This window comes from Capra hircus, chromosome 3, assembly GCF_001704415.2.
Source record: "Capra hircus breed San Clemente chromosome 3, ASM170441v1, whole genome shotgun sequence".
NCBI lineage: Eukaryota > Metazoa > Chordata > Mammalia > Artiodactyla > Bovidae > Capra > Capra hircus.
The window spans coordinates 61,919,199-62,035,159 of NC_030810.1; the positions used below are offsets into that span (position 1 = coordinate 61,919,199).

The following is a 115,961-nucleotide window of genomic DNA, read 5'->3' on the forward strand; positions in this document are numbered from 1 at the left end:
GGCTGTATATTGTCACCCTGCTTATTTAACTTACATGCAGAGTACATCATGAGAAATGCTGGGCTGGATGACACCACCCTTATGGCAGAAAGCAAAGAAGAAGTAAAGAGCCTCTTGATGAAAGTGAAAGAGGAGAGTGAAAAAGTTAGCTTAAAACTCAATATTCAGAAAACTAAGATTATGGCATCTTTTCCCATCACTTGGCAAATAGATGGGGAAACCACGGAAACAGTGTCAGACTTCATTTTTTTGGGCTCCAAAATCACTGCAGATGGTGACTGTAGCCATGAAATTAAAAGATGCTTGCTCCTTGGAAGAAAAGCTATGACCAACCTATACAGCATATTAAAAAGCAGAGACATTACTTTACCAACAAAAGTCCATCTAGTCAAAGCTATGGTTTTTCCAGTAGTTATGTATGGATGTGAGAGTTGGACCATAAAGAAAGTTGAGAGCTGAAGAACTGATGCTTTTGCGCTGTGGTGTTGAAGAAGACTCTTGAGAGTCCCTTGGATTGCAAGGAGATCCAACCAGTCCATCCTAAAAGAAATCAATCCTGAATATTCAGCATCAGTAATGCTGAAACTGAAACTCCAATACTTTGGCCACCTGATGCGAAGAAACGACTCATTGGAAAAGACCGGATGGTGGGAAAGATTGAAGACCGGAGGAGAAGGGGATGACAGAGGATGAGATGGATGGATGGCATCACCGATGCAAGGGACATGAGTTTGAATAAGCTCCGGGAGTTGGTGATGGACAGGGAAGCCTGGTGTGTTGCAATCCACGGGGTTGCAAAGAGTCAGACGTGACTGAGCAACTGAACTGAACAAGATATTAAGTATAGTTCCCTCTGCTATACAATAGGTCTTTGTTGTTTACCTGTGTTATATATAGTAGTGTTTGTATGTTAATACTAAAGTCCTAATTTAGCTCTCCTTCAAGGGGGGATTTTCTATGATTTTAAAGTTTGAGAGTGAAACAGAGAGGTCTTGGCTATAGATAAAAATTTCAGAGCTGTCAGCATATATATACTTAGAGCCACGTGACTAGATGAGATGACCAAGATAGTGGAGGTGAACAGAGAAGAGAACTGGACTGATAGCAGAGTCCAGCAGCACTGAGATGCCAGGGAGAAGAGTGACCCCAGCAAAAGAGACTTAAAAGGGGCAACTGAGAAATGTGTGTCCTAGAAGCAAGGGGCCGATCCTCAACGGCATGAGCGTCTGTTTTTAACTGGAAATGTCTTCCACACGAAGTCAGTGAGCCCCTTAACAGTCCAGCTTATTTGTATCTGTTGTGGCCCTCTCAGTTTCCCCTAACTCTTCCTCTCTAGCTAAACATCTTTTGACTTTCTGCATAGACTTCGGTAGTGGAACTCAAATGAATTTTAAGTGTTAAAAAGTAATAAAGGAAATAAAAATCAAGAAATACACCTTGGGATAGCAATAATAATTTTAAAAGTAGGCTTATAAAACTCATTCATACAACCTACATAAAATGTGCACATTACCATGCAAATACTCTTGCAATCATTCGTTCTTAGGAAAATTCCAGTTGGTTCCATAACAACAGTGAATTTTATGCCATAGTCCATAAATTTTGCAAAGGCCTTGCATCTTGGACAGTGTGGGCAACCACTGATTTTAGCCCCTTTCTTGCTCCATGAATATCTACTTGAAGAGGCTTAGTCACTAATGTAAGCTCTTTATGAGCTTACAGTCAATCTCATTTTCCTTGGTATTTATTTCACAATGCTTTATGATAGGTGCTCTGAAAGTGTGCTCGGAAAATGAATGAATAGTGAGTGCATGATGCATTAATGAATGACTTGAAATAAAAACACTTGGTCAGAAACTGAAAGTCTGATAAGCATAACAGGTATACTTAATCAGTGTCTTTTATGCTGAATTTATTGCATACTTTATTTTGGGACCATTTATACTTTTTTTCCTATAATGTAAAACCTCAGAAGTGTAGGTTTTCCATCATAGGGCAGGTAAAACACTTTCAACCTTATTTGAACCATGTGTATTTCCAAAAGTAATAACTAGACAAAGAGAGGAGAAATTCAGCTTTGTAATCACCATTGCTATTGAGGACAGGCTATTTTATTTTTCATTTCTCTTCCTTTCTTTTTTTTTTTTTATTTGCTACCACTTCAGGAATTATGATTTTCCATAGCCTCAAAGTAAAAAACAAAAATCTCTGTGAGAAGGCAAGCAAAGCAATGTCATGACTGAGCATACCACACAGGTGCCTATGAGAAGCTGTATTATGGGCCAAAGGGGCATAAAACAGAGTTATTCTGCAAACCAATCAAAGGGACCATTTCCATGAGCAGCCACCTTATTAGATGCATAATCAACAGTCTATCTAGGGCCTCTTTCTGTGGGGGAAGCAGGGGAGATAAAAAGATTTTTTTGTCAGCATGTTCTGGTTTTTCATATGATTCTTTGCTGTCTCCAGAATTTTTTTTTTTTCAGCACTCAAGCAGACAGCTATAAAATGGATTGGCTTGAAAGCCAAATAAAATAAAACACAGTAGCCTACTTTATCATTTACTACTAGCTATTTATTATGAACAGTGCTGTGTTGGGATATTGACCCTGAGATTAAAGCTGGAGAAATATAGATTCTAAGATTCTGCAGACACATAAAACTCCCAAGCCAGGGTGACAGAGGATAATGAGATTATACTTAGAGGCCATCTTTTATCTCAATGGACCCTAACAGCTAACATTTCTTAAAAATAATGAATTGTACAAACAATACGGAGAACGTCTGCTTAGCAGTTCTGCAGTGCAACTTCCTGGAGCCCTAAATCCCCTGGAAGGCTGCCCAGCTGTCTGGCCACTGAGAGAAGACACTCGCTCTGTTTGTTAGTTGGTTGGTTGAATCATTTGTTCCTTCATTTACTTCAACCTACCGAGCCACGGGAGGCACACCTCTCCCTGAATTTCCCTTGTGTTCATCATGTTCTTTCTTGCTGCCATTCCATTTTTTTTTTCTTACAGCATCCCTCCAGCTGGGAAACCTTTTTGCTTCTCCAAAATCAAAACCTCACTCCACCTTTGACACACAGCTCGCATCTCACATTTACCACAAAATCTTATGCAAAAATTTAGAGTAAACTGGTTCTGGATCTAAATCCTGGCTTGACTACAGATTAGTACTGGCAACTCACATCACTTGTCTAAATCTCAGTGCTATGAAGTAGAGATTAAAATTCTTATCTCCAAGGTTCTTATCTAATTCTTATCTTATGGGGGGGGGATATGTATATAGTGCACAACACAACTCCTAACCCACTCAATCAATGTTAGTTTCTCCTATTTTGCCTTCTTTTCTCAGTTAAAATTTCAGCTCACAATTAGGTTATTAAACAGATACTGAATTTTTTTCACAGCAGGATGTCCAGGATCTTAGGCTCTTCTGTGACCGCCCCCCCACCCCCACCCCCCGGCCTTCACCTTCTTGCTTTAATCCATGGTTCTGAACTCTGGCTACTCATGGCAATCACTTTGCATGTACCCCTGGGACCAAGTCCCAGAGATTCTGATCTAATTGGTTAGGATGGAGCGCAGACATTACTTGACAGACATTTCAACTCTGTTTTCACCATGACTGCAGCCAGTCAACTAGTCAGACTCAAGGGAAACACATGAACTTTCTGGTCTTAAGTCTCACTGGGTGGACCTTTGTCAGAAGCACTATTAAATGCATTCACTGGCCTACTCCTTGAACAGAGATTTCTCACCTCACCTTCACTACTCAAACCTCCAACTCATTTTGTTGTATATTCAGTAAGTCCTGTTTGACTCTTTTGCAACCCCATGGACTGTAGCCTGCCAGGCTCCTCTGTCCATGGGATTTCCCAGGCAAGAATATTGGAATGGGCTCCCATTTCCTTCTCCAGGGGATCTTCCTGACCCAGGGATTGAACCTGTGTCTCCCACATTGACAGGATGATTCTTTACCACTGAACCACCTGGGAAGCCTCCAACACCTCTTGCCTTATTATTCTCGGCTAAGAATCTGAAGCCCTCACTAACTGATAAGGTGGGGAAAAAAATACATACACACACCCATCAGATTTACTTCCAGGTCCATGCCTGCATACCTTTCCTCCCCACCCCCACCCCCGCCCCCCCAAATAGGAATGGAATGTCCCCACTGCTGTCAAAGGTCAAACCTTCCTCTTGTACCTCAAAGCCCATTCCTTTCAGCAGTTATCACCATGACTCTCCTGAATCATCACGTAGTCCCCCTTTACTGGAGCATTCCCACCAGCAACTAATAAGCTGCAGTGATTCCCATCTTAAAAAAAATCCCTACCCCGGTCCCCAGACCTTGCGTATCTTTTCAACTACTGCCCCATTTCTTTGATGCCTTTTTAGGAAAACAAAAACAATAATTAAAAAATAGCTAGTCCTGGGACTTCCCTAGCCATTCAGTGGTTAAGATTCTGTACTTCCATTGCCGGGGGCAGGGTTCTAACCCTGATGTGGGAACTAAGATCCCACATGCCACTTGGCACATCCCAAGTAAAGCAAACAAAAACTATTCCTCACTTGTCTCCTATCCTCTCCTCACAATCCCTCTTGAACCCCCTACAATCATTCAGTTATGCTTTCACCACCAATAGTTCAGTGGGTAAAGAATCCACCTGCAATGCAGGACACTTCAGTTCAATTCCTGGGTCAGGAAGATCTGCTGGAGAAGGGATAGGCTACCCACTCGAGTATTCTTGGACTTCCCTTGTGGCTTAGCTGGTAAAGAATCCACCTGCAATGCGGGAGACCTGGATTCTATCCCTGGGTTGGGAAGATTCCCTGGAGAAGGGAAAGGCTACCCACTCCAGTTTTGTGGCCTGGAGAATTCCATAGACTGTATAGTCCGTGGGGTTGCAAAGAGTTGGACATGACTGAGTGACTTTAACTCACTCAGCTTTGTCAAGATCACAAACACCTCCATGGCCAAATCAACAGTCAATTTTTGGGCCTCAAGTTCCAGCACTGGACACAGTGGATGACTCCCAGGTCTCGTTGACTCTTGGTTTTCTCCCTATGCCACTGGTTGCTCCTCCCCAGTCTCCCAACTGATTCCTCATTTTTCTGACCTCCAACATTGCAAATGCCCAGGGGTCAATTCCTGAATCTGTTGATCCATCTATACTTACTGTCCCTGGGACTTAGCCTAGCCTTGTGGCTATAAATACCATTCATACACTAGTGATTCCAAGATTAGTATCTCCAGCCCGGACCTCTCCCTGAGTGGGAGGTTTGTTTCTGCCGCTGACTTTTCAACATCTCTACTTACATGTATCTCTACAACATTAAGTACCACACTAAAACTGAATTCTTGATTCCTGCTGCTGCTGCTAAGTCGCTTCAGTCGTGTCCAACTCTGTGCGACCCCATAGACAGCAGCCCATCAGACTCCCCCATCCCTGGGATTCTCCAGGCAAGAACACTGGAGTGGATTGCCATTTCCTTCTCCAAAGTGTGAAAGTGAAAAGTGAAAGTAAAGTCACTCAGTCGTGTCCGACTCTTAGTGACCCCATGGACTGCAGCCCACCAGGCTCCTCCATCCATGGGATTTTCCCGGCAAGAGTACTGGAGTGGGGTGCTATCGCCTTCTCCTAGCCATCCCCAAATCTGTTGTTCCTGCCACCTCTCCATCATTAAAAAAAATCCCACTTTTGTAGTGGTTTGGATCAAAACACTTGAAGTCGCCTTAACGCACCTCTTTTGCTGCCATATCCAACCCACTGGCAAATCCTACATCATCATATGCTTTTCTTTATTAGATTATCCCTACCCATAACTTAAAATCACCAAATAGCATTCTATCAATAACAATAAATACACTTTCACAGTGCCCAGCATTGTTCTAAGTGCTTGACTTATAATTTAATCTACAACAATTCTATGAGGGAGATAGAGTTGTGATCCCATTTTGTAGAAGAAAAGCTGATGCACAGAGGAATTGCCCAAAGTCACAGAGCTAGGAAGTGAAATGGCTGCTTGTAAATGCAGGGAAATTGATTTGAGTTCCCAGGCTTGACTACAATGCTTTACCTTTATCACATGCTTGAATATTTACATTGTTTAGAAGTTTCCAGTGTTATGAATCATGTTGTTTTGATCACCTTTGTGTAATAAACCTTTTCTTACTTTAGAATCATTTCTTTAGCATACATTCTTAGAAGCTGAATTGGTTAGAGTATAAACATTCTTAATCCCTAAAATAGCTAACTCATTTATTATTAGTAAACGTTGGCTCTTTGAAATGTGAAGTTACATGTATAGTTGTAGGAAACTTTTTCTTAATAGAGAAGAACCTCTGAAGAACTTAGCTGAGTTTACCACTGATTTAGTCACTTAAGTATTCATTCAATCTTGTGGTCTCCAGTTTCCTCATTTGTAACATCAAGACAATCCTTGCATTACAACTTCCTCGCAATAATGCCTAAATCAGACCCTTATTTCTATCAAAAGGAGAAACTTTAGTGCTACTTCCCCCTGCTCCCCAAACAAGCCACAAACTCTGAAACTTAAGACCTATTCCATTCAGCTCTACAAAAGAACTGATCCATTGCATCTTTTAAGACTGTGGAACACTCAGTTCTGACTTTTTTGCACACCTATATTTAACACCTCATTTTCTTGGCTCACTCGTTGTTTCAAGATTCTCTTCTCACCATCTCAAAATCTAAAAGAAAGGTTGTTGTTGTTTAGTCTATCAGTCGTGTCCGACTCTTTGCAACCCCACTGTAGCCCACCAGGCTCCTCCGTCCATGGGATTCTCTAGGCAAGAATACTGGAGTGGGTTGCCATTTCCTTCCCCAGGGGTTCTTCTCAACCCAGGGATCAAATCCCCATCTCCTATGTCTCTTGAAATGACAAGCAGATTAAGTAGTACTTAATTTGCCATGGCTATATATCAACTGTAACCATACATTTTATTTCTCATGCTCAAATCTCAAGTTTGATATCACAGATTTGGATAATAAATAGCCAATAAGTAAACTATGTTCTTACATTCTGTTTTTGTCTTATTTACCCATTCAGCCTTCAGAAGATCCATATATTGTAAGGTGGAATTCAAAAGTTGCACATACCAACACTAGTTTTTACAGAATTTTCATTTCTTACTCTAGAACTGGACTTCCCTTGTGGTTCAGCTGGTAAAAGAATCTACTTGCAATGCGGGAGACCTGGGTTCAGTCCCTGCGTTGGGAAGATTCCCTGAAGAAGGGAAAGGCTATCCACTCCAGTATTCTGGGCTAGAGAATTCCATAGACTGTATAGTCCATGGGGTCGATAAAGAGCCGGACACAACTGAGTGACTTTCACACTTCACTCACTCTAGAACTAGTTATATTGTGTTCTATCCACAGTCAAGAAAAACTAATGGGACCCATATCTCAGAAAGGCAGAGTCTCAGAAGCCAAGAAGACCCTGCCCCCCTCCTTTTTTCTTTTCCCTGCTGTATTGTCTGTCAGCAGTCCGCTGGCTTGCTGATCCTTTCTCTGCTCGCCCCTGAATCTGAAAAGTTGGAAGCCTGGGAATTATATTTCCTAGAATACGAAGCCAGCAAATTTCCCAGTTTAGATTCTGCAAGCGCCGCAAGCAAGCAAGAAGGCAGGCAGAAGGCAGGCAGAAGGCAGGCAGAGGCCATATTCTTCCCAGCAATAGCTGTGAGACTTTGCTGTGGCCCCTCCACCGCAATTTTGCATGTGTATCCCCCAATGAATCACCTGCCTCACTGGGTGGCTTCCACAATTTCCTGAGCTGTGTGGCGAGAATTCCTCCAAGGTTAGCCACACACCTGCAAGCTAACAATGGGTTTCTTTCACCTCTGCTCCTCTAGCTTTTCCAACTCTCTTATCAGCATCTAATTACGTATTTTAAATACCTTCCTGCTTCAAGTGTCCAGAGTGGTTTCTGTTTTTCAATGGGAAGACTGACTGAAATCTGCAATCTCCTAATTTATATAAACATGTAGTCAAGTGTCCTCTTAGAGACAAGTCTAGTTTAGATGATCAGTACCAGACCCCCAACCCATTAATTGTATGTAAACTGATTTTAACCGCTGAAGTACCCCCTTTTGTGATTTCTTTTTCTTCCTCTCCTGTTGGAGAATTCTATATCAATAATTTTATTACAGAAGCTGGATCTAAAAAATATACCAATATCAAACAATGCTCCAAGTGATACCAGGGGGACAGCTACCGTGCCATAGTCCATCCTTAATATTTTCAGCTTCCTTTCTCTTTATTTCTGTCCAATTACTTGTGTGTATGATTTTGTCCATTCTTTTAAGGGCAGGGATTTTTAGCTTGTTTGTTCCCTAGCACCTAGGAAATGTTCAAAGATGTTGGTTAAATGCAATGTAAAAATAAGTGTGTGGGTTTCCTTTTGCCTGGATGGAGTAAACAACAATTCACACATTTTGAATTTAAGTTCGCTTTAGCACCCATAAGCAGGTCATCAAATCTTTTAGGTTCTCCATTTTGACTAGCGGTTCCATTTTATTCCAGAAATTCCTTCTTCCCTGTGTTGATGATGGATTTACAGTTACACATTTCACATCTGCCTCCTAGATTTCAAATGGTCTCCCTAGGTGATCTTTACATACACTAAATCTTCAGAACCACTGCAATGAATCAGCTCCTTTTAGTTGAAATTCCTAATGCAAGGAATAAAATCCAAAGAATCCAAGGCTTGGGGTTCTTTTTATGATTCACAGCTGGGAGGTGATGCATAGGATGACAGAGTTTTGGAGCTGGAAATGTTCTCACAGATCATTTAAGTCTGTTATTTAGATCATCGATCATATCTGGAATTTCATAGATAGTTTAGGACAGAACAGAACTCAGAATCTTGGTATTCTGAATTTCAGCCTAGTGATTTCTTTAAGATGGCTATCATAACATTTGTGTGAGTGGTGAAGCGAACAACCCCCCTATGTGTGCCAATCATACTGTGAATATGCTAATGTGTTAGTATAGTTGTCTGACAAGTAGTGGTAAACTTCTAGCAAAATTAGTCTATCAGATGATTTCCAATAGATGCAAGTGAAGTGTCTGGAGGAAGGGATAGCATTTTTGAATATGCACAAAGATGTAACATGGACTTGTGGCCGGCACCACCCTCGTTTTTCTTCAATATAGCCTTGTGACTAATACAGAATGTGTAGGTGTTAATCTCAGTAATAAACACAAAACAGATGAAGTTTATGGAAATTTGAATTCTGTAAACTTGAAGTTTGTAATGTAGAAAAAATTCTATAAAGTTTGCTGTATAAAATAGCAGCTCTCTAAAAAGCTAGCAAGAATGGTAAATTCCAAAATCCAGTAAATTGCAAACCATGTTCGTGGATTGACATGCAGAGGTGCTGCTTTATATATATAGCATAATGTGACCCACCCTGTTATTCACGTGTACCGGAATCTCCCCATGTGATTTTAGTGACCATTGTACTAGTGTTTGCACCATAAACCTTTAGCTCAGAAATTACATGTGACAAAATACTCTGATTCCTTAAACTCTTGACCATCTGTTAATTTAGGAGAGAGCACACTCTAAGACACTGGAGAGAATGATGTGAAAATAAGTAAAGCATTAAGGACAAATAAAAATCCCTACAATCCTAATGTTATTCCTCTGTGAAAACTAGTCTTACATGATGAGTATCTTAAATCATGTAAAATGTTCAGGGGAACATTCCTCACAAAATGCAGCTTTTCCTAAAGTTCCTTCATGTCTTTAAGTGATTCTAACCCCAACTCCTATGCCTGAAAGACAATGTACAATGTTATAAGGAGCCCTAGGAGTTCCCAATTTAATCTCACGTTTAGCAACCCACCAAGGGCATAGAATTCTCTGGTAAACATCCCATAAGTCAGATATGTGTGTGTTTTAAATTCTTGTTAGTATGCAGTGAGATGCGCCATTGTGTAGAATAACACTTTGGTTATTTTCACTCCAGGTTCTAAGGGCTTGAGTCTGTCTCTCAGTCAATTTCACAAGATTTATCACAGGGCTTGCCTGCATTATGCCTAATCAGTTAAAAGAGAGCCAAGCATTCTGACTGCCTCCGCTCCCACTCACAGAATGATTAGAGGATCAATGAGCTAATAAAAACAAAATACTCTTAATCTCCTGCAATTAGTCTAGGAACTCAGGGCACTGCATGACTTGTCATCTATGTGGGGCAGCCCCAGAAGATGAACAGAGCTGTACCCCCGACACTTCTCCTGTACCCTCCCCCCATCCTGCCTGCTGCTGCTGCGTCTGCTGAGCTCCCCCAGTCCCTGATCCTGGGCCATCCAAACATGGGCTCAGGGTGCCAGTGAAGCAGAGGCATTGAGGTTTCCAAACTTTGATTGTAAATATTTATAAAAAGTATCAAAGTGCTGACTGTGAAGGAAATGAGAGTTTTGTTTGAGGCTTACACAAGTCTACCACTCACATAAAAAATTTTTCATCAAGAAATTTCATTTCCAAAAAACTTTTTTCTTTTCAAGAGACAATTTTCATGAAGAACTAAATTCTCTCATCAATACATATTTAGCAGAACACCTCGGGCAGTGCTACAAATCTAAGGAGAAAATGAATCTTGTTTGGCTTGGGCGTAGCCCCTGCTTTGAGTCAAGGGCCCATCTGAAAAGGTTAGGTCAGATTTTTTTTTTTTTTAGGTCAGATTTTTAGAACTATCATCTCAATGACTTGCAGATAAACATGGGGGTCCTAGAGTCTGAATAGGAGCATTCTCTCTTTATATTTTTCCAACAAACAGATGGCTTTGCTATGTTCCTGGTGAGCCCTGAGATGGCTGGCACTTGTCATCTGCAAATATACATGACTCCTCTACTCTTGGACCAGCGCTGAGATACGTGTGTGCATAAAAACAAAAGCTATCTATTTCCACCCTGAGTTTCCACACTTGGATCCGCTCCAGATACCGTTCTGAACATGACACTCTGCTGAAGGGTACTAAAAATGGTGCTTTCCTCAAAATAAAACCTTTAAAGGTCCCTTAGTAGCTATTCAGGGACTGGTTTTCAATTTCAATTCTCCACCCCTTGCCCAGCTGTAGATTCAAAATGCTTACATAAAACACTGAGAGTATGTACTTCAAAGCAAATCTGATTTTTCTTCTGTAATAGAAATGAGAGCTATAGTTACCACAAACTATATTTTTACTTAGAAAATACACAAAGTAATAATACACCTCCAACAAGAGAAAACAGATTCTCTCTTTTTTATTTTATAGGTAGCTTTGGTATAAGCTTCAGATAGATCCACTTACTACACAGTTTGTGAAATCTATACCTTCAAATCATACTACTCTCTATTTTAGGTCATTATATTTAAAAGCATGACTTCTCAAATCCTTTTATTACAAGTAGTTTTTGCACAAAAATGTTATATCACAATAGCAAAAAAAAATGTAAACTTCTTTTGCAAACTACATAAATACTATAATATCTGCTTTGAAGTTATTCTTATGTTAAAATCAGAATATAATTTACATGCTTTACATAGAAAACTCTGGCCAGTAGCCTACATGCATAAAGCTTTTCTTACTGACTTGCCTTTCATGATACTTAGGTCTTGGAAGGAGAAAAATTTTAAATAGAACCCAGATCAAAATGCAGTCCATAAGTAAAGCAAGTACTGGAAATATGTCAATACTTGTAGGTAAAATATGAGATGTGAAAATTACTCTATATATTAAAACTGACAAGTTACCAGGATATGGAAGGAACTTGATAGAAAGATTCAACTATTGAGCGCCGAAGAATTGATGCTTTTAAACTTTGGTGTTGGAGAAGACTCTTGAGAGTCCCTTGGACTGCAAGGAGATCCAACCAGTCCATCCTAAATGAGATCAGTCCTGGGTGTACATCGGAAGGACTGATGCTGAAACTCCAATACTTTGTCCACCTGATGTGAAGAGCTGACTCATTTGAAAAGATCCTGATGCTGGGAAAGATTGCCGGCAGGAGGAGAAGGGGATGACAGAAGATGAGATGGTTAGATGCATCACTGACTTAATGGACATGAGTTTGGGTGAACTCCAGGGAGTTGGTGATGGACAGGAAGGCCTGGTGTGCTGCGGTTCATGGGGTCACAAAGAGTTGGACACAACTGAGCGACTGAACTGGAACTCATATGCAATCCTATATGCAAGGAACATGCTAATATGCTTTTCACCCTGCTGATGTGTTTTCAAATGAATCACCCCTTGCTATTAGAGCATAAGAGGTCATTTCTACAACTATTAGTCCTAGGCTGAAAAGTCTAGGTGGCCAGTGAATTTATTTCACCATCGCTATCTGTGATGTCTTTCAATACAAATTTGAAGTGTGTCAATATGCGTGCACACTGAGAGGACTATATCAAGGCCTCTTTTTTCACTGCAAGTAGAGTGTTTAATGTTTACTTTTTTTGTTATTAGAATAAATCTTCTTTCCTCAGACTGTCCTTTCAGTTAAAGATCAAGTTCATTTTCTGGAGCCCTGACTGATGTGTTACTTTGAGATTCCTACTGAACACCTAGCTACTGGCCATGGTTTGTTTGAGGAGAAAAACATCACTGCTGAAGCATTTTTAAAAATTTCAAATGCATGCAGAAAGAACTACATATGCTTTCCAAGCAGCTACAGATAGTGGCTCAAGTAACGTTTTTATTTATTTTGGCCTAAGCCCTTTAACAACATCCTTTGAAAACAAGAGACAATGCCTACAAGATGGCGGCAGAAACCAGAACACGCGGCCTGGTGGGTGGTGCTCCGAGAGGGTCACGGGGCCTCAGGTGGGAATCCACTGTGCTGCCGTCCCTCTTTCTGTGCTTCTCTCTAAATGTACGTGTCCTCTCTCTTCTGCCCGTGCTTTTACTTAACGTAAAACAATTTTTGAAACAAACCTCCCAATGATTCATTCAGAGATCAAATAACACTGTACGTGGGCTTTGTTGGAGACAGGTACCCATTCCAAACACCTCTTCTCCCCTAGGAGGCCGGGGTGGGCGGAGGGGCATCGCAGCCTACGAGCTGCTCTTGTTGCAGACGGGGCCTCGGTTGTTATCCTCCATATACTGGCTGCCCGCCGTGTCGCTCCGGCTGAGGACCATGGAGGGGAGGCGGGAGGGCCGCCTCTCCGGGTTCTTCTCTTGCGAGAAGCAGCAGAGCATCCTCTTCATGGTGCTGTACATATCCTCATCCTTGTAGGAGTAGATGATGGGGTTCATGACGGAGTTGAGCAGCGCCAGCAGCAGGAACCACCTTTTCACGTGCTGGACGTTGCACCGCGTGCAGTTCAGGCCGTCGAGCAGCAGAACCACCAGGCCTGGCGTCCAGCACACGACGAAGGCCCCTGGAGAGAGAGAGAGAGGAAGCAACAGGCACTCAGACGTCAGGTTAATTATTTAGGTTTCTTCTCGCCCCGTCTTCCATCAGTGGCATCAAGGGACTTGAGGATTTGTTTTGACAACTGCAAAGCAAATTTCCAGACTTCCTCTAAACATTTGAGACCTGGGCTTGTTAGAAGCAGACTATAAACCACATGCCATTTCACCTTCCCATCTGCTTACCCAGGTACCTTAGAGGCTTACATTTCTCTCTTACATATTGAGCACAACACAGACCTTGTTTCCACGTGTTCTCCAAATCACACTAGAAGGCTGTGCAGTCATTATCCACATTGTGCAGGTGAGAAAATTGAGGCCCAATTCCAGAGTCTATGTGGGGGAAGCCTCACACACACAGTATATGTGGGGAACCCTGCACTCTGCTGTTCTCCAACTCAGACTTTCCAAGTGCTGTCCTAAATAAGACACACTGCATACATAGGTGTCTCCTAGTCTTTTAATCAAGTCACTTGCTCAAAAACTATATCCTTAACAAAACCACGTTTAAGCTGAGTAGGCACGAAATTCTTTTCGACATTCACAGGCCATCTGCTTAATCAACTGCTCTAAGTTGAGATAGATATTTTTGTCAGAAATAAGTCTTTCTCTTTCATGATGAGATAGAGATGTTGCTTTTATTAACACATTTATTTAGCATAATTTTAGCACATGAAGGAGGGTCTCTTCTGAGTCTCTATCCATCTGACCAATTTAGCTTACTTCAGAACTTTCTGATTTATTCTTCCTGAGATATGAGACACAGGTTCATTATTTCCCTACTTAGTCAGCATAACATCAGATAACAATGACAGCTAACACATGAATGCTTCCCTTTATTAACTCACAGAACCACACTATGAAAGCAGACATCATTATCATCCTCAGGAAACTGAGGCACAAGAGAAATTCAGTAACTTGCTTATGAGAAAACAGCTTGTAAGTGACACTGGATTTTGAACCTAGGCAATCTTCCTTCACAAGCTGTGCACTTGGCCACCATGGGACCTGCCTCCATCTTGGGGCGTGATTTCTTTTTCCAAAAGTCCTTATCATTTCTTAATGCCCTTACTTATGCATTCAACAGATAGTCACTGTGAGCTTTCAGTGTGCCAAGAACTGTGCTAGAAGGTGAATGAGGTGAGGACCATGTGCTCTGGGAGCTAATGGGGGAGAGAGAAGGGACAAGCAAGTCTGTGAACCGTATCACTAACTAGTTACTCCTCTTGGTTAGATTCAGACCTGAACAGTATTCCTCTTAGTGCTTTATCTTTGTTCTGAGAGATACAATGATAAGCAAGTCGAGTCAAGAATTATAAAGAGGCAGTGTGAGGCCGTGAAATTCCATGAGTTTTGGGGTCAGACAGCTAGGCCCAGCTCCTCACCTTACAAGCTACTAATAAGGCAAATCACCTCTCTGAGCCTCCTTCATTCCCTCATTTAATAAAGATAATGATCTTGATTTATGAGGTAATTGGGAAGGTCAGAGGTAATGAAAAGTGGAGTCTAACACAGCGCTGGGTTCACTCAGCAGTGGTTATCATGAGATGCTTTGTGAGAGACATCTGACCAAAGATGGGCCGGAGTTCTCAGGGGGTTTCACTTCCCATTTCATAACTACACCTCTCCAGTGGCTCCCTTTTCTCTCCATCCTTTATTATTTTGGGGTTGGCTGACATATGTGAAGAAAGAAGTGACCTTGGAGTTAAAAGATCAGAGATTTGGGTCCAAATTCTTCACTTACTGTACAACTCTGGAGATCCATGTTATCAGTCTGGGCTTCATCTTCCTAAACTGTAAATTGAGGATCTGTGGCAAGTTGTGGGTTTTTCAGTCTGTGAACTGGGGCACCGTAGTGGGTATGCAATCAAATTAATGAGTTTGGAACAGTTTTCTTTCTTTAATGAAAGAATAAAATGCAATGGAATGAAACAACTCAGAGTATATTACACAGACAAAGGGAAATATTGTTCCATGCAGTTTTTGTTTCAGTTTTATATACTATATTTATGCATGCATTGGGCATAAAGTAAGACATTTCTGACTGTTGGGATTAGTCAGAAAGTTTGAAAAAGGCCCCATCTAGCTCCAATGGTCTGTATTTCCTAGAACAATAACACTTCTGCTCTTTCTGCTGTTTCTGAGACAGGATTACTGTGTTGTCAACAGGGAAGAACTAAACAAAGCAGACATCAAAAGCTGTAGCTACCAACTTCGATTGGATGTGTCCTTTCTGTGTAAAACTGCAGAATTCTAAAGAAATTCCAGAGGGAGTTTCCAAGGGTTTTGTGTTAACGGGTAGGAGGAGGAAGTATTGGTAAACTTCATACTTAGTTAAATATACATATCAAAGTTTTGTTGATATTTACTAATTTTTTATTTTTGACCGTGCTAGATGTTTGTTGCTGTGAGGGCTTTACTCTAGTTGCAGTGAGTAGGGGCTACTCTCTAGTTGGGGTGCTTGGGTTTCTTATTGTGGCGGCTTCTCTTGTGCAGCACAGGCTCTGGGACAAAAGGGCTTCTGCAGTTTTGGCTCCTGGGCTCTAGAGCACAGACTCAGTAGTTGTGGCACATGGGCTTAGTTGCTCCACAGCATGTGGGATCTTCCTGGATCAGCGATTGAACTTGTGTCTCCTGCAGTGGTAGGCAAATTCTTTACCACTTAGCCACCAGAGAAGCCCCTTGTCAAACTTTAATAGTGTATATAATTTCCAAACTAACGGAAGGGGAAGGATGCAAGCAAAGGAAAAAAAGGGTCTCAATACAAAAGAAAGGTGGCAAACATAAAAAGTAGGGATAAAGAGGAAAATAAGGTACTGGAAATGAATCCAAATATGTTGACCCTTGAACAACACGGGGGTTAGGGGCGCTGACACCTGCACAGTCGAAAATCAATATATAACTACATTTGGCCCTTGCATCTATGATTCCACATCTGTAGACACAACCTCAGATCAGATCATGTAGTACTGTAGAATGTATTTCCTGAAAAAAATCTTCACATAAATGAACCTGCTCAATCCAAACACCTTTTGTTCAAGGGTCAATGGTATCCTAATAATCAAAATCAAAGTTAACTGTAGAGTTAAAAAAGCCAACTGAAATAATCTGATGTCTAACATTACAACCATATGTGGTAAAACCCATGAAGAAAGCCAAGATGATTAAAATGAGATTTATGACATGGTTACTTCTACAGGAGAGAGGGGCCCACCAGGATAGAACACAAAGGAGGTTCTAAAGACATTGATAATTACATTGGGTAGCAAGTACACAGGTGTTTTAATTTTTAAAATTCTTTTAAGTATTATTCTTTAAACTGTATACATATAATTTTGTTTGAATGATCTATTTCATACACACACATAAAAAAAGGGATAAAAGTAAATTGCCAATATGTTTTTCTAAAGATTGTTTTTAAAATGGACTTTTTAAAGCTTTAAATGGAATCATTAAAGCTTTTTTCCTCAGCATAAAACTCTAGTTTGGATTAATCAGGGGACTTTAACACTCTAAATAAATCTTCAGATATGTTTGTCATAATGTGGTAATTCATACACATTTTTCTTTTGCATTGAACTTCATAAAATATTTCATTCAATCAACACTGAAACACTTTTCTTTGGGCAATGATTATATACCAGGCACTGTTGTAACCATTTTATATGAATTAACCATTTAATCCTCATAGCAATCCTTGGAAACAGGTACTATTTTATATATATGGACTGTGAAGAAAGCTGAGTGCCGAAGAATTGATGCTTTTGAACTGTGGTATTGGAGAAGACTCTTGAGAGTCCCTTGGACTGCAAGGAGATCCAACCAATCCATTGTGAAGGAGATCAACCCTGGGATTTCTTTGGAAGGAATGATGCTAAAGCTGAAACTCCAGTACTTTGGCCACCTCATGTGAAGAGTTGACTCATTGGAAAAGACTGTGATGCTGGGAGGGATTGGGGGCAGGAGGAGAAAGGGACGACAGAGGATGAGATGGCTGGATGGCTTCACTGACTCGATGGACGTGAGTCTGAGTGAACTCCGGGAGTTGGTGATGGACAGGAAGGCCTGGCGTGCTGTGATTCATGGGGTCGCAAAGAGTCGGACATGACTGAGCGACTGAACTGAACTGATATACACACACACAGTGCTGTGTGCTGTGCTTAGTCACTCAGTCGTGTCTTTGCGACCCCATGGACTGTAGCCCACCAGGGTCCTCTGTCCGTGGGCATTCTCCAGGTAAGAATAGGAGAGTGGGTTGCCACGCCCTCCTCCAGGGCATCTTCCCAAGCCAGGAATCCAATCCAGGTCTCCAATCCAGGTCTCCCTTGTTGCAGACGGATTCTTTACCGTCTGAGTCACAGTACGCTCATTTTAAATCTGAGGAAAATGAACCATGGGTAAGTTGGTAAGCTGCTCAAAGCCATGCGGCTGATAAGTGGAAGGGCCAGAATTTGAACTCAGGCAGCCTGGCCCCAGAGACTGTGCTCCTGTTCACGTGCTAGGCTCAGAAGTGAGTGCAAAGGATCTTATTTCTAAAGTAAGTGATGGGGAAGAGGAGAGAGTACTTTTGGCCTTTAAAGTCCTGTTCATAGAATGTCATATCTAACTCTAAAGCTGCATATATCACAACTACGTCATTCTTTGGTTTGCTAACAGATTTTCTGGCAAAGGAAGGAAGGAAAGAAGGAAGGAAGGAAGAAAGATGAAGAAGGAAAGAAAGAAGGGGAAGGGGAGGGAGGAAAGGAGAAAGAATTTCAGCAAAAATATAGGCTGGCCATTGGGATAGGAAGGGCCAAAAAAAAAAAAAAATCTGCTGACCTTTTTATTACACTGTTTCCAAGAACAACAAAAGGCAAGGCTCTGACAGAACAGCCCAAACACACTGGGCTGCTGAACCAGAGATGGTGCTTCAGTGGTGCCATTTGAGGTGACGATTACACTCCAAGCAGGGACCCTGGGAAACCGCAGCTCCGTGACTCCTCCACCCAGTGGCCAGGCTCTCCTTCTAAACACACCACAGAGTGGAGGCACAGCTTATCTTAACAGTTCATTTGTTAGGGGTTTTTTACTGTGTGTCAGCAGCAGCAGATATGATGTCCCCCAAAAATATTTAAAAGGAGAAGAAAATGCCAGGAATGGTTCTGGCCTTGGGAATCTGTCCTCTTGGAGAATTCTTGAAGAATGTGGGAGATGTCAGAAACATAGAAATGGGCAACTGTCCCAGTTCTTAAAAGAGGGCCAGATGGTGCGTTCTAGCAAATACGTATCAGTCAGCCCCTTATGAATTTCCAATAAATTCTAGAAGAAAAAACTAAGATAAGTGTTTTTTGAGTATTTAAACTCAATGCCTAGAACAAACAGCTAGGAATAAGCTAGGCTTATCAAGAGACATATGTCAAGACCGGATTGTTTTTCCCCCTAAATTAGGCATTAACAAATAGGAGCAGATCTAAAGGTATCTATCTGGGAAATGGAAGAAATCAGGTACATTTTTCTTAGAGAAGAAAAGGCAAAGGAAAACAAGATTATGTTAACTGTCCCCAAATACCTGAAGGGTCATTACCTAAAAAGAAGCACAACTTAGCTTGAAGGTCACCATGAACCAAATGGAAAAGTATCAAGAAGCAGAATTTGAACAAAAAATTTTTTTAAAGAAAATAAAGCTATTTTGGAGAGGAATTTGTTGTCCAGCAGACAGAGAGCCTCCCTTGGCCTGAGTATCTTCTTTGCCCAGATTGTCCTGAGATGTACAAAGGGAAGGGATTTTCCCCAAATGAGAGAGAGAGGGTTAAATGGCTTCTGAACTGTTTTCCAAGTAGAAAACTGCTATCTACAAACTCTGAGTTTCAACTCCCCACGCAATCCAAAGAAATTCGACTTGTTGGTTTCCCAGACACCATTATCAGACAGTATGGCTAAAAACTGATTAAGACAAATTCTCCAAGATAGCAATTCCCAAAGCTGGTTGTCCATCAGATTCCCAAGGGAGCATTTTACTAATGCATGTCCTCTGGTCCTATATCAGACCCAATGGCCAGACTCTCTATGGTCAGATGGGGAAATCTGTAGAAGAAGTTTTCTGGGTGATTACAATGCATGACCAGTTTCACAAATCACTTCTATATGCTGACCAATATGGTTTCATCAAGCTGACCTTGTCAGCAAAATTGTAGACTCTATATAGATTTGGCCAAAAGACATGGAAAAGAGAAAGGAGGTAGAATTCTTTAAAACAAAACAAAAAAAAATCACCTTTAGATCAATACCTTTAGCTTCTATTTGGAAAAATGTTTGAATAGATCTTATGCATAAATGAAATGTATAAACACAACCATGGAAACTAGTCTACAGGCAAGGCATACACCATCTTCCGCTGGCCTTAGCTCGCTCTCTGGTTCACCCTGCCAAGAATGCCTTCCTGGCTCCTAATCTAAGGTCTACTTTTCATTCCAAGCTTAGCTCCTATTCTGCCTCCTCCACTGGACCTCTCCCATTTGTCCAACCCACAGTGACCATTCTCTTCTCTCAATTCCTATGACTCTTCCCACTTACAACATCCACGTGGCACTGGGCATATCACCTGCTTAGTTCCACTCTTAACAACTCCCAAGACCTCTGGGCTAGGCAGTGTGCTTAAAGCTTTACGTACACCCATTGTTTAAATCTCATGGCCCTGTGAGGTTGCTACTCTTATTTTCAGTCTCATACTTGATGAATCTGAACTTCAGAATGGCTCAACGGTTTAGTCGGAAGCCAATGAATAGAAGAGTCAGAATTTGAACACCAGCCTGATTCCTCCATGCAAATTCTTGAGCATTGTGCTATGCTGAAGTAGTTTTTAATACATAGGTCCCATTGCTCAGGTCCATTATAAACTTCCCAAGTAGGCAGGCTGTGCCTCATACCTGTCTGTATCCTCAGAATGAAGTATAGAGCCCCACACTCAAGTAGCAGAGAAGACATGTCCATTGAATGAAACTGAAGTTTATTAACAACCACAAGGCCAGGTAATGAATAAGCGCGCGCATTTCTGATGCAAGCAGTATAATACCCTGCCCTTCAGGCACTGACAGGCAGGGAACCAGAATAAGATGGTTCTGACTACTGTCAAGGAAGGTGTCAGGTGAAATGACACTCAGTTGAGCAGAGTACTAAAGGTCAAGAATGACTGTGCAGGGGTGAGGAATAGTGTGATACACTTGGGGAATTCCAAACAGGTTTGGATAGTTTTAACCCAGGAAGGTGACTAGGGAAGTAAGATGAAGTCTGAGAGATGAACTTGGGTAAGACCTGGAAGGGCCCTGTGGGAAGTTCTCAAGAGTTTGGATTTATTGTGTAAATCACATCCCATAAGCATTTTTCAATCAGGAGTTCATCAGGAGAATTAAGTCTGAATGCCCTCAGGTATGCAGTGTATTAACACTGAATTAACCTCTCTTCCAAGCACCTAGAATGGTATGAGTCATAGACCATCATGGGAGGATTAAGAAAATATTTCTATGTTCCACGGTTCATAAAGAAAACCTATTGAGAAAGGTTAGAGCTGAGGTTTTTGGTGGCTCAGTTGCAACTCATCAGTGGCTTGTGAAATCATTTAATAGGCTGAAACCAGCAATTTTCTAAAAAATAAAATAGAACAGAAAAACATCAGGACATATCAAATATAGTAAGGGTATGTTTCATGAAACTTGTTTCAGTTACACAGAAAAATATTTGTATGTTTTGGGTCATGATAGAGAATGTACATTATTTCTCATTGTGAGGTCCTGATTTTTTTTTAATTGAAATCTACTTCATTATTTTTTTAAAACATAGAGGGTTACTTCCCAAAGGAAATCTTTTGTTAAACTTCAAAATGAGAGCTGCTGTGACTAAAGAAAGAGATGGGGTGGGAGTAGTTGAATAAGGATCTGCATAGAGAATATACCCTTCCCCATACAATGTGCCCCCCACCACCATGCTTTATACATACACACATTGAGGAACCCTTGAGGAACCACTGGGAACCTCAATGACCACAGTTTGAAAACCACTGCTGTAGAATGGTAGTTCTTCAAATATTTTAATCAGTCGCATGGATAAGTCTTATATTTTAGAGCAAAGCTGTATCTGAGTGCTCAGGATGGAATGGTGGTACACATCAGAATCACCTGGGTTGCTGGCTTCAAATTCAGATTTCTGGATCCCACCCATACCTCCCAAATGAGAACCTGATGAAGGTATGATCTGGGCATTTCCAGTTTTAAACAGCTCCCTGGGAAATGCTTTAGTACTGTAAAGTATAAGAACCACTGATTTGGCAGGGAGACACCCCTGAAGACCAGCTGAAATTCAGGTGAAAAGTTTAAGGATTTGAAAAAACATTGGTGATGGAGATGGAGAGATGTAACCAGGTTAGGAGGTGCTAAGAAGAAAAACCTGTAAGATTTGATGTATAAATATCTAGATCTAGGAAGCGAGGGAAAGGAAACAATCAAGGGTGCTTGGGCAGCATGTGATTCTGATAACCAAGTAGGAGAGAGAGGAAGGACAGGTTTAGAAGGAAGAGATGGTGGTTCAGTTTTAGGCACTGGGAACTTGGACTATCTGTGGCTCCAGGTATAGAGGAGGAGAAAGCAGCCAGAAACATGGGTCAGAATAATGAGCACTCCCAATTTTAATGTTGCCTTGGGAGTCATCAGCAGTAGGTGGAATTGAAGCTGTACTTTCATTAATAAATACTTACTAGGCAACTGCATTGGAGAAGGCAATGGCACCCCACTCCAGTACTCTTGCCTGGAAAATCCCATGGACGGAGGAGCCTGGTGGGCTGCAGTCCATGGGGTCGCTAAGAGTCGGACACGACTGAGCGACTTCACTTTGACTTTTCACTTTCATGTATTGGAGAAGGAAATGGCAACCCACTCCAGTGCTCTTGGCTGGAGAATCCCAGGGACGGGAGAGCCTGGTGGGCTGCCGTCTATGGGGTCACACAGAGTTGGACATGACTGAAGCGACTTAGCAGCAGCAGCAGCAGCAGGCAACTGCATGCCATGTGTCAGCTACTAACAGTGAATGGCTTCCAGGTGATTACATTTGGATAACAAATATAACTTCCTTCTAGTGCCATATGACAGGTCAGTTATGTTGATGAGAAGCATTTGTTTATTTTTCATGGCTGCGCTGGGTCTTCAGCTTGCAGGCTTACTTTGCTGGCATGTGAGACCTTAGTTCCCTGACCAGGGATTAAACCTATGTCCCATGCACTGGAAGGAAGATTCCTAACCACTGGATTACCAGGAAGCTCCTGCAATTATTTGTTTATTTTAATGATGTTTTCTTTTCTTTCAGTACCTGTTTAGTAAGAGACTCACTAACAGTCCAATTAGACTACAAATGAGCCTTCCTCCAGTAATTCAACCAATTTCAGTGCTATACTAAGAAACTAGTATCATGAGTTTCATGTAACTTTCTAAAGTATAGTGAATCAGATATTAGAATATTCAATTAAATACTGAAATGATATCTAATGACTGCAATTCAAGGTAATCAGAAACATCAAATTAAGGGAGGTTTAACACTTTGAAAATAAAATTACAACTGAAAATATTGGTGCTAAGTGAAATCTTTCCAATGCTCTAGCCAATATTATCTTGAAATAATCTACAACCACCACCTACCTTATTTAGAAGGTTTCAAAATATCTCAAACAATACTCTGGTTAATACCTCATCGCTGCATTACAGGAAAGAGGAGATACACATTATAGGAAAGAAGAATACCAGTCCATCTGGGAGAAAGGCCCCTCACTGGAATGTATTTAAAATAGTTCTTGGGGTCTGTGTGACAGACAAGATATGTAGAGGATTCAGACTTCCCTCAAGTTTTTTTTTAATCCTGTTCTTTAGTACTCATAATTTTCTATTCTGTCTAGTTAGCTTTATTTTCATTTGTTCAAAAATTGACACATACGATTAAAAACAAACCTTCACATGTGCTGCTGCTGCTGTTAAGTCGCTTCAGTCGTGTCCGACTCTGTGCGACCCATAGACGGCAGCCCACCAGGCTCCACCGTCCATGGGATTTTCCAGGCAAGAGTACTGGAGTGGGGTGCCATTGCCTTCTCCGTTCACATGTGAGTGACACACAAATAAAACATCCATAACAATAAATCACTCACACAGAATAGTTTCACTTTGGCACATGGGCTACTCATTTCATCAAATAAGAGGATATATTTTAGATATGTTCACTCTGTTATTCTTTGTTTTTAGTCCAGGAAAAAACAGCAGGGTACTAGCAATAATGCTAACCTACTAAGCCACAGGACTGTCTGATTTACTAAAATAGAAAATTACAACTCTACATAAAAATCAGGTTGGGAGCCTCATCCACAGGAAGCTCTCTTCTTATTTGAAAAGAATTTTAAAAGTAAAAAATTTTTAATCAATAGATGTTCTTGGTTAGAAGTATCACAATGCATAAATTACATGTTAATGAAATATTGAAGTGAAAATTCTCTTATGACACTAAGGAATTTATGTAATAATTTAAAAGTAACACCTCCAGATGTGGTTTGCGTTCAAATTTATATTCGTTTACCCACAGTGTTTTAGAACTCCAATAATTCAGAAAATAGATTGTCACATATGTGAAAGGAATGAAAATATATACCTTTAGTAAACCTGACTTATTTTTACTGCAGAAAACAAGAAAGCACCGAGATACTTCAAACAGATGATGTGCAGTTAAGCATTCCACAAATGATTCATTTAACACAATTGTTACTACTGCTGGGTCTTTTGACTCTAACAACTGGTTTTAGACACTTGTTTCAAATTTGTGGCCAGCTTTGGAAAACTGAAATTCTTTGGTGCCAAGGGGTTAGGAGATAAAATTTAAAGCAGAGGCATACCAGCTAGAACCACAGCCTAAACCTAATTCTAGAGTCTAACTCAGAGAGACAGCTGGAAATTATAAACTGCAGCAGTAAGAGAACACCATCCCAACCTCCAGATTCCTCTTTAAGCATTATATGCAGGGGCCTGCATACCTCGGCACCTCTGTAACTATTATAACAAGGGCTCTCCAGCATCTAAGAAAAGGTGTGAGGTCAACTGTGTGTACTGACAGCAGCTGTTTGCCTGGTGTAATCTTAAACCCTGACACATCCCAGCTAGCCTGCCCCGGGATCTGAACTTTTTCCTGCTGAAGTCACGCCTTTGAATTAGGAAGGCTTGCCATTACACCTATATATACAAACATACAAAACTGTAGGCATGTAATAATTTATATAACACATAAGCTGCCGTTAGCACACAGCTGGGTTGTGGGGCATTGCAAAAGGGATATCTTTTTTTTTTTTTTTTCAAAAGGGATATCTTTGATGGGGCTGAAAATTTTGAAAAGAGTTTCTGCCAATGCAGGAGATACAAGAGACATAAGTTTGATCCCTGGTTTGAGAAGATTCCCTGGAGGAGGAAATGGCAACCCACTCCAGTATTCTTGCTTGGAAAATTACATGGACAGAGGAGCCTGGTGGGCTACAGTCCATGGGGTTGCAGAGTTGGCCATGACTGAGTGCATACACACACACACACACACACACATACAGACAGACAGACAGACAGACAGACACACACACACACACAGACACAGAGCATGGGACACTGCACAGGGGAGCTGACCTGATTAGGAGACAAGATTCTAGACACGTCAATGGCACAAAATACTATCCTGAGCTCAGAGGAAGGGAACAGGATGTGTTAGGAGCTGGAAGATGTGACTCAGAGTTGGGCCTGGAACAGTGAGAGCACGGTGTAGCTCAGGAAGTACAAAGTCCTGGCTCAGGGCTACCCTTTCCATTCTACACCCATGAGTGCTAAGTCACTTCAGTCATGTCCAAACTCTTTGCGACCATATGGACTGTAGCCCGCCAAGCTCCTCTGTCCATGAAATCCTCTAGGGAGAATACTGGAGTGGGTTTCCATGGCCTCCTCCAGGGGATCTTCACAACCCAGGGATCAAACTCACATTTCTTATGTCTTCTGCACTGGCAGGTGGGTTCTTTACGGCTAGTGCCGTCTGGGAAGCCCAATGGCCACCATCATTAACCTATCACACCATGTGCTTCTGAACCTAGATACTGCCTGGACTCCTTCACAGCACAGTGCTCAGCCTCTAGCAATCAGCTGGAATTTGCCCTTGAGATAAGTCTACTTATCCCTATTACAGTAAAAAGGGCTTAAGATGAGGCAGTCCCAGAGCTGAAATCCTGGTTTATGCCCACAGGGACATCAGTTCATTTTTCCTGAGCCTCTCTGCACTTCTTAGCTTTGGAATGAGCATGAAAGATACTGACTGGACAGGATTTTTGTGAGATTTAATGAGATAATGGGCGGAGAGTGTCTAACACAGAAAACACTCCAAAAATGTTCATTCTGACTGCCCAGATGGGGTCAGATATTTCCCCTGCTGTGCTTTCACATCTGGTAGAGAGCTTCAGTTGCTATTGTACACTCACACCTGCACACACACACACACACACACACACACAGTTTATCACACTCTGTCCTATTTTGGCTGCCCTGCTAGAAGGACATCCTCAGGGGAGATTCTGTTTTATCTTCTTCACCTAGTGATATCCTGTGCTTGGCCATGTATGGTACATACAATAGGTACTTAACAGAAGCTTGTTAAATGAAGAAGTAAGGGATCTTGATTCAAATCCAGGCCCTGGACTAGAGCAGGCTTTGAAAAAGGTCATTCTATGTCTCTCCCCCCAGGTTCTTCCTCTGTATATTAAAGGAGTTGGACTAGAATGACCTGGAAGTTTCCTTCTGGCTCTTACATTGGATAATTCTGTGTTTCACCTTCAGCTTCCTTCTCCACACACCAATGTAGAGAGAGTCTGCTGTAAATACACCCTGCTAGTTCTTAAGTAGCCAGCTTCTCCAATAACTCATTTTGCATGTGTTATGCTTTCTGCGACCAAGTGGATAAAAATAAATCTAAGTGACAAACACCTATAGTTTTAACTTGGCAGATATATGAATTTGACTGCCATTCAGATTCTGTCAAAATATTTTCTACCTACTACTTTTGATCATATCTAACTTGTCTTAAGCTAGCTGGAATTGGTATTTACCATAATTTCCTTTAGTGACTAAACCACCACCATAATGTGACACCATCTTTGTTTTCCAAAGATTTTTTTTTTTTTTTAGTTTACTTTGCAAAATAGAAGCAATGCTATGCTAGTTAGAGCACACTGCTCAAATCCCAAGAAGATGGCAATAATTACTGACCAACCTATTAACTAGCAGTATAGTGATGCCAGAGGTGCAAAGATGGCCTTCTTTTCTAGTTTTCTTTAGGGGTTCCCTGGTGGACAGCAGTACAGTGATGCTAGGGGTGCAAAGATGGCCTTCTTTTCTAGTTTTTTTCCCCCTCAACTCCTTAGCTGCTCTATTGCCATCCTCTCTCTCCGCCTCCCCCAACCATGTCCTATTCATCCCAGATGCTCTCCTTTATCCACTTTTCTTCATTTTCTCTATTTCTTCAGGAATTCTGCTTGTATCCTACTTGTGATAATAACCCCACATTAAGTTCCTATAAGCCTATACAGTTCACCGTTATCAAACTACATATCACAGGAGACTACACAGTATATTCAAATTGAAGATGTTTCCTTTCCTGTGGGATGATCCCTAAGTGGGATGTAAGCAGAGCTGGTCATCAAACTTTAAGACCCAGGTTTGTCCAGCACTTTGCATATTTACCCTGAGCATGAGACTCCCTTGGGGCATTGGTTAAACATTCAAGTTCTAAATGCTCTAAACCTGACTTAGAGACCCCTGCAGACTTAAACAGCATTTATTTGATTCCATTGTTCAGAATCTGGGTATAAGCAGTGCTATCTCAGGACTGCATGCATTACCTAACAAAAATTCACTGAGCCACAAGAGACGCCAACAATAGTGCTAACCACCCAGGGCACAGGTAAATAAAGTGAGACATACAAGCTCTTTCCCAGTTCCTGATTTCACTGGCTCCTTCTCAGAGTTCAGCTCCAAGTGCACCCCTTGGAGAGCTCTTCCTTTGTGCCATATAAAGTAGCACCCAGCCCCGTCATTTCCTCAAATATCATTCTGTTGGATTTCCTTGTGTCACTGTCTGCAATTATCTTGTTTATGTGTTGACTGGTTGGCTAACTCATTTACTAATTGTAAATCATCCCAATTGGACAGAATCTGAATGTTTAACCAATGTCCCAAGGGAGTCTCATGCTCAGGGTAAATGTACAGAGTGCTAGACAAACCCAGGTCTTCAAGTTTGATGACCAAATCTGCTTATATCCCACTTAGGGATCTTCCCACAGGAAAGGAAAAATCTTCTATTTGAATATACTGTGTAGTCTCCTGTGATATATAGTTTGATAACAGTGAACTGTATAGGCTTACAGGAACTTAATAAAAGCCATTTTCAGTCAGGTTCATATTTAAGAAGAAGAAAATTACTGGTAAAGCACAATCTGGTTAATACCCTGGTGAACATACTATGTAATCAGAAAAAGAGAAAAAAACCCCTTAATTTGGAAATATGTTCTTAGTTTGCATCGAATAAACTTCCAAAGCCTGACAGAAGGAATATGAGGGAATATGTAGTTAAGCATATAATGAGGATGAAAGGAGAAGAAAGCAAAGTAAGGTTGGAGGACATAAATAGAATACATGTAACAGATAAGCGTGAAAGAAACAACGGACACGACAAGTAGTACAAGGAGATGCCAATAAAAACATTCTGTAAGAACCTGGAAACAAGAGGAAAGAGGTTGTTCTTTTAGTCAAGTCCTAAAGAGATATTATAGTCCCCAGACCTGCAACACCTTTCCTGAAATCTGACTGAAGGCAATAACATCTCAGGAGAAAGAATGTCATCCGAGCCAGGGATGTCTAGAATGGCCATATACAATTTCAAGGGAGAAAGTTCTTGGTCAATGTCAGCCTTTTTCATGGCTGGGATATCGCTTTTGTTCTGATTCTGTGCAAAAAGCAACCTCTGATGGTAACTGGATTTGCCAGGTATTGAGTATCCAAATGTCTTGGTAATTTTATTTCCTCAATCCAAATAAATATGATGGCATTCTAGTTAATTACAAACACACACACACACACACAATCCAGACAGAGGGTAGGCCAGGGGGAGGAGGGAAGGAGGGAAACCAGCTTTGGCGCCATGCTTCACCCACAGTCTTCTGTGCGCTAACTTTACGGCCTTGGGGTCTTCTTACTCTTTCGAAGCTGGTTCCTTTTTTTCCTCCTGTGTGCAGCTCTCCCCAGACACTCCTCCCAGGCTGGGTCAAATGATCCCCACCCCATGTTCCCATAGGCTCTCCACATATGTATCACTGAATGAGACACTGGTAGTGGATTATCCCTTCATCTGGCCAGCTGGACTGAGAGCACCCGAACGGCAGAGATGCTGCCGTATTCACCTTGGACTCCTGACACCTAACATGAGGTGGGGGCTGGATGTTTAGTAGCTACTCAGTTTTCAAGGAAGCAAGAAAGGAAAGCTGAAATGCTCCTATCCCACTGACCACAAACATGACATGCAAATATACCCAATACCTTTGTGATGAGGCACTGTCCCTTAGTGCAATAATGGCAGCAAAATGGTCGAGCTCCCAGTGCATTCTTCTCCCGTGTTATAAACCGTGTTATCATAGGTACCTGGGAGGCCAAGGACTCCTCTTCTCATTTGAGGTGATTTATTATAACCTAGAACAGAGGAGTCTGAGGCTTATCTTATAGCCCACGTGTTTCCACATTTGGGTTGTGTGCTTAGTTGCTCAGTCGTGTCCAACCCCATGGACTGTAGCCTGTCATGCTCCTCTGTCCATGAGGATTCTCCAGGCAAGAATACTGGAGTGGGTTGCCATGCCCTCCTCCAGGGGATCTTCCCAACCAGCTCTCCTGCCTTGCAGGTGGATTCTTTACCGTCTGAGCCACCAGGGAAGCTGTATTTGGGTTAATCAAACACATTTAAGTCACATTACATCATAGTTTGAAAGAACCCTCTGTTCAAAACATTAGCTTTACTATTCTAGTAATCAAATAAGATTAGTAAGTCAAATATGTAAACAACAATAAATAATTTGTAAATTGTTAATCAGGGAAGAAGAAACATCCAAATCACATAGATATGGATGCTGAGAAAGGTCATTCAAAGTTTAAGGAGTCTGTCTTTGAACTAGAGACTATCTATTTACCCCGGTAGAGGATATTGGGTACATCAAACACCCTAAGTTCAATAAAGGGCAAATAAATAAAGTCTGAGATACTGTCTCACTCAAACTGTGGAATTAAAGACATCGTGATACTCAAATAACAGAAAGCTTATCTTCTTATCCTTTAGCCCCCACCCACTGGAAAATATTAAACACTTCCTCTTTCAACATATACCTTTTTATTGGGTTAGCTAAAAGTTTGTTTGGGTTTTTCTAGAAGATATGGAAAAACCCAAATGAACTTTTTTGTCCAACTCAACATTTTCCCGAAGCAAATGTGTGTTTATTACTGGGTACAATGACTAATCTGATCTTTTTACCTAACGATATTCCTATACTGAAGGATTTACTAGTTAGGTAAATGAGTAATTTTCTTAAACTTGCTAAACCTTGTTTTCTCATCTGCAAAATAGACTATAAAATTCCCCTTGTGGGGTTGGTGAGGCCCAGTCTGGAGAACGGACTTAAGTTTTAGTACAGCATGGAGCACAAAGTCATCATCATGATCAGCACCTCTTATTCTTTCTCCAGGAAAAGCCTTTATGATATGATATTTGAAAAACCTATTAATACAACAGCATTGGTCAGAGGAGCAACATGGCAGAGAATTAATTTTAATAGCTCGTCTACTAGGGCCAAACTACTGGGTTCAAACCCCTAACCTACACTTGCTTTGGGGCACCCTTGGGCTATTTTATTTAACCTGTTTAACCTACCTATACCTCAGTTATACCTGATCTGCAACATGGAGATAACAAGGATGCCCACCTCCTGGGGTTGCTATAAGGGCTACATGGCTGATCATACAAAAGGATCTAGATCAGTGCTCAGCACTGAGTTAGACATGATGCGTTCACCATTCTTGCTGCTGACCCTGCTCTCCAGGTTTGGGAAGAGGTGGGAACATACCAAGGAACCAGTTACTTAAGATGCAAAAATTAGTTGTTGGTTCCTAAGTCATCCCACTGGGATAATGATTTTTATCAAGATACTTAGTCTTTAATTTTTTCATTATGTTTTTTAACAGCCTTTTAGAACATAGGAATAACTAAGTGAGAAGACCTGAGGGGCCGAAGTAGTCTGCAGAGCCCTACCCATTTAGCACATCTCTATTACAGCATTAGTGATGCTGCAGGTATTTTTCACCTTCATGCCTGTTTTCTCTACTAGACCGTACATACCTCAAGGGATGAGGACTACATTCTGCCAATTTACTTTTGCATTCTCAGTTCTTAGCCGAGTGCCTGACATAAAGCAGGCACTTAATATTTATTAATGAGTGATTGATCAAATGAGTGAATTAAAATCCCCTAAGGGAGGAAATGGCAACCCACTGCAATATTCTTGCCTGGAGAATTCCATGGACAGAGGAGCCTGGCCAGCTACCGTCCACAGAGTCACAGAATCAGACGCAACTGAACAACTAACATTTTCATTTCACTTCTAAGATACATGTAGACATTTGTTCAAGTACAAGCATATCACACAGATCTTTTTATACTATCTGAGCAGAATTTGACTCTTAGATCGCCACGTAGGAGCCAATAGCAAATGAGAAGAAAGATGAACAAGAATGATGTCCCTATAGCCTGGAACCTCAATTTCACAGTCCCTAGTTTTTACCATAGAGAGATTTTATTATGAATCCTCTTGGCAATTCTAGTTAGCCTAGCCAGAGCTGATGTACTGCATGGAGACTTTGGCAAGATTGTTTTTACTTTATGCAGATGATATACACCCAACCCAACTAAAGTGTTTAATGCTTGCACCCAGCTCAAATAAGACCAAGTCATCTTCCCATACTTGCACAAAAATGTTATCAATAAATCCAATAAAACATTTTTTATAGAGTCATAGACTCTGAGACTCACAAGCCTTCCTACAATTTGTCCATCCATCCTCCCACACTGTGTAAGAATCCCTGAATAGCACCATACACTAAGAGTCATCTCTCAGTTACCCAGCACCTCCAGCAAGAGGAAGCTCCCTCACATCACTCAGCAGCTTGCTCCCCTGGAGAATGGCTCTCATTTTTAGGAAATTCATCTGATTATGAGTTAAAATATTCCTTCTGTAATTTCTACCCCTTGATCCTATCTTAAATTTCAAACTTCTAAAATGTAATTCCTTTTCCAGGTAACAACTCATAAAATGTTTTAAAATAATTGTTGTGTCCTCATTTCTTATCTTCTTTGGGGACAATTCCAATTCCTTCATCTCTTCTGGATCCTTCCAAACCCCAGTCACCCTCCAGTACGTGCTCACTACACTGACAATATTTGTCTCAAAATGTGAGCTCCAGATCTGGCTTTATGGTGCCACTGTGAATGTCCTTGTATCCACAGACAATTCACTAAGTCTAGATCCTTCACATTCAATCAACACGTCTATGACTACACTCCACTTTGGGACAAGTACACAACATGATGTCCTCGACACAACTGCAATTCTGGTCCATAAAAACCCTTTGTTCTTCTTTCTCCCCTACCCCCGACATGTGTTGTTTTAAGATGTTCCTAATCTCTTTGGTTGTATAACTGCAACGTGTGTGTGTTGTGTTTAAACCTGATGACTACATCTGTTCTTCTAAAGTGCTGTTCTTGTTCGCTTTGGCAGATCCATTCTGTTGATAGCTGTTTGAGTCTGGAACCTCCTACCTAATGTATTAGCAATTCTTCTCTCTTTTTGCTACCTGTATATTTTGACATCTGCGAGTAATGTTTTTTTCCATCTTCTCTAAGTCATTGCTACTTTGCTGGGGAAATACAGAGTCCTCTGGCAGTCCTGAGATTCTTGCTAGGTTGACATCAAGCCTGTACCTAATCACCAAGGCTCAGGTGAAACGTTCAGTTACTGGTGAACCTCCTGACTATTCTATAATCCTGCCCACAGTTCCTCTTGATGATGAGAATACAATGTCCAATTATCAAAGGTCTTCTTGACATCTACATATACATACTGTCTATAGCATTCTCTTAGCTACTCTTCTAGCAACCTTATCACAAATTATAAATTGAATTAATTTATTATTTAATATGTATGGGTCTTGAGAGCACCATTTCTTATTTTTTTTACTTAAAAATCCATTCTACAGTTTTGCTAAGCATAGGTTTCTTTATCAAATATTAAAATAGTTTTGCAATATAAATTCATGACATATCTTCTGACTTCATATAAAAATGTTCATATTTATAAAATACTCAGAGATCTTGTAAAGGTGGTCAGGTAATGAAATTTAAATTTCTAAAGTCCAAAACTATTATTTTTTTCCACATATACATTATGTCCCAGGAAAGAATAAGACTATTTCATTTACAATCAACCATAAACACTCATTTGAGACTTTATTTAGAAAATTAGAACAAAATCTTAAAACCACAAGTCTCAAAATAAACAATCATTTCTGTGCTAACTGCCTCATTTCACAGGTGTGGGAACTGAGACACAAATGGGTTAGTAAATCTTATCAGCAAATAATATAATAAGGCTGACATCTTTAGCAAATTAAAAGCCCTACATTCTTAAAAAAATTATATCACTGAAAGAAAAACATTTACTTTATCAATTATTTATTATAAAACCCCCTTGATATGAACATAGCACTTCATTTTAAAAAAGACAGAAACTTCCCCCAGCTTGATTCTAGGCAGCAGATATGCCTCCCTGCAGGTTATGAGCCAGTTGGGGGCCAGTTCAGAGAATGTGGGGTCCTTTCCTATTCTAGAAAACAAACAACTCTAATGGAATCTACAGACGGTACATGAAATGTCAGACTTAGGCAGGAGTTTCTCATCATAAATCATGGAAATATGATACATATATTAATATATGGCTTCCCTGGTTGCTCAGACGGTAAAGAATCTGCCTGTAATGCAGGAGACCTGGCTTCAGTCCTTGGGTTGGGAAGATCCCTTGGAGAAGGAAATGGCAACCCACTTCACTATTCTTGCCTGGAGAATCCCCATGGACAGAGGAGCTGGGCAGGCTACTACAGTCCATGGGGTCGCAAAGAGTCGGACACGATTAAGCGACTAACACATACTCACAGGAACATATTAACATATAATATATATACACATATATATGTAAAACACACACATAGCCCCACGTAATATATATACACATATATGTAAAACATATATTATACACACATATTTTGAATACACACACATATCATATATATATACATTTATATGCAAAACACATATATACACACATATACATGCAAAGCAACACATATATATGTAAAACACACACAAATAATATTCTTATCAGCTTGTTGCCACTGGAAAAAAAATGATGAAATCTTATGGAAGTAACAAGATACAGAAATAGGAGGGTAGTGAGGCTGGGGAGAGTTATGTTCTTATTGGCACAAAAACTAGGGTGAAAACATTCTTACTTGGAGCTGGAAGCAAAAACGATATGAGTCAGAAATGGTGTTCTTACAATACACATAATTCAGTATTATCACATCTACTTGTGAAATATCCTCTGTGAATGGCCGAACTAGATGGCATCTGAAGTCCCTCCTGATATAACAGGATGTGATTTTAAAACTCCCTAGAATAGCAGAGCTCTATAAAACACAGGTATATCATGTATTGGGGCATAAAGAGCATCAGGCCAACTCCTTGAGAGACAAGGTGCACTCCCCTCCTGCCAGGGAGGGCCCTGCAGGCTAAGGGGCCAGCAGGTATTCTCAGAACAAAAGAAATCTGAGGGTGAGGACCATTTCCCCCTACAACCCTGTGCTAATATAGTCGGATTACTAGCCTCTCTGCACGAATGTTGAGAAATCTGTGCCACCCAGTATTGACTGCGCCAGCTCCACAGTGGATTCTTTCATAGGTCACCCTCTTTCACTGTGTCCTCTATCATCTCTCATGTTCCTCAATGCTGCTAGAACCTGCTCTTATATATGGGTTACATGCTATGAGTTCAAGGAAATAGGATCACTGTCCACTCAGTTGTTCAGGCCAAAAATTTGGATATCATCCTTGACTTGTCCCTTCTCCCACCTTTAAATGGAAACAATTGCCAAGGACTTTCAAGTATCTCTTTAGTATCTCTTTAATCCATTTGCTTCTTTCCAGCTACCCTATGTTTCCCATAGACTGAATTACCATCATCCCTCAGTTCAGTTCAGTTCAGTCGGTCAGTCATGTCCAACTTTTTGCAACCCCATGGACTGCAGCAGGCCAGGCTTCCCTGTCCATTACCAACTCCCAGAGCTTGTTCAAACTTATGTCCATTGAGTCAGTGATGCCATCCAACCATCTCATCGACTGTCTTCCCCTTCTCCTCTTGCCTTCAACGTTTCCCAGCATCAGGATCTTTTCCAATAAGTCAGTTCTTCATATCAGGTGTGCAAAGTATTGGAGCCTCAGCTTCAGCATCAGTCCTTCCAATGAATATTCAGGACTGATTTCCTTTAGGATGGACTGGTTGGATCTCCTTGCAGTCCAAGGGACTCTCAAGAGTCTTCTCCAACACCACAGTTCAAAAGCATCAATTCTTAGTGCTCAGCTTTCTTTATAGTCCAACTTTCACATCCATACATGACTACTGCAAAAACCATAGCTTTGACTAGACAGACCTTTGCTGACAAAGTAATGTCTCTGCTTTTTAACATATTGTCTGAGTTGGTCATAGCTTTTCTTCCAAGGAGCAAGCGTCTTTTACTTTCATGGCTGCAGTCACCATCTGCAGTGATTTTGGAGCCCAAGAAAATAAAGTCTCTCACTGTTTCCACTGTTTCCCCATCTATTTCCCATGAAGTGATGGGACCAGATGCCATGATCCTAGTTTTCTGAATGTTGAGTTTTAAGCCAGCTTTTCCACTCTACTCTTTCACTTTCATCAAGAGGCTCTTCAGTTCCTCTTCACTTTCTGCCATAAGGGTGGTGTCATCTGTGTATCTGAGGTTATTGATATTTCTCCCAGAAATCTTGACTCCAGCTTGTGCTTCATCCAGCCTGGCATTTTGTTTGATGTACTCTGTATAGAAGTTAAATAAGCAGGGTGACAAGATACAGCCTTGACATACTCCTTTCCCAATGTGGAACCAGTCCATTGTTTCATGTCCAGTTCTAACGGTTGCTTCTTGACCTGCACATGGATTTCTCAGGAGGCGGGTAAGGTGGTCTGCTATTCTCATCTCTTTAAGAATTTCCACAGTTTGTTGTGATCCACAGAGTCAAAGGCTTTGGCATAGTAAATAAAGCAGATGTTTTTCTGGAACTCTCTTGCTAGCGTGTGAGATGAGTGAAATTGTGTGGTAGATCATTGCCAGCCTGGGCTAATTTAATAACTTTCCAAGTGGTCTTTCTGCCCCTATATTCTGCAGTGTGGTCAGCAGTCTCTATATGTGTCAAGACTGACAAAACTACCTCCTTGCTTAGAAGTCTTCAGGATGAGCCCAAAGTCTACAGCCTGACCAGCAGGTCCTTCATGACCTCACCTTGACTGATCCACCAGTCTCCTTGTCCCTTCACCCCTTATTTCTACCCTCTGCGTTATTTGCAGCACCCTGAACAGGCCATGCCATCTTTTGTTTCCTGGGTTTTGTCCCTGAAGCTCCCTCTGTCTCCAACACACTTTAAAGAACCACGTGCCAGTGCCTCACACCACTCCGCAGCTTCCAGTGTTCGGTTTAATAAAAAGAATAGCTTTCACTTAATGTGAGTGGTTCTGTTCAGGGCATTTTTATGCATCCAGTCACTGAATCCCCTCATCAGCTCTCTGAGGTAGGGATTATCATGTTCCTCTTTTATAGATGAGCTCACATGATCTCTCAAAGCTGGATTATGTGCCACTTCTGAAGTCCTCCCAGAGGCTCCTGTGTTCATCATAAAACTTACAGTTATCTATTTTCCCAATCTTCTGCACAGAGTGCAGTCCTGATGGGAAAATACATGTCTGATTTTTGGTGGTCTCTGAGATGAAGCTCAATAAATTAATAACTGATGGCAGTGACAGCAATGCTTGGCAATACGGTAGAAAGGGTGGCAAATGGTATAAAGGTTAGTAGCACATTCTTGGGCTTCCCAGGTGGTGCTAGTGGTAAAGAACCTGCCTGCCAATTCAGGAGATGTAAGAGATGAGGGTTTGATCCCTGGATCAGGAAGATGCCCTGGAGGAGGCATGGTAACAAACTCCAGTATTCTTGCCTAGGGAATCCCATGGACAGAGGAGCCTGGTGGGCTACAGTCCATGGGGTCACAAAGAGTCAGGCATGACTTAAGCAACTTGCACAGCACAGATGGCACACAGCACATTCTAGGAGCTTCTGCATTCAGATCTTCCCACGACTGTGTAACCATGAGCAATTTACCTCTCTGCCTAGAATGGGGATAATGATAATACATATTTCATGTAAGAGCTAAATAAGTTGATATCTGTGCGTGCTTAGATGAATTCCTGGCACAAATAAGGACTATACAAGTGTTTGCTATTATTAGCATTCCTGTTAACAAAGAAATTAAAAGCACTTGTAAAATGGGATGAATATCATTAGTTCATTTTTAGAGGCAAGAGAAACTAAGATAAAGTGACAATCCTCAAACATCTGCTGGTCCTAGAATTAAACACCATTGCCCAAATACTTGTTACAAAGCATCAAAGAAACAGCTTAAGGATGGATTCCTTACAAAATATCCTGTCAGCAGATTTTTTTAGAGAACAACGAAAACAACAAACTAACAAAAACAGCAGATGAATGAGTCAGCTCTAACCAACTCCAAAGAGGAAAAGGCCTCGAAATTTCAGAGCACACCACTTACTCACATAAAGAATAAACTCCCGCATGCTCCTGTGCTGTGTTTAGTCGTGTTCAACCCTTTGCAACCCAAGGACTGCAGCCCATCAGGATCCTCTGTCATTCGGCTTTTCCAGGTGGATTCTCCAGGCAAGAATACTGGAGTGGGTTGCCAGTGGGATCTTCCCGACCCAGCGAATAAACCCATGTCTTTTGCACCTCCTGCGCTGGCAGGCAGATTCCTTACCACTGCATCCCCTGAGAAGCCCTATATAAGGACCAAATTAAATAAGAGAGCTATCAAGAAATGTTTCCTAAGACCAACTAACAGGATAAGCTCAGATTTGTGAGAAGCGTTAGGACCAAAGAAGTTGATTTGATGGGGAAAAATTTAAGGCGAAAATTCCCTGAACAATTTATTCACCGACAGTGAAAAAACTTGCATCCTCAGACCTTGACAGGGATTTAGTTGTGTGCTCTAAAAAACACAGCAGATGCCTTATTAAAACAATAATTTAGAAAGGATATAACCGAATGGACACTCTGCCAGGATTTTGCGGAGTCACTGAGTATTTCATCCCTTGTTAGGAACACTCTCTCTTTAGAGAATACTGGAATGGAGATCCTATTTGCTGAAAACAATGGCTGGTTTTCACCAAAAGAGACATAGAAATACAGGAAAGTTTCATTCAGAGTAGACCCTCTGCCAAGCAATCCAAAGCCTCGGTCCTCTCGTCTGTGACCCATTTAAATGCTCACAGGAATTTCCCTGTGAAGAAACAGCAACCAGAACTTTTACTATAAACATTATCCTTCAGTTTTCAACAATGATCCATTCTTTGGCAATGCTTGGCAAAGAAAATAAAACAGTATTCATTGAGGTGCTGTGGCTGTCTATTCTTTCTGGATCCCAGGTTAAAAATGAATTCCTGAAACTCCATTTCCCATTTCTGTGATGGAGATTAAATCTTCCTTAAAATGTAGCATAATCATGAAATTATTTATTTGCTTGAGAAGTTTGGGAGGACAACTAATGGTCCCCTATGACAAATAATGTTTATTTTATTCATGAATTTAATAAAATTTTTTGAAACAACAAAGCCCCAACTAAAAATCTGGAGTTTTTAGATTTCTCTGAAGTAGAGTTTGTTTAGTGGGAAAGATAAGGGGATGAAGCCCCCCCATGAGACCCTAGGAAATTCTCAGGGGCTCCTCTGTCATTTGTCAATACCCACCACTGTACTTGTAAATTATGCAGCGTGTAGGGGATCATGTTTGGAGGTTAAAAGAGACAACTACAAGTCAAAGACCCCCTCTCCTCTGCAACTGCATACCCCTCGATTAATCTCTATGTCTTAGCTTTGTAGAAATTAAGTATCACATCCCTTACCCTTCTGTCTCTCTCTCACTGTCTGTCTCTCTCCCTCATACATACAGACACTCCATCCACATGGTTACACAGGTAAGGCTCCTGGCACACCTGATACCACTCCTGACCAAAACTGGTTCCTCTGAAACATCTGACCCAAACTGGACCAATCAAAATCCCATCCTTAGACCCCAGCTTCTGGCCAGATGTGAATATTCTAAGGTTTGTTCTGATTTCAGGCTGGGCCAGGTAAGACTCATCCCAGAGAACATGTAAACGAGAGAGAGAGACCTGGATGCATACACACAGGAGCTACGGGCTGCATATTCTGCACAATCTAGATAGAAGTAGCTGGAAAATTAAAGGGCTTCCCTGGTGGCTCAGATGGTAAAGAATCTGCCTGCAAAGTGAGAGACCCCAGTTTAATCCCTGGGTTGGGAAGATCCCCTGGAGGAGGAAATGGCTACCCACTCCAGTATTCATGCCTGGAAAATTCCATGGACAGAGGAGCCTGGCAGGCTAATAAAAAGCAGTTTGCAGAGGGAGATAAGAAGAAAATAAGCACATAGGGGAAACTCAGATGAAAAGGGAGTAGAATTTCCTGGAGAACACAGGACTTTCCACACCCTGCTTCCAGGCCACTCCTTAGGTCTGGTGATCTATACACTCTTGGTTCTTCAACTGTTTCACTTAAGCTGACAGATGTGGTCGATCCCTGTTTTTGCAATTAAGAGTATAGTTAATAAATGAATGGAACTCTAAATGTAAGCATAGATTTCCCTATATTTCAGAAACTGAAACATATAGTTTCTTCCAGATGTGTCATAACCACTGCAATCAGATCAATCATCTGCTATAATTTTAAGAGTCTCAGACAAAAAGAAGTTGAGTCATTCATCAGTCAAAAGCCAAAAAATTCCCAAAGAGTTTGGGGGAAAGGGCTGGCATAGAACATAATGTATGGCCACACAAGGGGCTTTAATGATGTAAATAAGCTTTTAGAAATTATTTTCCTTCCATTTTCCTTAGCTTCATAAGTCAGAGATTTGAAGAGGTGTATTAAAGAGGTGCACTTAAATAGATTAGTTTTCATTTTGATAAAGTGCAAAGTGTGCAGACTTTAAGCCTCATCCATCTGTTTATTCATGTGAAGTTGTGAAGTTGCTTAGTTGTGTCCGACTCTTTGTGACCCCGTGGACTGTAGCCTACCAGGCTTCTCTGTCCATGGGATTTTCCAGGCAAGAGTACTGGAGTGGGTTGCCATTTCCTTCTCCAGGGGATCTTCCCAACCCAGGGATCGAACCCAGATCTCCCACATTGCAGGCAGACACTTTACCCTGAGCCACGAGGGAAGCCCCTAATAGCACTCTTATAAACTTGTCACCTAAAAAAAAAAAAATCATCTGTTAAAGCACTTCTAAGTAGGCACATTTCTTCCTTATGTAGGTAAAGGGGGTAGACTCAAGAGCTCCTTTCAGAAGCAGAAGATAATAACAGTCTTATGTTTGAATTTCAAGTTCAGTATCACACTTGGCATGAATATCAAAGTCTTCCAGGGGTACTGTTTGGTTCACAGGGAGGTTTTTCTTGTTTGAGCCTTCTTACATAAGACTCTTGGAGAAGAGAAAAAAAAGACTCGCCACATGTTGAGACATGAAGGTGCTGGTGTGCAAGCAGCATAAACCACCCAGTATGCAATGCTTTGGCCTCTATAATCCCTAAAGCCAGGCAATTTCATCCTTTCCTTAAAAGATGAGCTCTACAAGGAGCGGACCAAGCGCTGAAGAGAAAGTAAACTCCTGTCTCACTCTTCACATCATTAAAAGGAACTCAAGCCTGCGGTGTTTGTCAGGGATGAGCCAGAAGTTCAATGCCTATGGAGGCTCTGGCCCACAGAAAATTCTAACTTCTACCTTCATCCTCACATTTAAAGCTGCCTTTTTGCTTTCAGTGCATCCTCTTTCAAGCTCCACTCATCTACCCTTCAATCTCCTGGCTGCTGCCCTCAGCCTCTGCCTGAGTCCCCAAGTCAGAGATGAGGGGACAGGTGATCCATCTTTGGACACAGGAGTAACTTCCCAGACCTGGAGAGTGGAAGCTGCTTTCTGTGACCACCTTCCAAACAAACTTCGTTTTCAATTGTGACTTCTCTCTGGTGGTTTTTAAAACACTTCAATAAAGAACCACATTCTTATGAAGCAAAGAAGCAGAGGGAAGGACATGTCAGTCATAAGAGTATGCTGGTCTAACCCGCAGGCTAGAGGGGTGGGGATTATGGCTTTACATATTCATGTTTCCAGGCAGGGAGCTGTATTGCTACTGAGAGAGACAATGAGAACGCCACCTCTGCTGGACCCTGGCTGGGACTAGCTGAAGGATTTTAGTGGTTAAAAGTCCTAGTTTACCCTAAGAGCATCACTTAATTTATTTCTAAGTTCACTCACCTGCACAGGCCTTCTATAAAGAAAGGAAGTAGCCCCATTATCCTCTTCAGACACATCAAAAGCCAGTGACGCCTTGGGGCTACTTTTGGAACCCGCCAAACTGCTCCTTTCTCAGGCTCTTGCTCTTGCTCCTGCCAGCTCTGTGGGGACCCTCTCTGAATAACACTGGGCTCTGCCCTCACTGCATCTGGGGTTCTATTCAGGCATCAAGTCTGCAGAGAAAATTCCAGGAGCACCCCCTCTCCTCCTGCCTCTACCCTGCCACACTCTTTATCTCTTCCTCTGCTTTATGTTTTAATCAAAGGACATCACACTACTTGAGATGATATTATAATTTATTTAAGGTGCACGCCCACTAGAATGTAAGCTCACGAAGGCAGGGACTTTGTCTTTGTATCACTCTATGCCTGGGGCCTAAGTTGGACCTGGCCCATATGGGCCCTCGGTGACTGCTAAGAAAGAATGAATGAATAGGAACAGAAGCCAGATCTCTCATTTCTAACTCCCTGTCAGCTCTGATTTACTCCCCTATGTTTTTTGCCCTTGGTTTGCTGACAGGAATCGGGAGATGGATAGCTCTCACCCTTCTGCACATCTTGTGCTAAAGCAGAAACACTTCGTTTAAAGGTATGTGAATTATATAAGCCTGGTACTGATGGAAAGCATGAGGAGAAAGAATACTGCATGCTTGTATAAAATCAGCTGGAGGACAGTTTAGAAATACCTAACAAAATCTTAAACAGGCATTTTCTTGATCTACTAATTCTCAAATAATATAGTGCACAAAATAGTCCCACAAATCCCCGGAGATGTATATACAAGGATGTGCACTGCAGCATTATTGATAACGGTGAAAAATCAGAAGTAACCCATAGGTGCATGCATGCTCAGTTGCGTCCAACTCTGTGTGGCCCTATGGACTGTAGCCCTCCAGGCTCCTCTGTCCATGGGATTCTCCAAGCAAGAATACTGGAGTGGATTGCCATTTACTCCTCCAGGGGATCTTCCCAAGCCAGGTTTCAAACCCATGTCTCCTGCGTCTCCTGTATTGGCAGGTGGACACTTTACCACTGAGCCACCTAGGAAGCCCAAGTAATCCATAAAATATCAATAATTCAGTGTGGAATACAATATAATCATATACAGTCACTGAAGAAAATTAGATACACATGTGGATACTGATATGACAAAAAAATCCAAGATATTATGGTCAAGGGAACAAAGCAAGATAGAGAACTATTACGAGTATTAAGACTACCTCTGTTCAAATATCATCACTATGTGTGTGTATCACACATTTTATTTGCAGGGAAAATGCCTCCAAGATGACACATAAAACTGTTAACAGTGGTGCCGATGGCTCTAAAGAGAGGGCTGAGGGGGACTTCCACTTTCTAAATAATACATTTCTGTCATGTGTACATTTTAGCAACAAGCAGATGCCATGTTATAATAATAAAAAACAATAAAGGTTTTAAACATCATTTAAATTCTGGAGCCAGAGAACTTTAATATTTACAAAATTATCTACATTTTGAGCTCTCGTCATGACATTCAGATTAACAAATTTTATCAACTCTAGGTTTTATTTATTCCTGACTCATAACATGAGGCTAGGAATTCTTGTCCTGTCTACTGCTCAGGGTTATTGGGTAGCTAAATCAAATTCATGCGATGAGTTTTAAAAACACTTTAAATTCCAAGAAGCCATTATGTATATTGTTTAAGTTTCTTGTTAGCATTATATTTCATTTCTTCCTAAGAACAGATTGTAGAAAGGATGTGTGTTATTATTTTTACAGGTGAGGAAATTTGGGCAGAGAGAAATTAAGTTTCTCCCTTGGATAGTACAACTGGAATCAAATGCTTTGACGTTAAACTCCCATTTCATCCCATACATTACCCAGAGAAAAGGGAGGTGAATAGACTCAGGAAACTATGAAATCCTCTAAGATGTAAGGGATCGGGTATAGTCAGGAGCAGTAATAAGCACCTAAGGAACTATAAAATAAAATATGACTGCAGCCAAAAAAAAAAAAACCAAAAAACTGTGCATTTCTTTTCCAAAGCTTGTTGGTCCATCTTTACCAAGGCCAATTAATCTTAGTTATGCTCAAATAAATGCACTTAAAACCAGAACAGTTTAGGGAAACTTCTTCAGAATAAATATTCAGGATTTTACTTAAGAAGAGAAAATGTACGCTTTGATAAGACAAACATGCATTTACCGGCAGGAAAAATGAGACTTGGAAAAAAGAGGGGCACTAATTCCACCAAAGTGCAGAAAGGGATACTCTGTAGTTGCTTAGTTGGTAAGTTGTGTCTGACTCTTTGAAACTCCATGCACTGCAGCACGCCAGGCTTCCCTGTCCTTTACCATCTCTAAGAGTTTGCTCAAACTCATGTCAACTGAGTCGACGATGCCATCCAACCATCTCATCCTCTGTCGCCCCCTTCTCCTCTGCCCTCAATCTTTCCCAGCATCAGGGTCTCTTCCAATGAGTTGGCTCTTCACATTAGGTGGCCAAAGTACTGAGCTTCAGCTTTAGCATCAGTCCTTCCAATGAATATTCAAGGTTGACTTCCTTTACGACTGACTGATTTGAACTCTCCACTATGACCTGTCCACCGTGGGTGGCCCTGCACAGCACGGCTCATATTAATAGCATCATTGAGCTATGCAAGACTTTTGCCACCATAAGGCTATGATCTATGAAGGGGTGGACATTTTAGCCACTGGGAAGTTTATGAAGGAAGTTTTGTCCATTGCGGCACAGCTACCATTATACACAAGCAGGGTGTACAAAGGAGGGCAGGACATGTCCTACTTGTTTCAAGTAGCCATAACCCTGGAAGTTCTCACTCTTGTGAAAGTGAAGTCGCTCAGTCGTGTCCGACTCTTTGCAATCCCATGGACTGCAGCCTATCAGGCTCCTCCATCCTGGAGGAGTGCTGGAGTGGATTGCCATTTCTTTCTCCAGGGGATCTTCCTGACCCAGAAATCGAACCCAGGTCTCCAGCATTGCAGGCAGACGCTTTATCATCTGAGCCACCAGGGAAGCCCCTCTCACTCTTGACATAACTTCAAATAAGAGGGCACATTCCCAGATAAGGTGGGTATATTCCAATTCTTTCCGTTTCAAGCAAGTTTTTAATCAGTATTACAAAGTTCTATCAATTTCCCAGCACTACGGATCTAAAAACCAAATTCGAGATAGCATGTTTATTGATCATTGTGCGTGTTAAGTCGCTTCAGTAGGGTTCAACTCTTTGTGGCACTATGGATTGTAGTCTACCAGGCTCCTCTGTCCATGGGCTCCTCCAGGCAAGAATACTTGAGTGGGTTGCCATGCCCTCCTCCAGGGGATCTTCCTGGCCCAGGGATCAAACCCGTGTCTCTTATGTTCCCTGCATTAGCAGTGGGTTCTTTACCACTAGCGCCACCTGGGAAGCCCTTTATTGATCATAAAAGACTAAAACTAACTTCCCAGATAAAGTTTTCCTCTATATTAAAACAGGCATTTAAAAGATGTCCCATTTATATAACTGAAACAGTAGACATTAATTTTAAATAATAATCATTATTCTCTCTTCCTTGGGGGTGCCATCTATACTTCAAGGCACGAAAAGGTTGTCTTCTTAAAGACGTCCTTGCTTGGATAATTCAATTCCTGGGTGTAGTTCACAGTACAATATAAAGACAAACCAGTCTCTGCCTCAAAGGGCTTCACCCGACACTCAGAATTTAAGGCTAGAAATGTTAGGCCTAATTTGCATTTCCTTGAAAGTTCCAGTCCTATTAGAGAATCTCAAAACACAATATTACAGAACGCCATGCGATTTTTATCTTCAAGGTGCTATAGCAACGGGCTCCTGTGCCCAATGCAGACTGGTGTTGGAGACATGTTTCTCAAAACGAGTCAACCTTGTCATCAGGTTAATTTTAGAAGTCCCTTCTCCCCTTCTCTGCCTTTACGACTCTCCCACATGAAGCATTCTCTAAAATATTTGGGGCAAGCTTCCACTCCATGTTTCCTCAAGAGTGCAGTAATACTACAAGCACAGTCTGCAGGGCACCTTGAGAGGTCAGCGAGAAGTCCCCTGGTGTCAACAGTTTGAGTAATATTGTTTTCTCCTTCAAACCATATCCCTAAATTGTTTTCATTACCCACCAAGGGACTGTTTGTGTCAGGGCAAATGAGATCTGATACAAATTCACACTGGCTAATTTCAACCTACCAAAATAGTTTATTCCTATAACGAAAAGACTAAGACATTGATGAAAAAAATGTGTTAAGTCTCTATAACAGAGAGGCAGAAGAGATGTATATAAATAGGTAGGTCTATCAGAGTAAATGATACAGCTTCGATGTGCTACCTGGAAGTTGTGAGGATCTAGCCTGTAGGTTATTCTCCTAGAGATTGGAGTTGGGGAACCAGGTATTTTCCAAAGGCCTAAAAAGAAATGATACTTTATGTTTTCTAGGAATATCAGAGATTGGGGTTTGATTCTATTTCACTGAACTTTTCCGTTTCTAAACCACCATTTTCTTTGTTCTGTCAGTCACCCAAATTTAAACTTTGGAAGCTGGAGTCGCCCTTTGGCTGCTCCCCTCATGTCTGATACGTCTCCACCTTCTGAGGCATCCATCATTTTAATGTCTTTTAATTCTATTTTTCCTTTTCTTTTCTCAGTGCCATCACAGGAACTCTTCTTCTGCAGTGTGTATGCATGGAATAAGGGCATTCAGAACACCTCGGTAGTTTTTTCAAAATATGCACATCAGGGCTGTGCCAGCAGACCACTGAAGTAGAAACTGGTATGCGTGTGTAGGAGGGGAAGGAGAGCTCGGAGTATGTGCAAAACACCCGGGCGACCTTGATGCAAAGCATCACCACACCACCCTGAAACCACATTCTATAATGAACTGGCTGTGCCCCTCCTTTCTCAACCCTCCAAACCAAGTACTTGGAGCCACTTAGAGCCCATCTCTGATAGGGAGGAATCTGAGGAGCCTGAAGCCTCAGTTCTGCTTTAACCCTGTGTCTGCCTTATATTCCAGCCCCACTAATAAGGTCTCCATGGCAACCTGATACTCAAGGTCCACTGAGGCTGGGCCTCTTCTGGACTCTCAGAGACCTGTCTCAGGGACTCTCAGAGACTGTCAGTCTCTCAGGGACCTTCCAGCCCTGCAGACAATTCATCCACCCATTTTGATCCTAGCCTGGCCCAGGTTGATGACCAGTTCCCAGTACCCACAGCCAGCTTTCCCCGACCCTCACTTCCAACTGCCACTCCCAAGGGGGCTGCCTGCACCTGGCTGTTGCAAGAAGTGGCATCTGTTGTCTCAGCTTTTCCACCTGGATCCCAACCCTTCCTTGGAGGCTCCTGGGTGCTAATCTCGGGCCCCTACTGTCAATGAGGACCCGCCACTTACATCGATCTCTCTGTGGCACTCCCTCAGGCATTTGTGAGCCTGCCTGGAGCCAGCTCCTTCCCTCCACAGCAGTCCCACAACCCGGCCCCCTCCTCTCAGCTGACCCAGCCTTCACCTGCAGCAGAGACTGGACAGTGGCAGCTTGAAGGGAACAGCGTTCTCCACCTGAATGTGGCCAGCCCCATCTGTATTACTTCCTTAACCCCACAGGGGGTCCTGCCATCACTCTGTGACCTGATCCTGGTCTAGATGTGTGGGAAAAGCTCCACGTACATGGCCACCAGACTCCAGAGGGCCATTTGTCCTACCAGATCTCCAGGCATCCATTTCCCATGTTAAGGGAATGTCCAGAGAGCTCCCTAGGAAACTCCAGAGGACAGCCGCTAGAGAACTTCATCTCCCACGGGTGCAGTGAGCTTTGCATCTGATCTTTCTTGTTCAGCATAGGAAGGGTCATCTCACCCAATGCCCCTGATTGACAAATGTGGGACAGGCATTAGTGTTCTCCAGTAAGCCTCCTAGGGGCCTTAAGAGAATATGGCATCTCCTATAGAGCCCTTAGACCCTAGTCCACTTTCTTTTCCATTGTCCAAGGCTGCCTGCAACTAATGAACCCTGGCTCGGCTGTGTTCTCTGGAAGACCAGTGCCTAGTTTAAGTTAGTTGCTCAGTCACGTCTGACTCTTTGCAACCCCATGGACTATAGCCTGCCAAGCTCCTCTGTCCATGGAATTCTCCAAGCAAGAATACTGAAGTGGGCGGACATTCCCTTCTGCAGGGGATCTTCCCAACCCAGGGATCTAATTTGGGTCTCCTGCAGAATCTGTCTGCCAGTGCCAAGTTAAGCCAGTCTCTTAATGACTCAAGATGGCACTCTCTCCTGAGGCCCTGAGGCCTCTTAAGGCTGCCCTGATTCCACATTCCCAGAGCCTAGCCCTGGGGGGTGCAGAGAAGTTGCAAAGCCAGGTGCCAGGGAACTCCACAGTTTAGAGATCTCCATTCTTTTTGGCCAGATCCAAAGGCCACAGCTCCTCCAGTCTACAATCACTGAGGCCCCCCAGGCTGAACCTAAGCATCAGTTTTCCATGTGGGGCAGACCTAGGCCTGACTCTCCCACCCAGGAGTGAAGTTGCCTGTGTTATCTCATCCCTGAGTTTGAGGGAATCCATGAAAGCCCTCAACTTAAGAATGTCCAGACTTCACCCAAGGGCCCCCAGGCTGGCCAATGTCTCTCCCAAATGGCAGAAATCCAGACTCCAGAGGCTGGCTCTTGGCCTTGCCCCTGGGGACCACATTCGGAGAGACTCCCTGTGTCAGAAGGGTCTATACGGCCCCTTATTATACAGAGGCCCCAAGGAAGAACCGGGACACCTAAACATCCTCCAGGCCCTGAACTGTAAGTTGCCTTAAAGTAGGGGAACAATATTTCCCCTCCAAGTCAGAACAAATAAAGAGAGTCCAGTTCTCACCCCAGAAATTAACATTCCCCTCTTGTAGGACCACCTCTACGTCCTTCTGAGGGTCCATTCTGTGCTACCAAAGAGACACCATTTTAGCTTCTAAGCTGCAGAGAGATCCAATGGAGCACCCAGCAGCACTCAGGCCTGCTGTGAGACCTCAATATCCTTAGACTCCCCAGACCCAGTGAGAGCAATGAACTCCACTCCAAGATGCCATTCAAAAGTCTGCCACGTGGTGGATAGAAAAAAGGCCATGTGAAGACGCAGCAAGAAGACATCCATCTACAGGACGATGAGACAGAGCTCAGATGAATCCAGCCCTGCTTGATCTTGGCCTTCCAGCCTCTAAACTAGGAGAAAAGAAATGTGTGTTTGTAAGCCTTCAAAACAAAAGGCTTGCCATGTGTCCCTAGAGTAACAATAAGATATCAAAGGGGCCATGCAGGTCCTAGAAACTTGGCTACATGCTTTCCAGCATCCAGACCCTTAGGAACAAACTCACTACAACTTCTCTGGAACCCAGAGCTGTCCACAGAATGACAGACCCAGCGATGGGGAGCCCCAGGATTGAGAAGCTTGGAACGTGTCCTCAGGAGGAAAACACATGGGAGGGATTGTTCAAGTCGCGTGCAAAATCCTGACCTTTTGTACAAGGCCCATCTGCAGTGTTCTCATGGTGATCCAGTCATGAGGGGGACTGTTCTGGATACAACCCTTATCTCATAAGCCTTGTCCTGAACCCAGAGAAGCAGCTCAGAGCAGATACAGAGCAGGAACAGGCTGTTCCCTGACTCATTGGTGAATCCAGTTCTGAAACCCCAGCAACACATGAGCTCTGAGCTGGAGCCCCAGGTCTGTCTCAGCCACATAGCCCCACTCCACCTCCCACCAGTACTCAAAACAGGTGATAAGGAGACTTGCCCTGGAAACAGGCACAGGCCCTGGCGAAGACAAGGAAGCCTCTAAGAAAACACCTCTCGTAGTCAAGGAGACTGATCATGAGACAACGCACATGGCTGGTCTTCATAAAACTGATGGCACAAATTCAGTGAGACTTAAGTCATTCAAAGTGCCCTGCATCACAGCAGCGGGGCTCTGGGTGACTTAAGGCCAAGGGGTCAAACTGAGCAGCCAGGGCCAACCTTGAGGGCGTGAAGACTGTGCAGTCACAAGTCGCTCACACAAGGGCCCTGTGCCTGGCTTACAGCTCTGCTTGAAATCCTAAGTGTATCTTTGAACTTAACGTTTTGTAAGTGAAGTCTGACAGGACAATGAGTATGAGTGTGAGCAGAGGAGATGTGCAAACGAAAGGAAAAAGCTTTATATCTTACTACCTTTAGTGGTACTTTTTTTCCCTGTAATTTTGTAATTAAAAAAAAAATTTTTTTGTGTGGGTTGCCATTTCCTTCTCCAGGGGATCTTCCCGATCCAGGGATCGAACCCTGGTCTCTCACATTGCAGGCAGACACTTTAACCTCTCAGCCACCAGGGAAGCCCTAAAAAAATTTTTTTTATTGAAGTATAGTTAATTCACAGTGTATAGTGTTGTGTTAAATCTGCTATATAGCAAAGTGATTAAGTGTTTTATATATATATATATATATATATATATTCTTCTTTATGTTCTTTTCCATTATGGCTTATCACAGGATATGGAATATAGTTCCCTGTGCTATACAGTGGGGCTTCCCAGGTGGCACAGTGGTAAAGAATCCGCCTGCCAATGCAGGAGACACAAGAGACATGGGTTTGATCCCTGGGTTGGAAAGATCCCCTGGAGTAGGAAATGGCAACCTGCTCCAGTATTCTTGCCTGGAAAATTCCATGGGCAGAGGAGCCTGGTGGGCTACAGTTCATGGGTTTGCAAAGAGTCAGACATAACTGAGCGACTGAGCATGCATGTGTGCACACATGCGTGTGCACATACACACACACACACACACACACACACACACACACACACACCTTGTTGTTTATCCAGTCTGTATATAATAGTCTGCATCTGTTAACCCCAAACTCTCAATCATCCCCCTTTCCTGCCTTCTTTTAAAAGAGGTCCACAAATTATGCAGCTGTTCCTGTCAGCAGCCCTGATATAACTGCTTCCCAAGCAACATAAAACTCCAGGTATTCTCTGGAGCTCCCTCAACCTTTAGTCCCATGCCTCCTTTGAAGGAGATTAGGGTCACTCCTCACATAAGTCAGTTCCCATCCCAGCTTTACTTTCCACCCTTTTCAAAACTTCCCCAGCTCAAAAAAGAAGGCCACTGGCAAAAAGCAGGACATAGGGGACCTGCATTCCAGAAAGCAATCAGATTAAGATAGCCTAGAGTTAGAAACAAGGATCCTGAGTGGCAGCAGGACCATCCCTGTGGTTATGACAGGGACAAGGATAGAGGCTAGGGCAGCTGCCTTCCAGTGACCCATCCAGTAAATATGTTTGTTGGTTCATTTTATAAACATTTGTGCAGAATGGAGATACTCTTTGTTATTCTTGTCCTTTTCAAGTTCACAGTCTAGTAAGAGATATAGACATTTTGCAAATGAATTACAGTAAAAAGAGCTAAATATTTTTATGCATATAGACAGTGTGCTATAGAAGCACTGGATAATTAACTCTGCCTGAGAATCAGAAAATATCACAGGGAAAGATCCTGAAAGACAGATAGGAGTTTGCCCTTTTAAGAATGACCACAAGGAGCATTAAACCATCCCTGCATTCCTGCAAGGTGACAGTGAGAGGCCTGACACACAGAAGCATGGACTGGGATGGGGGCAGGAGGCATTTGGGAAAGAAGACTGGAAACAGAGAGGTGAAAAGAGCCTTGCAATTCCAGCAAAGGAATCTGCGTTTTATCTAGCACGTAGGAGGAATGAGAAAAGATTGGACAGAGTTAACTGTGCTTTTTAGGAAGATGCCTCAGCTGGTGGTATGGAGGAAGGCCTGGGGCAGAGAAGACTGGGAAAAAGGAATCCAGACAGATTCCTGCAATGTTAAGCAACAAAATGCTGATGGTGGCTTCATCAGTGCAGTCTCAGTAGAATGGCAAGGGTAGCATGGTCTGAAGTCTTAAAAAAACAGTGTAATAAATGGTAGGAGATACAGCAGTAGTTAGAAAAGGGAGGTTAAGATCAAGCGTTACATTTTTTAATGGTCAAAAATAGAGCACCTGAGAGCAAAAATAAGGATGAGGCTCCTGGGGAGATGAGAAATCACTCTCACAGAAAAGCTAGAAGGTAACAGATGGGGGCCTTTCCAGTTGACTAAGCTGGTGAAGGGAAAGAAATTAGGGGAATTCATGCCAGGTAACTTATGTCTTCTTGGTTAGAAGGAAGGAGAGGTCAGCTGGGAGGGGAAAAGGGAAAAGCCCAAAAGCCCAAAGGAAAGTGGGAAAACTTTGAGTAGGTCCAATCTTGTTCTTACCAGCCCCCCTACCCCCAAATCCTAGTCCGCATGATAGATCCCTTCTTCCTGCCTCCAGGTCTCTCCGACCTTGGCCACATGGTTACTCCAGCTCCTCTCCTGCCAGATTTCCACCAGCTCATGCTCCACTGGCCTGTTTCTCTTCTGCTCCCCTGCAGTCTCCTGGGCCTCCCTGGCTGCTCTTGCCTCCCTGTGTAGACTGGGACTGCTGGTGACAGACGTGCTTTCCTGCAGCACCCACTCAGTTCGGTTCAGTTGCTCAGTTGTGTCCAACTCTTTGCGACCCCGTGAATCACAGCACGCCAGGCCTCCCTGTCCATCACCAACTCCTGAAGTTTACCCAAACTCATGTCCATTGAGTCGGTGATGCCATCCAACCATCTCATCCTTTGTTGTCCCCTTCTCCTCCTGCCCTCAATCTTTCCCAGCATCAGGGTCTTTTCGAATGAGTCAGCTCTTTGTATCAGGTGGCCAAATTACTGGCGTTTCAGCTTCAACATTAGTCCTTCCAATGAACACCCAGGACTGATCTCCTTTAGGATGGACTGGTTGGATCTGCCTGCAGTCCAAGGGACTCTCAAGAGTCTTCTCCAACACCACAGTTCAAAAGCATCAATTCTTCGGCACTCAACTTTCTTTATAGTCCAACTCTCACATCCATACATGACTACTGGAAAATCCATAGCCTTGACTAGACGGACCTTTGTTGGCAAACTAATGCTAGGACAAGCCAGCTCTGTCTCTCTCTGGTATCTGAGCTATCTACTGCCCACAGAGTCCTGGGCCAATACCAGCAGTCTCCTAAGGGATCTCTCCCTCTCCAGCCCATCTTGCAGTTCCCATCTTCTCAAGCCATCAATACCCCAAGATCCTACAGGAGCTCTCCATTGCCAAGTGAGGCAGCTTAGCTATGGGCTGAAGACTGGCCACAGACTTATTTGCCTTGGTCTGCACGGAAGCTTTTAACAAAGGTTGAACTGTCAGGGTAGCCAGGTGCCTCCGCTCCCTAGGGCCTGGTTCCCACCCCAGGCCCAATGCACACAGCAAGATGTTCTACTCCATCTCTGTAGACATTTGACAATCAAGTCCAGGCAGTCTCGGGACTCAAGGCCTTTCAATCTCTGGTCCAGTCACTTCTCAAACCAAACTGTCATCAACATGCAAAGCCCTTATTCCAGAGACCCGCCTGCCCTGTCCTGTCCTTCCCCTCTTGACCTCGCCATGTCTCTCTAGATGTCTATACGCCTTCCTCCCACCCTACCTGTCCCCTATCAGTAAGGCCTTGCCCTCTCCTCTCCATACATCACACAGACCGCCTCATCTCTCCTCTGTCTTCAAGGAGGACTCCACAGATCATCCAAACCCATGGTACTCTTTGCCTGGACCCGTTACTTGCTCTTGTGTATATTTCTTTGTTCTTTTAGTTATCTTTTTTAATAAGCTTATTTCCTCAGATAAGCCTATAAGTAGGATTCCCTATAAGTCACTCACACAATCTATCTCACACACCACCTAACCATTGTCTCAAATCATGGCCATGCCCTCACAACCACAAAACATTAGAGCAGCACAGATTTGCAGCCTTCAGAACAGAAGCCATGTCTTACAGTTAGTATACCGTCTAAAATCAAGGAGGTGCTCAACAGACATTTATGATGGGGAAGTATAAAAAGCAGAAGTTCCTTCTTGTTAAGAAAACATAAAGGATAAAACAGGCCCATTGTTTTATCTGTTTTATGGTTATGTAAACTCTCTTGACTCGATGGAAATAAACAACTCTTATTGTTCATCACTGCCCCGCAAGCACCCAAGGACAGGTATATTTCACTAAGGCAAGAAGCGAGACCTGCAGGAAGCAGCAGGGGCTAGGAAACCCAAAGCTCTGACCCCCACACTAGCGATGATTTACAAGATGAACCTGGATAAATCTCTCAACCGATACTGATTTTTCCAGGTAATGGGATCTTTCTTTCTCACACTGTGCCGAGCTATGATATCAACCTGGTGGAGAGGGAAGGACTAGAGGGACAATCAGAGCAGGGGGAGGGCTGCCCATGTGGTGTCCCCTCCCCACCAGTAATGCCTGGTTTCCCTTTATCCCAGCTTCCATGCTGACCCCTAGGTCTATGAGCAGCTGTGATTCCAGCAAACACCCTTTATTCCCAATTCCCTCCCATAAAATGTGTGCTTTAGCTACACACTGAGTGCAGTCCTCAGTGGAAATTTTATTTTTTAATTAATTTTTATTGGAGTCTAGTTGCTTTACAACGTTGTGCTAGTTTCTACTGCACAGCAAAGTGAATTAACTATAGGTTTACATATATCCCCTCTTTTTGGATTTCCTTCCCATTTAGGTCACCACAGAGCACTGAGTTCCCTGTGCTATATACTAGCTTCTTATTAGTTATTTATTTTATACATAGTATCATTAGTGTATATATGGAAAGCAACTATATCCCCCCAAAAGAAAAGGTAATATCTGAATACATAACAAAAAATAATGTGTGTATATATATATAAATATAAATATATATGTCAATCCCAATCTCCCAATTTATCCCACTCCCCTCCTTTCCCCGCTTGGAGCCAGTGGAAATTTAAAAATTACAAACATGGTTAACACAGATTTGATGTAAATTCTACCAGGGATCAACATATACCATGCTCTTCCAGGTGTTAGGCTACTCAGCTGGTATGACAGGAAATAAGCACATTCTCCTCTGGCAGATGCCAAGACCTAAGAGAGGGCATCACTGAGCTCTGGAACTAAACCTTCCAGGAGGCTAGGTGCTGGCAGGAGAGTGGGATACAGTTGAGTAACGAGACTTCTCTGCTAAATGAAATAAGCCAGACAGAAAAACAAATGCTGCACAGACTGTGTATATGTGAACTCTTTAAAAAAAAAAAAATAAATAAAAGGCTGACTTCACAGAGAAAACAGAATAGTGATTGCCAGAGGGAGGGGAGGAGGAATGGGAGGTATAGATCTTAGGGCACACATTTTCAGTTGGAGGAAGTGTAAGTTCTGAGGATCTAATATACAGTGTGATGACTGGAGTTGATGACTGTTTACCTGAAAGTTTCTGAGCATGTATCTTTTTGTTCTCACCACAGAGAAAGGGAACAGAGTTAACTATATGAAGTGATGAATGTGTTCATTATCTTGATCTCGGTCATCAGTTCCACAAGGTATATGTCTATCAGATTGTCATGCTGTGTACTTTACACACACACAATTCTATATTATTCCTTAATAAAGTTGGGGGGAAAAGCAAAGAGGCAGAATTTGAGACGTGTTCTTGTACCTTATACTCAGGAAATATTCAGTCATTGTTCCAGCTGAAGAGAAAGGTTTCAGGTTTCTGAACAGATGAAAAGCCAGAAAAAACAGTTCTGAAGGAGGGAGTGTGATAGGGAAATGAAAGAAGCTGAATGAATTTAGATGAACAGAACTCAAGGCGCACATGGAGGAAACGGAAGTGGGAGGAAGGCAGGGAAGTGATTACACTGGAAATAAGGACAAAGATTTGGAAAAATGACTTTTGAACTGACTTGCAAAGGAAGGTATCTAAAACATGAAAGCAGGAAAAAAAAGAAAAGAACTAAGAGCCAGAGATGATAAAACAAAGGGCACACACAGCAGAGGCAGAAGGGGAGAGACAGACTCCTAACAATGTGGGATAAGAAGGAGTATTACGAAGTGCAGACAATTTGAAAAGGTGGGATACGGTGACAAACAATGATGCTTTTTCAAAAATTTAGGGCTAAATCCAGATGCTGAGGCTTTCTCAATTTACATATTTCCCCTCAGAATGGAAGAGTCTGTGATGCCATTTTGCTGGGGGCAGCATTTGGGAAGTGGCTGCATTTTTACCCTCATTCATTTATAGCTGGCCTGGAAGCCAAGCCCCTCTCCTGAAGGCCCCTGCTGCAGTGAGAAGCCCATGGGAGAAGCGTCTGCCACAAAGGTGCTCCTTTAATTAGCTGTTTCCAAGACAAAAGTACAAACACCCCTGGACAAAATGTACTGAGTACTGGTGCCTGGATGACTTGACTCTGAAAAGCATTAGTCATTCTGAAACAAATGCACAGCAACAAGAGAACTCTTGAGTGCCAAAAATCTGATCATTTCACTCAGCATTTCTTAAGGCAAAGCTTTAGCTTTTTTTAAAAACAGATATTTGATTATGAAGGCACGCAAGGCAGCAAACACTGAAAGCAGGCTTTTGTGATGCAGAAGCCACTACAAGGTCACAAAAGCTAGAAAGAAACATTTCACATTTCCTGGGGACCCATAGCTAGTTTCTCTTGAGTCCTGATTTCTGTACGTGTGTGTGTATATGTCTGTGTGTTCCCAATTCTTTTCAAAGGGCAAATCTCCCAATCCTAGTAAAGGTGGTAACAGTACGTGGCTAACTAGGAATCCTGGCAAAATTCATTAGAAGATGGGGACAGTTTCTTATGAGAAATATCTTACGGATCCACACATAAGATGTTGGTACTATACTACAGGATTCCTATTAAGCTAACACTTGATAGTTAGGGTCTCACTTAGCATGTCTGATTCATAAATGATGCAAAGGCAAAATGAGTTATTAATGCAAAGACCATTTGTTAGAGACAGGAACCATTGACAGGATTTTACTAGGGCTGACGGGGCAGCAGAGGGTGGTTTATAGGGACTAGCGATGCAAGCGCAGAACCCTGCAGGGCCATGGTGGCATGTTTTCAGGTTGGCCTGGGTCTCCCAGAACTGAACTTCTGCCATGTGTCTGCTGTCAGGCAGCCTCCGCAAAGCACACCCAGCTAGCTTCTTTTTTGGCTACGTGCCCACGTTACAAAAATCTGCCATCATGATGGTGCCAACAGTGGGCCTCCAGTCCCCATCTCCACAGTACTAGGGATAAGAGGGCTTGAATGCAGGGCAGAGCTCTTCAGAGCAACTTACTCTTCTTAGTACTTAACTATGTTAAGTTGTTTAGCACTTTCCATGTGTCAAGCACTACTATCGGCACTTTACGTGCATTGTCTCCCTGCATCCTCAAAACCTTGGCATGCCAGGGGTACTGATATGATCTCTGTTTTACAGAGGGGGAAATGAAGTCACAGAGAGGTCAGGTGAATTGCTCAAGGTCACGCAGTCTGGAAGCAGCAAAGCCGTATTTTAAATCTGGTTCCCTCCCTATTTCAAAGCCCCTACTCTTGCCGTTGACTTTAAAGAACATAAAGTCTGAAGAGTGTGGTGCTCTCATTCCCTGGGAGATGCTGTCATCACTGTCACCATGCTGTAGAATCTTTAAGACAAAGAGCAAGGGAAACGTCAGACATCAAGGGCCTTTACTGAGATAACCAGTAGTTAGAAGTGAACTAGAAGTGAAGGGAGATACAAAGTATAACCCTCAGTAGTATTAGTTGCTCAGTTGTGTCCAACTCTTCGTGATCCCATAGACTATAGCCCACCAGGCTCCTCTCCATGGGATTTTCCAGGAGAGAATACTGGAGTGGGTTGCCATCGTCTTCTCCAGGGGATCTTTCCAACCCAGGGACTGAACCTGTGTCTCCTGCACGGCATGAAGATTCCTTACCATCTGAGCCACCAGGGAAGCCCGTAAACCTCGTTACGTGCATCAGTGCTATTCTAGCCCTACCACTTACCAGAGGCTGCTAACTAACCTTGAAAACCTGGGTCTTGGAGCCAACCTGCTCAGATTTGAATGTCAGCTCTGTTATTAATACTAATGTCAGGCGAGACATTGAACCTCTCAGGGCCTTGGCTTACTGGGTATAATAACAGAATCTTCCCTCACCGAAGATTACATGAAATAAAACATGTCTCAGAACCATGTGCAGCACACAGCAAGTATTAACTACTATTATTTTTACCAGCATGGGCCTTTGGGCAAGATGCTTAAGTCCATCTGAGTCTCCTCATGTATAAAATGGATTGGCAGAGAGTTGTCATGAGGGTTAAGTGAAAGAAAATCCTAAAAGTGTGTAAGATGCAGACCTCAGAGTAAGCACTCAGAAAACATTCATTTGTTTTCCTCTTCCCAAGAGACCACTGTCACTGGCCCTTCTGAGACCTCAGCCTCCCACAGTATGACAGGGGACACCCACCCACCCACTCCCCTCCCATCTCTCACCTCACAGCCAGAGCCTGCCAAAGGTCGGGCTGCATGTGAAGAAACCTGGGTTCTACTTTTAGTTCTAGCTTTTGAAAACCTCAGTTTCCTCACTTATTCCTTCTATTATAACCTCAGCACATGTATTCCAGACAGCATGTTATACATGCAAGGGCAGACCAACAAGGTACAGGTCCCATCTTCCAGAAGAGGACACCCTAGTTCAAACTAAAGGCATGCAAACAAATGAAGTGTGCTGATTGAGACATAGATAAGTCAGAGTGGCCCAAAGGAGATAGGAGCCAGATGTATCTAGGCAGGGCAAGGCTCAGAGAATAGAGGCCCTGGGGCTGAGCCTTACAAACTGAATAGGAGTGTCCCGGGAAGAACAAGAAGAAAGGTGTTCCAGTCTGAGCAAAGGCTCATTGATGCCAACTGCGGAACTCAATAATGACTTATAACTGAGTAACAGGGAGCAATTAGGGGAGCGGCAGGAAAAAAGGATAATAGCATCTTCCCCACTTACCCTATAGAATTTCCACAAGTCCAAACAAGAACAATTAAAACACTGAAAAAGACACTGTGTCGCAGAAATGTTGCGCATGATTACTAGTAGTGCTCTAGCAAGGTTCACATGGCACTAACTTTTCACCCATTTCCTAGCTCGAGAATTCCAGGTACTGCTTCTTCTCTTGCCACCACTTTGCCACCCTTCCCTCCCCACTGAGAGAAGGTAAGGAGGATTCAGCACTGATCTAAGTGGAGAGGTGGGAGGCAGAAAAAAGAAAAACTTTCAGCTCTTTGTTTCAATGACCACAAACTGAAAAGTTGCTTAACTTAATGCTGCTCATATTTTTAAAAACCTCAGTCTGTACTGGCCAAAAAATAACCTTGACCCTAAGACCATGGCTTTTCAAATATTCTTCTCCATGCATGCATGCATGCATGTCTGTGTCATGTCTGACTCTTTGTGACCCTATGGACTGTAGGCCACCAGGCTCCTCTATCCATGGGATTCTCCAGGCACAAATACTGGAGTGTGTTGCCATGCCCTCCTCCAAGGGATCTTCCCGACCCCAGGATTGAAACCACATCTCTGCGTAACTAGTATCTCCTGCATTGGCAGGCAGGTTCTTTAACATTAGCATCACCTGGGAAGCCCATTCTTCTCCATAACCCATAGTAAAAAAAAAAAAAAAAAATTATACCATAAACCAGTCTCTCCCTCTCTCTCTCACACACATACACACTATGAAACAATACACTTATATCTACTATATGTAATTCACTCTGATATTTCCTCTTCTATTCTACTGTATGTCATTTAAAAAAAAGTGTCAGTTACAATTTCCTAACTGATTTCATTACTTGCTAGTAGGTCACACTTGCAACTGGAAAACACCATCCTAAGAGACAGGAAGGCTTATGAAAAATTTCAAAAGAATGGTTCACAAATCCTTAGAATCTTTCTTTTCTTTTGCATTTCCAGATATTGCAAAATAAAAGAAAGTCCAGGCCATTTCCTAGAAAACAAGACATCCCTGGGTGCACAGTTCACGCAGGGTACTGCTGATGACAATAAGTTAGAGGTTTCCACACAGGGTATTCTGTGTGTTTGGTTGCCATAGGCTGGCTGTCCAGTAAGATTTCAAAACACAGGGGTCTCTCTTAGGCAGGGCCTTCGTGCCCTGTGGAAAGTAGGATCGTATGTCTCCAGTGTCTTTTCAAGGAGAGCATTCAACAAGCAACTTCTTTCACGTAAAGCGATCATCACACATCATAACCCAGATGTGAGGAGCGTTCCACCTCAGGGTAGCTGAAATAGGAACACACTGCCTAGATGCCTTTCCAGTCACGCACAGACTTAAAATTCATACTGCCATCGTCGCTACCATCATCTATCTCCTCAAGCCTAAAGAGTGCTCCCCATCCAGTTCTGTATGCTTTTTGTGTTCAACCAAAATCCTAAACCTGGAAAGAAACACAAAGGTCATCTGGATACACCCTTTTCCTTCCAAAGAGAAGTGCCAACTAGACTTTCCTTCTTCAGAGTCACTTCCCCTTGGACCTCAACATGCATCTGTGTTTCACAGGGCATTCCTTGTGCTACTGCACAAGCTTGAGACGTTTCTACCATCACACTTCTGATTATACTGTTTCTCCTGCTTAGAATTCCTTCCCTCCTGCCAATACAAATCCTACCCACCATTCCAGATCCCTAAGAAGCCTTCCCCAAATTCTATGGGCCCTGTTATCCCTTCTTCCTTCTTTGAAATGAAATTAAACTCACTGAATTCATATAGCCTTTGGCCTCTTAGATGCTATTTAACAGACAGTTGATATGTATTTATGAATTTTCTAATACATAAAAGAACTTATGTTTACAAGAAACTTTAATTTTAAATTAAAAATTTCTACAAAATACACATCAAGGAGTAAACATGAGGATTTAGTATTTTATCATGAATTTATTTAAATCAAGTAATCATTAAAGAAATAAATATTAAGCTGTTAATTTCAACATACTCAGAACCAGTGACTATAGTGGTGGTAGGTACCAGTCCTTTGATTTTTCTAATATATATACTATCATATGACAGACACCTGAATTAGGCAACTGAATTCTTACATGCATCATACAGAGCCACTGAGTGGCTTCCTTCCTAAGAACACCACAGAAGATGCTCTTATGGAAGGAGGTTTTGTGCTTTGATGCTCAGTGAATCCTTGAACTTTGTGTAGGCTTTGGTTATTTATTGTCATGGTAGACTACTGAATTTCAGAACTTGAAAAGAATTTAAAGATTACCTATTATATCTCTGATAAGGAAATTTAACCAGGGAAAGCTGAGCTTCACATCATCTCTATAGAAAATCATAGCAGTGGGGCTAAAAACCTAAATCTGTTATCCAATGAAGTCAGGAGTTGTAAGTCTAAAAACCTCATACCACCGAGCTCTTCAGTTTCATTTCCTCTGTCCCCACACTTCCCGTCTTCCACCAGATGCCTCTGTCTCACCACTGAGGAACTTCCCCAGGTCCTCCACACCAAGCTATTTTCCTGCCGTTAACCAGTTCCTCAATGCTGTTTCCTCTTGATGCCATGACTTCTCCTATCCTGCCTGGAAATTTCACTGTTTCTTCTGGTTTGGCCCTTATCCAACACCACACCGGCCCAAACTATACAACCTTAATTTTAATCCTTCCAGAAAAACTTGTTATATGTTCCAGACAAAGTTACATAGGACACTGAAGCTGGTGACCATGATGACCATCTCACAGAGTCCTATTCTAGGACAGGATGACTGAGTTATTTTCCATCTCATGCTGTGTAAAATACAGAACATGCTGGAAAAAGTTTTCTCTTCAATCAGGCAAGTAGTTTCTGAAGGTACATAGCCAAGCAAATGCCCAATATGCTACTGAAGAAAGAGCGGAGAAATAGCTCTGGAAGGAATGAAAGAGGCTAAGCCAAAGTGGAAATAAAGCCCAATTGTGGATGTGTCTGGTGGTGAAAGTAAAGCTCGATGCTGTAAAGAACAATATTGCATAGGAACCAGGAATGTTAGGTCCAGGTCAATTTACCTGAATCAAGGTAAACTGGAAGTGGTCAAACAGGAGACAGCAAGTGGTCAAACATCAACATTTTAGAAATCAGTGAACTAAAATGGACGGGAATGGGTGAATTTAATTCATATGATGGTTATATCTACTATAATGGGCAAGAATCCCTTAGAAAAAAGGGAGTAGCCCTCATAGTCAACAAGAGAGTCCAAAATGCAGTACATGGGTGCAATCTCAAAAACGATAGAATGATCTCAGTTCATTGCTAAGGCAAACCTTCAATATCACGGTAATCCAAATCTATGCCCCAACCACTCATGCCATAGAAGCTGAAGTCAAACGGTTCTATGAAGACCTACAAGACCTTCTAACACCAAAAAAAGATGTCCTTTTCATCATAGGGGACTGGAATGCAAAAGTAGGAAGTCAAGGGATACCAGGAGTAACAGGGAAGTTTGGCCTTGGAGTACAGAATGAAGCAAGCAGGTCAAAGGCTAACAGAGTTTTGCCAAGAGAACACACTGCTCATAGTAATTACCCTCTTCTAAAAACACAAGGGACATCTCTACACATGGACATCATGAGATGGTCAACACCGAAATTAGATCGACATATTCCTTGCAGCCAAAGATGGAGAAGCTCTATACAGTTAGCAAAAACATGACCAGGAGTTGACTATGGCTCAGATCATGAACTCCTTATTGCAAAATCCAGACTTAAATTGAAAAAAGTAGGGAAAATCACTAGGCCATTCAGGTGTGACCTAAATCAAATCTGTTGATTATATAGCGGAAGTGACAAATAGATTCAAAGGATTAGATCTGATAGACAGAGTGCCTGAAGAACTAAGGACAGAGGTTCAAACATTGTACAGAAGGCAGTGATCAAAACCATCCCCCAAAAAAGAAACAAAAAGAGAAAATGGTTGTCTGAGGAAACCTTACAAATAGTTGAGAGAAAAGAAGTGAAAAACAAAGGAGAAAAAGGAAAGATAAACCCATTTGAAAGCAGAGTTCCGAGGAACAGCAGAGACAGATGGGAAGACTCCCTAAGTGAACAATGCAAGAAACAGAGGAAAACAGCAGAATGGGAAAGACTGGAGCTCTTCAGGAAAATTAGAGACACCAGGGGAATGTTTCATGCACAGATGGCACAATAAAGGACAGAAACGGTATGGACCTAACAGAAGCAGAAGATATTAAGAGGTGGCAAGAATACACAGAAGAACTGTACAAAAGAGATCTTCACAACCCAGACAACCACAATGGTCTGGCTCTAGCCTGACATCCTGGAGTGTGAAGTCAAGTGGGCCTCAGGGGGCATCACTACGAACAAAGCTAGGGGAGGTGATGGAATTCCAGCTGAGCTAATTCAAATCCTAAAAGATGATGCTGTAAAAATGCTGCACTCAATATGCCAGCAAATTTACAGAACTCAGAAGTGGCCACAGGACTGGAAAAGGTCAGTTTTCATTCCAGTCCCAAAGAAAGGCAATGCCAAAGAATGTTTGAACTACTGTCCAATTGCACTCATTTCACATGTTAGCAAGGTCATGCTCAAAACTCTCCAAGGTAAGCTTCAACAGTATATGAACTGAAAACTTTCAGATGTGCAAGCTGAATTTAGAAAAGGCAGGAGAATCAGAGATCAAATTGCCAACATCCATTGGATCACAGAAAAAGCAAGAGAATTCCAGAAAAACATCTACTTCTGCTTCATTGACTATGCTAAAGCCTTTGACTGTGTTATCACAACAAACTCCAGAAAATTCTTGGAAACTCCCAGAAAGAAATGGGAATACCAGACCACCTTACATGCCTCCTGAGAAAACTGTACACAGTTGAAGAAGCAACATTTAGAAATGGACATGGAAAAATGGACTGGTTTCAAACCGGGAAAGTAGTACGTCAAGGCTATATCTTGTCACCCTGCTTATTTAACTTACATGCAGAGTACATCATGTGAAATGCCAGGCTGGATGAAGCACAAGCTGGAATCAAGATTGCCAGGAGAAATAACAATAACCACAGATATGCAGATGATACCACCCTCATGGCAGAAAGTGAAGAGGAAAGAGTCTCTTGATGAAGGTGAAAGAGGAGAGCGAAAAAGCTGGCTTAAAACTCAACATTCAAAAAACTAAGACCATAGCATCCAGTCTCATCACTTTATGGCAAATAGATGGGGAAACAATGGAAACTGTGACATACTTTATTTTCTTGGCCTCCAAAATCACTGCAGACAGTAACTGCAGCCATGAAATTAAAAGACGCTTACTCCTTGGAAGTAAAGCTGTGATAAAATTAGATACTGTATTAAAAATCAACAAAGGTTTGTATAGTCAAAGCAATGGTTTTTCTTGTATGTAGGGATGTGAGTGTTGGACCATAAGGAAGGCTGAGCATCAAAGAATTGACTCTTTCAAAGTGTGGTGTTGGAGAAGACTCTTGAGAGTCCTTTGGACAGCGAGGAGAGTCAATCCTAAAGGAAATCAAGCCTGAGTATTCATTGGAAGGACTGATGCTGAAGCTGAAGCTCTAATACTTTGGTCACCTAATGCGAAGAGCCAACTCATTGGAAAAAGACCCCGAGGCTGGGAAAGATTGTTGGCAAGAGAAGGGGATGACAGATGATATTTTTGGATGGTATCACTGATTCAATGGGCATGAGTTTGAGCAAGCTCCAGGAGATGGTAAAGGACAGGGAAGGCTGGCATGCTGCACTCCATGGGGTTGCAAAGAGTCAGACATGACTAAGCAGCTGAACAACAACAACAAAGCAAACAGTTATGCTTGCAAGTAGGAAAAGTAGAGTTTATTGACACTAAGAATAAAGACCAAAAACATCAATAGTTCTAGCTCAAGAGTAGAAAAATGGATCAGTTTGACTCCACCTTTTCTTATTGTTGTCTACATTCTTGTCAAGGCACTACAAGGAGAATGAGGTATTCAAACTTGAAGACAGAACAAAGAAGCCAGTAAAAAGTCCAAATAAAGCAAAACTAGTTACAGAATGTGGTAATAAGCATGTGGACTTCATCGGCCAACTGGTCAGTGTTGGTTCCACCATTAACAATGAATGACCTTGGCCATACCACTTAAACCCTCCACTCAGTTTCTTCATCTGATACAGGGATAACAGTAGCTGACCTCACAGGGTTGCCAAGGGGATTAAATAAGCTAATATCTACAAAATCCTTAGGACAATGCTTGCACATATTAAACCCTATATAAATATTTGTTATCTTAAATAAACCCTCAGTTTGAAATTATTTTAACAATCATACTACGTGTCTGCTGACCTCCAAACCACACTAGCAGTTTCAGGACCTACTGACATCCTGATGGTTCCCATTCCAGAACACGCATCCCCTGCATCTTCCATTATGAATTGCTCCCCAGGAATTCACTTTATAGTTACTTCACATTGGGGATTAAAAGGACTATCCTCCTGAATCTCTCTCAGCAATGGTCCCCACAGCTGCAGCCACCACACAGGGTGAGAAATGGTCTCTCTAATGTAGAAGTCAAAACCATAAAAGTCTTCATCCACCCATCACAAAGTCTACCTGTCTTCTGGACACAGGACTGGAATTGGTGCACAACTGGCTACCCGTCACAGAGAATACAAAACGAAGGTAAAATTCTTCACCCAAATGAGTCTTCCTGGTCCAAGAATCACAGTGGAAAGCAAAACTCCTGAGAGCTGCTCAAACCCATTGTCTTAAAGGTTCTCTTCTGTCCTTTTCTTAATTTCCTTTGGATCAAGGTCACCAAACAGCTATGTTAGTTTTGACATTTCCAAGGTCACCAAACAACTACCACTCCGCTAAACCCAGTGAGACCTTGTGTGACTCTGCCTCTCAAGAGTATGACCACTGTTGATACACTCTTTCTTTTTCACAGTTTCCAGGCCACTGTATTCCCCTGGGTTTTCTGGCTACCCCTTTTCTTGGTTTTATGCCGGTTGCTCCTGCCTTTCCATCTTCCCTACATTGGAATGTCCTGGGGCTCATTCCTTGGTCCTCTTCTTTCCTCCATCCACACTCCCTTTCACAGTGGGCTCATCTGGTTTTTTGGTTTAAAATACCACTTTTCCCCCCAGTGACTTTAGAATATAGACCTCCAGTCCATCCCTAAATCCTGAAAGCTTCATTCAATAACTCCCTGAGATGTCTAAAAAAACCCCTAAACTTAGCTAGACCAAAGCCAAACTCCCCACCTTCTCCCCAAATCTCTTCTGTCTTCCCCATCTCCACCTTCCCCTAGCCCTGCCATCTTCCTTTGTACCTTACTCATCAGCAAATCCTATTGATGCTATCATCTAAAAAAATTCAGAAATCAGCCACGTCACATCACCTCTAGACTGCTCTCTGGTCCTGCTCTCTGGACCATCTCTCTTGGGCACTGAAATGCCCTCTTAAGCCTCTGCTTTTGCCCCACTACGGTATTTCCTCAAAACAGCAGCCAAAGAGATGCCACTAAAATGTGAGATCATGTCACTCCCTCATTCAAAACCTTCTAACGGCTTCTCCTCTCATTCAGAAAAGTCAAAGCCTTTACGGTAACTGCACAGCCCCACTGAATCTGAGTCTCCCCACCCCCACCCCCTCAGCTCTCTGACCTCATCGCCCCCCTCGCTCACTCCACTCCAGCCATACTGGCCTCCTTTCTATTCAGCCTCCAAAACTCATTGTATCTTTTGCCTGGAACACCCACACTGCCCCCCACCCCCGGTCCCCATACCCACACGAATCGCTCCCTCACCACTTTCCTATCTCAGCTACAAGGTCATCTTCTAGGTGGAGCTGTCCCTCACAATACTTTTTTTAAATTGCAAGCTATACCTGTTTAGCACACCTCTTATCTTCCCTGCTCTGTTTTTTCCCATTAGACTCCTCAACATCTTATTTTACAAAATTTGTAATAAAATTTACTATAAAATCATTTTTTGTCCCATTATAGTACTTACATTGCCTTCCCCTATTAGAGTATAAGCTCCAGGCAGGTGGGGGTTTATGTCTGTTCAGGTTCATTCCTGCATTCCTACCACCTAGTAAGTGCCTTTTTTTTACAGCAGGTACTCAATAAATATTTGCTGAATGAAGGGGAGTAACTTCTGACTTGGTTCCTCTTACCTAAGACAGTCATCACCGTCTTCATTAGCTTCATGGGCGTCCTCCGGCGGCTGATGGACCCACTCGTATGCGGAGACAAGACGTTGGTTTTCCTCTTTACATACATGTAGATCCTCAGGTACACCACGACCATAATGAAGAAGGCCATGAGGTTGGACACAGTCCAGAAAATGAGGTAACTCCTGCTATAAATGGGGGCCAGGGAAGAGCAGGCAGAGATGTCACAGAGGCAATTCCAGCCCAGCGTGGGGACAGCCCCCATAAAGATGGCGATGGCCCAGACGAACAAGATGAGCAGCGTCACCCTCTTTTTGGTCAGGTTGCTGTGGACCCGCATTCTCATGATCGACATGTGCCTTTCCACGGCAATAACCAACAAATTGGTCAAGGAGGCTGTTAAGCTAGCGTCCAGAAGTCCCTGGCGGAGAAACCACCGGTTGACAGTCAGAGTTTTTGAAACTGGGCCAGTGTTAAACATCAGGTACACATAGGCAATTCCAGCAAAGAAGTCTGCAGCAGCTAGGTTAGCCAACAGGTAGTAGAAGGGGAAATGAAACTTTCTGTTTTTGATCACTGCTGCGATGACTAGAGAATTAGAAAAAAAGATAAACAGGCAGAAAAATGTTCCAAGACACAAAGCAGTTAAAAGCTTCGTTCCTGTCCACTCATCAGCAGTGTCAGTGTTGCTCCTATTATAAAAAAAGTCCATCCGCTTATCATAGTAACACTCATTCATTGTGGAGAAGAACTGAACATCCTAGAAAGAAATTTAAAGAAGAAACAAATATCACTCTTTGCAACAATCAGTCACTAAACCACCAGTTGCCATTGCTAAGCCCCTCATTCTAGTCAACTCCTGTTAATCCTTCAGATCCCGGTGTAAATGTCCCTTGCTCCAGGACCCTGGTCCTTGACCTCCTATTACAACATTTATCTCACCTCAGTCACGGTTTTCTGTTTCTCAGGTTAGGTGCAAGCTCAGTGAGCGAGGGTACTATCTATTTTGTTCATCATGATAACCCCAGGTCCCATCTGCCCTGGCTGTCTCAAGACCAATATTTACTGAATGGTTAGCTGGCTGGCTGAAAGAATGAATGATCAGGAGGCAAAACTAGGTCAAATATTCTGAACCTTGCAATAATCCACTCTATACTGGTAACAATTACAGCATAGCATGTTAACACTTCTCCTGGTGGTTTCCAGCTCATTGCTTATTTATAGGTTCTGTTCATTAATCAAGGGCAAGTTGGTAATGCCAGGCACATTCTTGCCAAGATATCAGGTGTTGAGTTACTCTTCACATGACCATATGGCTTTCCCAAGACTTCTGATCCACCTTTGCCATGTTTTAGTTTCAAGCTACGACGACACTGGTTAAGCACGTGGCACAGGGCTGGCGACTTTGTCCTCAATCCTCCTTTTTTACCGTCTTGTTCACTTCTTTCTTACTCTCCTAAGCCAAACTGCACCAATGTGAGTTTGCATATGTGATTATCCACCGCAATCACTTCAAGTCAGTTTCCTTCCCTGGGCTCTGTTTAATGGCCGGTAGCAGAAGAGCAGTCCTTCATGGGTAAGACTAGAACCTGGAGTCTGAGGGTATGATAATGCACTTGTCAACTAAAGACAAGTTGTCCAGACACATGTCTGAAAGCAGACCCCATACTGGGGTACCAGGAAGACAAGTAAGATACTAATCTCAGCATGAGGTCTCTTGCAGTCCAAAAGTGAGGGGTTCTGACCAAGGAGGGGCTGGGCAGGGTCTCAAACGATGCGCATGCATCTGTGCTTGCTGGGAAGACCAGGTGTTTTGCCTCAGAGTGATCCGGCCATTGCTGTGAAGGGTCCAATTAATGGAGAATGGAGTTGAAGACCAGGTAATCTATCATCTGGAGAGAATGACCAGGGCTCTTTCTCAAGAAACGTGGCTACAATATTTCTTCTGGAAAACTGGATACCTGGTAGACACGTGCACTGAGCAGTCCACTGGTGGGAATGAAGTGGCTCTAACAGTGAAAACTTGGTGGAAATCCCCAGCTTTTAAGGCTCTCATAAATTCTAAAGGCTCTTGTAAAGCTCAATATCACATCCAGAATCAGGATAAGGGGATCAAATATCAGTCTAAAGTAGTACAAAATAGAGATTTATTGTAGACAGTCTTCATTTTAATTTATAATGGTATAATGATACTTTTACTGAATTAGATATATGTGTCTCTGCCATAAATAATGAAAGGTAAAATATCATGATATATGTTTCAGATAAACAAATGGGAATGATCTCAAAATACAAATGGCCTAACTGCCTTTTACTAATGACAAAACAAAAACTATTCTCTTTGGAAGATACTCACCAACCACTAACTGCCAATATCAGACAACTTCATAAAACAGGTCAATATATCTACATTATATCATGATAATTTTCCCAAGTTAAAACTACATGTCTATATGATAATTTTCACAATCTTCCAGTATGAATATACCACAATTTACTTAACTAATCCCTAACTGTTGGATATTTAAGTTGTTTCTAATATTTTACTTTGACAAGAAAGACTACATTCTTATGCATTAATCTTTACACACTTGGCCAATTATTTCCTTAGGATTAATCCATAGATTTTAGTTGATGAAGTAGCAAATATAAATTTATTTAAAGGTTTCTTGTATATGTTGTCGAACTGCCCTCGAGACAGACATTTCTAATCCCACCAGCAGCAGATGAGAGTTGAATGGAAGATACTAATCTAGTAAAATTCAATTTTAATTTCCAAAGAGAAAATGCAGCTTTCAACAGTACTGAAAGTATATTGAAATTCAGGACAAACAAATCCAAAAACCACATGAGAAATTTTAATGATTATGTGTCTTTTTAGTATTTAATTGCTATGTGTCCTTCTACTAATGAAAACTATTTCATGTATTTTATTTTGCTATGTGTTCTAGATAGTTAAGAGAAACACTGTTCTGATTTAAAAATTATATTAATTGCTGTTTAGTTGCTAAGTCATGTCTGACTTTTTTCTGACCCCATGGATTGTAGCCCACCAGGTTCTTCTTGTCCATCGGATTTCCCAGGCAAGAATACTGGAGCGGGTTGCCATTTCCTTCTCCAGGGGATCTTCCCAACTCACAGATCGAACCTGAGTCTCTTGCATTGGCAAGTGGATTCTTTACCACTGAACCTCTTGGGAAGTCCTAAAATTATATTATCTTTAATTCATCACTTTATCAAGATTAATGTCAGAAAGATGTAGGAATTAACATACTAGCAGAAAGCTAAATTTTCCTAATTTTCTTTGAAAGGGGTTTTTAACATTTATTGTGGTTCATAAACTTGGTTGAATTTGTAATTATATCATGCCTTAAAACCTCAATGATTCTTAAAAACTTTAAAAATCTTCAAATTCAACTTTCCCTCATCAAACCGAAATGGCACATTCTTCAACATATTTTAGCAAAAGTTGTCCTGAGAATGAGAAGTAGTTTTGTCTTACAAAGTTGAAAACCACAGGAAAACCATGATTAACCAGAACTCCCACCACAGTTTCCTACATCCCAGGCTCTAATTCTACTTTTGGGAGAAGTAGACAATGAGAATATTAAAAAGTTAATATAGGGAATTTGTGAAAAAGATTCCACAAGATGGAATATTATGCACCCATTGAAAATCATGTTTACTATGAGGCTGTATTAATATGAAGAAAAGCATATGCTATTGTTTTAATTAAAATAAAGTATATGTATATATACATATATATGTAAGTACACATATATTTATATATATATACACACACACATATAAACACACACAAATATATGTGTTAAAAGACAGAAAAAAGAAGAGGGAAAAAACTCAAAGTGTAAATAGTTAACAAAGAATGGTAGAATTGTGGGGTTTTATTTTTTAATTCTTTCCAGTTTTTTCCACAGTCTACATTTTTTGTAATAAATAAATAGACTCTTAATGCTGGTTTACAAATTCTGTCTTTGAAAACTATGACACTGAAAAATCAAACTTAATCCTCAAAGGAAAAACCTCAAGGATTTACTTATGCTCATTATTATTACTCTTATCAGCATAGCACACTTTAGAGTTTTCCAATGATAATGAAAGTAAAATGGTTTTCTTCTTAAAACTTCATGAAACAACAAAACCTTATAATGCTGACAACTGGCCAAATCAAGAGGTCCCATCAAGAGGCCAAATCAAGAGGTTCTCTAACTCTCTTATAAAACATTCCCAACACAATCACCCCAAAGTCCCAAAAATGAATAGTGGAAGTTTGTGAATTAGTACTTCTGATATTTTTTTTCCTCTGCCATAAGCTGACAAGCTTGTTGACAGTCCCCAATATATATTAACAACAGATCACCATATTCTCTTAGCTGGAAATTACCAAAAACTTAGTGAGCTTGTAACAAATGATTGACTTATCATTTCTTGACCTCTCTCAAACCTCAAAATATGATTCTATTATAAATTCTAAACATCCCATCCTCAGAGATACCCCCTCTAACCAATCCAAAGTAACCCTCGGTTCCCACTATGAGAGCCTTGCTTTCTCTACCAGTTACGACATACTTTTTGTGCGTGTTTTGTCTTTATTACCCATCCCCCTCTGCTAGACCTCTCTGCTCCATGAGACCAGGGACCTTGCCTTTTATGCTCACATCTATAGCATTAGCATGTGTGGAGGGGACAAATGAATCTCCATTTAACACTATCTCTTCCCCACTAAAAGGAAGAGGTTCAGTTAAATGCCTTTGATGACTTATACATCACCCACTAACTATGCCAACTGGAGAATTTCACTGATTAACTACTGGTTCTTGGGTTAGTTACTTAATATCTTGACTTTACTATCTATTTTTAACTGCTAATATTTGAGTGATTACTCTGTGCCTGATGCAGGACTAAGCACTTTATGTAGGTCTTCTCATTTAATCATACCCACAGTGATGCAGATACTATTATATGATCTATTGTGTGGGTGAGGAAACTGAAGTATCCTCACCTAAGGTTACACAGCTAGTAAGTGGAAGACCTTGTCTTCTCTTGAGGCAGCTGTGCTCCCAGGCTTGCAAGCTTCTCCACAACACTACATTTTCTCTCCACAGACAAATGAAATACCAGACAGATCAAGAACTATAGCCATACTTACAATAACCTTGGAATTACCAAAATAGAATGATCCCATCAAATCACATTCAAAGACTGTCTTGTGCTATACACATATTAAAAAAAAAAAATGGGACAGCCTAAATACCCTTTAGATTTTTTATTTTGTTCTTAAAGCCCTGAGAAATATAGGAAAAGGCATTTTTTTCCTGAAAATACGCTTTCAAATTTCATAGAAAGCAGGCCACACAATACAATTTTAAGACTAATGTTGTTCAACTTGAATTCCACCAAATCTCAAGCTGGGCTTTCTTTTTCTTTCTTTCTTTTTCTTCTTCTTCTTTTTTTTTTTCTATACTAAAGGTTTAGAGGGTTTGAATAGTTTTGACCCAGAAACAAAAGATGTTAAACTCTGGAGGTATTACCACAACTTTAAACTTCAGTAATTTAAGACTTCAGAAAATGATGGTTTAGAAAGTCTATATGTGGAATCCAAATGAAAACTTCAGGAGCAAAGCTTTCATTTAGACTCTCCCAAACTTGAGTCTCTAAAACACTGTCCAGCCAGCCCATAATGTGGAAACAATTATGAAAATTAAAACATGTGAAAACCACTCAAGCAGCTTATTTCAAACTACATCTTGGGAGACAAGTTGCTGCTGGCCTTTTAGTTGGCTTTCAACGCCACTTTCTTTCTCCCCTTAGGATGAAACAGCATACCTCCAAAACAAGATCTGTTGGTGCTGTGCACGTTTCCGTTTCCTGTGGTCCACAAGTGTAGAGCTCTCCTGTCCTCTCTGGAAACCCCGGCCAGATGGGAGCTGGAGATCAGGTTAGTCGGTACACTAACCACCAGAAAAGAGACCACTCCTGCCAATCAACCACATTTGTGCGCTGAATTCTTCTTACTAATTCATGTTAATGGCAAAATTGGGATAGCATGGGATATTTTAACTCCACACATGATCCCTGAGGTTAATTTCAGCCACGAATTTCAAGGCCCTTAAACTGCTGCCCCTCTGCTCAGAAGCCTCTTCCCCTAGATATTCTCAGGGCTCACTCTGCCACCTCATTCCTGTGCAAACATCACTTCATCAGAGAGTCCCTTCCCTCCCACTTTGTAAAAGAGCACCTCGTCAAACTCCCACCCGACCCCTTGCCAACTGCCTGTCACCCTGTCCCTTGCTTTATTATTCTTTACAGCATTTCTCACCACCCGACACTGTCTACTTGGGGTTATGGTCTGTCTCCCCATGTGCTTAGGAAGCTGGGGCCTTTGTGCTATTGTGGCATATCCCCAGCATGTGGGACAATGCCCAGCACACAGTAGGCACTCAGTAGACGCTAGTTCAATGCAGAATTAAATGAAGTACACATATGCCCACATGCACCCTGCTTGTTTAACCAAACTGAGCATTATTACTTTCCACTGCTGCTTCTGCTGCTGCATACTCTCTAACTAGGGTCTCAGAACTCTTTCACTTTCCTCTGTAGACTTCGCTCCCAGCTCTGCTAGCTGAGAGGTATGAGGAGTGGTGTTTGCCACCTTGGAACAGAAACTTCACCAGAGCAGACAAATCAGGGTGGTCTGAAGAGTAGTCCCATGGTAGAGACCTCTCCCCAGTCTGTATGGACATCAGAAATTAAGACTCCTCTTTGCACACAACTTCCAAAGAAAAGGGGGACTCAATGGCCAAAGCTAGGCCAATTGAGCAACAAAGTAAAGTAGGATTGGACTATCACCCAATGTATTAAAAAAAATCTATTAGTCATACTGATGGAAATAAAAGACTGAAAAATATAATAAACAAAAAAGAAGCGATGAATCTCCCATGCAGAAGAATTCCAAATAAATTATGTAGATGTTCCCCTCTAAAGGAGGGGAACATCTCTCCCAGTCCTTACATGTGGACTGTGCATGGTGACTTCTTCCCAAAGAGGAGAGCATGACAGGGTGTGGGCCTCTTTTCAGTGCAGAAACTTGACAAACATGACTTCGACCAGGTAATCAAGGTCAGCATCAACAGTGACCAGTCACACTGCTAGCCTGTAACCTTGATCAGATACATTAAGAATGACACTTTACTCTGTAATCTTCCCGCAAACCATGCTGCTGCTGGTTACTCAGTCATGTCCACTCTACGACCCCATGGACTGTAGCCTGCCGGGCTCCTCTGTCCATGGGGATTCTCCAGGCCAGACTACTGGAATGGGTTGCCATGCCTTTCTCCAGGAGATTTTTCCAACCCAGGGTTCGAACCCAGGTCTCCCACGTTGCAGGCAGATTCTTTACCATCTAAGCCACCAGGGAAGCCCAAGCCCAAGAATACTGGAGTGGGTAGCCTACCCCTTCTCCAGGTGATCTTCCCAACCCAGGAATTGAACCAGGGATTCCTGCCTTGCAGGCATATTCTTTACCAGCTGAGCTACCAAGGAACCCCCACAAAACCCATAATCCCAGCCTGATCTGAGAAAAACCTCAGATAAATTCCAACAGAACATTCTCAAAAATCATCAAAATCATCAAAAACAAAGAAAATCTGAGAAACTATTCCAGCTAAGAGGAACCTAAGGAGACATGACATCTAAATATAATGGGTATCTTAGATCTTTTAACATAAAAGGAATATTATGTAAAAAGTGAGAATATTTGAATGAGTATTATATTTATTATATAATACATAAAATTATAATATAAACATTATATTTATATATTTATAAATATATAATTTATAAATATAAATATACCAAGTACATAATTATATATAATAATTATATGCAATTATTATAATTATATAATATTATTAATATCTGAGAATAACTAACTAAATAAATATTTAGTTAATAATAATGTTTCCATATCAGTTCATTAAGTGTAACAAATGCACCATATTAATGGGAGATGTTAGTAATAGGAGTAGGGGTATAACATGGGAACTCTCTATACTATCTGGTCAATTTTTCTGTAAATATGAAACTGTCCTATAACCAAATAATATTTAAAATAGATTTTTAAAAGAGAGGGGAGAGGATGCCAGCTCTGCTATACTGCAGCAATTTCAAAATAAATAAAGCCTGCAGGTTTCATAAGCAGTAATTTTACTCTTTGCTGTAGCAAAGTAACACAGAGGAGCAGCCATCTATTGGAGATTCAACTTAAACAGATAACTGTCCATGACAGTAGACTGGGATCCTCGATATTCTCAGGTAAAGCTCATACATTTATGTTAGGGCTCCCCGCTAAGTGTAGGGCTACTACAAATCTGCAACCCTCTCTGAATACACTAGACCGTTTCTCTTAAGCAAGTTAAACTCAATTCTGTTGAAAAGTTTCATTTCTCTGTTTAAGAGCAAATGGTAAACTCCGGCACATAAGGTTGTTCTGATCTTGACCCCTGTTCTCCACATAGCATCCAGGCCCGGCGGTACACCGAGAGACGCTGCTGGTAGTGGTGTTCCCCAAGCTCCAGACACACAGGAGTAGCAAGCACAACCGGGTGCGCTTCGGAAATGAGAAACTTCCGTGCCTCGAGCCATCTTCAGCTTCGAGTGGTGACACACAGGGGAAACGGCAGCGAGAGCTCAGCAGAATAAACAGATTACTGTGTCAGGGCTCATTTCTAAGCCCTGTAGGTAGGGAGGACCGCCTGTTGCATGTCAGCTGATTCGATCACTGCTTTCTCTCTCCATCAGGTGGGTGGATTTATGAACGCGCAGGCTGTAAACACACAGCTTCTACCCAAGGACTTGTTTAATAAACAACTAGAGTCAAACGTATTGTTCCCCAGATGTCACTGATGACTGATTGAGGACTGTCTTAAACCTCTTGGTTAAACAGGAAAGCAAACTTGAAAACATACCGAACTAAACCAAATAAATGAGGTGAGACATGGATTTTACGTGATCCGCAAATTCTCTGACTCAGCTTATCCACATGTAATATAAATCTTTAACTGTGTTTACTCTGTCAATTGTATACAATTTTAATCTCCTCTAATTCATTAGGCTGGACAGATGACATACATTTTGGCTGTCCTAAAAGTTAAGATGCTAATCAGAATGCTTAAAATGACTAATATTTACATATAATATAACCCAATATGTTCTATTATGTAGCAAATGATCTTTAGATCATCATGTAATCACATGTTTGAAGGAGGAGAGAATGCCAAAATTTTAAATGTGGACATTCATCCCTGAAAGATATATTTTTTTGTACAAAGAACTTTGTCACTCTGAAGATATATTTTGAGAAATTTCAAAGTTCCTACTTACAGCCAATGACTTCTCAGAAGAAGAAAATCAGATTTCTTTTCCTTCTAAAATTCACAACAGAGAAAATTTTGGTCCAAACTGCTTGTCTTAATGTAACCACATACTGCATTCATTCCCTGGCTTGATCCATTTCGTGACTAAATCTGCCTCTGGTACTGAGAAGGATGTTCAAGAATCTCCTATTCTACATGGTGTGTTCCAAATAGTCCCCCGCTGTTCCCAGTAACAAGTGAACAGTGACCTGCAGTGACCCCTCCTTGCTTCTGGAAAGCATGCCCGCCCAGGTTAGTGCCTGTTTGAATCCTGAAATTTGATACAGAAAGGAAAATCACACTTTCAAAGCATGTGGCTATAGAGGGAGACGGTTGTTTCAATGACAGCTTCAGAAGCTCTAAAGGAGAGCACCGCCGTCTGGTCACTAAAGCCGGAGTCTCACAGCCATCCCCATCCCACCCCCTCTACCACTCTATGTGCGTAGAGAAAGCAAAACAGCACACCTGTATGAAGGCAATCAGGCCACAGAAGCGCATGCGAAAGACAGGAGAACGCTGTGCCTGATTTCAACCATCCGCCCATCCAGCTCCCTCTCCGACCCGCTCCACTTGCTCTTTTCCCTGTTGGGACCTCATCAACTGGCTTCCTTGCCCTCCAGCTCCTACCCTGAGAGGTACAGTGAAAGATGAAGAGGAGGGGGTGGGGCAGAGCTGAGACACTGACTTCCCCTGCTCACTCCCTGGCATATTGCTCTGAGTTGGCCGGGTTAGTGCCTGGCAGGCAGCCTCTCGTTACTGGCAGCCTCCCCTTCCCCCTCTCCTTGGCTTTCGGCTTGAGGGGTGTTAACAGCTCCTTGCTGTTTCCAGCTCTGGGTCATTGCACCATCTCTTGATTTCCATGAACTCTGCCCTCCCCCAGTTACCAAGTGATCAACCCCCTCCTCCAGATATCAAATTAACTCTCACGTAGTGAAACAGATATCACCTTCAAGTACATTATAATACAACAGTGTTATTTGAAAGGAGTTAATATGCTATCAGTTATAGATTTTCTTAAATCTTTTTAGTGTGATCAAGCACACATAATATTTCCTAGCTATAAATGTAGCAACTCTCAGAGAAGGCAAGAGGAATAAACAGTATTCTCAAAGGCATGCGCCAGTATTACAATTCTTTAGATGTTCCCTATGTCCCCTTAGACATGCCAGAACCCTAGCAAATTTCCCTACACACACTAAGTGATTCAATCGATGAGTGATTTGCCCACAGTTAGGAGTTATATGCAGGCTTCACTAGTGGTTCAGTGGTAAAGAATCTGCCTGCCAATGCAGGAGATACAGGTTCAGTCCCAGGGTCAGGAAGATCCCCGGCAGTAGGAAATGGCAACCCACTCCAGTATTCTTGTGTGGGAAATCCCATGGACAGAAGAGCCTGGCAGACTACAGTCCATGGGGTTGGGAACAGTCAGACACGACTGAGCACAGATGCCTCCACATCAGGGGTTATACACAAGAAAGATGACTGCACAACAGACCTTGCATGCTGGAGTCTACGTCCTGGATGTCCTGCAGTGTACTCCAGCATCAGCTGTACTCCAGCATCAGCTCGGAGTTCCTGGTCTTGTATACCATGGAAATAAATGACACGGGTTGAGGTGTTCATTTGGGCCTCAGGTTAGCCAGGTCTGAAACTAGAAGCGGAGAGAAAGAAGCAGCAGATGTTCCCTTACGGTGCTGTGAAGAGGGTGGGGCAGAGAGGGGCAGGGTAATGACAACCTGAGCCAAGGGGCACTGCCACCTGATTTGAGGCCAGGCAGACATTGCCACAGGGCTGCCTTTTGGTGGCACCGCTGATCCACCGTCCACAGTGGTATTTCCAGTGGCAGGGCCAGCCACGGGGGCTGCTGGATGAGTGCTGCTCTCCCAGAAGCTCTGCAGGCTGGTGGAGACGCTAAAATGCTGTAGATACTATAATGGTGGTGATGCTATAATGGCAGATGATTTTTAGGCCCTGCGCACATGAACCAGACTTAGTCCCTAAGTAGACAAAGAGGTGAGGGCTTAAGGCACTGAGGGAGAGGGAGGGGCTCAGGAATCAACTCATCTCCATTCCATCAACAGTCTCATCTTATCCCAGCACTCCTCACCTCTACTCTTCCAAAATGGCTAACAAACACATGAAAAGATGCTCAACATCACTCATTATCAGAGAAATGCAAATCAAAACCACAATGAGGCACCATTTCACGCCAGTCAGAATGGCTGCGATCCAAAAGTCTACAAGCAATAAAGGCTGGAGAGGGTGTGGAGAAAAGGAAACCCTCTTACACTGTTGGTGGGAATGCAAACTAGTACAGCCACTATGGAGAACAGTGTGGAGATTCCTTAAAAAACTGGAAATAGAACTGCCTTATGACCCAGCAATCCCACCGCTGGGCATACACACCGAGGAAACCAGAATTGAAAGAGACACGTGTACCCCAATGTTCATTACAGCACTGTTTATAATAGCCAGGATGTGGAAGCAACCTAGATGCCCATCAGCAGACGAATGGATAAGAAAGCTGTGGTACATATACACAACGGAGTATTACTCAGCCATTAAAAAGAATACATTTGAATCAGTTCTAATGAGGTGGATGAAACTGGAGCCTATTATACAGACTGAAGTAAGCCAGAAAGAAAAACACCAATACAGTATACTAACACATATATATAGAATTTAGAAAGATGGTAACGATAACCCTGTATGCGAGACAGCAAAAGAGACACAGATGTACAGAACAGTCTTTTGGACTCTGGGAGAGGGAGAGGGTGGGATGATTTGGGAGAATGACACTGAAACATGTATACTATCATATATGAAACAAATCGCCAGTCCAGGTTCGATGCATGATACAGGATGATTGGGGCTAGTGCACTGGGATGACCCAGAGGGATGGTACAGGGAGGGAAGTGGGAGGGGGGTTCAGGATGGGGAACACGTGTATACCCATGGCGGATTCATGTTGATGTATGGCAAAACCAATACAATATTGTAAAGTAATTGGCCTCCAATTAAAATAAATAAATTTAAATTTAAAAAAAACAAAATGAATACAAACACACTTGGGGGAGATGAGAGGCAGTCCTTAACTCTGGAACCTACACACATGTATACCCCTGGAACTTTCAGACATATACACATTCATTCTCCTAAGGTGACTCTTTATTACTAAAGTCAGATTCTTTTAGCCACTGGAGGGAACTCCCCTGTTACTGCACCGTAGAAGCAGCCTCTGTCTCAGTATCAGCCTTTACCATCAGACTGCAAGCTTCTGAAAGGCCACCAGTTTCTTACTTACATTTGTGCACCTGATGCCCAATGGACATGGGCACCATGGGCATGTCCACGGGCATGGACAACACGTGTCTAGTTCATGTGTTGGTTAGTTTTAGTTTGCTGGTTGGGAGTAGAGGAGGCAAGAACTTGATCACACTTTATTGAATGATGCCTGGGTGATACAGAAGTAGGAAGAAAGTATAGGCTATTCTTTCAAGAAATTTGGCTATGAAATACTTGGTACCTCTCCTGTGGCACTCAACACACCGTATTAAATATTTATTTGTCTTCGCCTCAGTTCCAAACCTGTTGGGCAGAGCTGGTATCCTTCTGTCTCCCTGTTCTCTGAAGCACAAACACAGAAACTTGTTTGTAATCAGCACATAATAAAAAATATGCTCAGTTTTACTGAATAATTCAATGACAAATCCTTTATTTCCAGTCTCTCTTTTTCTTCGGTTTCACTGTGGATATGGACAGAGAGTTACTCTCTTTTTGAAACTCCCCTCCCAAGCCTCTGTGACTTTACTCTTTCCTGGTTCTCTTTCCACTGTCCTATTTCTGTCATGCTTTCTTCCATCAGCCTTGGAGTGTACATATGCCTAGACTCGGCTCTCAAGTCTCTCTTCTTTTCCCTTTAAACTTTCTTGCACCAGAGCTATGATTGCTTAAGTTATTTCCTCTATATGGTGACTCTAGAACTAGCTCAAGCCCTGACACTGCTCATGTCCTCTCTTTCTCATGCTAAGCTCCCAAACTGCCTCCAAGATGAACAAGAAAGTCACCATGAGGGTAGCATCTGTGCAGGATGGAATGAAAACCTCCTTCAGTTCAGCTGTTGGAATAGAAAAAAAGTTTGAGGCTTAAGCACCAGGTTTTAACACAGAGGCTAAAGCAAGGGTGGTCTTGGGTTTTACTGGTTGTTTGTAGCATAGCATTTGCAAGCTGGCAGAGAGGTTTGGGATTGGAGAGACTTCTCCCAGCTCACACTGGCCAGGATCTTTTGTTTTCCCTCCTCCAGGGCTTTGCTTGGATTCAGGATAGATTAGTAGAACCCCTTTCCTGGTGCTCCACCGATCCTGATTGTTGCAGCATCTCAGGCAATCAGATCCACCTCTGCCCCAGCACACTGAATACAGCCTTGTGGATTCTAACGCCAAATCTGTATATCTCATTTCTGGATTTCCTCCTGAGAATGGTTCTTGGCCCCTTCTTGAGCAAAATTCCCCCTTGTTAACCTCACCACACTACCAGCCTGTGGCCCTTGGGATGCATAAAAGGACCAGCAGAACCCCGGACTCCAAGAGGTCCTGTTCTGAGTGACAGGACATTGAGCTCAGGACGGTTCTTCCAACTCACTTGCCCATGACTGTCTGCTGCCGTGTGACTTCTCTCATAATGATTTCTTTCATCATTCTTGGCTTTATGGTCTATGGCACAGACTATTAGATCATGTCTTCCTTTTCTTACAGAGTAATACACTCCATTTCCCAGCCTCCTGACAGCCAGGGTGGTCGTGTGGCTAACTCCTTGCTAATGGACTGTGAACATTAATGAAGAGCACAGCTCCCGGGTTAGCCCTGGAACAGCCCGACACTTTCATGCTCTTTCACCTTCCCGCGTGCTGGAGCTCAGAGAGGCCCGTGATCCGGCACTCAACATTCAGACCAAGGCAGAGCCCTAGAAGCACAACTCTAAGTCATCCGGGGACAACTTTCCATTAATAAACAGATAAAAATACAGAAATTATGAATAAACACCTAGAAATGTCTGTCACAATTTGACATTGTTATGAAATACAAATGCATGATCTGTGGAGTCCAGACCAAAATACTGGTTTTCAGCATACTGGATGTAAAGATATCTATCTATCTTTAAACAAAGGGAGTTTGAGAAATGTTACCCTGGTAGGTGGTAGAGAAACAAAATAAAAGGAGCCCTTCAAATCCAAACCACTCACCGCAGGATTATTAACAAGAGAGAGAAAAAAACACTTCTGTCATCTTCAAATCACTGTATCTGGGGGCCTCTCTGCCAAAGAAGCCTGCAGCTCTAGGTGCAAGCGTTGGAAGGAAACATACTATGAGCAAGCATTGGCTGCTCCTCACAGTTTTTAGTGTGTGTGTGTCCGCGCTCAGTCACTTAGTCGCGTCTGACTCTTTGTGACCCTATGGCTTGCAGACCACCAGCATCCTCTGTCCATGGGATTATCCTGGCAAGAATACTGGAGTGGATTGGCATGCCCTTCTCCAGGGGATCTTCCTGGCCCAGGGATCCAACCAGCATCTCCTGCATCTCCTGCATTGGCAGGCAGATTCTTCGCCCCTGAGTCACCTGGGAAGCCCTCGCTTTTAGAAAGGCATTCCCAGAAAGAGATGAGCTCAGGCAAGGATCATTTGTAAGCAAAAGTGGAGAAAAATGGGCAGTACCTAGAAGTTGGAGGACTTGGAGGATCAGAAAAGTTAACTGCTTCTACAACTGCAAAGACTAGAAAATAGTATAGTTGCTCATAGCCTTTCTCAAAGGCCTCTCAGTAAAACATGGCATTGGAACAAAAAAGTCAGGCTGATAGGAAAGATCAGAGTAAGCATGCACCCTCCTGCCCAAGTCTGTGTTTTAGAGGAAGTCAGAGTAGAGACCACTAAGGAGAGGAAGAGAGAGATGGGCCCGGACAGAAGCTGGGAAATAAGGAATTCTAAAGAACTTGCTCCAGAATGGAACCTGGATATGGTAACTGGTGTATGGAACTGACCAGAAGCAAACAGATCAGAAGACTGTAAACTTTTTAAGGAACCATACTTCCATGGAAGCTACAGCGTGGCATGAGCTCACACTTTCCAACATCCATTTCAGATATGGCCACAGAGGGTAATGGACAAGGAAGAACTTCCCAGGCGACAGTCAAAGTCAAGGCCGCTAGGAAGACTCTCCCAGAGAGCAGAAGCAGGGATTGAGGCAGGGAAACCTTAACAATCCCTGCCCAGCAGTGGTTCATCATTTTTACACACCTGTGGCTGCTAGGTGCCTTCCACTTTTCAGAATGGGAGTTTTATTTTGTTGTGGTCTGCTTGCTTCTATCCCTCCATTGTATAATGAATGTTTGTCGGTCAGAATAAGCAATGAAATGGACATTTTACCATGAGTATTTAAAACAGGGTTTGGAGAAGGGAAGGCCAGACCTGTGGAGTTCTGGTCATCTAAATCCTTTCGAGGAAAGTATGGCAGGCCGTGACACACAGGAGGCTGGGGAGCAGGGAGAAAGCGGCACAGGCTGCGGCGGCGGCTGGCCCTGGGTCAGATGCAGGCTCATCACTGTCAGCAACACCTCTAACCTGGCACATCGCTGATCTGGCCAGAGCCCTTTCCTTCCTCTCTGGAAGTAACTGCAGCACAATAACTGCAACAACTATACAGACTCCTGAAAGGATAATGAAAGCAACGTCTATAAAGCACCTAGCAAGCTGCTTAGCACATAGGGTGTACTCAATAAATGGTAGATAATACTTCCCAAGAAAGTCTGTTAACTCAAAGTTTCCACCAAATTCAATGGAATATACAACTGGCATTCTGGAATCACTGTTCACGCTCTAACACGTCAATTTAACAAGGACCAATAAAAAGGCATCCTATACCTACACTAAACTAACTACAGTCCAGGAAAGACTCTTCCCCTCCCTGAAAGTATGGGCCCAGCACTGCTGTGATGAGGCCTAGGGCACTGCCACTTCCGTCTTCTGCTGCTTGAAACAAAGCAGGGAAGCAGGAAGGGGCAGGTAGAAGGGGGTGAGGAAGCAGAGGAGAGGCAACGTGGTGTGGGGAAAGAACTCGGGTTTTGGGTTCTGGGTTCAAGTACTAGTAGTAAAGCAGGTGAGCAGAGTGGTTAAAGAGCAAGGCCCCAACAATGAACATCATACTCAACAGTGAAAAACTCAAAGTTCTTCCTTTAAGATCAGGAGGGACAAGGCAAGGATATTGACTCTGGCCACTTCTGTTCAATAAAGTATCTCAGTTCTTGCCAGAATCAAACAAGATGATGACATAAAAGGTATTCATATCAGAAAGGAAAGTGTAAACTTATATGTCTGCAGATGACATGATCTCATATGTAGAAAACCCTCAAGATCCCATACACATTTTAAAAAAAGCCTGTTAGAACTAATGGATGGATTCAGTAAAGTTGTAAGACACAAAATCAACATACAAAAATTAGCTGCATTTCTAAACACTAACAACAAACAAACTGAAAAGGAAATTAAGAAAACAGTCTGATTCACAATAGCACTATAATGAATAAAATACTTAAGAATTAATATAACCAAGGAAGCAAAATATTTGTATATTCAAAACCATAAAACAGTGGTGGAAGAACCTGAAGAAGACATAAGTAAATGGAAAGACATGCTGTGCTCATGGATTAGAACTTAATATTGTTAGATATTATGGCACAAAGTGAAGAACTAAAGAGTCTCTTGATGAAAGTGAAAGAGGAGAGTGAAAAAGCTGGCTTAAAATTCAACATTCAGAAAACTAAGATCATGGCATCTGGTCCCGTCACTTCATAGCAAAGAGATGGGGAAAAGATGGAAACAGTGAGAAACTTTACTTTCTTGGGTTCCAAAATCACTGCAGATGGTGACTGCAGCCATGAAATTAAAAGATGCTTGCTCATTGGAAGAAAAGCTATGACCAACCTAGATAGCATATTCAAAAGCAGAGACATTACTTTGCCAACAAAAGTCTGTCTAGTCAAAAATATAGTTTTTCTAGCAGTCATGTATGGATGTGAGAGTTGGACTATAAAGAAGGCTGAGCGCCGAAGAATTGATGCTTTTGAACTGTGCTGTTGGAGAAGACTCTTGAGAGTCCCTTGGACTGCAAGGAGATCCAACCAGTCCATCCTAAAGGAAATCAGTCCTGAATACTCATTGGAAGGACTGATGCTGAAGCTGAAGCTCCAATACCTTGGCCACCTGATGCAAAGAGCCGACTCATTGGAAAAGACTGATGCTGGGAAAGATTGAAGGCAGGAGGAGAAGGAGTCAACAGAGGATGAGATGGCTGGATGGCATCACCAACTCAATGGACACGAGTTTGAATAAATTCCAGGAGTTGTGATGGACAGGGAGGCATGGCATTCTAAGGTCCACAGGATCAGAAAGAGTTGGACACAACTGAGCAACTGAACTGAACTTAAATGAACTTATTGTTAAGATGCCTACACAACAAATTTAGAGCAATTGCTATCAAAATCTCAGTGGTACTTTTTTTTACAGAAATAGAAAAAAATCTTACAATTCATGTGAAAACACAAAGCATTCCAAATAGTCTGAGAAAGAACAAATCTGGAGACCTCATATTTTCTGGTTTCAAAACATACTACAAAGGAATACAAAGTTACAGTGATCAGAAAAAGTATGACATAAAGACAGACATATAGACAAATGGAGGCTTCACTGGTGGCTCAGATGGTAAAAAAATTGCCTGCAGTGTGGGGGACCTGGGTTTGATCCCTGGGTCAGGAAGATCCCCTAGAGAAAGCAATGGCTATCTGCTGCAGTAATCTTGCCTGGAGAATTCCATACACAGAGGATCCTGGTATGCTACAGTCCATGGGGTCACAAAGTCGGACACGACTGAGTGACTGACACACATAGACAAATGGAACAGAATAGAGAGCCTAGGGATAAATTCATGTATATATGATCAACTGATCTTTGGCAAGGGTGTCAAGAATATGCAATGGAGAAAAGACAGTCTCTTCAACAAATGGTGTTGGGGAAACTGGATATCAAAAGACCAAAAAGAGCATGGCCTCTGGTGATAACTGGCCTGAATGTAAAGCCTTGCTTTTGTTGTTGTTTAGTTGCTCAGCTGTATCAGACTCTTTGCGACCCCATGGACTATAGCCTGACAGGCTCCTCCGTCCATGGGATTTCCCAGGCAGGAATACTGGAGTGGGTTGCCATTTCCTTCCAGGGGATCTTCCTGGACCAGGGATCTAACCTGTGTCTCCTGCGCTGGTGGCCAGATTCTTTACCACTGTGCCAACAGGTAACCCAAAGCCTTGCTTACCAGGTTTAACCACTCTGTGCCCTAATTTTGTCATCTATAAAATGGGGATATCAACAGTACCCTCTTCCTAAGACTACTGGGAGATTTAATGAGGCATTCAGAATAGTCTCTGACACAGGGGCTGTATTGTTATTGTCAGTGGGGCCTGAGGACAGTTGGGCTTCCCAGGTGGCAATAGACCGTGGTTTCCACCCCCAGGTCAGGAAGATCCCCTGCAGAAGGAATGGCAACCCACGCCAGTATTCTTGCCTGGGAAATCCCATGGACAGAGGAGCCTGGTGGGCTGCATTCCATGGGATCACAGAGAGGTGGACACAACTGAGCACGCACACATGAGGACGGTTACTTACCCTCTTTGAGCCTCAATTTTCTCTGTTATGAAAGTCAGAGAAGACTAACTTGCCAGGTTATTGGGTTATTGGGCCAACGTGAATGAAACAGCCAGTGTAAAGTTCTCAACCCACTTCCAGGTCCAGAGGAGTCAGACAAGTCCAGTAAAGCAACAGGGCAGGTCTGTTCCCAAGAGGTGGGGGCGGGGGATCCCAAGAGAGACTACCAGGGAGGGAAGATCAGAGGCGGAAATCCCTCCTTCAGGCTGGGTGGGTCACTGGCACTACAACCTCAAGACGTCTCCCCTCTACCGCCCTGTCCAGGGTCGCTAACTGGTGTTTCCCACTACCAGTTGGAAACATGCAGCCCTAGAGAAAAAGTATAAAAGGAGTTTAGCCAGCTGGGTGTTTAATCTTCACCTGATGAAATTAAACCCCATGCTTAATCTTCTAATAATTTTACTACACTTCCGCTACCACTTTGGATCTTGGAGTAACCCATCAAAACATATTCATTAAAAGACCAATGAGCAGTTTTCGAGGTGAGTTCATGTCTCTTTTCCCATTGAGCCCATGGTGAGATGAGCAGTATAGCTTTCTCTCTCTCACAGAGGAGAAAAGTAAAACTAGGAGACACTGATTCACTCTGACCAGCTCTCATCCTTCGAGCCCAGGGCTCTTTTCATCACGCTGACCACTGGAGCCTCTTTTTTTCAGTAGTTAATCCCCTAACCCCAGGAGAAATAAAATATGCAGATTTGTTCTCCATAATGACATTAATGCCTTTTGCAAACATTTAGTGATTCTAGAGTAATATAATATGATTGTGGTAAATGTCAATAAAAATTTGTAAATGTATCTCTATTTGGAATTTTTGACAAGAGTTTATGGGGAAAATCCATTATCAAACGAAAATTACTGGCTAAAACTCTAAATACAAGATAGAAAATAGCAATGATTAGTTAGTTAGTCTGCCTGCTTCAGAGAAAGCTCAGAAGAGCAAGCAGCCCAGTTTACTTCTAACATGTTGAATGATACAATTTAAGAAACAGTTTCTCCTAAGGAATTTTACCTTCCCCATCGACTGAACAGAGTTTACCAGCTGAACTAGGCCACAGACATCAATTATCTGACTATAGAAGTTAGACTAGAACTTAACTAAGAAAGGCTAGTGATGATCTAGTATCAACCCATGGAAACTTTAAAAAATGTATATACTATTTCTCTTTTTGCTTTCTATCATTCCCATCTTCTGTCTTCCTCTGCCTTCTCCTTTCTTCCCTCCCCAGAACTGATGGGCCAGCAGGTGGCTGAGAATGCAATTATGATGAAAGGGAATCTGGGGAGTCGCAAGGAAGAATGGGCTATAGTTGGGGAACCACATAGGGAGCTGGAGGGATTGAAGGCTGACAATAAAGCTGCACACATGCCTGAGCTAACAGGCCTGGCAGTCAAAGACAGGCAGCAGTGGGAAGAGAGGTGGACGCAGGGGAAGCAGGATGGCCTTTGTGGCTGAGAGATGAGCTACTTTGAACAAATAAGTAAAAATACTGAAGGTAATGGGAGTCAAGTTTCTAACTGCCAGAGATGATATGTAGAAATATATAAACAGGTAAGACTAGAAAGATCCTTGGGTGTTGGATTGGAATTGGAGGTCTTAGTATGAACTCCGGAGAAGGCAATGGCACCCCACTCCAGTACTCTTGCCTGGAAAATCCCATGGACGGAGGAGCCTGGTACACTGCAGTCCATGGGGTCGCTAAGAGTCGGGCATGACTCTTCACTTTCACTTTTCACTTTCAAGCATTGGAGAAGGAAATGGCAACCCACTCCAGTGTTCTTGCCTGGAGAATCTCAGAGACAGTGAGCCCCTGTCTATGGGGTCGCACAGAGTCGGACACGACTGAAGCGACTTAGCAGCAGCATGAACTCATGATTTTATAATGCATGGCCTTATGTAGATAATATATAAATGTATATGTATATATACATATATTTCCTAGTTTTGTCCTCTGAGAGATCTAAAGCAACAATACCCCAGTAACAACGGGCACACCAACCTTCCATATCTTGTTTTCTAAATACCGTTCTCTACCAAAAGGGATGACTAACCAGGTCAGGGAAAGTACAAGATAAGCCTGGGCTATCTCGTGATGACAGAAAACTTTAAAATGCTCAGTGAATGATAACAATGCCAAAAGGACAAAGGAGCCAGTTCAGAGGAACTCTCAACTGGTCAAACTGAGAACAATTTGAGCATCAAAATACGTAAGGATAGTAAGAGATCTCAACACATTGTATTCAAAAGGAATCCACGAATACATCCTAATATAATGAGTAAATTCATGAAGGAGAAAGAAAGCTCTTCCTTATAATAGAATGCCAACTAACAAATGTGAAAGGAGTGATGGAACTAAAGAATCGCCGTTTGGCAACCTTCAGAGAGGTAGCTGATTCAGGCAGAAGTCGGCAGGGAAGAATAAAAAGTCACATCTGACTGCTCATCAACCCCATGGACTTTACAGTCCATGGAATTCTCCAAGCCAGAATACTAGAGTGGGTAGTCTTTCTCTTCTCCAGGGGATTTTCCCAATCCAGGGATTGAACCCAGGTCTCCCACATTGCAGGTAGATTCTTTACAAGCTGAACCACAGGGGAAGCCGAAGAATATTGGAGTGGGTAGCCTATCCCTTCTCCAGTGGATCTTCCTGACCCAAGGATCAAAGTGGGGTCTCCCGCATTGCAGGCGGATTCTTACCAACTGAGCAATCAGGGAATCCCAATAAGGCTTTAGGTAGAGGTTTAATGAGGAACAGGCTATTAGAATAATCTCGGAACGTCTCTCCACAAACACCAATATGTTTCAAAGGGAAAAATGGTGAATTGAAGGTGGGGAGATGTGGCAGACACCAACATAATCCGGTGATTAGCGCCAAAATTCCAGTGGTGGATAGGCTGATATGGTGTACCTTCTGATGTGATGTGCTGAGAAGAGCAGAGCATCCTGCCAAGAACATATGCTCAAGTCTGGTTGGGAAGAAACGCCTGCCAGACTCAGGTTGAGAGTCATCTACTGTATGCAAGACCTGTATAACTGCAAGGGCTTTAGGAAAGGGAAGGTCTGAGGAACTATGCTAGAAAACAACCTGACAAATTTAACATGAATCCCAAATCAGGCAGGAGAAAAAGAGACATCTGGGGGACTCGTGATTTAATATGGGTGGGCTTTGTGGACTGGATGGGACTGATGTAACAATGGCAACTTCCTGGTTTGGTGGTACAAGGATTATTGTTATGTGCAACTCGACTGGGTTAAGGGATGCCCAGGTAGCTGGTAAGTGTGCTGTGAGGATGGTTCTAGAAGAGATTAGCATTTGGATCTGCTGACTCGGTAAAGAAGATGATCCTCAAGCAACATGGTTGAGTATCATCCAGTCTGCTGAGAGACTGAACAGAGCAAAAAGGAGGCAGAAGAGCCACTATTCCCTGTTGTCTGAGCTGGGATAACATCTCCTCCTGTCCTCAGACATCAGAGCTTCTATTCCCAGGCCTTCAGACTCAGACTGAATTACACTACTTTGCTGGTTCTTCAGCTTGCAGATGGCAAGACTGTGTGACTTCTCAGCCTCCATGACCCTAAGTCAATTCTTAAAACAAACATCCTCTTATAAATAGCTATCCCATTGGTTCCATTCTTTGGAGAACGCTGACTAATCCTAAGGCCGTGCTGCTGCTGCTAAGTTGCTTCAGTCATGTCCGACTCTGTGTCACCCCACAGACAGCAGGCCACCCGGCTCCTCCGTCCCTGGGATTTTCCAGGCAAGAATACTGGAGTTGGGCGCCATTGCCTTCTCCGCCTAATGCCATGGGGATATAGAAAAAGATTATACTTATTTTCTCCTTGCCAGACCCATGTGACAGTTTAGTTCAGCGAAAAGGCTCCTATTCAAAGAATTGACCTATTAGAAATCAACCAGGGCAGGAGGCAAATTATTCAGGGATGTTCTATACCCAATGCCTTGCTTTGATCTTCAATAACTAGTTGAAGATAACAAGGGCTCTGAGCCTTAACACTGGATTCCAGCTCTCTTTGGGAAGTGAACATCTGTGATGGACTCTACTGCCCACCTTTGATTTACATGCTCTGAGTCCATCTGGGGACAGCTCAAGCCTTTCTGAAAAAGAGGGGTCTGGAGGCAGCATGACTGAAAGGGGAGCCCAGGGGACTTACCTTAAAGGTGCATTTACAAAGCAAGCACACTGCTTTTATTCAGATTGCATATTTGCTTGGAGAGCCTTTGGGCAAACTAGCAGCACTTATGGAGGAGATAAAATGCCCTCCAACCCATCCCTGCCACCTGCCAAGCCACCTTGATGATACCATATCAGGCTGCACAAGGCTGAATCAACCAGGGCTTGTAGGTCCTCCAGCCAAACATTCAGGGAACAATAAAGACACAGGATAGCTGATGAGTAAGTTCAGGGGCTGACTAACATCGTTAGCAAGGGGTGGGGCAGGTTGCTTTTCAGAGTGACACTCAGTCTGGCCCAGACTTGGCTGTATGAATAATTCACATCTGAGGATGGGAGGCAAGGTCCACGGGAGCAGGGAAGTTCAAGGCAGTAGGCAGATGGGACAAAAGGCTAGGGGTGGGGCCACAGAGGCCAGGCCAGGAGATGAAGAGCAATAAGGATGAAGACATCAGCCTGTAGAGGGAAGAGGGGGTATAATTCAGGAAGTGAGACTTTCCTTTCACTGGGCTCTGTTCTGGCTCACCAGGTAAGTCAGACAGAGAGCAACAGGCACCTTTCAGACTGAATTAACAAATAAGCTTAATTGTTTGGGGTAGGAGGGGGAATGCCTTGAGTCAGTTTAGTGCTTTGCAGAGTAAGCCTTGGAGACTCAAGTTACCAAGTAGGCACAGGCCAGTGAGGACGGCTTGTGCACGCATGCTAAGTTGCATCAGTAGTGTCCAACTCTTTGTGGCCCCATGGACTGTAGCCCACCAGGTTCCTCTGTCCATGGGATTCTCCAGGCGAGAATACTGGAGTGGGTTGCCATGCCCTTCTCCATACAATCCTCCTGGCCCAGGGATCAATCCACATCTCTTCTGTCTCCTTCATTGGCCGGCTGGTCCTTCACCACTAGTGCTACCTGGGAAGCCCAGGGACAGGATCAGTTCAGTTCAGTTGCTCAATCGTGTCCAACTCTTTGCGACCCCATGAATCACAGCATGCCAGGCCTCCCTGTCCATCACCAACTCCCGGAGTTCACTCAGACTCACGTCCATCGAGTCCGTGATGCCATCTAGCCATCTCATCCTCGGTCATCCCCTTCTCCTCCTGCCCCCAATCCCTCCCAGCATTAGAGTCTTTTCCAATGAGTCAACTCTTCGCATCAGGTGGCCAAAGTACTGGAGTTTCAGCTTTAGCATCATTCATTCCTTTCAAAGAAATCCCAGGGCTGATCTCCTTCAGAATGGACTGGTTGGATCTCCTTGCAGTCAAAGGGGCTCTCAAGAGTCTTCTCCAACACCACAGTTCAAAAGCATCAATTCTTCAGCACTCAGCCTTCTTCGCAGTCCAACTCTCACATCCATTCATGACCACAGGAAAAACCATATAGCCTTGACTAGACAGATCTTAGTTGGCAAAGTAATGTCTCTGCTTTTGAATATGCTATCTAGGTTGGTCATAACTTTTCTTCCAAGGAGTAAGCATCTTTTAATTTCATAGCTGCAATCACCATCTGCAGTGGGCACCCCAATTTAATGTCTGATGATCGCCAATACCACTCTGCTTTGACTGGTTAGTTAACTCTATGTTTCTGTCTACTAAGAACTGAGATGAGCAGACAGCACAGGTATCTAAGATGGAATGAAAAATTCTTTGGACCTTTGCCCTGAGCCTTCGATCACACAATGTTAGGTAATCTTGGTCCTGAAATTTCTCTTCCTCTTATATTTCCCACAGGGCAATCTCGCAACCTTTGGCAGGATTTCCTCCTTGAGGAGGCAGCAAGTTCACTCAGCACATCCAACACCCATGTGGAGATCCTCCCAGCCCTACAGCCTGTCTGCCCCATATCTGGAGGCCCTGCCACTTTAATTCCAACATTTATGTGACCCTGCTACTGCTAAGTAACTTCAGTCATGTCCGACTCTGTGTGACCCCATAGACGGCAGCCCGCCAGGCTCCTCCGTCCCAGGGATTCTCCAGGCAAGAACACTGAAGTGGGTTGCCATTTCCTTCTCCAATGCATGAAAGTGAAAAGTGAAAGTGAAGTCACTCAGTCACGTCTGACCCTCAGTAACCCCATGGACTGCAGCCTTCCAGGCTCCTCTGTCGGTGGGATTTTCCAGGCAAGAGTACTGGAGTGGGGTGCCATTGCCTTCTCCACTATGTGACCCTGGCCGAGCACAAAGCTCTTCTGCATACCTGATTTAATGGGACCCAACACAACCAATGCCGGTAGCTAGAAAAGGAATTATTATCCCCATTGTGCAAATGAGAAAACTGATTCAAAGATGATATGCAATTTATTCAAAGTCACAAGAGTTCACTCAAGTGTGGCTGGGATTAGAACTCAGACCCCTGTATACCAAATTGCCTCTCTAACGCAGCACTGTAAGGGCACAAGCTCTTGGGGCTTTCACTCAGCTCTGCACCCCTCACCTCCACCTTTCCCAGCCACGGCAGGACTAAGTTCCAGGGGACTCCTCCACATACAGAAAGAATCCAGGATGAGGGACAGAAGTCAGAGAGGGGACAGCTCAGTACCTTCAGGAGAAACGATGGACAGAAGAGTAAAAGGGCCATGGCGAGGAAGCAGGAAAATGAGTGAGAAAAGTGAGAAGAACATCTCTAAATCACCCAGGACTTGGGAATCTCTCTTTGCACTCTCACCAGTACAATGTACATTTGCACCATGTTTACAGAAATGTCAATATTTTAGGGTTTATCTAGGAGGGAAAGGAGGCAGCCAACATTTAAGGAGTACTTCCTGTACATCGAGACCCCAATAAGTACTTTCTCTTTTCATCTTGGGAGGTGGATATAATCTTCATTTTTACAGACAAGGAAATTAGAGAGGTGAAGCAAAGTATTCATAGTTGCAAAGCCTGGCCTGGAACAAAGGCTGGTCTGACTGCAAAGCCCAGCTCTTCTCTTTACACCACAGTAATAACGCCCTGGGCCTGGGCTCTGGCATTTAGAACCTTGCAATCAGACTTAACCACTCTGTTGGGTATAATCACAGTCCAGAAAGCATTTTGAACTAATATATACTTCACAGAGAATGGCTAATGGGTAATTTGAGTTATAGCAATTCCCATTCGAGTTACAATGATTCCCCCAGCCACAGCCCGAAGAAATCAGACGCTAGGCTTAGATTATGGTGGATTTCTGCTCCAAGATGAAAAACCTGGGGGAGAGGCAGCCAGCCTCCGGCATGGGTGCACCGCTCTGAGGGTGTGTGCCGTGACTGCTGACTGGCTATGGAGCTATGTGTGCAAGGGTTCCTCTGTGTCTATGAGTTTTGGGAAAATGGGAGAGGATTAGCATGTAGATTTTCAAATAGGTTATGATGAACATAAATAGAAAATTATCCCAGTTTGAAATGTTTTCGTTTTAGTCTTCATTTGTAGAAAATATACATAGATCTACTCAATTAAACATCTTGTAAATCATCCAGATATGTAAATTGTTCTTTAGTCACTAAGTCCTATTCAACTCTTTGTGACCCCATGGACTGTAGCCCACCAGGCTCCTCTGTCCATAGGATTTCCCAGTGGGTTGCCATTTCCTTCTTCAGGGATTCTTCCTGACCCAGGGATCGAACCCAAGTCTCCTGTGTTGGCAGACAGACTCTACCACTGAGATACCAGGGAAACCTAGATATTTAACTAGACCTGACCTAATAATACAAAGAGAATGGTAACTACTACTTATGCACTTGTAAGATTTAGAAATGTGTTACTTAGAGTTAAAGCTACAAAGTTTTGAATTCTAAAGACAAAAATAGAAAACCTGAAAAATGTGTTCAAATAATCTGTTTTTTTAGGTACTTGGTACTCAGATGGACTTCCCAGGTAGTGCTGGTGTTTAAGAACCCACCTGCCAATGCAGGAGATGGAAGAGACATGGGTTTGATCCCTGGGTTGGGAGGAACCCCTGGAGAAGGGAATGGCAACCCACTCCAGTATTCTTGCCTGGAGAATCCCATGGATGGACAGAGGAACCTGGCAGGCAACAGTCAATGGAGCTGCAAAGAGTCGGATATGACAGCATGCGTTCACACACATGCACGCACTTGGTATTATACTGACATAACAATGAATAAGTTATATCCAGATGACTGAATATCACGACATGATACATACAGTCGCATGGTACAAGAGACACCTCCAGAAGCTTATCTCAAGAATAGAAACCTCACTGGCAGGGGTTGCTTGCTGGTCTTTTTTAGAACAGCCCACTTTGTTTGGACAAGCATAGTGTTAATTGAGCAGAGGTGGTGTGTTTCTAACTATCGTTTCTGTTCAAAAAAAGGAAAATTCTATTCACTGGATCAGAACACACAAAATTGGATGCAATTTCTCATGAGAAGTAGGGTTAGCAACCCCTGATAAGTAGTTCACTGGAAAGCCCAATAACTCTCCTTAGCAATACAAAAGTTCATGCATTGATGACATGCTGTGCAGTGCATGAAATAGTAACCGACTGGTGGAGAGGGATCGCCTGTGACTGGCATTTACTTTATTCTCTGACAGAAAAGTAGGAACCGCGAGAAGCTGAAAGAAGCTCTTAACTTCTAAAATAATATGCCAAAGCCAGGTAATACCCAGGGCAGCAAAGAAGTGAGGGGGGAGAAACGCACAGCAGTGACAGTAGTAAGTAACATTTCGTGGAAAATGCCGTTTAAAAATGACCTACATGTTTTGGGGGCAGTTTTAATGATTCCCTTAATAAAACTAAACTGTTTCCAATACGCACAGTCACGCCTCCAAGTACTTACTTGAGAAATTTCTAAGCAAGTTTAGGTAGTTGTAACTTGTTGAAGGAAAGCAATAAAGTAACACTGCTACAGAACAAAGCGCTTTTGTCTACCGATGGTGAGGGGGACCGTCAGGACCTTCACTTACTCAAAGCACTGCCTCTGACAGTTACTAGTGAATTCATAATAACCATTTCCCAAATCTTTGGATACCTCGCATGGTTCGAACTGTTCCCTAACACACCGCCAGCCCGGAAGGAGTTGATGGCTGGAAAATGTTACATCTGTGGGCTCTACGGGAGAACCTCAATTCACCATCGAGGGCTGCAAGATCGAGTTTGGAAAAGAGGGACCTGTGCAAAGGCAGAGCGGAACCTGTGCCTGGCTCTCCGCTCCTCTGCGCCCAGCCCACCAGCTCAGAGCACGGACGGACGCAGCGCGGATTCCGCATCCCGACGGCTTTTTACTCCTAGCGGGAAAAAGGGAAGGCGGAAAGGGCAAGATGTGCTCCACGTCGCCCAAAGAGGTCTGTCCAAGGTACGTGGAATAGGTTTGGGGTCCGGGCTGGACGCCAGGCAACCCAAAAAAGCCCGGGCCGGGCCCGGCAGAGATGAGCCCCGACCTCCCCACGCGGCCCGGCCGGCTGCAGCTCCGGGAACCCTCCCCGAGCTCCGCGCCCCACTCACCGCTCACGCTCGCCCGCGCCGCCGAGCCCGGGAACCGGGACCGCTGCTGCTGCCGCATGCCCTCGGGGCCGAGCGCGACGGGCGACCGGGGCCGGGCGCTAGCAGCGGCGGAGGACGCGGCGGGCGGGCGGGCGGGCGGCGGCGCGCCTCCTCTCCAGTGGCCGCTGAGACTCCCTGGGAACCCAAAGTTTGGCAGAGCGAGGGGCGGGGCCCAGGGGGCGGGGGTGGTCCGCGTCCCGCCCTGCTCCGCCTCTCCCCGCTCCACTCGGCCCGACTGTTCCCACGGGAGAGCGCCCCCCACCGGCGAGGCACGGATCGGCGCTCGGGGCTCTTCAGGTGCCCTTCTGCCTGGGACTGGTCCTCAGGAGTGCGAGCGGCCTCCAGGAGGAGATGGCACTCATTGAAGGACCCCTAGCACCCACAGGCCCTACAGAGCCATACCTTGGAGCCCTGTATTAAAGCACTGTCCCCCTGTTCCTCTCCTCATTCTGCGGGGAGAGATTCCTTTGAAGTGGCTTCAGGAAAGTACAGCCCACGTGGGAGGCAGCTGGCCACTTGCTCTAAAACTGGAATCCCGAAGCCCTTTAAGGGAGCAGGCAGCCGCAGAGGCCAAGGGTGTTTACAGATATTTGATTCGGGGCCTTTCCTAGGCACCTGTTTATTGCAACAGGGAACAAAAAATATTTAAAGTTCTTGTAAGAGAATTATGGGCCTCTTGGGGTCAAGAGTCTTGGATACTGTTTCTCAAAACTGAAATTTAAAGCCTCCATTGACCCACCTTTGGTAAAGAAGGAAGGTGCAAAGTAAAACAATGTTTGTCATGAAGACTTTGTTCTCTCTAAAGTCTGCAAAGCAAAAAAGGCACAGACATGCAGAGAGTCGCGTTTTCCCAGTGACCACACAGGAGGGAAATACGGTAAATTGAGGTCCTTCCTCCTCATGCTTCAAAACCTTGGGAAACCCAGACAGAAGAGGAGAAGTCTTCCTGTAACCCTTTGCCATTCATTCATCATTCAATGCTGATATTGGGTCCTTTTGTATGCTAACTGGGAATCATATCCCAGGAAACAATCTGGATGATAACTTCCCTCTTACCATTAAAGCAATTCTGCTCCCCCTGCAAATAATAATGTTTTATTCTTTATGCAATGGATCTCATCCCGTAGGCCTAGTGTGCTTCAAACTTTCATAGAGATTGGGTTATATGTTCATCAACATGTGCCCAAAATATCGTTGCTTCCTCTGGGTGTGCAGAAAACGACTGTGGTGTCTTACAGGTGAATTGTATATAGAGAGATACAACTTGCAGTTAGTGCTAAAGATCATGTTTACCAGAACAAGCAAAACTCTTACAGACGATATATATGAGAATGAGGCCAGGGGAGTGAACAGCTCAACTCAGATAACAGTGCTGAAGGGCAGTGTGGTAAACACAGAAATTCTCAACCACCAGCACTTACCAAATGCTTGACTCAATAAATCTGTAGTATGTTGAGTGAGTAACTTGCAGGCTGGACTGGGAACTGTAAATACCTCATAGAACCTTCTTTTTGCTGAGAAATTTGTTCCAAGTTCCAAACAACTTATTAGCAAAGGAATTTTGGCAACTCATTATGTTGTAACTTGGGAACTTCCTGAACTGGAGCAACGCAAAGTGGAACAGGGATCTTGTAGACCCAGATGTGATTACCTTTGAAGTATGAATCCTTAAAAGGGAGAAAGGAGAAGGAAAGATGGTGAACTGTGTTGCAAAAGGAAAAAGACATTCTAACTAGATGGTTTTTAATAAATCTGAGCAGAAGACAAGGAAGTGATGCGAGAAAGATATGCAGAGGGGATGGGGCAGGAAGAACAGCTAGTTTATTGACCTATAGGCAGGAACAGGAAAAAGGAGATAGGACGCAAAGGGCAAGTAAAGAGACAAATGTGGCTCTAAATTCTAGTTTTGTGGAGGGATTATCGACCAGATTCTGTAAATCCTTGTAGGGCCTACAGTATCTCACTTTTCTACCAAAAAAAAAAATTTTTTTTTTAATCAGTAAAACCAAATTAAAATTAACAGCAAAAAATGGTAAACACAAAACCTGAGGATATGCTTTGCCTTAAAGATCACTGGCTGGAAAATCATTCAAAACTTTTTCAACAAACATTTACTGATCAGCTTCCTGTATACAAACTGGTCTAGTTTATGTTCCTGGAGACCCAAAGATTTATAACATTGTTTCTATGAGGGGAAAGGCAGGCCACTGTAGGGGATGGATTCTACAATACTTGATAGAATGGAATAGTGATGGCTGGAAGAACAGTTACGACCTTGGAGAGCTTGTGTCAGCCAGCATTTACTTGGCAGGGAAGAAATGCTGCAAAATAAATAAATAAGCAAACAAAACTAAAACCAGGTCAGCCAGCTGCCATGATGAGAAGCAAAATGGGACATGGGCAGGGCTTATTCCTCTCAGGACTTATGAAAAGAGGCTCCTGTTCCTCAGCCCCCAGCTCAGCTTAGACCTCCAAGTATAGGGCAGGGGCTCGTAGGTTTGTCTTTCTTACCTTTGGGAAGTATCTGAACTGAATCACCGTTCAATTTTGCTTATCTGCCCTAATTAGCAATGCTGATGCTTAAAGCAGGTGAATGGTATAAGGAAGTGGAATGGCAGCTATAAAGTGAGATGTCAGTGGTACCTGAAATAACTGATCTGGAAGGTTCTGAGGAAAGCCTGAAGAAAAGGTCATTTCTAAAGAAACCAAAAGAGAAGATAGAAGGCACAAGGAAGGTGATGGCCATGTAGAGTCTCTCTCAACTGCAACTTCAAGTGGAAAGCCACAGGAAAGTCACAGGAATAGTTCGAAATACCAAAACATCAAAAATCAACATTAATCTAAACTTCATTTAAATTGAGTAAACCATCTCATATGACATGTATGAATCATTCAAAAATATCAGTACTTCTTAGATTTTGATCCCATCACTACTTACTTCTGCATATTTTTATCCTTGTACCAAGTGACCAATTTTGAAAATCATAATGGGGATCTTGCTTGCAGTTTAGTTCAGTTGTTCAGTCATGTCCAACTCTTTGCAACTCCATGGACTGCAGCACGCCGTGCCTCCCTGTCCATCACCAACTCCCGTAGTTTACTCAAACTCATGTGCATTGACTCAGTGATGCCATCCAACCATCTCATCCTCTGTCATCCCCTTTTCCTCCCACCTTCAATTTTTCCCAGCATCAGGGTCTTTTCCAATGAGTCAGTTCTTCACATCAGGTGGCCAGATTATTGGAGTATCAGCTTCAGCATCGGTCCTTTCAATGAATATTCAGGACTGATTTCCTTTAGGATGGACTGGTTGGATCTCCTTGCAGTCCAAGGGACTCTCAAGAGTCTTCTCCAACACCACAGTTCAAAAGCATCAATTCTTCGTTGCTCACCTTTCTTTATATTCCAGCTCTCACATCCATACATGACTACTGGAAAAACCATAGCTTTGACTAGATGAACCTTTGTTGGCAAAGTAATGTCTCTGCTTTTTAATATGCTGTCTAGGTTGGTCATAACTTTTCTTCTAAGGAGCAAGCGTCTTTTAATTTCATGACCGCAGTCACCATCTGCAGTGATTTTGGAGCCCCCCAAAATAAAGTCTGTCACTGTTCCCATTGTTTCCCCATCTATTTACCACGAAGTGATGGGACCAGATGCCATGATCTTAGTTTTCTGAGTATTGAGTTTTAAGCCAACTTTTTCACTATCCTCTTTCACTTTCATCAAGAGGCTCTTTAGTTCTTCTTTGCTTTCTCCCGTAAGGGTGGTGTCATCTGTGTATCTGAAGTTATTGACATTTCTCCCAGTGATCTTGATTCCAGCTTATGCTTCATCCAGCCCAGCGTTTCTCATGATGTACTCTGCATATAAGTTAAATAAGCAGGGTGACAATATACAGCCTTGATGTACTACTTTCCCTATTTGGAACTTGTCTGTTGTTCCATGTCCAGTTCTAACTGTTGCTTCCTGACCTGCATACAGATTTCTCAGAAGGCAGGTCAGGTGGTCTAGTATTCCCATCTCTTTCAGAATTTTCCACAGTTCATTGTGATCCACACAGTCAAAGGCTTTGGCATAGTCAATAAAGTAGACGTAGATGTTTTTTTGGAACTCTCTTGCTTTTTCGCTGATCCAGCAGATGTTGGAAATTTGATCTCTGGTTCCTCTGCCTTTTCTAAATCCAACTTGAACATCTGGAAGTTCACAGTTCACATACTGTTGAAGCCTGGCTTGGAGAATTTTGAGCACTTAATTACTGTGTGAGATGAGTACAATTGTGCAGTAGTTTGAGCATTCTTTGGGATTCCCTTTCTTTGGGATTAGAATGAAAACTGACCTTTTCCTGTCCTGTGGCAACTGCTGAGTTTTCCAAATTTGCTGGCATATTAAATGTAGCACTTTCACAGCATCATCTTTCAGGATTTGAAATAGCTCAACTGGAATTCCATCACCTCCACTAGCTTTGTTTGTAGTGATGCTTCCTAAGGCCCACTTGACTTCGCATTTCAGGATGTCTGGCTCTAGGTGATTATCTGGGTCTTGAAGATCTTTTTTATATAGTTTTCTGTGCATTCTTGCCACTTTTTCTTAATATCTTCTGCTTCTGTTAGGCCCATACCATTTCTGTCCTTTATTGTGCCCATCTTTGCATGAAATCTTCCCTTGGTATATCTAATTTTCTTGAAGAGATCTCTAGACTTTCCCATTATATTGTTTTCCTCTATTTCTTTGCATTGATTGCTGAGGAAGGCTTTATCTTTCTTTGGTATTCTGTGGAACTCTGCATTCAAATGGGTATATCTTTTCTTTTCTCCTTTGCCTTTCGCTTCTCTTTTATTCATAGCTATTTGTAAGGTCTCCTCAGACACCCATTTTGCCTTTTTGCATTTCTTTTTCTTGGGGATGGTCTTGATCTCTGCTTCCTGTACAATGTAATGAACCTCTGTTCATAGTTCTTCAGGCACTCTGTCTATCAGATCTAATCCTTGGAATCTATTTGTCACTTCCACTGTATAATTCTAAGGGATTTGATTTAGGTCGTACCTGAATGGTCTAGTGGTTTTCCCTGCTCTCTTCAATTTAAGTCTGAATTTGGCAATAAGGAGTTCATGATCTGAGCCACAGTCAGCTCCCAGTCTTGTTTTTGCTGACTGTATACAGCTTCTCCATCTTTGGCTGCAAAGAATATAATCAATCTGATTTCAGCATTGACCATCTGGCAATGTCCATGTGTAGAGTCTTCTCTTGTCTTGTTGCAAGAGGGTGTTTGTTATGACCAGTGCGTTCTCTTGGCAAAACTCTGTTAGCCTTTGACCTGCTTCATTTTGTACTGCAAGGTCAAATGTGCCTGTTCCTCCAGGTATTTCTTGACTTCCTGCTTTTGCATTCCAGTCCCTTACAATGAAAAGTACATCTTTTTTGGTGCTAGTTCTAGAAGGTCTTGTAGGTCTTCATAGAACCATTCAACTTCAGCTTCTTCAGCATTACTGGTTGGGGCATAAACTTGGATTACTGTGGTATTGAATGGTATGCCTTGGAAACGAACAGAGATCATTCTGTCGCTTTTGAGATTGCATCCAAGTACTGCATTTCGGATTCTTTTGTTCACTATGATGGCTATTCCATTTCTTCTAAGGGATTCGTGCCCACGATAGTAGATATAATGTTCATCTGAGTTAAATTCACCCATGCCAGTCCATTTTAGTTCACTGATTCCTAAAATGTTGATGTTCACTCTTGCCATCTCCTGTTGGATCACTTCCAATTTGCCTTGATTCATGGACCTGACATTCCAGGTTCCTATGCATTATTGCTCTTTACAGCATCACACTTTACTTCCATCACCAGTCACATCCACAACTGGATGTTGTTTTTGCTTTGGTTCCATCCTTTCATTCTTTCTGGAGTTATTTCTCCACTGATTCCCAGTAGCATATTTGGCACCTACTGACTTGGGGAATTCATCTTTTTGCCTTTCTTTTTGCCTTTTCATACCATTCATGGAGTTCTCAAGGCAAGAATACTGAAGTGGTTTGCCATTCCCTTCTCCAGTGGACCACGTTTTTTTAGAATTCTCTACTATCACCTGTCCATCTTGGATGGCCCTACATGAATGGCTCATAGTTTTATTGAGTTAGACAAGGCTGTGGTCTATGTACTCAGATTGGTTTAGCAGATATGAAAATACATTATAAAACCATAATAACTAGGATGCCCCTTGGACTCAGATTTGTGATTTGCAAAAGTTGGGTGCTCTTAATCTTCAAAGGGCTAAATGCTGAAAGAAACTAAACATAAAAAATTTTCCCATAAGCAATCAACTAAAAGGAAACAGATGAAGAACCAGACCATCCTCCCTGAAGACTAGATAAGGTCCTCCTTGACTGGAGAGGAGAACTTAAGAAGGGGAAACGTAATACTGATATCCTTGAGCATGAAGGTGCTGACTTCTCACCATTCCTCAGGCTAAATTATTAGAGAAAGATAGATCCTTCCCTTTGGTTATGAACCCAGGATTAGAGTGGTAGACGGTATTATTTAAAAATATAAGCTGCCCCTTTTCTGGGGAATAATTATAGTTCTCTGCTTATCCATTTGACTTCTTTGGTCAATAAAGGGTGAGCTGTGCTACTAGCCAGAACCAAGTTCACCCTGTTCTCTCTTCCTCTGCTCTGATATCAGCAGTATCCCAGACAGAGTCAGTTCCATCAACCTGGACCCAAGAGTGAAGAGGGCAAGAACCAGCAGTGAGTGACATACAAGTGAGAAATAAACCTTTGTCCCTTTAAGCCCCTGAGATTTGGGGAGCATTTGCCACCACAGCATAACTGAATTTATCCTCATTAATACAGGTAGAGATATACTGTGCCCTGCTGTCCATCTGAGACTTGGGTAAGAAACACTCTTGCCTCTGTGCTCCATGCTGCGGTGATAACGGAACATCAGTACTGGTGACATGGCACAGCTAGACATAGGAGGAACTGAACCCACTGTCTGAGTTTTTTGTGGGTCCCAGACTGATACAGAACAACACTGAAGTCAGTTCTGTATGGAGAAGTACGTGAAGGGAAATCCTGGCAGTGGGTATACCAGGAACTGAGCCAGGATCCAAAGACTTACCTCTTAAGAGAAGGTATACCATGTGTTCATCACCCACTCATTCTACCCCAACACTTGGACACTAATAAGTCTGTTCAGGACTTATTTGCCGCGGTAGGGGGAAAATGGGAGGGGCAGAAACCTAAGTATTAACTTCAAATGACCAAGACTGATGAAGTTGCCTGTCAGTGATAGAAATAGGAGGTTCAAGGTAGATTTTAGATACACTTTTAGGAAAATAGTTACATGTTTGCCTGCCTAAGTTTGCATTCTGAGAAATGTGTGCATATGACACCAAGATAACTTTAAGAGTACATCATGGAGGTTGCGTGTATTCAGCCACAGTGAGGTGCTAAGGGAGTAGGCAGGCAAAGCTGAAGCCATGCATAGACAATGAGAACACCTTATGTAATAGGCCAGCTTCTACTCCCAAACCTGACACTCAAGCTACCACTACATATTTTCCCTGGGAAGCCATCAAGGACCTGCGACCAGCAACACTTTCAGCTGCACAAATATTTATTCTAGTAAACCTGAAAAAGGAAAAGCAAACAGTTGTAAATAAATCTTGTTAGAATTTTCTGCATTCCATGCACTAAATATTTTTCCTTGTTTTGCAAAAGAATGCTGTAATATGACCCTAACATTCTTCTCTCCAGGATTGATTGTTTCAACTGGATTTCGTAGCCACTGGCTGGGTTAATATTTAATGTTTTGGTATAATTTGAATAATAACACAAAGACTAAGATATGAATAGACTCCAGAAGTGATTTGAGCAATTAACCTTTAGTCCATTTAAAACAGAGAATTGATTCATTCAACATAGAAGATCAAGAGAAATTTTCATTCTTTTTTAATGTGGAGAAGTTTTAAAACAAATAATTTAATATAAAATACAGTAGGATTCTATGATTTTATGAAAGAAGCACATTGTAATAATCACATCACATAATTTTATACTTGGGTTTGCAGTCATTAATAAATATTTTTTCCTAACAGACAAGAAAATGTCATAATAAATTATTTTCCTATAATTGAATATATTTTTTTAAGAAGCTCAATTCTCGGCTTCCTTTTAATTTCTGGGATGTAGCTTACTTTGGTAATATTGTATTGTGGTGGAAATGAATACAGTGGAGGTAAAGAACAATGAGAGAGGCATGAATATTAATAAGAATAATGATTCATGCATGTAGGAATAAATATTAAATAGCTAAATATTGTGAAAGCCAAAAAGATTTTTAAAAAGACATTTTATAGAACTTTATCATAGGAGACTATATTCATTAAAGTAGCTATAACTTTGAAGACTTTCTGTCAGACTCAAAAACTTTAGTATGCTCTACTATGCTCAGCTAACTTTAGTATGCTTTACTTTTAGTGCTCACTAGTTATACAAACTTGGCCAGTCTCACTCAGTCTTTACAACTATAAATGTAATAACGTACATATCTCAAATTGAAGTGAAAATTAGCAAGAGATAGTATACTAATTTTTTTAAAGATGAGATTATTACCAGAAAATAAAGCAGGGTTATTTCATGAAGTTAAAAGGATCCATTCATCAAATAACAGAACTTCAAAATGCATGAAATAAAATTTAACAGAACTGAAAGGAGAAATAGACAAATTCATACTCATAGCTGGAGATTTTAACATGTGTTTCTCTGTAATTATATAACAGGTAGACAAAAAATCAGATTATAGATGATTTGAACAACACTATCAACCAACCTGACCCAGTTGGCATTTATTAAACATTATACCCTCCAACTACAAAATACATGTATTTTTAAGTGCACATGTAACCGTCACAGTTAGACCATTTTCTGAATCATACAACAAGTTTCAATGAATCTAAGGGGACTGAGATAATTCCCTGGACAAAATGGTAATCAATTAGAAGCCAGTAACAAAAAGATACCTAGAAAATCCCCAAGTATCTATAAATTAAGCAATATGCAGAAAATAGCCTATTGGTCAAAGAAGAAATCACAAGAGGATTTAGAAAATATTTTGAACTGAATGATAATGGAAACATTACATACCAAAATTTATGGGCTGCAGCCAAAACAATATTTAGCTTTAAGTACTGATATTAGAAAGAAATAAAGTTCAAAAATCAATGACCTAAACGTCTAACTAAAAAAGATGGAGAAAGAAGAGCAGAACTTCTCTTGGGCCCTTTTCCAGTGAATCCCCGACATTCTGATTTCGATCACTAGGTCTTAGTTTTCTTTGTTTTAGAACTTCATATAAACAGAATCATATGCTGTATCTGGCTTCTCTCATTCAGCTTAACACTTTTGACATTCACCCCAGTTGTTGCTATATCAGTAGTTCATTGCTTTTGTTGTTGTTGAGTAGCATTCCACTGTATAGATATAAAAAAAATGTATTCATTCACCTGTTAATGGACATTTGTGCTATTTCTAATTTGGGGCTACTATAAATAAGACTGCTCTGAATACTGCCATACAAGACTTTTATGGACACGTGTTCTCATTTCTTTTGCATAGAGAACCACAAGTAGAATTGCTGAGTCATGGAACAGTAATTAATAAATACGTTTCCAAAAGACTGTACCATTTAACACTTTTTGGCAATATGTAAGACTCCCGATTGGTTCACTTTTCGCCAATACTGGTTTTCTTTGTCGCTCTAATTTTGATCATTATAGTGTGTGTGAAGTGGTGTCTCATGGCAGTTTTATGTTTCTCTGGTGACTTTTCATCATCTTTTCATGTGCTTATAGCATTCATTTATATTCTTAAAATTTCTGTTCAAGTGTTGTGCTTGTCTTAAAATTGAGTTGTCTTTTTATCATTGTTCTTGTGTCTAAAAGTAATCACAGGATGCCTAATTATCTAATGATAACTATAATATTTATGAGACTTGTGTATGACTTCACCCCAAAGGCAGGGAAAAGGCCTCAGCATGCATCAAGTTTAAATGGGAATTAAGAGAAATGTTACATTTATATTTTGTTTACATCTTATGAGATCAGCTCATGCAAGACGTTGAACATATAGCAAGACACTCTAAAAAGAAAATAAATCAGTACAAAAAGAAAACCAAAAGGAACATCTAGGAATGAAAAACGGAGTCCCTGCAATAGAAAAAAAAAGAACTCAATGAACCACTTGAACAAAAATTTTAAAACCACTGAAAAGAGAATTAATGAACTGAAAGAGATTTCTAAAGAAATTCATTATATACTGTGCTGTGTGCAGTCATGTCCGACTCTTTGTGACCCCATGGACTGTGGCCCACCAGGCTCCTCCATCCATGGAGATTCTCCAGGCAAGAATACTGGAGTGGGTTGCCATGCCGTCCTCTAGGGCATCTTCCCAATGCAGGGATGGAACCCAGGACTCCCACATTGCAGACGGATTCTTTACCATCTGAGCCACCAAAGTGAAAGTTGCTCAGTCGTATGTGACTCTTTGTGACCCCATGGAATATACAGCCCTTGGAATTCTCCAGGCCAGAATACTGAAGTGGGTAGCCTTTCCCTTTCTGGGGGATCTTCCCAACCCAGATCTCCTGCATTGTAGGCAGATTCTTTACCAGCTGAACTACAAGGGAAGCCCAAAAATACTGGAGTGGGTAGCCTATCCCTTCTCCAACAGATCTTCCCAACCCAGGAATCGAACTGGGGTCTCCTGCATTGCAGGTGGATTCTTTACCAGCTGAGCTACCACTGTAGCAGAAAAAATAAAGGAGATTAAAATGTGAAAGACAGATCGTTGTTGTTTAGTCACTAAGTTGTATCCTACTCTTTGCAACCCCATGTACTGTAGCCTGCCAGGCTCCTCTATCCGTGGGATTTCCCAGGCAAGAATACTGGAGTAGGTTGACATTTCCTTTTCCAGAGGATCAGGCCTCCTGCATTGGCAGGCGGATTCTTTACCACTGAGCCACCAGGAAAGCCTTTAAAGAAAGATTAGGAGATACCAAAAAGAGAAAGTTCAACAGGTTTGTAATCAGAAAGGCAGATAAGAGAGAATGGGCAGAAAGAAATACTATTGTTTTTAAACTAATGATTCAGTATTTTTCAGTTGAAGAAAGACATGCATTTTTGATTCAAGAAGCACAGCTTTCTCAAACAAGTAAATTTTTAAACACACACACACACTGAAGTAGTAAAGATGAGTAAATCTTAAAAGCCACCATTGAGAAAAGACAGATTATTTACACTAATAACAGTTCTCAATAACAATAGACTAGTACAGTGGAATACCATTACCATTTAATTGAGTTTCCGGTAAAGAGTTACATATTGAAAACTGAGTTACATATGAAAACATAAAAATGTTTTTCAAATGAAGATTGAGACTCAATTAAAGAGCTACTCAAGGAAGAAAGAAATTAAACCCAGAAAGAGGAAGTGGTTTGCAAAGAACATTTCTACTATGGAAACATTGTCTGTACCAGACAATAAGTAAAAATCATAATTAATGAGGGAAGGGAGGTAGCAAAAGGAAATAAATTACTAGACAAGAAAATCATGTAAGACACACAGTAAATGGAAAATGAAGGTGACCTGGAACTAAAGATCCAACGTTCTAATACTATTGAAGAGACACATCAAGATTTTGATTAACTTGAGACTGTTCTAAGTCAGGTAAAAGATTCAAAAGTTAAGAGTAAATACCAAAAGAAAAGGAATAGAAGGGAATAAAGAAACACTCCATTAATCCAATAGGAGGAAAGAAACAAGGAAAACAGAGCATAATTTATGAAAAACAAAAATTAGGATTGTACAAATATGTTCAAATACATTTATTGTCACAGCAATATAAGCAAAATAAACTATCCAGTTTATATATAGATACTTTGATTGAGCCAACAAATCCAGCCACATGCTATTTGAATGAGAAATATTTAAGTCATAATGATAAGAAATATATGGTAGGCAAAGATTAACCGAAAGAAAGACTCTATCAATACCCAGCAAGAGACCTGAAGGCAAAAAGTGTTATTTGAAATAAAGAGAATCACCGCATATGTATTCTCCAAGAAAAGACTTTGCTTAAAAAAACAAGGGGTGGTTTTGCCTATGAAAATGTCTTCCTGTGCAAACTTTAGAAGAGTATTCCTATTGGAAAAAAATAATAACCCCTTTCTATCCCATCTCCCAGATGAATCAGATCTAGAATTACTGTTTGATTCTTCTGTCTCTCCTTTTAAATTAAACCATACCAATCTAAAAGATTTTAAGCTGCTTAAAAAAGCAAATCATATTGAGTGCTAGTACTGTTTTATTTATTAAATCCTGATTGCAAAGAGCAGCACAAGGAAATATAGATTTAAGTGAGGGCTCTCTGCAGGTTGGGGACACTGACTTTAGTGTATCAGCAATTATTTTAACATTAAATATTAAAAATTATGAAAGAATGAAAGTTTCCAGGCAGGACAGTAGGTAGTTTCAGAAACTGAGTTCCTCTCATGCCAGGTTTCAGATCCATTTCTTATAATGCATGGGCATTTTAATTAACTTTATTTAGTTTTTTGGTTTGTGAAAGAACATAATTTCTCCATATATAAAATAAGGATAATAAAACTTGCTCTATCTAGTATAAGATTGTTGTGAGAATGAAATTAAATAATGTATGTAAAAACCCTTTGTAAACATTTAGTACTATGGAACTGTAAGGTATTATTATAAATCCATGGTCCTAGGATGGGTTGTTAGTATTAGAAAGCTTTATCCACCGTTTCTTGAACATGTCTGTAAAAATCTCAATTACTCGTTATTGTGCTTTTACTAATGTTTAAGAGTAAAACTACTCCCATTTATATAGTTACAAAAATGTAAGTAAATCATGGCCCAGTAAAATAATTCTCACCATTCACCTTTCTCTCCCTGGAAACACATACACTGGAGTTATACATACACCAAAGAGAAGGAAAACTTGTTTCAGTGTTAAGTGTAAAGAAGTGTTTTTTCTTAGTTGTTGGTTTTGTAGCTCTTATGAACCTGATTAAAACATCTGACCGATCACGTCACTCTTATTTAGGTATCCCTGAATTCTTGAGCTGGAGAGCATGAGTCTGGCAAAAACAAAAAACGAAAAAAAAAAGGCAGTCAAAATTGTTGTGAAGAAGGGGTGAGATGGAATATGCAGTGCATATGATACAGGAATGCTCCCCCCGGAAACCAACGGCCACCTTCTTTTACTGTAAAGTCCATGGATTCACACAAATGGAAGTGCAGAAAGACAAGGTATGCTGACCTGTCAAAAAGTTGAGAGCTGGGTGGATAAAGGCAAGTTGCTCCGTCTCTCTGAGCCTCCACTTTCGTAGAATAAGGGTAAGAAAGCCTGCTAAACAGGGTCTTCAATCCTCAGCTCAGTCTATCTACTCTTGCACTTGAGGAGATCAGGTCCTCTTTGTTAGCTACCACCAACACCTCGGATTCACACTGGGCCTTTAACTACTTCTTCTCAGCCCTTAGTTTCTCACCCCTTTGCAGACGGTCAGTCAACTTAGAAGCAATCTGTCTTTATAAGCATCCTTCTCGCCATATCTTCTAAATCTCTGAAGGATCCTGAATCATCTCAGCTGCAATGGCATTCATGACCACCAGGACGCACCCCCAGGTCACCAACAGTGAAATCTTTGGTACCTGGGCCACCACCTTGTGTCAGAGACTATGTGTCCCCCACCTGCCACTCAGGATGATATCCTCTTCCTTCACCAGGGATGACTTAACCCAGTCCCAAATCTTCACCTTACTACCTGTTTTTAATCACTTCTTTCCATATTACTGTGTAGTTTGGACCCTTCAAGAGGCAGATGCCAAGACAAGATGGGAAATGCAAGAGAATTTGTAGGGAGGGTGAGAGGCTGTGGCTATGAGGGGAAAATGGGAGTGAGCCAGAGGAGGCAGGGAGAGCTGTCAGACAATGCTGGTCTGACCTCATGAGGAGGGAGGAGAAGATAAAGTGTCAGGTGGGAGAGTCTTAGATGCAGCCCAGTTCCAGGAGGAATTCAGTCCGACTGATGGAACGCTATCAGAGGGGTGCCCATCTAGCAGAAATGGGCCTGCCTTGTGATCGTTGCTGGATTCGCCCAGTGGCCAGAGCAGTCAGTGGGGTCTCCGCACAAATGGATTCTGAGCACAGCGGCCAGGACAGTCATCATGTAGGCTCCTCACATCTGGAGATTTGAGTTCTGTGTTTTTATGTCCACTATGATGAGGGAGGAAGAGGACAACATCTTGACAGGGTGGTCCAAATAGATATCATCCATGAGAGCACAGCAGTATCATGCACCTCTAGATAGATACCTTGAGGATGAAACTGCAATGCCTTTGTGGCCTTCCTGCCAAAAGTATTTAACCTATATGTAATCATGAGGAAACATCAACAAATCCAAATTAAGGGGCTAAATGTAACACAGGACAACAAAAACATAGTTGATGTACAATACATATAAGTTTCAGGTGTACAACATAGTGACTCACAATTTTTAAAGTTATACTCCATTTATAGTTTTTCAAAATATTGGCTATATTCCTGGTGGTGTACAATATATCGTGTACACGTGCATGCATGTGCGTACATGCTTAGTCACTTCAGTTGTGTCCAACTCTTTGCAACCCTATGGACTGTACCCACCAGGTTCCTCTGTCTATGGGATTCTCCAGGCAAGAATACTGGAGTGAGTTGCCATGCCCTCCTCCAGGGGATCTTCCCGATCCAGGGATCAAACACACAGCTCCTGTATCTTCTGCATTGCAGGCAGATTCTTTACCCACTGAGCCACTTGGGAAGCCCATATCCTTGTGTATAAGAGGCTTTTCTTGATCTTAGGAAATACATGCTGAAGTTTTAAGGCATAAAAGGGCATAATATATATAACCATCTCTCAAATGGTTTCAGTTCAGTTCAGTCACTCAGTCGTGTCCACCTTTTTGCGATCCCATGAATTGCAGCACGCCAGGCCTCCCTGTCCATCACCAACTCCCAGAGTTCACTCAGACTCACATCCATCGAGTCAGTGATGCCATCCAGCCATCTCATCCTCTGTCGTCCCCTTCTCCTCCGGCCCCCAATCCCTCCCGGCATCAGAGTCTTTTCCAATGAGTCAACACTTTGCAGCAGGTGGCCAAAGTACTGGAGTTTCAGCTTCAGCATGATTCCCTCCAAAGAAATTCCAGGGTTGATCTCCTTCATAATGGACTGGTTGGATCTCCTTGCAGTCCAAGGGACTCTCAAGAGTCTTCTCCAACACCACAGTTCAAAAGCATCAATTCTTCGGCGCTCAGCTTTCTTCACAGTCCAACTCTCACATCCATACATGACCACTGGAAAAACCATAGCCTTGACTAGATGGACATTTGTTGGCAAAGTAATGTCTCTGCTTTTCAACATGCTATCTAGGTTGGTCATAACTTTTCTTCCAAGGAGTAAGCGTCTTTTAATTTCATGGCTGCAGTCACCATCTGCAGTGATTCTGGAGCCCCAAAAAATAAAGTCTGACACTGTTTCCACTGTATCCCCATCTATTTCCCATGAAGTGATGGGACCAGATGCCATGATCTTCATTTTCTGAATGTTGAGCTTTAAGCCAACTTTTTCCCTCTCCTCTTTCACTTTCATCAAGAGGCTTTTTAGTTCCTCTTCACTTTCTGCCATAAGGGTGGTGTCATCTGCATATCTGAGGTTATTGATATTTCTCCTGATATTTCGATCTTGATTCCAGCTTGTGCTTCTTCCAGCCCAGCATTTCTCATGATGTACTCTGCATATAAGTTAAATAAGCAGGGTGACAATATACAGCCTTGACGTACTCCTTTTCCTATTTGGAACCAGTCTGTTGTTCCATGTCCAGTTCTAACTGTTGCTTCCTGACCTGCCCCAGTCCAAGGGGTCGCAAAGAGTCAGACACGACTGAGCGACTGGACTGAACTGAACTCAAAGTCAGCAGTTGCATGTGCACCTCATTCAGGGTATCTTTCCAAAAGATACTTTTGACTTTGCCAGTGATCAAATACTGTACTGAGGCATGAAAAGTACATGAGTGATATTAAACACCTTTTAAACCGGCTCTCCTGGCTTCTGGCCAGTGAGATGAAAGAGGTGCTGAGTCGAGATTTATGGGGTGGCTATCTTTTTTCAATCACAACTGTCTAGTGATTCATTATTGCACATGCCAGCAACTCTACCCTAGTGGATGCAATTATCTCTTTCATTTTCATTTTCTTTTTTTAAAAAGAGCTAGTTGAGTACGTTTCTAAGTGTGGGCATGTTGTCTTTGATCCATTAACCAGTACTCCCATGCTGGTTGACATAAAGAGGGTTGGGAGGGAGGGGATGATCACTCTGCCTGTGTGCATTTTAAGTTGAAAAAATTTTAAAATAGATATAAGGTCAAAAAGGACACACCCAGACACCCAAGATGTCCCTATCAAGCTCTTATTTTCACAGTTCTTACACATACACACACACACACACACACACACACAACAGGTTTATAGCTTTAATTTTTATCTCTTTTCGCCTGATGTGTCCAGTTTATCCTTTTCAGATCTTACTTACCTCCATTATCTTCGTGACATTACATCAACCTTGTGCTCTAGCCAGCTCTAAAGATGGACTGCCTGAGTCCGAGTCCCAGCACTGGTGGTTACTGTTGTGTGACTTTGCACGAGTTCCTTGACCTCTCTGTATTCTCAGCTTTATTATGCCTGTAGTACAGATAATGATTCTGAGGTTTCAAGCATCTTGTTTTAAATCACTTGGCAATTTAGTGTAAGAACTGGGAGCTTCCATGGAGATTTCAACTCCCATACAAAAAAACAGATTCATTTCCACTAAGCACTGGTATTGTGTGAGTTGGAGGAATGTTGCTTAACAGGGTGTTGTTTGAAAATAGAAGTCACATTTCTCTTTAAGGAGGTTAAACATTTTTTCTGCCGTTCAGTTCTGTTCAGTAAGCATTATTTAGAAGGTAGGCAGAAGAAAGGGGAGTGGGAGAGGGCTTTGGATCAGAAGATTTGTATTTGAAACCAGGCTCTGTTACCTGATCTGTGCTCAGTTTTCTCTTCAGTAAAATGGAAATCTTGATATGTAAGCTATAAGTTTGTTGGGATGAGTAGCAACAATATGTGTTGCTAGGCATTGAACATACTAGGCATTGACTGTAATATAGCCTTTCAAAAATATACTATTCTTTCTGTGTTTGCTACTCATCAGGAGCTTTGCTATATACATGAAATGCTCTCAGTTGTTCAGTCGTGTCTGATTCTTTGTGACCCCATGGACTGAACCTGCCAGGGTCCTCTGTCCATGGAATTTTCCCAGGCAAGAGTACTGAAGTGGGTTGCAATTTCCTATTCCAGTGTATCTTCCCAACCCAGAGACTGAACCTGCATTTTCTGCATCTTCTGCAGGGACAGGCAGATTCTTTACCACTGAACCATGTGGGAAGCACCTTATCCATGAAATACAGGAAGGCAAAAAATTTACTCCTTCTCTTTGGGGCTCACCCTCCAGAAATTTGTAATGGTTCTTCACAAAGTAAGGATAGTAGCCAGTCAAGTATGTGGCAATTCGTTTTTCCCAGGGCACTGAAATTTTTTGTTCACATTTTTAATTCTCTATAAATTTTGCTTTTTGTGTAGTAAATCTACTTGATTTTTCTTGTATGGTTGATTTGCAGCTTTAAACTCAGAAAGACCTCTCTACTTCTTAAATCAGATCAATATTCATCTCTGTTTCTTTCTGGTTCTTTTACAGTCTTCATTTTTCACGTTTAAATCTTTAATCCATCTGGAATTTATTTGGCTGCATTGTTACAAGGTGCTGAATAGTTATCTTTTTAAGACACCTTCTTAATGATGCTGGTTGATGGGACTAGTTTATTTGACTTAAACTCATTTCTATCTCAATAACTTACCCTCTGAACTGCCTGCTGTGCACTTGAATTGTCCCACCTTGAAAAGGCCCGTAGGATAGAAATATGTCTATTGGGTATTCCCATTTAGTTGATTTACTTTTAGGGCAGAGTAATAAATGTTGGCTCTTTTGTCTCAATCAGATAAACGTAGAAACTGTGACACAGTATTTTGCATAAGGGCTAGAAGTTAGTGTCTCCCTAAGCTCAGAGAAAAGTGTAAAAGAGGGTGAGCCAGGTCATCACCCATGAGTCACAACCATGCCCCCCCACCCCAAACTTCCCTCATCTGCCTGTCATCTCTTCCCACGTGCTCAGCTTTTCCAGATGGACTTGGAGCCATTTATGCAAGGGAGCTAAAAGTCTAGTAGAAGAATCTTTACTGATCCACCCATCCCTGCCTCAGTCCGTTACTGCGGTTTCTTAAATACTGTTCCAGAAACTTGACTTTCTTGAGAAAAGATGTAGCAAACAGTCTCCATGTTAATCTGGCCAGAAACACCAATGCATTTTCCCCAGTATCGGCCTCAGGCTGGGTAGCCTCACTGTGCAGGAGCAGCTGTAGACATGGTGATTTGCCCCAGTGTCTTGCTGGTCGTCCAGCACCTCTAAGGCCATGATTTGGCCCTCTGAGCATGCCAAGAGGTGAACCCCTAAAGGCCGAGCCAGGCTGCCCACTGTGCCCCTCAGGGTAGTCAGTGTAGAGCTTTGAGAATTCTCTCTCGCCTCCAACACCCAGGTTGGCTCCCCTGACCTCCAACTTTGAGAGGTGAGGAAACCCTTAATAGGGTTCTGACCCCGCCAACATCCTCATCCACTCCACAAATTAAGGAAGTGTTGAGTCTTCCACCTCTGGTCCTCAGGAAGTGAGTTCACTAGACTGTGAAGGAGGCACGACTGGGGCTGGTCTCAGCACAAACTGCTGACCTTCTCTGCAGGGTCTCTGGTACTCTGCACTCGGGCACTGGTACACGCTATGTTTTCTTCATTTGTGAGATGGAAGCCATGCCACCCTGCCTGCTCTGCCCGCAACTCTCCCACCCCTTACCTCCCCTAGTCTCGGGCTCCCTGGGCCCAAGAACATTCTTCTAACATGACTACATTCACTACAGACCTCCAAATCAAGGCAGTGGGGGTGAGCACCACAGTTTCTCCTCAGAGTCCCTCCATCAGCTCCCCTCCTCTGCACCGCCCTGCACCCCAGCTCCACAAACTACCCCAGACTAAGGAGCCATCGACCCAAGGACCTCCCAGCTCTTTCCTGTGACATCCTCCTTTACCAAGTGCCACACTCAGTTCTGACCTTTGTGACCACACACCCAAATCTTCATGGTTGTCCTGGGTAGGGGGCAGGGAGATAGAAACCGGAAAGTCTGTGTGCAACCCATAAGCTTCAGACTATGGATGTCAGGCTGGCTTTGTTAGAAGTCACAAACCCACAGGTCTCACAACCTTGACAGACATAAACTGAGGCTGGTCAAGGTCAGGGTGCTTCAGAGTATATGTGTGTGTGGAGGAGATGGATAAGGGTGAAATGGAGACAGTCATGAATAGATAAGCTTCAGAGTGTATGCATGTGTGGTATGTGTGGAGTAGGTGGGGAGGGATGATGCAGAGACAGTCTTATTAATAAATAATCTTTTAAATATGTGGGAAGGAGAAATAACATATGATAGATATATGCATTCAACCCATTCCTCCTAGGAAGTATACTTCTCAATAATAGAAGTTATGAAAAGAGACCATCCCTCTAAATGCACAGTCTAAAAGCATAAACTCCCAGGGAAATGACACAGCATTTAGCAGGGAAATCTTTTAAGAAAGCAAAAAATATACATATGCAGGCAGTCAAAACAGGTATATGAGAGAGGTACATTCCTTAGAGACAGTTTTAAGCAGGCTTCTTATTGTGCTTGTGCTTGTTTTGAGTTTAATTACAGGATAACAGCATCACTTTTTTAAAAATTTAATTTGGATGACTGTAGCAGCTTTTTAACTGATTTTCTCGCTCATCTCACACCACCCCAATCCATCCTTCCCAGTTCTACATTTTCTGATCACATAGCTCCCAGGTCTAAAGCTTTCCTTTGTTGTTGCTTGAGTCTCATCTTTTAAAATTTTCCCCAACATTGACCTATATTCTGACCACCCGAAAACATAGTTTCCCCGTCTGTCTGGTTCTCTTTCAGCTGTCTAAGCCATTGCCATGCCATTCCTTTTATCCAGGAAGCCCTAACCCCACCCCAATCACGGCCATCTGGTCAAATCAAATATATTATTCAAGTCTCAGTTCTAGCATTGTCTAGGTCTCCTTAAAAGGCCTCCAATTACACTCCAGGCAGTCAGGAGCTACTGCCATTCCACTGTCATTCAGTACTGTGGGTGACCTTGTATTATCTTGGAACATGATTGTTCCTCCCACTGGACACCACAGTTCACAAAGGCAGGGATCATGTCATTCATTCTTGCATCCTCAGTTCCCAGCACAATGTTTGACATCAACAGGCATGTATTGAATTCTAGTCATTAATAGCATTACCACTTTTCATCGACACATGTTATTTATCCACATTTCTTGAAATTAATGGTACTTATCAGCTTGCCTTGCTTAACCTGTCATTAGGAAATGTCCAAGTTTCTTATCTAAGTCTACCTTTCAACCCCCCACCCCCCGCCCCAAGCTGGAGATTAAGCATTGATATCAGCTCCGTGAC

At 42.4% G+C, this 115,961-nt stretch overlaps 1 protein-coding gene across 1 annotated transcript; it reads right to left on the reverse strand.

Moving 5' to 3' along the window:
- On the reverse strand, nt 12,111-95,375 carry LPAR3 (lysophosphatidic acid receptor 3). The gene is made up of 3 exons (XM_018045685.1): nt 95,203-95,375; nt 66,408-67,164; nt 12,111-13,391 (listed from the first exon to the last, which is right to left on the reverse strand). Exons 2-3 carry the CDS (start codon nt 67,141-67,143, stop codon nt 13,063-13,065), a joined length of 1,065 nt encoding a protein of 354 aa, XP_017901174.1. The 5' UTR covers nt 67,144-67,164; nt 95,203-95,375; the 3' UTR covers nt 12,111-13,062.

Coding starts and splice junctions, on each gene's coding strand:
- LPAR3 (XM_018045685.1), bottom strand. CDS start 67,143: ATGAATGAGTGTTACTATGATAAGCGGATGGACTTTTTTTATAATAGG. Junction 13,392..66,407: donor GACGGTGATGACTGTCTTAG/GTAAGAGGAACC, acceptor CTCTCTCTCCAG/GGGCCTTCGTCGTGTGCTGG.